We start from the raw sequence: 144,179 nt of genomic DNA, 5'->3' as shown, positions 1-144,179 counted from the left end.
ACGATTGTTTTCTCTCTCAGCACTAAATCAGCAACAGTCATAGCAGATGATGGCTTTTCAATAAATCTGTTCCCTTTCAGTTTCAATTTGATCAGATCCTCACTGATATTTACCTACATTTCAGAGCAGCAGGTTAACCGATGAAAACCACTTCAGTTCACATGACTTGTTAAGACTTGTCGGCAGGAGCTGAGAATAGCCGGAAGATCTGATGACAACACGGGTTGGGTGTCACTGGAAGTGACTCACAGGGAGTTTGCCCCAGGAGAGAAAAAAAAAGTCCCTGAGACTTCATCTGCACACACACACACACACACACACACACACACACACACACCACACACACACACGCACACGCACACGCACACACACACAGATTTAGGACATAACCGAGCAAAGGTGCAGATATCTTGTTCTTCCCAGCTTTTGTCTGGCGGAGCACCAGAGGTGTTTCAGCAGGCTGCTGAACAAATGATTGTTACTGATCACGCAACTGAACGTTTTATTTAGCTACAACCGCAATAAAAAGGCTTATCCCACAAAGCTTAAAAAGGTAAAACTGTGTGAAAACATTTATATGAATGCAAAAATCATGTCATCAAAAAGAGGAAGATTATTTCAAGCAAGAACCTAAATTATTCAAACAGGTTTGAAAGAAATGTTTTCACTCCTGGTGTTTCCTGTGCTAATCACCCACTTGCAGAGGTTTTCCATCTCTGCGTGGATATCAGATGTACCTTTTGCAACTTTTTAGTGACTCCAAGCAAGAAACCTTTCATGTTTCCCCCAAAATGTCATTAAACCTCACCCAAAGCTGCAGACGGCAGGAGTCTCTGCCTAAACCTTGTGTGAGCTGTGCTTTTAGGGGATTCAATTCAAAGGTTCAAAGTCAATAAAAGAAAGTGAGAGTGTGGTGTCATTTAACCAAATGTTATGTGGAGCCTCTGGAGAGTTGATATGCAAACCTGCATACCTGAGGCTGATGACATAAGCTGGAGGGTTTCCTGCCTCGTGAACGCCGAACACATTCTTCAACAGCTTTTTAATGAAGCAGCCTGCTCTACAGGAAAAGCAATAGGCCATGTTTATATTTATTTTTTTGTTGTTTATTTCTGTTATTTGCTCAAATTATTTTGTGTTTACAATTTAGTTTGCTCCAAACTATGACCAGTCCTTGTGCCACTAATCAATTTTAACCCTTTAGAACCCAAACCGTGGTCACGTGGTGACAGTGGTGTCAATTTCAAACATTTGCAAAATTGCTTCTTGAGTCAAATATTTACAACCCTGAGATACATTCTATCCATACATATATCGACAATTATTCTACTTCTTTATTTTATTAATTTTTTTTCTACATTTTGATGTATTTATTCCAGTCTGTTTTCCAATTCAAAAGGCTAGGAAACAGATAAGAATAAATACATCCAATATAGAAAAACATCAAATAAAACAAACAAGTAAAATAAATTTAAATTTACACTCACCTAAAGGATTATTAGGAGCACCACACTAATACGGTGTTTGACCCCCTTTCACCTTCAGAACTGCCTTAATTCTACGTGGCATTGGTTCAACAAGGTGCTGAACGCATCCTTTAGAAATGTTGGCCCATGTTGACAGGACAGCATCTTGCAGTTGAAGGAGATGTGTGGGATGCACATCCAGGGCTCGAGGCTTCTGTTCCACCACATCCCAAAGATGCTCTATCGGGTTGAGATCTGGTGACTGTGGGGGCCGTTGTAGTACAGTGAACTCATCGTCATCTTCAAGAAACCAATTTGAACATGGTGCATTATCCTGCTGGAAGTAGTCATCAGAGGATGGGTACATGGTGGTCATGAAGGGATAGACATGGTCAGAAACAATGCTCAGGTAGCCCGTGGCATTTAAACCATGCCCAATTGGCACTAAGGGGCCTAAAGTGTGCCAAGAAAACATCCACCACACCATTACACCACCACCACCACCAGCCTGCACAGTGGTAACAAGGCATGATGGATCCATGTTCTCATTCTGTTTACACCAAATTCTGACTCTACCATTTGAATGTCTCAGAAGTCGAGACTCATCAGACCTGGCAACATTTTTCCTGTCTTCAACTGTCCAATTTTGATGAACTTGTGCAAATTGTATTCTCTTTTTCCCATTTGTAGTGGAGATGAGTGGTACCCGGTGGGGTTTTCTGCTGTTGTAGCCCATCCGCCTCAAGGTTGTGTGTGTTTTAGCTTCACAAATGCTTAGCTGCACTCCTTAGTTGTAACGAGTGGTTATTTCAGTCAAAGTTGCTCTTCTATCAGCTTGAATCAGTCGGCCCATTCTTCTCTGACAGGGGACAAGGTATTTTCGCCCACAGGGCTGCTGCATACTGGATGTTTTACCCTTTTCACACCATTCTTGTTAACCCCTAGAAATGGTTGTGCCTGAAAATCCCAGTAACTGAGCAGATTGTGAAATACTCAGACCGGCCCGTCTGGCACCAACAACCATGCCGTGCTCAAAATAGCTTAAATCACCTTTCTTTCCCATTCTGACATTCAGTTTGGAGTTCAGGAGATTGTCTTGACCAAGCCCACACCCCTAAATGCATTGAAGCAACTGTCATGTGATTGGTTGATTAGATAACTGCGTTAACAAGAAGTTGAACAGCTGTTCCTAATAATCCTTTAGGTGAGTGTATTTATGGATAGAATGTGACTTTGGGTTTTCAAAGTTGAAAATTTGACGTAAAGAGTAAGTCACCCCCAAATCAATTTTTTTCTGATAAACTATATAAATGCGTGTCTAATTGTGCTGCAGACACGTGTAGTCAATAGTTTTGCACTTTAGTGCATTTTAGTTAAAATTTTTATTTTCTTAGGTGTGTTCCTGCTGTGTCGTATCTCTAATTCCATGCTGTAGTTCTTTTTTAAAACACAGAGCAGTTTTGTTTACCTGTTTTCCCGCTATGTTTCGTTTGCGGCTGCAAACTTCCTCAGGCTGACGAAACGTAGCGGGAAAACAGGTAAACAAAACTGCTCTGTGTTTTAAAAAAGAACTACAGCATGGAATTTTTATTTTCTGCCTAAAACTGTCAGTGTTGTGCCGTTGTCAGGTAAAAACTCTGCACTGCATTTAAATTTAAATCTGCCATCGCTATTGGCTAAGAGGTACCCTAGAACGTTAGTTGGTGCCATATGATGCCACAATGTCATTGTGAGCCTGTGTGTGTGTGTATTTGTTAGCGGCTCCGCCCTCTCGGTCTGCTAGGCCACAGCATTTGTTGCATTTTTCAAACAGGAAGTGGGAGTGGAGTAGGACTCTGGTAGGGGGTGAGTTGCTCTTTAAGAAGCAATTTTGCAGATGCTTGAAAGGAGTTGTGAAACCAGTATTACCATGGGTGCTTAATGGTTAAATTGAAGAGTGGATTATATCCCCTTAAATGTTAAGGACTAAGTGGCTATTTGTGCACAAAACCCTCTTTCATTAAAATTTCCAATGATTAGCAGAAAATGTATCTACACTCACCTAAAAGATACAAATTTTGAGTTAAAATACTTTTGTGGTTGGAGTGGAGATTGAGCGGACAACACTGGCTGCTGGTTAGCCACTGGCTAACGGAGGAGGGCCGGACCGTGTTGGGAGAGATACAGGAAGCTCTCGGTGAAGGAACTTTAGAAGTGTTGAAGAAGAACGTTGGGATGGACACGTTGGGACCGGATTGGGAGCTCTAGTACAAAGAAAAGATGAATGAGCGACTCCAGGTGAGTTACGTAACTGCTTAGAGGCTCGTGTCCAGCTAATGGTGGGTGGAGAGCTCATCATATGCGGCTGCCGAGAGTTGGGCATGATGAGATTTAGACAAGTTTGGTCTGTCTTTCAATTGCTTTGTTTGTTATTTCAGTTCACCGAATAGTAAGTGTTTATATTCTCTTCTTCTTCTCAATTGGTTTGGCAGACTGCATGCATACTGCCCTCTGCTGTTTCTTTCAGTCATGTCAAAACACAAACACGACACGCAGAGCCTGTATATCGCTAAAAAACTAGCCTATTTGAAAATGGCGCATGACTACGGAGCGTCGACCAGTTTACGTGTATAAAATGTGACATCTGAAGCTAAGTATAATACTTAGAAGAAGAAGAAACATTTTGTATATAGCGCCTCTAAAGATAGAATTAACGAGGCGCCTCAAACAATAAAAAAATTATTACAAAATATATAAAATTATTTTAAAAATATCATAGTAAAAATTAAGAAATGAGGGCAGACATTGGTGAGAAATAATAAAAAGGCCAATTTTGTGAACAGGACACACAGAATTTGATAGTAAACAAGAAATAAATAATACACACCTGGTCTTTGAATACTAACGCATTTGTGTGTTTTGATAAGGTTTTATTCCATTAACTCGCAAAGTTTTCTGGAGATCTCTGAAACTTTTCTAACTTATGGTAAAATCAACCGAAATGTTTTAAATGTGTTTATGATGTAGAACCAACAGCATAAAAAGACAACATTCACAGTAAACAGGTGAAAACTGGCTAGAAAATAGAATCATTATTCATTAGGTGTCTAATAATGCATGAATAAGGGAATTTTTGTTTTAATGATACATGATATTTTAGATGTAACTGACTTTTTAATTAGTTTCACTTCATTTGCAATAATATTGCCTCAGGCACACTGGCTTTTATGATCCCCCTTAGAGACTAACTGCATAACGAGTCTCTCACAAGTTATTGACAAGTTTGGATGAAGAATGTCCAAAAAGGAAAAAGACGCTCTTCTTTAGAAACACTTCAGTGAGCAGAAGCACCAACAAACTGCCTTCCAGAGGGTCTGCATGGACATTTCAGCTGAGATACAAGGGAGCATTGATTTGTTCTATTTGGCTTTTGATGAGAAATATCCGGGAATTGTCTACAAAGGTGTGTTAATCTAAATATTCTCACAAATGAGTTTTTGAACTGAAATAAAATGTTTGCACTTTTGAGTCGTTTTCATGCCGAAGGCAGATTAGTCTGGTGTGATTATCGTTGCAGTAAACCTCTATGTCACCACTATCTTGAGTTTGTTCTCAGTGAACTTTGTTCCCAGAAAGAGGCAGAGGAGGAACTGGAGGAGGAAGAGGAGGAGGAGGAGGAGGGGAGTGGCCACATGTCTCAAACAGGTTTATGTCTGCCTGTGAGCCAGTTTCTAGCGGGCCATTTGCATGTTAAAACAGGAATACACACCCTCCAACTGCAGACAGTTTATCATGTTGAGACACCTCCTTGTCTTTGTCTCTTCCAGCTGGCTCACAGAAGCGGCTCCAAACACAGAATATAAGATAAGAATTTATAGATGGAGGAAAGATATTTTAGGGGCAGTCAAGAGGAATTCTCCAACGGTCACTATCAACATGTAAGTCACTATTGTTGAGTATTTGCTAACACTTCTTCAGCTGTGGTTTTGAAGCCCTGTTGGAATTGCCAACAGGTCACCTGCAAGACAACTCTCTAAAGAGCGAGACCGCCTCAACACAAATCTCTAAATGAGCTGAGTGGACGCTGCAGCAACTGTTGGAATGTTGTAAAATGTCTGTTTAGGCAATGTGCTAAAGTATTTTTGACACCTAAAACTTCAAAACGTGACTATTAGATATGTTGAATTAGAAGCCGTAGAAACAGCGTTCTGCATGCATAACTTATCAACTAATGGCTGATTTCAGTCCCTGAACAACACCCAGCTGAGCTTTCTTGAATTTTTGACCACTAATAAAAAACAAACGTGGGAGACAGTTCAGCTGTAGATCACTTATTTATTTTTTCTAAAACTGTATTTTATAAGTAAAAATATGGTTTTCCTCAAGCAGCTAATAGCTCTTACTGTATTCTCTCTCTCTGGTTTAAACGTCTTTGACTGATATCCTTTAAGTCGTAGATGACTTGTTTACATATTTTCATTTAGACTGTGCAGCAATCATTTGTACTTTTGTGCTTTTTGTTTCTTCCCCTAAACTTAATTTTTCAGGACAAGCTAAAATTCTGTCTTTTTAACTCTTTACTTGCTGGGGTGTATTCTAGTGCCTATAAATTATCACCTCAAATGAAAAAAAACCAACAAAAAAACCACTTTGAAACCACAAAGGTGTTATGCGAGGTGAAGTGCTCAGTAATTTATACAAGAATCTCCCAGAGAAAACAACAAATGTGTTTCATGGTTGATTTAGCCTCACTAAGCCATGATGTTTGTGCTGTCCTCCTGTTACACCAGCTCATTGATCTTCACTATCTTTGATAGGCCATAAAGAAACATTTTGGGGAGATGGATGCTACAGAGTTCTCCAGGCTGTCGTCGCTGGGGGGAGAATCTTCTGCAGACGATTTCATCCAGCCTCATTATAAGGAGACCTACCGGCTGGCCATCGATCAACTAGTGGATGGCGGCAGAGACACTTATGACGAGTTCCTCAAAGACGAACGAGTGAAGAGTTTTCTCTCAGAAGATGAACTTCTCTTTATCACTGCTAATGTTAAACGGCTGACACCTAAAAGTCAGACAGAAGACGTTGTCGGTTCATCAGACGCCTCATCATCCTCGGGGACGTACTGGCCCATCCACTCCGATGTGCAAACACCAAATTTGGAACTGGGATGGCCAGAGATCCTGCCTGAAAACCTTCACACAAATATTAATCTGCTCTTCCATCCGCCCAGAATGAACAACCCGACCATAAAAGAGGTGATCCGGAAGTATATCCAGGATGCAAAACAGGTAATAAAACCCCACACATTTTCCCCTCAGAGCTTCTTTTCCACACTAGGGGTTGCATGACTTAATTTTTTTTAACCCTCTGATGCATGAATTATGAAATCTTCAACCATGATTTTTTAAACAATTTTTTTCATTCATCTTTAGGTGTGAATGAAACAAATTTCAACAAATATTTTTTGTAAAATTTTATAATTTACAAATAATTTATTACATGTCCACCTCAGTGGGCAGCATGCATTCTGAGCATGAAATATGTTGGCTTGGCTTACTGAGGTCCAAACGGAGGGGCTCAAATGCAATAAAGTCTTCAACAGCTGTGCCTAATAGCAAAAACAAATAAATAACAATTTTGAGTACCTGTCCACTGTAGTGACCATTATGCATCAAAGGGTTAAAGTCGACAGTCAAGTAATGAAAATCGCGTTGACTTCGACTAGTCGTTGATGACGTCATACACCTGAAAGGGGGGGGGGGGGGCAGTCAGTTGGTTCGCTGGAGTTTTTGACAATTAAAATTGCGCCCACATTTTCAAAGTTAAACACATCTCTTTTAACAACGGTAGTTTCTGCTTCAGCCATCTCCCCCCTCCCCCTGCGCAGCGGCCGCAAACTCACTGATGCGCCTGCAGCCTCTCGGAGTTCCTGCTGCTCTAAACATTAAAATAATTATTTCATTTTCTGTTCCTCACTTCTGATTACCTTCAGTGGTGTCTGTTTGTTGCAACCACCAGGTACAAAAACTAACTTGTTTTTATTTGACTATTTTTCTGTCCTGCCTGTTTTTTATCTTCCTGCATCTCCTCTCAATCCTAAAGAAAAACTGCTACCTGGGTTCATTTATATTCACCTTATGAGTTACCCTTGAACTGCAGTTCCAAAAGATCTACCGACCGCAAAAACAGCAGAGTGCGCGCTGCTTGCCGGCCGCATCAGTGATCGGTGCATCACGGAGGACAAAACAGGTGATGCGCCCCGCTCCACAGCAGCGAAATGCATCAGGCGCAAATAAAAGACAGAAAACATAAAAGGAAATGAGCCGACATGAACGATTGCGTGTTAAATTAGTTTTTGAGGTGGCGACACCTGATTTGATAATGTTACTGTGGCCGTGCTCAGGACGCAGATGTCTGGAGCGCGTCAACAATCAGAGCTTTGCATGCGCAAGCTGGTTAAGATTAGGATGGGGGTGAGGGGAAGGTTAAATTGCAAGAGGGTAAACGTCACAATTTGGTCCGTTTTACGGCTGGTGTCAGTACCGACGCTCTGGCACAGCGTGTCGCCTCCGCCTCGATCCAGACGCGCAGGGGCTCGTCACCTGCTGTCTTTTCCAAGGACTGCATCTTGTCATTATCACGTGACAGCGACTAGTCGATGACAGGCATAAAATGTCACTACAGAGCAGTGAGGTCGACTAGTCGACTAGTTCATACAACCCCTATTCCACACTCGGTAGCAAAAACCTCTCAAGGCAATTAACACCCTTTTTCCAAACTTTGTAGTCAAGGAGTGTCTGTTTGGCTGGTTTAGATTAAATCTAGTTGTGCAACTCACTTTCTTAATAACCATAATAACCTCATTCAACGCTTTACCTGGCAGGTCAGCCACTGTAAAGCATGTAGCCCATACGTGTCCCTACATGCAAAAAGGGAATGTCTGAATAAAAAGTCAAACATTATTATTTTCTATCATGAATATTATCTCAATGATAATTATAATATTCCTGTGTTTCCCAGATCAGCACATCCAGAGAAAGACAGAAGTTTATAGGTTTTAGATTTGTCAATGAAAACAATTTGTTAAAGACAATTTGCATAATCGAGTGACTAAAAATGTTCAGAAAAAAAGGTATACTTTTCACCTGTTTTCCCTGTAATCACATGTGAGCATTTTTAGCACAGATAATGCTGTTTATTTTGTGCTACTCTATAGAACCCCTCTAAGAAGGGAACGAAGACCTGAGAAAAGAGGACTTTCACTTGGTCCTTCTGTACACAAAATATGTTCCAGAAAAGGCCAAAATGGATTTGGGATCAATAAATGTTCTCATTAGTAAAAGAAAATTATTTTTCCTACTTTTTCCTTCATTCTATTTCAGTAAAAATGACGTTAGCTGTATTCACTGTTAACATTTGTAAAAACAGGCCTTTACTTGTTTCTTTTGGTCACGTTCACCTTGTGCCATTTCAAGTTCATGATGTAAACATTGACTTCACAAACTAGTGAAAGGCTCTGTTCTGATTCTGGTCTCTGCTTTTAAAGGTCATCGGCATTGTTATGGACGTCTTCACCGATGTGGATATTTTCAAAGAAACCATGGACGCCTCTTTACGGGGAGTTCCAGTCTACGTGCTTCTGGATGAGCTGCATTACAAAAGTTTCGTCAAAATGGCTGAAGATCAGGAAATCAAACTACAGCAGCTCAGAGTAAGTTTTCCCATGGTTCCTCGTGTAAAAGCCTAGCATGTTGAGCTCTATTTCCTTGCTAAATTGGGTGGAGTACATTTTATTTGGCAAGACATTCTCAAGTTTCAAACACACCCTTTATATTTTTCTTAAATGCACATTAAAAGAACAAAACACCGAGGGCGATGTGACCCAACAAACTGTCAGCATGTCTCTGTGAGACATCTGCAAATTGTGGATGTTTATTTGTTCTGTGATATTTAACAATGACACTTTCACTGCTCTTCCAACAGAACATGATGGTGCGCACCGTGAAAGGCCAGGAGTACCTCTGTCGATCCGGAGCAACATTTCATGGAGCAATGGAGCAGAAGTTTCTCGTAGTTGACTGCCACACGGCAATTTATGGCTCATACAGGTAAGTAATGCTGCAGCACAACAAGAGACATGGCTGAGGGCACTGAGGCATTTCTTATATAATTCGAACACAACAATGCATTTGCTGTCACAGTGCAGAGATATTTTTTCAGTCTGTGTGTAGACAATTGAATCATAAATAAATCTCCCAAGTTTGATTTGCTTCAAGTCTTCCGTTTATAATCCTAAAAGAATAGGAGGTTGAGAAATGGTAAATGGTAAATAGCCTGTGTTTGTATAGCACCTTCTTAGGGTTCTACAACACCCAAAGACCCTTTATAATCAGTCATTCACCCATTCACTCACAAATTCACACAAAACCATGGATTATAATGGTGCTGTCCTATGTTCACAGCTTCTCTTGGTCTTTCGAGAAGATCCATCTGAGCATGGTTCAGGTCATCAAGGGCCACCTTGTGAAGTCTTATGATGAGGAGTTTCGGACACTTTATGCTCAGTCAACTGTTCCAGCTGACCTGAGTCCTCCGCAGGGTCTATGTCTCAACAGCGGGCTTCATATCAGGCAACCTTTGTTACCAAATTCTCAATCTGCACCAAAACTTGGGCGGCGGGATCAGCTGAGGTACACCTTTGATATGGTCAACCGTAAAACCTGTGAAAGGAGATTTAGCACCAGAGATTTGAAAGACGAGAGCGGCATGCTTGGTCCGGTGATTGAGAATGACATCATGCACCGTCAGATGCTCCAGTTTCCTCAGATTTCTTCTGATTCAATGGATTTGTTGAAAAGGCACAGCTATGCTGGTGAGAGACAAGACGGGCAGGTCCCACTTAACATCAGGCCCAAAGGAAGCAACTGGAACATCTACAGAGAAATGGGAACCGGACAAAATAACTATGCTGTGGATAATTATCAGCAGGTTTCACATATGCACAGAGGTCAAAACATGCGTCAGTCCTACAACGGCAACGACAAACAGGTCTTCTCCATGCAGCAGAACCTACCGGCATTAGAGGATCGGCCAATGGCTTATAGGCAGAATTGGAGTTTAGGTGCTTTCCTCAAAAACTCTGTTTCTCCAGCTTTAGATGCTGATGACTACTTAGACCAACACGAAACCTCAGACAAAGCAAACACTTTCATGCAAGGAAGGATGAGGAACTCCCTTGCTCTCAGGTCCACCATACTGGAACAAACAGAGCCAAAAATACACGCAAACATACCTGCAGCCCCCATCTCTCCTTTGCACTACTCTTCAATGCAGTGGAATCCGGCATTCATTGAAAACAGATTAAACTCTCATGATTTTACAGTAAAGAGACAAAGTCTGCAAATTCTGGACGACTCTCAGGGTTCTCCGAGCCTCGGGCCTTGTAGAAACTCTAACCCTTATACATTTGCCAGCTTGGGCAGAAGTAAACATGGACAGATAATCAAAACCCCTGACCTCCTGACAGACAGTTGGCACAAAAGGCACAGTTTGGCAGAGTCGCATTCAAACACTGAGCCCACACGGGAACCCCCAACTCCCACGCATGGACCCTACATCAGGAAACCACTTAATAAAAGTACAGTAGAGATCAGTGCAACAAGTGAACGACACAGGTCAAATCTGGGTGAAGATCAGAGATCCATCTCCCACTATGATGTCAACAGTAACACAGACACAAAAGGCTCTTCTAATTCTAACTGGCAGGAACCCCCATCTAGGACGGTCTCTGCAGCAGCCCTGGTTCACAAAAACAAAGACTTGACAAACAAATCTAACAGTACCCAGCGTCTACGAAAAAATGATTCCACAAAGTCTTCGATAGACATACCAGAGAGGAAAGGGGAGTATTTAAAATCCAGGGAAACAACACCGAGTCTCACTTCAGATGAGAGCACCAGCACTATTACTGCCGAGGATGAGGCAGAAACTTCCAGTGCCAGAAACAGTCACCGAAGTACAACCGCTTCAGACAGGTTCTCTTCAGAACATTCCAAATCTCAGTCCAGAACTGAAGAACATCTACTGCCATGGCAGAACTCGCTCACCAAAACCAGTGTACAGAAGAAACCCTCTTTTCGGCTGCCCAGCAGATTAGAACAATTCCACTCGTCTGAAAAGAAACCCTCTATGCCCAAAAACCTGAGACGCACAAAGTCTGAGGATAAATCCAAAAGTGTTTCTAAGGCTGAGGCAGCTGCTGAGTATAACCTCACCCAGGCTGCACGGGGGCAGCAAGAGAATAAGCTGGAGAAATTCTTCCATAGAATAGGAAATTTTATGAACAAGAACAAGTAGTTGTTGCTACTTGAGCAGGACGAAGTGTCCACAGTTCACTTGGAACTAATGCACATTTGACTTTTTCTTTGTGTGGTTCTGGTCTTTTGTGATTGCAATGTTTACATTTGGACCTCTCCTTTTTGTTTTGCACTCAGACGGCCAGAGGACAAAATTTCCTGAAAAAGGAGCATATCTTGCAATAATACCCACAACAGGTGCTCTTTATATGATTATAAAATAGCTGTTCATTTTCTCCCCCCCCCCCCCCCCACTGGTTTAATGTCGTAAATTGAAATGCCTTCAACGATATTTGCAGAAGGAAATTTATAAAGGTCAACGATGTAAATGCACCGTGCTGCTATAATTGCTGTACATACCAGATGTTTTTATTATAGGATTAACCTGCTTGAGTGCTGCCAGGAACTCAGGTCAAAGATATTTTTGCTAAAGGCATGCAAGCTTGTCACATGAGAACAAACCCTTCTCACCTTTGTCATTGAGTTCTGTGACATTTTTTCCAACAAACATGTCATTGCAGAAGTGTTGAGAAATGTGCACACATTGTACTTTTGTACTAATTTTTGGAACAAGTTTCAGCAAGAGGGGGTGCACATTTTAAAGTTGTTTTTTTTAAATGCATCCATAATGACATGCACTTTCGTAAAATAAACGGTTCTTTATGGAAAGTGGCACGTACAGTACTGGAGCAGCACATGGTGGATTCAATCATTTCATCTTTATTTAAGATCCAAAAGGCACAGGGTCCAACTTTCTGTCTATGGTGAAAAGATTTCTAAGTTGTCCTTTTAATTGTTTTGTGATGAGAAACAAAACTACTGGGTGTATTTGTGTATGAATATGCAGGGAGGTGCTAAGGGTCAGCGTACAACAGTAAACTAATTTCTGACCTAATTTGTAAAATATATTTATTAATTCAGTAAAAATTTTATGATGAGATCACAAAATATGGTATTACGTCTTTATTATGACACTGTTTAGTATAAGAGTGTGGTGGCTGTCTGGTGTGGGCATTTTATCGTGTCATGTTAAAGGATCTCCACACCTCACTTGTTGTGCTTGAAAAAACAAAACAAGAAAAGAAAAACAAGGAGACACGTCATCATTGAAGCTATTTTCTAATCCGCTTTGCCTCACGCTCTGAATCACACATATGTTGTGGTTCAATTTAAAGGAAAAGAAAGATTCGTGTGAGTTTAGACTATGTAATTTGAAATTTGTTGGCTTGTAACAATTTGTAAATAGACTACAAACCAGATGTCGCATATATGACGTCTGAGAATGTGTTCTCTCTCAGTTTAGCTGCTATTTACCACATGGCCGGATTTAATGTGGTTTTCCCCACATTTATTGCTCCTTTTGACGTCCTGGAAGAAGGATTTGAAGCTCGCTAAGCCAGTCTTTTCTTCTTCTATATGTCGGTTTCGATGGGGTCAATAGGTAGCCTAAAGGTTGGTTTATGCTTGACGCGTCCGCGAGGTCCGCACGGCTCCGCGTCATTTTAACAACCACGCCCCTCCACCACGCCTCCACATGGCCCAAACTTTCCGCACCGCGCACCTAGGAAATTTTCTAACCACGCGGACGGTTGGGCGTGGAAAAACATGGCGGACTGGCAAGAACTAGTATGGCAGAGGTTCGTAAATACAGATATTTGTATGATTCAGCTCTCAAAGATCATCGTAATCAACATGATGTTAATAATTCTTGGAGAGAAATAGCTCACACTGTCGGAAAAGACGAGGACGCAGTTAAAAATGCTGGAATGCCATGTTGTAAACAACAGTAATTTCTACTTCTACTATGGTGTAGTGTTGGATGCATGCTGTAGAGCTCCATGCTGCCCCGTTCAGTTTGAGAGAATATTGGCTCACCGCAGAGACAAGCCACATGAACCATAAACGCTGCAAGTTGTGAAGCGCGTTCCATCCGCGAGCCGCATCACCAAGCGGAAAGTGAATGCGCCAACCATAAACCAAGCTTTAGGTAGCCTAAGTCTCACCCGTCTACTTCCGAACCATGGGTCCCCAGAAGAATGATAAAATGAATACAAGTCAATGGGGCTAAAAAACACAATTTTCTAATTCCGTTTGCTATGTGCCATTGATTTTACATATGATGTCCGTGAATTGCCAAGCAAGCGCTTATTTTCGAATAATGGGGCAAATGCAATTTTTGTTTTTGTGTGAAAATATGTCCAGGTCTAAAAAATGTGCAACACCAAAGTGATGTCATTGAACTAAACACAGAGAAAACGGCTGTAAGTTCAGTGATCTGCGAATCCTCCATCGCAGAGTAAATAAACCTCCATAAATCTTGCCATGTGGTAAGTAGCAGCTACGCTAGGGCAGAGATTATGTGGTGATGTCATGTTCGTGATGTACCAACGTCTGATTTGTAGTCATTGGAATTGAAAATTTTTACAAGCTGATAAATCTCAAAGTACGTGACACACTTAAATTCTTTTTATTTAAATTGAAGTACAACATACGTGTGATTCAGGACGTAAGGCAAAGCAGATTAGAAAATAGCTCTTTTCGCCTCACTGACTTGCATTCTTTTTGTCATTCTTCTGGGAACCCATGAGCCGACCGGAAAGGTGAGGAGACTTAGGCTCCCTATTCGGTAAGACAAACCTTTCTAGTTCTGTACGCCTTTCACACTCAACCTAAAATAACTTTGCGCCATTCGAAAATGAGCGCTTTCTTGGCATCAAAACGTGTCTTTAAAATTCATGGACATCATATGTGAAATCCATGGCACATTTAAATGGGATTACCCATGGTCTGGAAGTAGATGGGCGTGACTTAGGCTCCCTATTCTGTCTTCAGCCTACCTTTTTAAAATCTGAGATGCAAGTGTGATGGCTTCTTTCTTTCTTTCTGTTTGTGACCTGTGAAATGTTTGGCCGGAAAAAACTTCTACTACATCTGTAACCTTTCAGGATTTTGCTAAAATGTCAGCATATCGTGACCGTTTCGACTGTGAGTGATATCACCAATGGACGCCAAAAGACATCCACGAACACCGATAACTTTGAAAAATAAATTCTGTCAAAGTATGCTGTAATTCAATTAAATCCAGGGACTAGGGGAGAAGCGATGTTATGTAAAAAGTGGTATTCAGTGAGAAGATGATGCTATACAGAGACAAAGCAGCACAAATTAGGATGATTTGAAGGGGGTTTCCCCACAGTTTTTGGTGTTGGGAGTTTAGATACATTGATTTTGAAGTAGTCAACAACGCTAATGAAAAAAAATTAGCTGAAGGTCCAGGATGTTATCAAATTGACAAAATTTGTTTTGTTTTTCTTGTTTTACACCTGAATCTGTTGATATTGACCAAGTTTTCAAACAATTTAATGTGTTTTTATTTTGTTTTATTCAAAAGTTTTGGATATTACTCAGTTTGTAAATCTTTGAACAAAACCAATGAATTTAATCAGACTGGTGTTCCTAAAACCGTCACCATATGAGACCATGTAGATTTTCACACCCTTCCTCTCCTCTGTCTCCTATACCATTCATTCAGAAAAGTTAATATTTAAATAATTGAATATTGCAGTTTAAACATTATCTCCACGTGTTTGTCTGAAGTCATTCTGCTTGAGTGATGCAAAACGTCTTTTAAGCTTAACAAGAAAACAGCATGCTCGACATGGTTTAACAAATAGAAACTAAACACACCCTGGTATAAAAAAACAAACCTCGTGCCTCAACTGCTATTTGGAATATTTACGATTTCAGGAGGACATTTTTGTGATGTTTGGCTTGAGAAAGCAACCCGAACTGAGCAGCTCACTGTTTGTCTTTACAGTATGTTGTAATGGGAAACGGGCTTCAACACCAACGGCTGTTTTCCGCTTGATCCTAGTGCTCAACCAGTATCTATTTAAAATCGCGTAATTTTGTTTTGGGATAGTAAAAAGTGCAGGGGTCAAAACTTGACTTTAGAAAAAGTGGGGGGACATGTCTCCATTGTCCCTCCCCAAAACTATGTCCATGCTGCAATCACTAAGCAATTAACCAACCATAGAAAGTTTTTTTAGATATAAAAAAAATTCTGATATAGGCCCAATAGTTACAGTTAGTTTACTTACGTTTAAACAGGAAATTCGCCCTTGAAGTAGCTGCTGGCTTCTGATCTGCCAGCCTTTTTAAAATACTGTAGTGTTTTCTGGGAAATTTTTGATCAAGTCAACTCAGCTCAGCACAGCTCAGTTAGCTAAACGGCTGACAAACGGAGAATAGACGTCTCGGTAGAACATGAACATTGGAGCATGCCTTGACGGTTCCTGATGACATATCTCCTTGGCAACCGGGACCAAGACATCAAGGCAAGGTTCCTTGACATTGAGACACGCCCTCTGACTAGGGTATGTACTGGGCGGGACTTCTGGTTAAGTCATGCTGATTGGTTGTAATTCGGTAGGAAATGGTATCAGTAGATATTGCCAAACAACCAACAATTGTACAAGTAGAAGAACTGCTGGTGAAGCAGAATGGAATGAAAAGAAGAAGTCATGTTTACAATTCTTTAAAATTGCTGTTTCTCAGACTCCCAGCTTCCATAATTCATCGCTCTTTGTGATCTCCTACAGAGCACCATAAAAAACAACACTTTTGCTGATGACTGAATGCTGCTTTTTAAATCACACACCCACTAATTATTGTTATTAATGTCCGTAGAGGCCTTTTGACGCTGATCAGTTACGCCACAGATGAAAGAAGTCAGAATTTTCTGTTGTCTTAGCAAAGTTTTTATTGCACAAATTTAATGTAGACACGACCGAGAGGACCAAGCCATCTTTTTTTCTCTGTCATGTTCCCCCATCCCAGAAATATCCTAGAACTCTTAGTGGAAATACAAATATCATCATGATATAACTGACACAGGATGTTTTCCCCACTTTTTTCTTTATAAATAATCATGAAAATGACCTTTTAGCAACATTGGAGAACAATTTGTTCTTTTTCTCCTTCCTGGTAGACTGGAATCCCTGAATTTCTGCACATTGGAGTGATTGATATTAATTGAATGTTGCAAACCTACAATTTAAGAAACTTGTTTAAATCACAATAGGATCAATGCAAAGCTATTTTAGCTCAGCTTTATAGCCTTATTGGTTTCCCTTCAATTGAAGCCCAAAAACTGCATATTTACATATATAAACTTTTATATGAGCTTTTATATGAGTGTAAACAACCACCAACCTCTACAGACAAGAATTGATTTATTTTATAGTTTATTGATAAAGGTGCATTATGCTGCTGTGTGCTCAGAGTGAGTTTAACTGAAAGCAGCCTTCTCAATTTGCAGTAGAAATGAACATTTTTTGTAACATGCAGTGCTCAGATAAATGCAAAGTCTATAGGATTCCAAAAATGGCCCAATAAGGTATAGAGTAAACACACACACGCATGCACGCTCGCACACGCATATATATATATATATATATATATATATATATATATATATATATATATATATATATATATATATATATATATATATATACATATGTATATTCCATGTTGTCGTTCTTTTTTAAAACACAGAAACGGTGTTGTTACCTGTTGTTGACGCTACGTTTTGCCGACGGCTGCCGGCTTCTTCAGGCTGACGCTGATGGTGGCGCGCCACTTCCTTCTCCGTTTTAACATAGCGTCAACAACAGGTGACAAAACCGTTTCTGTGTTTTAAAAAAGAACGACAACATCGAATTAGAAATACCGCACAGCAAGAACACACCTAAGATATATATGTATATATATAACATTTGGAATTATGTTACTTTCAGTGACAAAGGAGTCAATTACAAACTACACACTTACCATCTTATGGTTTTTTTCTTTTTGAATAGTAAAATAATTTTGTCTCTCCTTGCAACATAATGAAGCTTACTGGGAATAATGCAGTCTTATCTTACACTTTCTTTCTTTATTTATTTATTTAGTGTGCCACTTTTGTTTGACGTGAATCCAACTTGCACACCAACCCAGCCTGGGATAACATCAAATGCCAAACCCTGAGCAAAGCACTGAACTAATGTGGCAGGAAGCATCAGCATCTTCTCACTCCAGCAAACCAGCAGGCCCCCTTAGCCATCAGAGAGTTGACTTTCTGACAAAAATAAGGCAGGCAGAGTGATAAACTGGACACATGTGCCAAACTTTCTGATAACTCTCCAGAATAAATACACTTCATGTGTTGATGTGTTTGTATGCATCTGATCTCACTTAGAATACTTTCCAACATTATGCTTGTGAGGCAATGCCGCACTTTCTTTTACCTACAGATGTTGCTGCAATGCATTCAGGTTGTTTACCTGAATGCATTGCTGTGTGAGATAAGAGAGGAAAAGATAAGAAAAGTCTAGTTCACACAGTTCTTTGGCAGGATGGCCCTCTGACCCCTAAGGACTAGAAACACATAGGGAACCAGTGAACTAGTTTCTGCCACAGCTGACAGTAAAAAGAATACTGGAGTGTTTTTTTGTCTCATAATAAACCTTTTATAACAGCACATACAAACAATAGTTGCCTCTTTTGCCACATTTGGAATTCAGCAGGAATGTATTTCTCAATAGGACTGATCATTTAACGTGAAATTGATAGATTTTTAAATAATAACTTCATAACTAAATCATTAATGTTTATATATACCAGTATATATAATGCACCCACCGATGGGCAGGGGCTGTCATGGTCTGCATCTGCCCCCTCCTTTATGTGCCTCCTGGTGTCCTCCATCCCTCTCTAGATTCCCTCTTGTGTCCCTTTGTTCCCCAGCTCCTCTTGTGCTCCACTCCATGTTCTCCCCTTGTGCTCTCTTAGTGCCCTCATGTGTCCTTGTCTGCATCCCTGTTATGTGTCTTATGTTGTAGCTCTTTGGCGCCCTCATGTGTCCTTTTCTGCATGTCAGTTTAGTGTCTTATGTTTGTAGTCCTTTAAGTCTATTCCTCCCAGGTCTTGTGTCATCTCATTCATCCCCAGGTCCTCCAGGTCTCATTTACATTCTGTGTCCTTGTAGTCCCCAGCTTCTTTGTCCCCAGCTCAACCTGTGTGTGAGATTCAGTCTCCTGCTCAGTGTTTGTGTGTGGGTGTGTGTGTGTGTGTGTGCTTGTCCATTCCCCTTTCCTGTTTATATATTAGTGCATTGGTGTGTGTGTGTGTGTGTTAGTCCTTCCCGCAGCCTTTAGGTTTAGTTTTGGTGTCTTAGAGTTTCTTAGGTTATTTGGCCTTCTGTTTCTGTTGCCCATTTTGATTATTAGGTTCACCTGTCTTCCCTCCAGCTCTCACTTCACACACCTGCTGTCATTTTCCCTGATTGCTCCTCCCAGTGTATTTAAGCCCTGTCTGTCTCAGTGTTCTTGTCGGTCCATTAACGTTTGTTGGTTCTGTCAGTTTTGTTCCTCTGTGTTATTTCCAGAGTTTCTTGATCCCCAGATATTTATCTGGTTGTTTTTGGTTTTTGGATTTTTGCTCCCAGCTTGGATTACTTGGTTTTTTGGCTCTCCTTCAAAATAAAGACTTTTACTTATATCTTCACCCCTGCCTCCGTGTCATCCTGGGTACTGCATTTTGGGTCCACACCACCCGTATCGTGACAGGGGCGGTTCTAGGGTAGGTCCAGGGTGGACCAGTGTCACCCTGACAGCAAGGTTGGACCCCAATGTGGCCCACAATGCTGAGGGCAGAGCCCAAGCATTAAAGGGATATTCCACCCAAAAGTGAAATTTTGTCTGACATATTTCCCAGAGTTAAATAAGTGGGATAAAATGATTTGTAACCAGATCAGTCATTCTCCTGACCTGGCTGTACTCCTTTAGCTTTAGCTTAGCATAAAACACGGTTAATGGATGGGTCCAACAAGCACTGTGAGCAAAAACAGTCCTTAAAAATCACTCATTTGTGATCCAAATTCTTGGTGACCTATAATGACCAGGCTGACTGTAAGTGAAACTAATTAGTAGCACAAAGGAATCACCGGTGCCATTTTAGACTTGGGACTACAACAAATATTCAAATTTTCAATAAGATTGCTTTGTTATATATTCCTTCTAGTTGAATGGCATGCTTTATTTACATTTTAGTTCTGTTTGTTCTAAATTACTAAAAAATAAAAACACTGAAAATGTTGTTGAGAACACAAACACTGAGATGCACTACAAAGTCTATTTTTTATTGTACTGTCCTCTCATCAGAGATTTTGTCACCCACTGTCATAGGTCAAAATATGTATAAATAGCTGGCAGACAGGTGTTTGATTGGTTTCAGTATAGAAAAAAATAGAGGCTCAGCCTATTATTACTAGGGGTGCAACTATACACAAAATGGACGGTTCGGTTCGGTTCGGTTCGATACATTGGTGTCACGGTTAGATATTTTTTCGATACAAAAAAATAGTATTCATACCTTTTTTAATTTGTCATTCATTGAAATTTATTACAAATATTTGTTTTAACTCAAAAGTACAATTTTGTAAATTAAATGTTGCTACAATAGCAAACTTATGTAACTAAGTAAATAATCAGTGGAAAACCAAAGTAGCTTTTTTCCAAAAATAATAGCTATACTATAGCCATCCTCTGGGCTATATTCTCAGCAGCAATTAAACAAATAAGGTCCCTATAAAATGAACCAATCTTTCATGGAACTCTCCCTCACACCCATCTTCTGGAGTGCTGGCAGCTAAGGCTGCATATACAACAAAAATAACTTAAAAAACAACAAAAATAACTTAAATAAAAGTTTCACTTAAAGACAAACCAAATATCAGTTTACTCAACTTCCATGTTTTTCTTCAGAAAAATGAGGATGTCAACATGTTCTGCTGACAGTACAGATCTGCTTGCTGTGACAATGTCACCTGCAGTGGAAAACACCCTCTCACTTGGGACAGAGGTCCCTGGTACAACCAAGTAACACAGTGCCAACTTGGAAAGGTGAGGGTTCAAGCTGTGATGTTCTTTCCACCATCTCAGTGGATTATCATCTATGTGAATGCAGTCCGCTAACCTATACAAGTTAATTTCCTCATCTGCCACTTTGGCTGCAGACCTGGTCCTTGGCTCCTGTCCCATGAACAGTTCTCCAAACAACTCCTTCATGGCTGACTTCTTCTCTGGTGGAGATGATGATGGTGAATCTGAAGTGTGATGCTTCATTATCCGTAGAGGGGGCTGTTGTTGTGTTGCCTGCAGCTTGACCCTGAAGAAATACAAAAAACAAAAATACAAATTAATTAAATTAATTTTATTTTTTTAATTAAAACTTACAACTCATGTAGTAGCAAAAGAAATTATCAAACATTTATAAAATAATACTTACTTCTTCAATGCTCAGGACAATCTCTGTGTTGAGTGCTGCAAAAATTCTCAGCTGAGTGGCATCATCCAAGTGTCGCAGGGACTTGAAGCGTGGATCTAAAGCCGTGCACTTGTGGAGGTAATGCTGAATGGCAGGATCTGTGTATCTCTGCTCCAGGTCATCCCTGATGTTTTTTTTTTTACATCTCTCACTGTTGGGCTGTCATCATCAGACTGTACCATGGAGTTCAGTATGCTTATTTTAAGTGGCATGATCATGGATGCTGTGGGAGATGATGCTTCACACATCATGATAGTGACAGTTTTTAGGGTTTTCATGACTGCAACAAGATTTTCAGCCAGTGTGTGTTCATCATCAGATAGACTGTTTATGTTCTTCATGTTCTTCTTCACAGTGTTGTCAGCCATAGCAGCAAACACTGCATCTTTCTGTTCAAGGTATCTTTCCATCATGTCATGGGTGGAGTTCCACCTGGTTGAAACATCTTGGATCAGGTTTTTTTCACCAAGCTGTAGCAGCTCCTGTTTTCTCTTCAACACATTGTGTCCTGTTGTGCTTCTGTGAAAAAATGTGACTATTTTTCTCATCTTTGCAAGGAGATGGGACACTTTCGACACTGCCATTCCTTTCTGAGCTGCTATATTAATGGTATGTGCAAAGCATCCAATTTGTGGCCCCAGCCCAGCAGCTGTGACAGCATTAACTATGTTCCTGACGTTGTCAGTAGTTACAGGTATAGTACCTTTTGCTCGCACTAACTTCCAGTCTTCCACTGCTTCTGACAGAGCTTTGGCCAAGTCGTTTGTGGCGTGACTTTCGATGAGGCGTGTCTGCAGAACACTGCTTTTCATTTGCCATTCTGGATCAATATAATGTGCGGTGACAGTCAGGAAGCTCTGTGTAGCTCTTGACGTCCAGCCGTCTGAGGTCAGAGCAACAGCGGGTGCTGCTGACACTCCCGTCTCTAATTTGGCTTTCGTCTCATTGTTCAAAGCAGGAACTGCGGTCTCGGTGAAATAGGTTCGTGAAGGAAGATTGTAACGGGGCTCAAGTACTCTCAGCATCTCCCGAAACCCGATGTTGTCTACTACAGAAAACGGTCGCATGTTGACAGCAATAAAAGTAGCTATCGCCCTGTCTATTTCTTTTGCCCTCTTGGAATCACGTGTAAACGGCTGTCTAAATGACTCGGGAAGAGCTTGTCTCATGCTTGGTTGTTGCTGTTTTTCCCTGACTCCACTTGTCTTTGCATCAGGGTGATGTCGGCGTAAATGTACAGTCATATTTGTTGTGTTCCCGCTGACGTAATTAAGCATTGTGTGGCATCTCCGACATACTGTGGTAGTTTTGTCCACGACGCGCTTACCATCAGGGTCACGCTTCACATGAAAGCCAAAAAAGTTCCAAACTGCAGATCTGAAAGACGGGGGAGGAGGTTCAATCTCGGGGACCGCTGAGGCAGCTGCCATGACTAGCAATTAGCTAACTTCTCATGTCTCGCTATCAAGCATGTGGGCGGCGCTAGGTGGATCTGCGCTCGACAATGCGACCTCAGGCGGAGTAGTCGAACGCAGATGACTCAGATGATCCACTGGATCTCATTGTCAGAAGAAAAATTGATAAAAATAAATTTAAAAAATACTGTATTGTTCGGTACATATGCGTACCGAACCGAAAGCTCCGTATTGAACGGTTCATTACGGGTACATGTATTGTTGCACCCCTAATTATTACCCAAGGAAAAAGCCAAAGATGTATGACTAATCTATTTCTGAGATGAATATTTAAAAATAACATCAAGTAGTGATTCTGTGAATAAATACCAAATGTGATAATGTTTAGTTTTTGCCATTAATCTCTGAAAACCTCCTTCAAAATGTTGTTGAAAATGAATTAAATGAGTTGTTGAAAAATATTGGTGGCTTCATAACAAATAACTATAAAAATCGGCTCTAACATACATGGAAGCTAAGTCTTTGGGCAATGCCACAATAGACCCCATGCTTCCTTCTACATGAGCCCGTGAGGACTAAACACATTTACTGATTTGTAACAAAAGGTTACAAAACTTTCGCCATACAAAATCGTTTTTGAACGTCTTTTGTATAGTTTATGAGGTAAAAACAAATCTTTACTAAGCTGTGTTTAGATAAGAACCAAGTAATGGAATACATAAACACTGCTGTTTTATACATTACCTCGCATTGCCAGTGATAAAAGGGAGTCTGAGGTGCTTGTCATTTGGCTGGAGGTTGTTCTCTCAGGGGTTTTTGACCCTAATGGCTATCTGTTGGTAGTCTTACTCGGACACAAAAACACCACTTGTTTGCAATGATTTAGGTATGTCCGGCCCCCTGTCGTCAGGGGAAAAACACACACTGTCACTTAAAAAATTGTCAGGTTTTCTTGTTAATATCTGACTTTTTATCAAACTTGTGTGTTCTTCCAAAAATAACAAATCAAAACTTGTTTGTTACAAAAAACAGATTCTTCAAATTGTTTCTCAACAACTCATGTGGCAAAGTTTCCACTTCAGTTTTTAAAGTTTATTCTTCCAACAATGTCTTGAACTAAAAAGGATTTTTTTAGTTTGATTTTAGTAAGTTAGATAAAGGTTTCAGCCAATTGTATGAGCTTCCCAAGAGAGAACAGAATAACGACTATTGGCAGTATGCAACAATGTGATTATTGTTTAGACTGGATTTTTTTTTACTCTTTAAGCTAAATGCTTTTGAAACGAATGTTTAGTACGCTTCACTGCCTGCACAAAACCTGCAGATAGCCTACATTACAAAACATTCAGACTTTACTGTGTTGCACATGTTTAATCTATTCTGCAGTATTACAGTCTTCTGTTAAAGTGATAGTGTGTCTTTTCCTTGGCAATGGGGGCAGTAGATACCTAAATCACTGCAAGCAAGCATTATTTTTGTGTTCAAGTAAGACCTTACCAACAGATGGCCATTAGGGTCAAAAATCCCTGGGAGTGCCACCTCCAGCAAAACAACAAAAACATCAGATTCCCTTTCATCAATTGCAATGAGTGAAGAAGTAAACATGTAAAAGAACAACGTTCATTAATGGTGAAAGTTTTGTAACCATTTGTTACAAATCAGTAAATGCATTCTGTCCTCACAGGCTTCCGGAGAAGGAAACATGGCATCCAATATGGTGTCACCCAGAGATTTAGGATGTTTCTCAATGCCAAGGAACCTGACCTTGATGCCTTGGCCCCGCCCCGGTTGCCTAGGAGATACGTCATCAGGAACCGTCAAGACGTGTTTCAATGTTCATGTTCTACCGAGGCGTATTCTCCGTTTGTTAGCCATTTAGTTAGCTAAGCAAGGACACATGGGAGGTGTCTTGTAGCCTAGCCTTGGTCAAAAATTACCCAGAATACACCACAGTATTTTCAAAAGGATGGCGGATCAGAAGCCGGCAGCTACTTTGGGGGCAAATTTCAAGTTTAAAAGTAAATCAACGAATTTAAAATGTTTTTTTTTTATGTCCAAAGCAGTAATCTATGGTTGGTTGGTTGCTTATTAGTTGCAGCTTCGGTGGCTATCGAGTAGTAACTAGCTCATATATTTACTTGAACAAATATATACACAATTTAAAAAGTAAAACGGTCATTATTGATTGATTGACTGATTTCCTTTAATTCAGACCCAGGGGGATCCATATACAAGAAACACACCAACACATGATAAACAACACAACAACTATAAAAGATACAATAAAAACAACAATAAAAACACAATACACATTAACATGTTCATTGTCTAACATACAGACAATTCCGCCAGTGATTCCACAACTTTGATGTAAACCATACAGTACTGTGGACAGGGTTGGCCAAACTATCAATAAGGCCATTCTGTGACCCAGTAACCCTACATAAAATACCATACATCATATTCCTTAAGACAGCAGAGCAGGCTGGCACCCCAACACTGACAATCATGTGACTCGCACTGGAGCTCCTTGAGTATTTCAGCAATATTCTCATGCTGTCATTATAAGCCACCGTTAGTTTTTTAATACTACTTTGCTTATATCTACACCACAGGTGGGCAGTATACATTGATGTACAGTACGCTTTAAAAAGTAAAATCTTCACTGGTATGGAGCACATCCCCAACTTTCTCCCAAGTATATTTGCCTGGGCGTACAGCTTCCTCCGCTGTCGTAAAATATCCTTGTCATCAGATAAGTCACCATCAATAACATGGCCCAAATAAGTGACCTCACTGCACACATCGAGAGCAACGTTTGACAAGTAGAATTCAGGAAATGTTAGCCTCTTGTCTTCTCTACTTCTGAATATCAGGATCTAGCTTTTTATTGCATTATATTTTATATCAAAGTTTGCACCGTACTCACTGCATATTCTCAGGAGTTGTTGAAGTCCAGCGCTATATGGGCAAAAGATGACCAAATCGTCAGCATACATGAGATGATTGACTAATAAGCCACCAATCCTACATCCTGTATCACTTGCATTTAAAATCAGAGACAGATCATTTACATACATATTAAATAGGAAAGGAGATAAAATTCCACCCTGATGAACCCCATTGGTCACCCGGAATGGGTTTGATGTCACACTCCTCTATCTCACTCTCATTGTCTGATGGGTGTACCAGTAGATCAAAATCCTAATTAAAAATCCAGGAACCCCACTATTACCGAGCTTTTGAAATAACTTCTCATGATTCACACGATCAAATGCCTTGGAGGCATCAATGAAACATGTAAACGTGGTATTTTGCCTTTTATATTTATCTAGAATTTCCTTTAGTGCAAATATACACAAGTCAGTTCCATGATTTCGTTTAAAACAAAATTAATTATCTGAAACCAGGACATATCTCTCAAGCCTACTCAATAACACCATCTCCAGGACTTTAGACAAGACACTGGCCAAAGCTATTGGTCTATAGTTGTCAGAGCTGTTGAGTTTCCCCACTTTGTCCTTGACAACTGGCACCAGAACAACAGAGAGCATAGAGTCAGGCAGCCTTCCATGCACAAAAAATCCTGTGAAACACATGACCACTAAAGGGCGCAATTTCTTACTGGCATATTTCAAATGCTCAGCCATTATCTCATCCAGTCCACAGGCCTTATTATCTTTCAACTTCAAGATTAATTAATCTGTTCATAATATTTATCATGCCATAGCTTTGCAATCTCTTCAGCACCACACACCCCATCAATATTAAATGGAAGTGTTGTTCTACAACTATTGATAGTTTTTATGTCTATTCAAAAGTCATTGACGTTATTATTTTGCAACTTTCTAGCCAGTGAATCTGCCCTCATAGTGTTCTCGTTCCTTTTAATATATCGAAGTGCATATTTAAATCGAGCATTAGTGCTTTTCTTATTCTCAAATATTGGACCATGCCTATTCTTACCAGACTCTACCCATTTCTTAAATGCACACCGTGCCTCTGCATGTAGCTCCTCCACATAAACCTTCCAGCCTGGCCTCCCCGATACCCTTTTTCCTGACGTTTACACATAGCACCAGAAGCTGTACTGAAAGACTCAACAATTGTTTCATAAATAAGACATATCTCCTTCTGATGTACCTCACTTTTACATGTCATATCCCGACATAATAAAGCATCTTTTGGAACCTTGATTTTACCCAACAACTCATCGGTATGATTAACACATCTATAAAGATCTGTAGTAGATAGTTTTGACCAATCCATTTTCTCCACATCAACGCCACTGTCCACAGGCAGCAGCATTGGTAACTTGCCCATGTTCAGCATCATTCGAAAAGGTATTTGATCTGTGGTAGCCAACTCATAATCAATTTTCATCATACGGATAGAGTCATGAGTATCCACTATAGTGACACAGTGGTCTAGCCAGGATGTAGTGTGCCAGGCCTCACTAATATACGTGAAGCTCCTCTTAGGCAGTAATGATCTGCTAGATAGAACCATATCACTATCACGACAAAACTGGAGTAGATGATTGCCAAATATTGAGTTGGCATCATTTACATCCGCATTCATGTCACCAACCACATAGATGCAAGTAGAAGGATTGTCCTGGATGAAGGCCATAACAAATGCCAATCTGCTAAGATACTCATCCTCATTTTGTGAGCACTCATATGGTGTGTATACGTTCAAAAATATTATCTTCCTATCATTACAACACAACTCAATCCCAATTGCCCAATCAACTCCTTATGACATTCACCATCTGATCATATTTTTTTGTCCACATTATGGCTACACCCCCTGGGATCCCTCCCCGAATGATTCTAGTAATTAAGTCAGTTGTTGACTCCCCAACACCATAAAAGTCCATATGCATTGAATTTAATTCTTCCAGATCTTGAATTGACAAGAACGTAATATATTTATATTGAAAGTAATACGTATAAAATATAACCTTATTTTCTGTGTCACATGACGTTACGTGACCGCTGTGGAAGGCGCGGTCATGTCATGCAAGTCTGAACCATTTAACCATTTTCTTTGACCAAGGAAGTACAGTGTCCTCATAAGTAGGGATGGGTACCTTTGACATTTGAATTGATTCGGTACTAATTCCTGGTACCTAGGAATCGATAACGGTACTTAACGGTACAAGTTTTAGATACTTTTGAGTGTTTAATATTTTAATTCTCTTTTATAATTAAATATATATTTTTCTCAATATATAACCGTATTTGATAAATATCACGATAAATAACATTCAACTGTTAAACTGAAGCAAACATCTTTACTGTGAACTAAATTTACTGTGTATCTTCATTCCTTTTGCCGTCCTTTTTCATTTGATTTTTCCTACTGGGAAGTGAGAATTTCCGAGGAGAAAGCAAACACACCATTAGCCGATAACAATGGTGGCAATGGAAGCTAATTTATCAAGCTAATATCATCTTAAACAGTTTATTTAGCTGCTGGAGCAGATTAAAACGATGATGCCTCACACTTAGATCGTTGTCGCTGGTTTAATCTTCACCCAATCACCCGTCGCATTTAGTAAAGTGAAGCCAAACTTTAAAGCGTGTTCACGTTCTTCTATTCGGAAATTCGGAGTTCTGAGGAGAAAGCGAACGCACCATTAGCGGAACGGAAGCTAAAATATCAAGCTAACGTTATCTTAAACATTTTATTTACTAGCCGGAGCAGATTAAGATGAGGATGTCTCACTTAGATCGTTGTCACTGGTTTCATCATCACCCAGTTACCCATCACATTTAGTGAAGTGGACCCAAGCTTTAGCGTGCGTTCTTTCTACCATGCTGCTCTGTTTACAACTCGCTCTCAGTGACCGACGTAACGCTCTTGCGCATGCACAGCTGTCTAGGCAAGTTCTCGTTATGAAGGCCTGGTACCGAAATGAGGCACCGTTTCAAATGACGTGAATCGGTGCTCAGTCGGTACTATGGAATTCGGTCAGTACCTTAAAAAGTACCGAATTCGGTACCCAACGCTACTCGTAAGCAAGGCCAGGCGCCTTGACATTGAGAATCACCCTCTGACCCGTTTCAATGCGTTTTAGACCCAATTTTTATGGTTATATGTTACAAAACCGCAAACATTTTTCAACAACTGGGTATCTTTGAATTCATTTACAACATTTCAAGGGATATTTCCAGAGATTAATGGTAAAAACTACACATTGTCTCTTTAAACTTGGAAGTGCATGAGACATTTCTTTTAGCTTTTCTCTGAACAAACATCAACAGTGAAAAGTAGGACTCATGTGAGATTGTGAGCAAATTGGGTTGGAAATTGTGATGTAAAAGTGTTCATTCAAACGGCATGTCAAACCTTTGGGAAATGTTCTAAATTAGTCAAAAATCACAGGGTGAACACTGCTGTGATCCATGCTGAGAAAACAGTGAGCATTTAGTTAAAATGTGATTAAAACTATTCAAACTGGTATTTTTTGCATTTATATGTTTTGATCCACTCAGAAAGAAAAGATCACATGAAAACAGAGTGGCAGAGAGTGGTCAGATGCCATTGTGTGCTCATAAATCAGAGTATTTACGAATGAGATAGTAGAGATTTGATCAGAATAAATTCATCCTGCAAACCACAGAGAGGAAGCGGAAGCAAACATGGTCACACCAGAATACTGATGAGACTTTTGCCAATCAAGAGCTCACCTCCAAGTTTCACACCTCTCTTAGGAGCTGCAACTTTTCTGTCCGTCATATTTTATTTTTAATGGTTCAAGTTCATTTGAACCCCTGAAACTCAGTTTGTGTCAGGGATGATTGCATAATTAAAGCAGTAAAACATTAGGTTTGGATTAATTAACATGGATTTTTATAACCTGAAGGCATCACTGCATCTTGAAATTTACATTTATTAAACTGGTAAGGGGAAAACCCCTGAAGACAGCTTGTTTGGCTACAAATTCACTTTAGAATCATTTTTGTTTTCTCTGCAATTGTGCTGAAGCAGAATAACAGATCTATATGTGGGTGCAGATGCTGCTTTCGTAAGTGTGTAAATTATATAGAGAGCTGCAGTGCTCATGTGTCAGAAAGAGAAGGTAAACCTAAATAATGTCAATTTGTTAAGAATGAATATAGAATAAAAATATTATAATTTTTCATTAAGTTGTATTGTAATATACAACAACTCTTTGACAACTTGATTATTATTATTATTCTGAGCTACTACAGCAATCAATTTCCCTCTGGGATTAATAAAGTATTTTTGAATTGAATTGAAATAATTTAAAGTTTCATTTAAAACTACAAGGAGCAAAACAGAAGAAGACACAAGTTTTAGAAACCTAACAGTAAAATCATGCAATAAAGAAAAGAAGGACAGGAAAACAATCTATTCATGTTGACAAAGTCAGAAGCAGAGAAAAACATTTTCTTGCTTCTCTGCCCTACTGATTGAAAGTGGAATTGCAACTGTCATAAACAACTATGCTGCAGCTTGCTGTAGCTAACACAAATAAAGCCAACTCTAATACGAGCCAGCTAATCCTTGAACAAACAATCTATAGCCCAATAGAATTATTAAATTAAACATTTGTTGAATAAAAAATAAAATAAAGCATCTTTTCTTCGTGGCTTCATGCAATAACATTAAATTTATAAATACTGTGTTCTTTTTTCATTAAGAGCCTCATCGTTTAATATGATGAATGTGCTCTGGAGAAAAAAAACAATTGTCACAGCTGGGATGATTATGACTGTGAGCGATTGCCAGTATTTAGCTGCACAGGGGCTGTAAAATGTTTTGTCTCCAGTTTTCATGCAGGAATGCTGAGGGGAAGCATTTGTCTTTATTGTGTTTCAATTTTATCTTTCGCTTCTGGCTTGTTTCCCAATTGAATGACCTCTCTTTCTCCAAAGTATGCATAAATTGAACAAAATGATTTCAACAAAGACCCGAACATTTCTGATTTCTGTCTGCTTCTCTTGTTGTAAATTGAAAACGCTTGAAATACTGTGAGGATTCATCTTTGTTGAGCTTAAAAAGTGTAACAGAGTGAAATTACTGTTTTCCACCTAAAAGTCATTTCCCCCCTCTCCTCAGCAAGAACTAATCTGCATGAGATATTGCTCAAGGTCTCATGCTCTGCTTCTAAACTGTTTTCTTTCCAGCTCAAGAGAAGAATGACGACAAAGGACTCTTTCTTTTTAATAAATCAAAGAACTCTATTTTTAATAAAGCTAATCAAACAAAGTGTTAGTCAATAATAAAAATGTGAACCAATCTGTGAAATGAAAATATTAATTACTTGATATTATAATCCTATAGAATATAATAAGTAATATAACTTTAAATGTTTCCACTAGAGACTGATTACACGTAATGCTTAAAAAGTCACATGACATATAGCTTTTACTGATCCATTCAGAACCTTCCAGGACGGATGCGAGGTGTGGTTTTGGTGGTGCTTGGTAAAGCTGTCCCCTTTTTGATTTGACCGTAAATCAAAACATCCTTATTATAAAACTATGCTCACGTCATCTTTAACGGGAGTTCAAAGCTTTCTAGAGAGGTTGTTGGAGTGGCCAATCCGTAACTTTCCTCTTCAGCCGAAAGAACCAACGACAAGCTGGATAAAATCTGTTGCTGTTCCACCTGCTGCAACGGTTCCTTTCAGAATAAAAGCTGAATCATCACGACCCCATTTTGGGTCTTGCTAGATGCCAATAAAACTGTCGTGACCTGGGAGCATCTCAAAGACAGGACTGGTCGGCAGTCGCAGCTGTGCTACAGGCTTTGGCTCCAGATAGGTCCAAGCTGGACCTCTACACCTCCTGATCTAGACGGGGACTTCCGCCAAGCGTATGGCGGTGTTATAAACCTCCAAGCCAAGCTTAGCGCGAAACATCATCTTCACTCCCAACAGAACTAATCGTTTCTCCGGATTTGCTGGTTCTGAACAACATTCCACACTACACCATTCTCAGTCTTACCTCACCTTAGTTACACCATACACCTAGTGTTAAAGTTAGTCGAGTTTTAATTTGTTTAGTAATAAATCTTTAAACTTTTAAAACTTGACTCACTCTCTTTTCTTGAAGTTCATACGAAGTGTTGCTCAATCCCTGCAATAAAAAGATCCAATCTCCTGATTAAATTTACTTAAAGATCCATTAAGGTGATATTTCATCCTTTGTGAAATTTCACATTTTATGGTTTCCAATTAAATGTAGGAATTTCTTCGTTACAAAAGCAAGGAGTGATTTCTTTTGAGACGAGTCAAAATCAGCATGACTTGAACTCAAGGCCTTCCACAGAGGACCCGAGTTAACTTTCAAAAATCTCAATTTGAAATAAAATAATAGCATTTTTATACTATTTAGCAGAATGTGAGTTGCAAAGTAAAGTGTTTATCTTGTGTTTCCCAGCTCAGCGTCTGAGAAAAAGGCTATTTCCTTTATCATGCATCATAGCTCGACTTTCCTGGGGAAAAAACCCCCAAAACAATTCTTTAACTTGACAAATTCTTCTGTCAATAAACATAAGAACAAATGAACTGCAGCAGCCAAGTGATCCCCCTGCTGGAGGTAATAAACTGGTTGCACAATTTATGCCTCTCGCCAAAACGCATCACCTGAGACTTCTTAAATGGATGGTTCAGCATTTTTAGGATATCAGCTGCATGCAGGTATATTTGATATTATCTTTTATACCGATACTCTTAATTTATGATTCCAATATAAACCAGTACCAATATATGCGGGTTTCTTCATGAAAGGAAAATAAAATAATTCTAGGTGTAGCGTTATGAAGTTTATAATGGTCTGCCCTTAACAGCTGCCCCTTCACACAGTACCATCGCCAAGGTCGGACGCTTGGTTCAGTATGTTTACATTCCAGGAGAAGAGGCAGAAGAACAGAAGAAGACCGCTTTTCATTGATTAGTCAAAGTACTTTATTGGTGATAAGCTAATCAAAGCATTTGTTGATCATTAATAATCAGGTGAATGATCTGTGAAATAAAGATGTCATGAGTTATGTGTTTAAATGAATAAACAGGGCTGCACCAGACACACTGATATGCATTACCATGGAAACGCATGACACATTGTTTTCAACCATAGACTGTACATACTGGACAAACGGATTCCATTGGCTTCAATAACACGTTTGTTGTCCATAATGGGAGGTGGCCACCACCGCCATTTTGACCGTGTCACAGGTTCCGTCCAGCCCAGACAATTCCATAAAAGGGAAGAGAGGAGGCGCTGAGGGTGTGGCTGTAAGGCTGGGCTCGAGTGACGACACCCAGGCGAACTAGCTACGAGCTAACCTGAAGCTAACCCTGGCTAACCCAAAGCTAAAGCGGAGGTGGGAGCCGAGCTAACGGATGTAGCCACCTAGCTTCAACCCAACCAGAGCTAACTGGAACAACCATCGACCTGAACCTTACACGGAGTTTAGGTGGAGGTTTTCTGCGCCTGTTCGTGAGAAGTACCTGTATTAAAAAAGTTTTAAATCGGTAAGTTTATAATTTATTTCCGTAATGAAAACATTTTGCTTTGAGCAAGTTTTCAGTACAGTTTTTTTCGGCGCTATCACTCCTGAGTCGCACCAGCCATTAAATGTATCATGAAGAAGAGAAAATATATTTAAGTCGTATTTTGGGGGGACATTTTATTATCTTTCTTACAAAATCTGAGACCAAGCGTTTCCCATTGCAACACAAGCACCGGTAACCATAACAGAATGAACAGCCAGCAGAGGAGAGGATGGCGGTGTTTCAAACCCTCCCGGCCGGCGTGGAGAGCTCATTCCTGGGCTGGAGCCGGCCCTCAGCACCCCGCCACAGGCTCTAACAGATGCTGGCGGTGTTTCATTTATTTCCAAAACGTAATACTTGTTTGTATTTTGTACAGCCAACTAGCCTTTATTCTGGACTCAGTACAATTTACCAAAAGTAAAAAGACATTATACAGATGAAGTAAGCACAAGATAACTTACTGGAAGACACAGAATTATCATCAGAACCAGAACAAGAGAGCCTGATAACAGTCATGTGAAAATAACAGTTAAAAAGTATGTATGTATAATAGAAATAAAAATATATTAGAATTAGTGTAACTCACTCTGATCCAAACAATAAATCAGCCATAGCTGATTAGTAAATATGACATGAGGTCTGGGAGTTTTTAAGTTTCATTCTTTTATTACATTTTTTTCTTAGATCTGTTAAAAGGTCACCATGGCAGCCTGTGTGTCAATGTCAGCTACACAAAGCAGCAAGTGTAAGTACCAAGTACTTGTCTTGACCACTTCATGAATGGTTTTGTACTTTAAACAGCTAGGCCAAACCCTTTTATTTTTTCCTCCATAGCCATTTAGATAATTGGAGACAGCTGAGTGAGGCGTGGTGCCCAGAGAGCTGCAGAGACAACCTTGGCCTCCCTGACGTCTGTGTCTCCTGGTTTGGTTGGGGCGGACCATCGACATACATACATGTGCCGACACTTTGCGCCCTGTTTTATAAAATGTAGTGTTAAAAATAAATGTTTTTGCTCAATTACTGGAATTTCTTTGGTTAAGACAAAAGTGAGGAATAATCATTTACAAGTTATTTGTACAACAGGCCCATTTTAAATCCCAACAGTTTCTTAGCAGACGATAGAAATGTGTTCTTTACTAACTTCACTTGGTTTGAAAATTTTACTAAAATAAACTTGAGTGCCGTATTGCAAAACCCAATCATACTTGTTATGTAAACATTAGCTTTGTAGATATTTTTTACAGATATATATTTGTGTGCAACAAAAAACAAACTTAAATAATTTGTCATTCTTTATTGAAAAACAACAAAATACAGGTATACAGAAGTGTGGGAAAATGATAATGTGAAAGTATTGCACTATAAATGAAGTGAGATGAGATGAAGGTGAGATGAAGGTGGACGCCAGCGGGCTGGACGCCGGACGAGGAAACCTGGAGACGGATCGCTCAGACAGGAAGGGAAGAGCTTCCTCTTACCTTGATGGAATTAAAGTTAGCCGTCGTCTGAACGCCCAACCGTACGGTCTGAGGTCAAAGGTCACAGGAAACACACACCAGTCAGCAGTCATACAGATGCATAAAGATAACTGTAGCCATGGCAACCAGCTGACATGTCCCCACTTTCACCAGCACCTGGTGCCTGCCGGGTCACCTGAATTCCTGTGTGATGTCAGCACGGTCGGCCGTGACTGCTGCCATCAGAGGTGACCTCTGATCAGCTGAATGAACTCACCTTCCAGGGTGACGCCGTGTTAGAGTCGGCTTCATCCTGTAAACAAACAAACAAACAAATGAGTGGTAACAAAAACACCACGTCTGGTTCTGGTGGAGGCGGAGGACAACATGCACCTTTCCAGGAGCAGAACCCAGATGTTTTTGTTGCTACAAACAGAGACGAGCAGAGTTAAACCAGGAAGTGAGAGGGACCAGCTGCTGCAGACAGGTGACGCTCACCTGAGCCTGAACCATAGGAGCCTCCTCAGCCATCAGACCTTCTGACTCCAGTTCAGATGCCACCTTGTTGATGTCCCTCAGACGGGACTCGTTGGCCTTCAGGTCCTGCAGGACAAAAGCACCTGCTGATTACCTTGTTGCTGTCGGGTTAACAGGTCTGGTGTTAGAACGTGGTGGATAAGAATGTTCTGACGGGCCGAGGGTTCTGAACTCACCCTGCAGGACTGGGCCTGCTCCTTCAGGGCCTGGATGCTGCTGCCGTAAGCCGACAGGTCCGACATCAGGGCCTCGTGCTTCTTCAGGAGAGCCTGTGGAGCAGAACATCAGAACCTTCAGCTCGTCTGACACAAGTGGAGCTTTCTCGCAGCGATGGTCCAATCGGATCCGCCACCGTAAAACAAACCCTGCTCAGTTCACCGCAGACGTAGCTCTGCGGGTGTTTAGTGGAAAAGCGTGAGCCTTCTGCCGGCTGCCATGTGTCATGGCTGCTCTGCAGCGGGAACACACATCACAGCTTGTAAACCGTTTGAAATAAGAGCGACGGGAACACGTTTGTCATCACTTCCTGTGCGAGGCCAGCACTTCTACCCCTAACCCATGAGACGCTCAAACGAGCAACGACGTCTGGTTGACAACCGAAGGAAATGACATACAGAAACACTAATTATGAATGACTGGAAAGAGAGCAAAGAAAAGCGATTGGAGTTTCTCAGGAAGGGACTTCCATACCTCGGCCAAGTCCTCGTCTTTCCCTTAGTCTGGACTTCCAACGATGGGCTCCTTCTCCCTCATCCAGGACTCGGCCTCATTAGCATCCGCAAAGTACTGCTGGGCCTGCAGAGAGTCCTCCAGGTCCTGCCTCCTCTGGGACGCCTTGGCCTTCAGCGTGTCCCAACGTCCATGAAACTCCCACAGTTTAGTCTTCACTTCCTCACCAGCGAAGTGACCTGGGCCCAAAAAAAGTGAACCAGAACCTGCAGACACCTCAGAAACATGTCCAGACCTGCTCTACCCTCCTCCACCATGGTCTCTCCTTTCTGGGTGACAGCCTTGATGCGAGGTTCATGACCTGTGATCTCAGCCTGCAGAGCCTGGTGCTTCTTCAGCAGGTTCTGGACACCAATCAGGTCCTTCCCTGAGGACACATGTTAGAGTTCAGCATTATGCAGTAGACAGACCAGTTTAACCCAGGGGTTTCTTTCTTCTACAATCTGCTCTTTAACTGTACTATTTCCTGCTATTTCAGCTGTTAACTTTATTTTTTCTCCAAGTGTTTTTCTCCCCAGAAGAAGCTACAATGGTGTTCTGCTGAGCTGTGGTGGCCTCATGGAGGGGGCCATCGGCTAGCACACTGCTGCTAACCACTTAAACATTCTCCCTCTCCTGATAGTAACATTTTACTTTCTTTGATGTTGGATGTGCTACTACTAGTTTACCCGTTTAATTATAGATTCACTAGGATAAATACAATAAAGTTTATCTCTCGCCAAATAGAATATTTACTGTGGCGAGCCCGTGAAGAGGTGTAGGAGAATGCGACAAATTTGTCTGTTAAAAAGTCTGTTATGTACAAAAAACACAATATCATCACACTATTTTGGACCGATACATGACGGTCAGGTCCGGCTTGGGGAGAAAATATGACACGTCTTTCAGGATGGACTTCATCTTTGGTAGCTGGCGAAGCCGGGAAAAGCAGGATCTAACCACCTGGCTAATGTGAGAGTCCATCCGCATCTCTGGGTCCAAAACCACCCCCAGGTTAGTGATGGTTGGCTTCACTAAGCTGCAAAAACAGGGTTGCAGGACAGGACTAACTGCAGTGGGAGAGGGAGGAACAAATATTCCAGTTATAAATATCAGGGATGCACCGATGGATCGGCATTTGATCGTAATCGGCCGATAGCGCCCCTATCGGTTTTGATCGGAATTTTCAAAATAGATCAAAGCAAACCGATCAGGTAGGGTTGTCACGGTAACTAGTGTAGCGGTAAACCCCGGTAAAAAAAAAAGTTGACAATAATAATAACCGTCTTGTTTTTTAAAAAACTATATTATCTTGGTGGGTTTACCGTGGCTGCGGTGTAGGCGCGGTGACCCTAACCAGCCACCGTATCATCTGCTGAAGTTGCCGGCGGCTCATGCACGCTTTGTTTACAACAAAACTTTCTTGAAGCTAAAGCTGAAATAATGGTCAAAGGAGGAGACGGCAGTGCTCAGGAGGGCATTTATTATCCCTCAAAGAAGACAAAGTCGGAAGTACGGGCATATTTTAGATATTTGAAGAATGCCGAGGGAGTTTATAGAAGACGGACGGACGGCTATCTTGTTTGCAGCACGAGCAGAAAAAGTGTCTGTGAAAGGCAGCAACGCTTCATATCTCATGACACATCTGCGTGACCATCACCCACATCTCTGCAGTCAACGCAAGGCAAGTTAACGTTAGCGTTTTAGCTAAAATGCGTGATCCGAGGATTTGGGTTGAGGGAGAATGCAACGAGTCGCTATATAAAGCAGCCGCAGCGCCGCTACCTGCATATAAACCGTGTCACGGACACCCCCATGTTGAAATGACGCTATGCATTACGGGGCTCCCAGGGGCAGATAAGAGTTGGTCTCTCCCCGAGAATAATTGTGAATTCAACAGTGGTTACTGCCTGATGACATTTTCCCAAATCTGCAAAGCTCACTGGAAGGACACAAACCAAGGACAATATTTTCCTGATATACGGATTGCTCAAGTAAGGGTAAAAAAGTATCTGATTAGAAGGCTACTTGAGTACTGAGTATCATCTGATCTAATATTTTTAAATGATGACATCAAACAGACATAAAATAAGAAGTTATGGGCAAATATTGGTATTTTAAAGACTAAAGGGAAAAAATGTAAAAAAGTAAACAACATAATTACAAAATAACACATTTTAGGCAAAATTTAGACACAAATTGAGGACAATATTTTCCTGATATACAGGGTTTATTTAATTGTGTAAAAATGTAGCACGTTTAAAAAAAATACCGCGATAGTACCGAAAACCGTGGTAATTTTGGTCACAATAACCATGAGGTTAAATTTTCACACCGTGACAACCCTAATACGGACCATTTTAGATTAGGTTACATTTCCTTTATTCCCAGATTATGTAGTTTGTAGCACTCATTATAATGTAGAAAATTTCTGGCCAATCCACGTGATCGTGATCGGTATCGGTGATCAGCATTCTTTTATATCGGTATCGGTGATCGGCAGCAAAAAACCTGATCGGTGCATCCCTAATAAATATTAAATATTTGAACAAATAAATATTTGTTAAAAGGAAGAAACTGATGATGACTTTAAGATTAGAGGAATGTTCTAGAACGGGTCTGGAACCAACGATGGCCCTTTGGATCAAATTTGGATTAAAAAAATAGCTCATGATTTTATTTATGGATGGAATAAAAATACAGGTTGTAAGCATCTTCTCAGTATCTTCATGTTGCACGACTTTCCACAGCAGGACACAAAAACTGCCAGAATTATGATTAGAAAGATTTACGTTTTAATCTCAGAATCCCAACTTTTCCCAGAATCTTCACATTATTCTATGAATTCAGAGAAAATATACATTTTTCAGAGGTCTCGATCCCCTGTTGTGGATATTTCTCAAAATTCAACCATTTTTTCTTTTCAAAAGCTTTAGTAAGAGTTTGGACTCTAAACAAGTTTTACTTTGCAGACTGCTTGTCTACACCTTCATCAGATCTGCTCATAATAAAACATTTGGGTTATATTTAATGTCTAGAGAAGATGCTCTTCCTGGGCATTAAGTTATCAAACACAGATAACGTTTTTTTACCATAATTTTAACTGCTATCAGCTGATAAAAATAATAAAAAACAGCCTGATCATTAAAGGGGTGTAAGTGAAACCGCGCGGATCACACAAACCATCATGCTGTCTATATGACTTTGAAAATATATAGTTTAATTACAGTTTGATTTATTTGACATCTGTATAATGTTTATTATTTTGTTTTTTCCCCCTAAATGCCTAACGTTTTAGTTTTACATGAATATTAGTCATTCATCACAATACATAAAGTTACACATTTTAAATTTTAATAGGGGAAGACTGCAGGAGGGAGCGGTAAAATACAGAAATCCCCAGCAAAAACAAGAAACTTTACGAGTCTGATGAAACCCGCTGGAGTTCCTTCAGCAGGCCTGGTGGCAGCTACAACGACCCAGTGGCTGTGCTTGGTCAATGTTATCCAGCTCAGTCCGGCTCAGCCGTGAACGAGCCGAGGCGACATCCTGCTCTGCTTAAGAAGAAGTGTTATTTTCAACTTCAGAAGAAGCGTCCGTGTTTTACGCTTTCTCAGAGACATGTCACGTTGCTAAGTTGTTACACGTCAATAGTGCAGCATAGCCTGCTGGAGGTTTTAAGGGTTCAGATGAAAACACCCTACCACTCAGGCTGCTTACACATCTATATTAAGTTGTCGCTGTTGCGCTCACGCCGTAATACAGTATTAGATGCGGTTAAAGTCAGACATGAAAAACTCCACGAGCGGTCAGACCGCGCAGCAGCTAGGCGCAGCAAGTAGGCGCCGGATCGGTCAGGCTGCCCGGCCTGACCGCTGGGGATTACCGGATGGAAGAATGGACACAGAAGTCTCCCTCTTAGCGCTCCGTCATATTTCAACCCATTTTTATCTTAAATGCACTGGGTTTTACCCTATTACCCATCTAAATATGGCCTATTAATTATTTTACCGTATTTTACATTAAAATTTCAGGGTTAAACAGTACATGCTACATGTTAAACTGATAGTTAGCTAGCTACTTCGGTAAACTCAGCTAGTTTAAAGGCAGCAGTGACATAAAATACGAATATAGATTTTAACTTACCGAAAAAAATGAAGTGGAGACTCCTTGGACGCTCTATTAGTGCAATTAATACCACTGCAAGTCATTTTGTCCAACAATTGCACCAATAATATCCAAAACAGAATTCACAAGCACAGAGACTCAAAATCCCGTAACAGCTTCCAGGAGGGGCCGAGGCTGTACTGAGGCCTTTCCACGGAGCTAGCTCTGTGGTCACGTGGGTCTGAGGCGGCGGTCACGTGTGTCGGATGCTCATTAATTATACAGAATTTTAGGCTTTCAATACACTTAAACAGAAGAGTGAGAAAAAAATTCACCCCCCTCAGAGTTGTCATGAGTATAAACTAGATAATTTAGACAAAAAACATGTTTTGGTACCAGGCTGTAAACATGTTTATTTCTGCTGTGAAATCGGCATTTTTAACATGGGAGTCAATGAGGATTTGCTCGCTTCTGACACCAGCCCCCCAGCGGATGAGGGTGGAACTGCAATTTTTCTTACTTCCGGGTTGGGACCATTTTTAGAGAGGCATTGTGGGGGCTTGTTTTCAACCAATCAGAACTTTCGTCTGTGGTAGGGCAGAATCTGGTTTGTTTATGAAAGTAGTCCAATCCGGTTTACTAAGATTCTTAAACAACTGGGAGATATAAAAAGAAGGCAACGCCATTTTAGGTCAGTTCCACGTCAGTTCCACGTTAAGCAGTTACATGTTAAACTCAGCTCCAGGACATCCGAGTTCCTAAGGATTTCCATCGTCATCATTAAGAAGTTGCAGACTGGCCAGCTGTACTTCCTACTTTGAGCTGAAATCTGCCAAGTTGGAGATTTTCCGTCGTTTGTACCAACGAGACAACGTTCCTTCAAAATAAGAGTGAACTTGCTAACGCCTGTCGACTACGACCGGAGTTATCCTCAGACGGGCGTTGTGTGCTGCGACCGCTGTTTCAACCAGCTCCAGTACCCATGAATGCCCGAAGACCTGGCAACTCCTGATCTACACGGGAGACTCCCTACGGTACGTGGTCACGGCACAAAATGGCGGCTCATGTCATCAGCAATCGAAGCCTCGTGGTAGCTTAGTCATAACAACCAGATCCGCTACTCAGCCCAGAGATTCTGAACAAAACACACACACACACCAACACGAAACATCCAAATCCATATGCATTCATCATTGAGATAGTCCTGGTAGATTGTAAGAATTTATAATTATAGAAATTAAAGATTCTGAAACGATCCCAACTCTCTCTCTTTTCTTGTCTCTCAGTCAATACAAAGTGTTTAAGTAAACTCCCTGATGATAAAAACAACCACTTCTGATTGATTACTTAGATTGTATAAATATACCAAATCAGGTAATTAAATTATCTAATTGCAGTATATAAATACACAACTTCAAATCACAACATAGGTAACTAGCATCACATATATGCCATGACTTCCAAGGAGCAATGCTAATTCAACAAGGTTCTGTTTTGTAACAATGTAGATGACCTACTGGTCAGAGGACAGGTCCTGTCTCATGGAGAGGAGTTTAAGTAGGTTTGTCTTTGGATGCTACTCACAAGTAAGGTGGAGCAGTAATGCAGGTGCCTAACTGGTCTGCTGGAAGAAGATTTAGATTAATCAGTAAGTCTAAGTTCCAGCCATCACCCATGGACGGGGGAGGTTTTAAACTAACGTTAGAGTGAGGTCCATGTTTGTAGGAAAACATTACAATCATTGTCTATAAGTATTTACATTTTGAGGGAGTAATTACAAAATAATAATAGCAATTGATTTACAGATTTCAACTAAATTTGTAAGATAACTCTTTTGCAAAAACAAAATGCATAGATATAGTTTCTATATTAGTGTAATTATAATAGAGGGTAAATTGCTTAAGAGGTATTTTGTTATTATTACCACCACTTGTGACCAAAGCTATAATACTCTATATAAATAGAATATCCCCTGCCTGGTCTTAGTATGATTAATTAGAAGATCCTAGGATTCTTTTAATTATTAAGGAATCGTACACACTTCGCTTTGATTCAAGAAACAGTCAGGTTTATAAACAAAGTAAGAATTTATTTTACAAACACCTAAGACTTGACAAATGGTTTAAACTATTATTTACTGTGAGTGGATGCAAACTAAGATGGTGTCTGGAACCTACGTGTGAATATTGTATTCAGAATCTCTGTTCTCAGAGCTGAGTTCTGGATGGAATGAATTTGATTTGCAAATAAACTATAAAGATGTTATTATCAGAACCACATTCAGACGCTATCTCGCTGTGTCTACCTCACCCATTCTGGAAAACCCCGTTGGATCCGAGATGTCCCGGGGTCGACGACCCCACTGCACCTGGCTCGTAGAAAAACCTTGATGCGAGAGATGCGGGCGGTGTGAGCATGCGCTGACGGCCGATCACCGGATACACGGCAGCGTTTGAAGCTGATGGCAGCTCGTTAACAAACATCCACAAACAATTAAGACACATTTTCGCCTAATTTATTTACTGACAACGCAAAAAATAATCTGGTAAGTATAACTCACTCAATCTGGAGGTAAGTGAAGATAATTCAGAAAGTTTACTAAATTATATTGACGAAGTTTTCGAGTTATTCGTCATGGGTCCGAAGAAATCAGCAGCTGAGGCTGAAACACCTGCTGGGACCAAGAGGAGCCATCCTCAGGACTCGCCTGAGGCCTCATCTCCCCGGAAAGACGTATTAGAATTATTAGATTTTATTGATAAACGGCTTCTGGGATTTGAGGGGCGACTTCATCTGCTCGAGGTTCTTCACCAGGAGTTTCAGAACCTCCGAACATCTCTGGAGTTCAGCCAGGAACAGGTTGAGCGGCTCGCTGCTGAGAACGCGTCTCTGCGAAAGTCCGTCTCTTCCCTGGAAGAGGGAATGACGCGGATCACCCTGGACAACAAGACTCTGAAGGAGACGGTTTTGGACCTTCAGGCCCGCAGCATGAGGGATAATTTGGTGTTCGCAGGTCTGCCGGAGCAGACGGGAGGGGCGGAGAACTGCGAGCAAACAATAAAGAACTTTCTTCAGACAGAAATGAAGATACCCGAAGAAAAAGTTAAAAACATCACATTTCACCGGGTACATCGCCTTGGAGCTAAAAGAGGAGACAGCAGAAGACCTCGTCCCATCGTGGCTAAATTTGAACATTTTAAGCAGAAGGATCTTGTTAAAAGTCACGGAAGAGAGCTCAAAGGAAAAGATTTCAGCGTGAATGATCAGTTCCCGAAGGAGATTCTTGATCGGCGCAGGGTCCTCTTTCCGCTGCGTAAAAAGTTTATCCAGGATGGGAAGAGAGCTGTCATCTCGGTGGATAAGCTTTATGTGGACAATAAACTTTACAAGGAGCGAGGAGTGACTGACTGGCAGTTTTAGCCCAACATCAGGTCAGACCAGGGCTGGACTGGGACAAAAATTCAGCCCGGGCATTTTGACTGGAGACCGGCCCATCACCTGTTTTTTTTGGAAAAGACATTAAGCCTTACGCTGTTTCTGACACACACCAACGTTATTGGTAGTATTTATGTATCAATCTAATAAACGTAAACCTACACCATCCTTCCTATCCTGGTATTCTAAAAAAGTAGGGTTGGGGGTAACTGATTATTTTTAAAATGATTATTCTGATGATTATTTTATCGAATAGTCGACTATTCTAATGACTATTTAGATGATTAATCTAGCGATTACTTTTCTATTGCACAATTAATAAAAACCAAAAAATTCTCAAATAAATTCCTCCAAAAAATTGATAAGTTGTTACTGTAAGAGAATAAACACTACAGGCCTTCCATTTTGTATAACACTGCTTTTATTGTGTTGCGGTTGGTTATGTTCTGGTGACGTGTAGAACTTGGGAGTGCAGGCTGCTGCCTGAGAGGTGGTTGGATACGGAGTGTCTCCATGCTGCTTTGTTTTGTTCACTTATGTGCATGAGGCAAGTGGTGTTACGACCCTTCCTGGGGAGTCACGTGTTTCTCCTATTTTAACTGTAAATCCTTCTAGCTGTTATATTTATAACAAGAAACAGATATTCGGACGGAATATTTTCATGTTTATTCGAATATGATTGTGGAACACACCCAGCATCATAATAAATGAAGTAATATTTATGCCAATTTAAGCCTTTATGGGTGACCAGGACTCTGTGATCAATTTTTGGCAAGGGAAATTATCATTTGTTGCCATTTTTGAGGTGTTTATGAATGTGGAAGACACCCAGCATCCTGTGATGGCACTAATAACATCAAGAGATAATAAATAAGGTAATATTTAGGTCAATTTAACCCTTTACACGTGACCAGGACACTGTAATCAATTTTTGGCAAGGGAAATGATCATTTGTTGCCATTTTTGAAGTGTTTATGAATGTGAAAGACACCCAGCGTCCTGTGATGGCACTAATAACATCAAGAGATAATAAATAAAGTAATATTTAGGTAAATGTAACCCTTTACACGTGACCAGGACACTGTAATCAATTTTTGGCAAGGGAAATTATCTTCTTTTTTTTTCTTTTCTTTTTTTTGTTGCCATTTTTGAAGTGTTTATGAATGTGAAAGACACCCAGCATCCTGTGATGGCACTAATAACATCAAGAGATAATAAATAAAGTAATATTTAGGTAAATGTAACCCTTTACACGTGACCAGGACACTGTAATCAATTTTTGGCAAGGGAAATTATCTTTTTTTTTTCTTTTCTTTTTTTTGCCATTATTGGGGTGTTTTTGATGACACAGTAGGCAGTATGAGTACAGTAACATCAAAAGATAATACATAAAACCCTTATTTGGTCAATTTTAGCCTCCATGAAAATCTTAGCGATTCAATCACTTTTTGGCAAGTAAAATGCCATTTTAGTTGTCTACAATTAAATCATCAATAAAGAATTTAAAGATATTTTGAGGCATTTCTTATAGGTAAACGGGAGGGTGTAGTCTATTTGGCAAGTGACAATCTTAATTTTATGTGCTGAAGTGCTTTTATCTTGTTACTTTTAAATAGAGCAACGTAATGTTTAGATAGCAACCTACACAGTGTCATTAAAGTCAATGCTTGATCATTTTAAATACTTTTTTTCAAGTAAAAATGTGCCCCAAACTAGTTAACTATGGCTCCATGTCAAGTGGACTAAAGAAAGGAAGGGGAAAAAATTAAATCGCTGGAGAATTGTTTATTTCCATTTATACAACGTTTACATTCAATACAGGGTGCCATTTTACATTGTTTATTTATTTTTTTAGTATCAAGGCTGTAACATAAAGAAAGCCAGTTCTTACCACAAAGTTTGTGGCACAAACCATCTTTCAATCGCAAATATTGCAAAAAGGATTAATATATCCTCATTGTGAACGTTTAAGACAAATAGCAACACTTAAAACAACTTCCGAACTGGAAAAACTAATGTGGCAAGGTGCAGAAAGGAGTGCCCGGGCAGGATTCGATCCCCAGACTCACGGGTGAGAGTCATACGCTCTAACCAGTCAGCCAAAGTGACATCTCCTTAGCCTAGTAGCCAGGGCGCATGATCAATCGGGACATTGTGACAGGACGCTCACACGACACAAGCACATCTTCCTCCCTCTTTCCACAAGCACGTCCTCGTGCTCCCGCGCAGGGTGCCACAAACACTGCCACACTAATATCCGCGATAAACATCTGTTTAAGTACCGGAAGAGGTTATCTTTGCTTTCTGAATGTCCATATTGCTAGATATGCCGAGTTTTAGGGCGAAATCCTGGGGAATTTTGTCTAGAAATGCAATTGCCTAACCGTGCGCGATCCCGCGGTGGCTAATCATTTTTTGGCAGCGAGTCAATTTATGGCACAACACCGGCTCGGGTTTCTCCTCCTCCTCCCTCTTTTCTTCTCCAACCTGTCGCTGGGCTGAGGCTCCATCACTTCCTAAATTTATTTTACTTGAACCTTCACTACCAAACAACTGTGAGATTTTAACACATGTGCCAGTTTCTTTTTTAGTCGAATTTTCTCCGCTCCTCCTTTCCGTTTTTTGTTCTCCATTTTGTAAAGCTCGTCTGTCTGTTTACTGAGATTCACAAACAACTGGCGGGTGCATCAGACCTCTGGCTATTGGTCCAGCCCAGAGTGTATTATTACCAATTGGCCAATCCACCAACTTTTATGAGGCGTCGCGTGGGGCGGCACGGGCAAGTTGTCCGCAACAACTAGAGGCCAGGAAAAAAAAAAAAAAAAAAACAGACACCGGCCCATAAAAGATGAAAGGGTCGGCCCAGCGGGCAGTTGCCCGCTATGCCCTATGGTCAGTCCAGCGCTTGGTCAGACATTTATTATTCTTATCAGGATTCACTGGGTTTGATCACGTCAGGATTAAACAGCTGCTAAATCCGTTTTGTAGATGATAAGATCAGCTGTTAATCACCACCCCACACCCCTATCACCTTTTCTTTTTAGTTCTTACTTCTTTTTTAACCTGTATCTGTACCTTCCCTTCCTTTTTACCTGCTTCTGTACCTTTACACCTGTATGGCACAACCACACAACTTTCCAACACTGCGTCAGACTCGACACACACACACACACACGCACACACACATGCATGCACATGCACACGCACATGCACGCGAACACACACATGCACACACACACACACACACACACACACACACACACACACACACACACACATATATATATATTAAATTCACAGCACAATATCATAATTTACGCGTCAAATAATACAACCACAAACACTGTTGGATCTTTATTATTATTATTATTTACTTTTTTGTTATTTATTAACATACTATTTATACATTTATATACTTATTCCATCTTATTCACATGAAGGCGTCATATTTTAGCTACTCACACACACATCTATGGGTGCACTAAGGTTTGTCTCATGGAATGTACATGGGGCTGGCTCCATAGAGAAGAGATTAAAAATTTTTGATCAGTTAAAAAGAGTGCAAGCAGACGTAATATTGTTACAAGAGACTCATAGATCTGCCACATCCGCAGATGAACTTAAAACACCTGAGTTTCCCAGCATGTTCTCTGCCTGCTATAACTCTAGGCAAAGAGGTGTAACTATTTTAATACACAAAAACATCAATTTCACAGTATTGGACACAGTTTCTGATCCAGAGGGTAGATTTATAATGTTAAAATTATCTGTACAGAACCAACGCTTATGTATCGTCAGCATATACTGTCCAAATATTGATGACCCTCCATTCTTTCATAATTTTTTCTCTGTACTCTCTGAACACTTAGACTGTCCACTTATACTTGGAGGCAATTTTAATTTTTGGATGAATTCTTCAACAGACTGGCTCAGTACAGCTGGGACTCAGCGCAATTGGCAATCCACTAACATAGTTAAACAGTACATGAGTGATTATGGGCTTTGTGATGCATGGCGATCTCTTCATCCTAACCGCAGAGAGTATACTTTTTTTTCGCACGTCCATCACTCTCATTCACGTTTGGATTATTTTCTAGTCAGCAGCTCATTGTTGGCTGACAATTCAGACACTGAGATACACCCCATAGTTGTCAGCGACCATGCTCCAGTTTCTTTAACTCTGGTAAATAAAAAGACAATCCCACCAAGCAAAAACTGGAGGTTTAATACATCACTGCTTAAAGACGAAGGTTTTATAGATTTTTTTAAAAAGGAGTGGGCTTTATATTTAGAACATAATGACCTGCCTGGAACATCAGCATCTATTCTTTGGGAGGCAGGAAAGGCAGTGATGAGAGGTAAAATAATCTCTTTCTCATCACATAAGAAAAAAACGGAAAACAAACGTATTCAGGAGATAGAAGAAATCATCAAGTCTTTAGAGGCGTCCACAGAAGAAGAGTTAATGAGCAAATTACGTAAAGCTAAATTAGAACTTCATGGAATTATTGACAAAAAGACACAATTTTTAGCACAAAGACTACGAATAGAAAACTTTGAACATAGTAATAAATCAGGTAAATTTTTAGCTAGCCATTTAAAAATAAATAAAGAGAAAACTACCATATCTGCTGTTAAAGACTCAACCGGGAATATAGTATATGACCCTGAAAGAATAAACAACACCTTCAGAGACTTTTACCAAACGTTGTACTCACCACAGATAAACCCATCAGATAATGAGATCAATGAGTTCCTTGACAGGATAACATTTCCTAAATTATCAGACAGCCAAGTTACAGTCCTGGACTCGCCACTAACATCAGCGGAGCTCCAGGAAGCCCTTAAATCCATGACGAATAGGAAAGCTCCAGGTCCAGACGGGTTCCCAGTAGAATTCTACAAAGAATTCTGGATCATTCTGGCTCCAATATTTTTCAGAATGGTGAGGGAAATCGAAGAGAGCAGCAGATTACAGCCGAACATGAATTCAGCCAATATTAGTCTCTTGTTAAAACCAGGCAAAGACCCAGCATTTCCAACCAGCTATCGCCCAATTTCTCTTATTAATGTTGATCTCAAAATAATTTGTAAAGCCCTGGCCAAAAGATTAGAGAAGGTAATCCCCTTCATAATACACCCTGACCAAACTGGTTTCATTAAGGGTAGACAATCACCCACAAATTCACGTAGATTACTTAATTTGATAGATTTCTCTTACAGTAGAAACATAGAAACTAGTATATTATCTCTAGATGCAGAAAAAGCTTTTGATAGAGTTAACTGGAAGTTCTTATTTGCAACTTTACATAAATTTGGTTTTGGGAACTTCTTCATAAACTGGCTACAAACATTATACAGTTCACCAACAGCACGTGTCAGGACGAACGACCAAATATCAGCTAGCTTCTGTCTTCAGAGGGGGACCAGGCAGGGATGCCCACTCTCCCCCTCACTATCTGCTATCTTTATTGAACCACTAGCAGCAGCAATTAGGCAAACAACAGATATTAAAGGGATAAAGTGTAAGAAAATAGAACATAAGATCAGTCTTTATGCAGATGATGTTTTACTCTTTCTCCAGAATTCTCAATCCTCTCTCTCCCAAGCAATAGAACTGATAAACTCTTTTTCCAGAGTTTCAGATTACTCTATAAACTGGTTAAAATCCACAGTTCTACCAATTAATTTCTCATTTGTCAATTTGCTTAATACACAATTGGAGTCAGGGAATATCACATACCTGGGAATTAATATCTCTCCCAAGTTAGCAGATCTAACCAAACTGAATTACATCCCACTTTTAAGGAAAGTGGAAGATGATCTTGCAAGATGGAAACCCTTACCAATATCACTCATGGGGAGAGTTGCTACAATTAAAATGATGGTCTTACCCAGAATAAATTACTTATTCTCGATGATCCCAAACAAACCTCCAGCTGACTGGTTTAAATCTCTGGACTCCTCAATTACTAAATTCCTTTGGCAGGATAAACCTCCACGAATTAGCTTAAAAACGCTTCAGAAGACCAAAGACAGAGAAGGACTGGATTTACCCAACTTTTATTATTATTTCTTAACCAACAGGCTGCAATATATACCAAGATGGTTGCAAGATAACCCATTAGACGAGTCCTGGTTAGATATAGAACAGACACTTTGCAATACGATAGAGCTTTCAGACTTACCATTTATTAGCCCAAGCATAAGAAAACATGAAAGCTTCAAAAGTATTAGTATCAGCACCTCTCTGACAGCATGGTGGGAGTATCTTAAAATGACAGAGTCTTCACTAGTACCATGCAGACGCACACCTATCTGGAACAATCCTGACATTTTGCAAAACAACAAAATGATGAACCTTCCAGACTGGAAAAATAAAGGAATCCTATACCTGGAACACATATATGAAGGACTGGACTTCATCCCATTTAATCAAATAGTTTCCCAATTTGGAATGGATAAGAATAGCTTTTTAGAATATCACCAAATTAAATCTGTAGTCAAACAAAAATTTAAGCTCAATAAAATAGAATTACAAACACCACCAAGGGTATTAGACTTTTATAATCTCAAACCTCCCAAACTACTGTCTAAAGTATATAAGACACTGTCCAAAATAGACGATAAAATTGCAATCCCTATTGAAAAATGGGAGGTGGATCTATCAGTTAGCTTTGACCAGGACTTCTGGTCCCAAACTTGTTTAAAAACTTTTAAAATGATCAGACACCCCAATTTACAATTAATTCAGTACAAAATTCTACACAGAGTACACTATACAGGTCATTGGATGTTCAAGATGGGGTTTGTGTCGTCTGACACCTGTACACACTGCACAAACAACATTTCTGACAATTACATTCATGCACTGTGGTCCTGCCCACCTGTCCAGGAATTTTGGGGTAGAGTATGTGAGGATCTGTCAAAATGTCTGAAATGTCATATCCCAACTTCCCCCTCTCTTTGTTTACTGGGACAGCTGCACGATGTCCCGATTGCAACATCTTTGGTTCACGTGGTTCTGACTGCCATATGCATCGCTAAGAAAACTATCCTTTTGAATTGGAAAAATAGAGAAAGTCTCTGCATTAACCAGTATAGAAATCTTTTGTTAGATCATATTGCACTTGATATAGCCTCTGCTTCCACTTCAGATGAATCTCTCTGGGCTCCTTTGATTGGTTCCATCACATAGCGAGGGTGGGGGGCCATTGATGTTGTCCTGCGGGATGGTGTGGGTGGGGGGGTGTGGGGTCTGAGTTTGGAGTATCCGGATGTTCCCTGGAGGTGGGTTCACTGGGGGTGTCTGGGACTGGGGGGCTGTTGCCCCCCTCTGGAGGTGCTTGGGTTGCCTCGGGGGGTGGACTACTGGCGGTTGTGAGTGGGGCCCCTTGGGGATCTTGGCGGCGGCCATGGGTCACTGCCTGGCGGCTGCAATACCCCTGGGCGGGTCTGGGTGGGGGCCTGGGGGCTCGGGGTGTGGGGGTGGCCGGCCCCGTGTGGGGATCTGGGCGGGGCCTTGGGGGTCGGGTCCTGACATGTATGCTGCCGGGAAGAAGGCAGGAACACTCAGCAGTGCCTGGCCCGGGTTCGGGGGCATCAGGTAGACCTTGGCTCCTCTGCCGTTCCATCACAGGGGAGGGGGAGGTCCAGGACGGGGAGGACCAAACCTTACCTGGATGTCCCATGTCTTATATATTCTGGAAGTTGTGCAAATGCAGGGGTGGCCATAGATATTCTGCTGGGATGGGGCTGGGTTGGTGCCCTCGGACTCCGTGAGGCTTTGTAATGCTGCTGCTTTGGGCCTGGCAGGATGGGCTGGGGTCTCCATGCCCTGGGTGGCAGTTTGACAACAGAGGTGCCTATTGGGGCCAGTAGGGGAGCTGGCTCCCTGGAGGGCTAAGCCCAACCAGCCATTCCTCCCCATCCCCGCATATTTCTCTCCTCCTGCTCCCTCACATCATCACACAAACATACACATAGGACCTTGGGGGGTGGGCAAGTCAGGGAGTGCGGGTATGGACCCCATTTCCGCATTCCTGTGGCAACCTGCCCCCCAATTTTATTTGCACCTTATACACTTCCACTGACGACATTCCACACAAACACACACTTAGGGCCTTGGAAGTGAGCACATTCAATGGCATTTGGCAGGGGAATATTTCAGCCTCCTCCCGAGTGCCGGTGCCCACTTCCAATTTTAAACCGCACTTAGACACTGATGGCTGAGGGTGTAAGTGGGGTGGTGCGGTGGCATCAGCTGGCATATGCCGGATGATGCCCGCACTGCCCACTCACCACAGCCATGGAATACACCTCATGATCACACAACACTATATTGGAGCAGGTGGAGGGAGACTAGGGGTCTTAGCCACCTCTGTTGTTGCTAGGCTTCCTGGGGCTGGAGGCTAGGAGGGAGATCTGGCCGTCTGGTTGGGGTCTGGGGTGGTGGGTTGCTGTGCTCAGCGTTGGGCGGGGGAGCCTGCTCATCAGCACCCCAGCAGAAAGGGTCAAACTCTGGTTACCGGTGATGGTTGTACTCCATGTGCAGCAGTACCGGGACCAGAGTTAATAGGGTGTGTATGGGGAGCATGAGTGAGTGTCCGGCGTGCATTTTTGTAAGTCTTGGGTTGTATGTGCATGTGTGAGCATGAGGGAGGGAGTGTATGACTGTGTTTGTGTATGACTGTATATGTCAGGTGGGGCCTTTGGGTCCTCCCCTCTCCTGGAACTTCTCTTGATGATATAGATCTCTGTCCCCCCTCCCCCTGCCACACCTGGTGTGGGGGCTTGTGCCATGGTCTGCCTGAGTGTTCGTGGCAACCAGGTCTGGGGGTTTAAGATTTTGGCATCTGCCTGATAGATCCCGGTGGCTGCCTGGTGGGGTCTGGGTCCCTGGGCTCTGCTGGGTCCCCGGCGGGGGTGGTCACCCCTGGGTCCCGGGTCGCTGGGTCCCGGGCTCGGCCGGCTAGGGGGTGGGAGGCTGCGGGCGGGCCTGTGGGCTTGCCGCTGATATCTCCAGGGACTCTGCCGGCTGCTGGTTGTGGCCCCCCGGGGCGATCCTCTGTGCCTCTCGAGGGGGGAGGGGGCCTTTCTGGTTGCAGTCTCCTTGGGGTTCCTGCATTCTGGGGCAACGCCTGGATCTCTGGGACTTGGAGCTCCCCCCGTCTCCTGCGCATCTTTGGGGGGCGGATCTGTGGTCCCTCACACTCTCTGTTGGACGCTCCTATAGAGAAACCTTAAATAAACAAGCGCGTGTACACACACAGGTGCTCACATGGTGCTCTCAAAAGTATGGGCTTGGGCACGTTCAACACATGTCTTAAGACTATGGGGGGCACTTAATGCATTGTGATTTATTATCGTGATTCTTCAGTTAAGCAATGTTGATTATATATATATATATATATATATATATATATATAGTTTTTTTGTTTTTTTTTCATCAAGTTGACGCAGTGATAGATAGATCTTGTTGTATTGTTGTTGTGTCCCTTTTTTGTGTCCTTTTGTTTTTTTTTGTCTTTTTCTGCAGGTTTAGAAGCAGACTCTTGTTCATTGTTTATTTTTGTGGAACCCCCCCCCCCCCCCCTCCTCTCTCTCCACCTTTTCTCTTCCTTTCTCTTTCACCTCTGTCTCCGTGTCTGGTCGGAATTACAAAGCATTCAACAACAATAACAATAAAGTTTTAAGTATCAGGCGTGACATTAAAAGCAAACGCTTTGATGCTCCGCCTGAGAATAAATCTGTAAGGCTTGTCACCAGCATTCAGACATCAATTCTGCTTGCTTCACAGCCAGACAGGACACGGTAAAAAAAAAAACAAAAAAAAAAAAAACCTTGATGCGCCCAGATTAGTCCTGGGATGTCTCCCCAGGTCACAACAATAGATTAAACCAAGAGTCTTAAAAATAACTCTGAAGGAGTTTTGAGTCAGCTTTGTTCTGCAGGAAAACTGTCTTGTTGTTCAGCTTGGCAGGCGCGAAAAAGGTTTAAGGTTTTGACGACGTGTCAAAATCCTTGTGGTTAAAGAGGTGCTAAAGATGGCCAGTCTGAAGCTCGCTCTAGAACTGACGAATTACTCAAAGCCATATAGTTTTAAAGAATTGATATTATGGTTTGGCCAGCCAATCAGGGGCTGACAAGTTTGAGAGATGTTACCAAGCATCGCAGAGACACACCCTCTGTGATGGAGACTCTGAATCTGGGCAAAAGGTTAACTTATGTGTCATGCGTTTTTAACGTAACTTTACTTGTGAGTGCAAATGTTATGATCTTGTCAAGTAAACATACTAAAACAATCATTGAGCACAGATTAATGAAAATTTTCATTATTTTTTCTCAGCAGTAACAAAATTTCATTCCATGATTATTTTTAATTATAAAATCTTCTTTCTTCTTCTTGGAATAAAGAAGTTTATTTTAAAGAGTTCCTCTGTGATGGATCTTGGAGGAGAAAATGTCTATTGTTTATGTTTTATTATCTCTCAGTCCAGCTGGTGTGAGGAAGTAGGCTCTGATTAAAGGGACTACATGCAGACTTCGAGACTCCTGTGAGGGGAAAAGACTGTAGGATGTGCCATAGCCAGGGTAAGTTGATCTGGCTGTGCATTTGATCTGTGGGATCTCAAAATGAGGCCATTTCGTAATGTTACATTAGTGGCAATGTTAAAGCCCCAATGTGTAAAAATGTTCTATTCCTCAGTGCCACAAAGTTCAGAGTAGGTATTGCAGCTACAGTAGACCACAGGGATCAAACATGATATGAAAACACCACACGCCAGCTTTCAACTTTCTGAAAGATTTATTGGCAGTTTCTGCTGCTTCTTGCAGTCAGCGTCCATTTTGGGGATTGTGAGCCATCTGTCCATATCCTGTGAATAGATGTAGAATGGGTCTGATCAGTCATTTCCAGCAGCTGTGACCTCTCGCTCAAGTGCTGCTGCGCCTAACACATCTGTCGTACCTAACGTGTTTGTCGTGTCTGCTGTGCCACTCATTTCCCTCTCCCCACAGCCGTGCGCACACCGCCACAGTTAGAAATTATTTCCAGCTTTCAATCCAGCGATCACATGTAGTTAGAGCTGGCCAAGGGAAAGGAGCAGAATTTCTCCATACCAGAAAGGCGGCCACAAAGAGAACTGGTGCCGCCCCCGGACAATGTTTGGAGGGAGGGGAACTTTCACGTCACCTTGTATGTCCCTAAACAGCTACTGTATTTCAAGATGGCACATGACTATGGAGCGTTGACCACAGTTTATGCATATAAAAATGTAACATTTCAAGCTAATTTGAATATTTACTTTGGTGAGTAAGGGCAATCAGGGGCGTAGCACCCAATTCTGGGCCCTAGGTACAAGTCTTCCAGGTGGGCCCCCATGCTCAATTACTTAATATCTCTCTTAAACATTTTTTGTCATGCTATAAGACAAGACAATAAATATGATCTTAGTTTAACCTCTATATTGAGCAAATACAAATGCCAGCATAATAAAAGTGAAATGCCCAGACTTCACATATAATTATTTTTATTTGCCAACAATGTGTTCAAACAAAAATCCTGGAATTTATTTTCCAGTAAATGCCCACTGACGGGTCTTCATGTTAGCAAAATCACTTATGAGATCTTTAAAGTCCAATCCTTTGGCTAATTGGCTTTCAATAGACAGAAGAGCTAGGCTGTTCAGTCTATCCTGGGACATTGTTGATCTCAAATAATTTTTCACCAGTTTCAGTTTGCTAAAAGCCCGTTCACCCCCAGCAACAGTCACAGGTAGTGTGCAAAATATTCTCAGTCCAATACAAACTTCTCCAAAAATGCTCTGTAATTGCATCCTGTAGATGGCATTAAGCAGCTCAAGAGGAGACTGAATGTGTGGAAATGTGGCACCATATATTGTTCTCAGGTGTAGCATCTCATTCCCAAATTCAGCTGTGAGATCCTTGTAATATTTTCTCATCAGTGCCTGGCATGATATCTTCATCTGCTCTTCAGTCATGTCTGTCATGGTTCATGATGTTAAGCTTTGCTAATACTGATATATCTTGATATATTAAATACATATGACATGAAATAAACCAGGTTCTCTCTGTGAATGTAATGTACTCTAAATTTTATAATCCCTGCATTATCAGCCAAATTATAAGATTGTCCGTTTTCAAGATCAAATATAAAGAAATTTAAAATAGGCTTAAAATATCTAACCAGGTCAATAACAATCCTCTAACACCAGTGTCATCATGCTATACGAAAAACAGTGTCAGCTTCTCATTCCTGAGATTACCACGAATCCATCGATACCAAGTTTGTCCTGGTCCATGACTGGGAAGGAGCTGAAATATCCACACAGAGTGAACCTGTTTTTACTGCGAGGTCCGCAAATTAATTGGCGGCGGCCGCCCGCGATAATAATTCTGATTAATATATATATATAAATTTATTAGTGTTATCACTGATAACAGTAATTAATTTTTATTTGATCTTGATGGTGAAACTAAAGGCGTTTAACACTTTCTTTCTTCTTTCTTTCGGTCTTTATTTTGGTTTATAGCATTAACATAAATTTTTTTTTCAAACAAAACAATATTAACAATTTGAATTTAAACCAAAAAAGGAATAGGCAGAAGCAAAGCTTATTTTAGCCTACCCTATTTTCCACCTAAGATACATAACCAATATACATTTCTTTTATTTTCCCCAATATAAATAACCACAATGAAAATTCATTAATGTCTATACTTACTTTTCATACCCTGTAAATATGTGACACTTTACACCTGCTTTAAACTTTAGTAAAGAAGTACATTTCTTCAAATCATCATATAACTCATTCCACAATTTCACACCAAGAACGGAAACACATCTTGATTTCACATTAGTTCTGGCTTTTACACATTCAAACATAAATACACCTCTGAGATTATAATGATCATCTCTTGGTTTGAAATAAACTTTTATGCAATTTGGGATATTATCATTAACTACTTTATGAAGAATCTCTAAGAATTTTACTTTAATAATATCTCCTAATTTTAGCGTTTTAGTTTGAATAAATAGATAATGGGTTGGTTCGAGGTATCCCAATTTATTAACTATTTTAATCGCCTTTTTTTGTAATTTAAATACAGTCTCAACACATGTTTTACTGCATTTCCCCAAGCCTCTGCACAGTAAGACAAATAAGGCATAACTAAAGAGCTATAAATTAAAAACAAGGCTTTTTTATTTAGTACATCATTAGTTTTATAATGTATAGCAATAGATTTAGACACTTGCCGTTTGATATATTCAATGTGTGGTTTCCAACTGAGTTTAATATCAATAATCACACCTAGGAATTTAGTTTCATGTACTTGTTCAATTGGGACTCCATTTAAATACAGCTTAGCACCGTCATTGTCCCTTTTCCCTGAAAATATCATAAATTTGGTTTTATTTTCATTTAGTGATAGCTTGTTGTAATCAAACCATTTTTTAATTGAATCCAATTCGTTTTCAACCTCTTGTAATAATTTACTCATATCTTTTCCCATACAAATGAAATTTGTATCATCTGCAAACATAATAAATTTTAACCGAGACGATACAGAAAATATGTCGTTCAGGTATAGGTTGAATAATTTCGGTCCGAGCACCGAGCCTTGCGGTACACCACATATTACTCTTTCAAGCTGTGAATCTATATCATTAACATTAACATATTGAAATCTACTGCTTAAATAACTTTCAAGCCATTGATTGGTTTTACCACGAAGACCATAGTATTCACATTTCTTGAGCAGGTATGTGTGATCAATTGTATCAAATGCCTTACTCAAGTCAATCAAGACAGCCACTACATTAAGTTTTTGATCCACTGCTGTTGCAATCTGCTCTACCAAATCCATAACTGCTAATGAGGTTGAACGATTCTTCCTAAACCCATACTGATGGTCATTTAAAAGATCAAACTTGTTGGTAAATGCTTCAAATCTAATTACAAAAAGTTTCTCAAGTATCTTTGAAAACTGTGGCAGTAAAGAGATAGGTCTATAGTTACAAGCTAATCATTTATCACCACTTTTATAAATAGGAATAACTCTGGCTATTTTCATTTGTTCAGGGACTGTGCCACTTGAAAAGGATTTATTACAAATATAAGTAAAAGGTTCAATAATGCAATGGATAACCTCCTTGATGAGAGACATATCCATCCCATGAAAATCTAAGGACTTTTAACTTTTGAAACTATGTACCGCTTGGATCACGTCACTTTGGCTTACACTGCTCAAAAACATTGTATTATTATTTTTATTTATTTCATGGTTAATGTCAACTTCTGGCAGCTTTTTAGCTAGATTAGGGCCAACATTCACAAAATATTTATTAAACTCATTTGCAATGTTCTTTCCATTTTTATTGTGAATATCTATACCTGCTTCTTTTGTATTTCTTATTAATTTATTTAACACATTCCATGTACCTTTAATATTATTTTTGTGTTTTAGGAAAAGCTGATCATAATATTCCTTTTTTTGCTTCCTTATTATTGTAGTTAATTTGTTTTTATATTCCTTATGCCTTTTTTCTTTTTCCTTTGTTGGATTTTTTAGAAAATCCAGATACAGTGATTTCTTTTTCTGGCAAGCCCTTTCCAATCCCCTAACAATCCAGGGTGGGGACCTTTTTTTTAAGTTTTGCTTATGATATTTTAGAGGACAATGTCTATCATAAGCTCCCAAAAATGAACACTGAACACCTAACATGAATGCAGCTTCTGAGAGCTAGCTAATATCAGCTAAAACTGTGTTCTGCTGCTCACCTTCCTTCTTGAAGAACCTAGTCAATACTTGCTTCCGTTCAATTAACTTTTTCTCCTTCTCCTTCTTTTCTTTTCTTTTCTGGAAGCCAGATTTCCCTTTCTTGGGAAAAGACATGACTGACTCTCCTGCCTCCAGCTCTGGCTGTCGGCATCTGCGATGTCTCATAGCTGTACATGCTGCCGTGCAGCCCCTGGCCGCTGGTGTGGACTAAACCACTTTGCACATTTTTAAGGGGTGATAGATGCCTCAGAGATTATTCAGTTTTTATTTTTAAGGCGAAATTCTGTTTCTTAACCTCTTTGTCCAGGTAAAGAGACGTTTATTAAGACATTAAGTAAGTTGGGGGGAAAAAACAACAACAATAAAACATTTTTATTCAAAGCTGTCTCAGGGCCCCTCCCTGCAGTGGGCCCTGGGTAAACGGTACCCTTTCCCCCCCCAGTCCGACGCCCCTGAGGGCAATGTAAATGGATTGCCCATACAGGTCAGACAGACAGCCTTGGACACAGAGTGTGGACATCCAGAAAGAAATTTGAGTAGAACCACTTCTCCTCCACTGCAAAAGAATCCAGCTAAAGTGGATCAGAAATGTGGTTAGGATGGAAGATGGTTCAAGGGTGTTTTTTCCCAGGAAGTAGCCTGGGTCCAACCAAGGAGGTATTACCTCACTAGGCTGGTCTGGGAACGACTTGGAATCCTACTTGAGGAGTTGGATGATAGAGTTGGATGAGTGCTCACACAACCCAGACCAGGTAAGTGGAAGAGCACAAGATACATAAGGTACCATTCTTACACACATCAGTAACCCCCAGAAGAGGCTCTTGTGTTGTCATGTAACGTAACTTTCATACCATGTGATACCATTACTTGGTAAAACAGGGGTACCGTTATTCCACTGCCACTGGAAATAGTGACGATGGCTATTTGGGCCATTACCAATCAAAGGCCAGCAATATCAAAAGATCTCTTCAAAGCCATACTGAAGGCACTGAACTCCATCCATCCAGTGTTGAGTAAGACGTTGGTTTGATTTTGAGCTATCTTTTGGTCACGGGAAGCTTTGGCAACGGACATCTTAGATTCCTGCCAGTCGCTATCAGCAGAGTCTACATCAGGCCTTCAGAAAGCATGCAAATAATCCCAGTGCTCCACACGAGAAGAAAGAATGAACGCCAGATGGAATCCAAGTCATTTCATGCTCCAGCCTTCAATTGTACAAAATAAAAGCTATGTGTGTTAACTTGACTTCACTACATTTAATAAACAAAAATGCTACGATGTGTAAATAACTATTAACACTGCCTGCCTGATGTTGGAGCTAATATAAAGGAGAATATTGCTGTTAGATAGAAGTGTTCTTGTAATATAAAGAAAGAGAAAAAATACTAAATAAATGACTCATTTATTGTTTATACTCACCATAAGACATTTAAATGAGCCTTAGACAGTAACAACTTATTTTTCTTCTTCATTAGAACATTTCTGACATGTGTCTGTCTCAATTTTAATAACCTCGATCAGCGGGCCTGTCTCACCAGGACAAGATGATCTGGGTCTGCCATATAAAGCACCTGACACAGTCTTCCAACCGGACCACGGAGCAACAGAAAAAGCTTTTATCTGATCTGGTGAGTCACACTTTCTGCTACAGCTTGTGAATGCCTACATATGCTGCTTATTTGAGGAAGACATCAGAGCAGAATGAGCGATAAAAGAGGGCAAGCCAGAACACAGCAGAGTGACGCTCTGGGCAATTTTCTGTTTGAAAACATGTTACCTAATTAAACAATGTTCTGAAAGAAAATTAAAACAAAAACAAAAAAACACAAGGGTGGAATTCAGAAACCACAGACGTCTGTATTAGGAGGATAATGTGTGGGCCTTCTAATGTCACTTATTGATTAAGGTTTTTATTTGACATGGACACCTATAAATGCTGTACCTCGTTTTCAATGCAGCTTGTGTGTGTGACACGTTTTGTGGTTGACACTTACTGGATCTTCTTTCTGAATGCTTTTCTTCTCCTGAGGGATTCCGATACCTCTTGTACTTTCTGGTCTTTTGGTCTCAAGACAGCGCACAGCATTTCTGAGTGTCCCGTTCTCTGTATGGTAATCAGATGTTCTCCACCAGCTGCACCAACAAAGACCCATACTGACCTGCCATGCGTTCCACGCAGGCACTCTTGCCAGCAGTTATTTGTTCACCTTAAACTTTATGCTTCACTTTCCGGTTTCTAATGCCAAGCTTTATTCTCCTCTCAGATCCCACCTGTTTGAACTCCAGCCCTCAGTGTTACCCTCTCATGGGAAATTTCCGACTTTCTCCTCAGGAACCCAGCTTTTCCGGCACCATTGAATCCAACTTCATCTTTTTTTTTCCACTTTAAAAACATTTCAGCATTATCTGCTGGTCACTGGGTTCAGCTGAGTTAAGATTCACAACTGCAAGCCTCCTTTCTTCTCCCAGCATCATGCTTTGACTCAGGTTCCACCTGGTCTCTGCTGATCTCGCTGCATTGTCACAGTTGTGTTCTGCTTTGCTTTAAATCCTTATAATTTTCTGTTCTTCCAGGCATGTTTCTGGTCAAACTTCTGTTATTTACTGTTCACCACTTAATGAATTAAGTCTTTAGAAAGAATTCCATCAGCTTATTAATAGTTTTTTTTTCAGGTAAATGGTAAATGGTCTGTATTTGAGTCCTGGAACACCCCAAGGCTTGCTTAGTGAACTAGACCAAATTCTTGCTTTGCAAAGTTTGTTTTATGTTGTTAAATAATACATTTATTTAGTCTGGCTTGCCAGGCTACCCCAAGGTGCATTACAACACAATCAGTCATTCACCCATTCACACGCTGGTGGTATTGAGCCACAGCTGCCCTGGGGTGCACTGATAGAGGCTGCCAAGCACTGGCGCCACCGGTCCCTCCGACCACCACCAGCAGGCAAAGGGGGGTTAAGTGTCTTACCCAAGGACACAATGACAGTGACAGACTGAGGGGGGCTCGAACCTGCAACCTTCCGATTATGGGGCGAGAACTTAACTCCTGTGCCACTGTGCTTGAAAAAAATGATTTAATGCCCCCAGATAATGATAATGCACCAAATGCAAAATACTGCACAAAGAAAACTATCTGGGGTGTGTCATATATCTATCTATCTATCTATCTATCTATCTATCTATCTATCTATCTATCTATCTATCTATCTATATCTATCTATCTATCTATCTATCTATCTATCTATAAATTAGGGCTGGGACTTGATTAAAAATTTTAATCTAATTAATTACAGGCTTTGTAATTAATTAATCTAAATTAATCACATTTTAATCGTTCAGGAAAATGTGCTCTCAAAGTAAAACTTTCAATTAAAATTATGAGAGAGAATCAAACATTAGACATGCTTTACAGTATTTAGAGTTTCTTTTTTACATTAATGGTATATTTTTTTTTACAGTAAGATGCCCAAATTTTTATTTGAGACACGCCGAATGGCGTTGAATTCACAGATAAAAAAGATGTGGGTTCAACTTTCATTTTGGAACAATTTTTCAAGCAAGGGAATGGAATGGTCTGAGCATGCAGGCTGACCCATCTTAAACCTTTGTCGGCTGTGCTGAAGAGAAAGGTACAGAACCAAATTATTTAATTAATTAACTGCGTGTTCTCCTGTCCTCCTGGCCACACACACACACACACACACACACACACACACACACACACACACACACACACACACACACACACACACACACACACACACACAAGGGACTGTCTCAGCTGTTATTTTCGTTAAGGAGTGTGCATGTACAGCATGCGCCTCGTGCACGAGCCTACTATTGAAGCTGCCGTTACGCTTTTGGCCTGAGGGGGCAATCGCAAGCATAAAAATTCAAAACTCCATAAAGTCTCTTTAAAACGAAGAACATCTAGGAGCTTCACCCTTTGAAAGCTCATAACTCAGAGTTAACACCATAAAGTTAACTCCTCTCAAAACGAAGGGGTTAAAACCAAAATGAGGCCTGGAGGACAGCAGAACCCCTGCACTGCTGCCTCATCAAAAAGGTTAACATTAAACCAATTACCCACTAAAAAAAACACCTGGTTAAAACTTATTAAAGGTTTCACCAAACAGAAGGTGTTTTTAAAATCCAGAAGTTGATAAAGTCTAAAGCAATCTACTGACTTAAAACACCTGGTAAAAACTTATGTTAAAGGCTTTACCGAACAGAAGGTGTTTAAAACCGGAGTCAATTAAATTGGAGCAAACCAAGTTAACCTTAACAAACAAAGACCCATTGGGATCAGTCAGAGTTAAAACTATTTAAGTTAAAACTCTTGAACTCGAAGGGGTTGAAAACAAAATGAGGCCTGGAGGACAGCAGAACCCCTGCACTGCTGCCTCCCAGACTGCTGAAGGCACAGCCTTTTTATCCCAGGTGTTGGTAGGATTCAGCTCAGCTGTGCTCCTCAGCAGCCTGGAAGAGAGGGGAAGGAGGGGCGGTGTCAGGCTGATCACCGGGGTTGGGTGATCCTGGCTCCTCAATCTCACAGACCAGGCTGGCAGCCGTAACATAATGTTATTATTAAGCAGTGCATTGCTAAGCAGACCCTCCCCCAGGCATTTTGTCCTAACCTTAAGGAAACTTAACAATTCACAATATCAGTAACGTTAATAAAGGGATTCTTCGTTTATTAACATTTAGTAACATTAATAAATGGACCCTTATTGTAAAGTGTTACCAGCGCATTTTCCCCCCCGGGAGCTTCAACCGACTTTGATCTCACGTGAGCCCCGTTACTTCCAGCTGGACTCGTTACGGACGTGCTGCTGTTTAACCCTGTTGTGACCGTTAGAAGACGCAGAGGCAGAGGGGACATCAGCCTCACCGTCGTTCTGACGGGGTTATTGTGCGTCCTCGTAGCCAGTCAGCTCAACAACCTGCGGTCTCAGCACACGCGCGGCTCTCCGCAGCAACAGAGAAGCGCATTTTAAGGATGTCCGGGATCACCGGGAATTTGGATTACGATGAATGTAAACATCCTGTTCATGTGGCCAACTGCACGGAGCTGCACTCCAACATGGAGACGGACGACGAACTTCTGAGATACATCTGGTCTGAGTACTTACACCCCAAAGAGTATGAATGGGTCCTAATCGTGGCTTACATCGTCGTGTTCTTCGTCTCACTCATCGGGAACTCGCTCGGTAAGTGGAATCATTCCATTCTCCCACTGTCTCCATTCATGCGTAAAAGCGCAAAATTCGCTCAACTTTCCTTTTCAAATTTGAATTTGACTGCTCAGAAAATCAGCTGCAAAGTCCTCACTGATGTGGAAACAATGTTTAATGCGGTTCGGGTTTTCTTTGATGTGGGACTCAGCGCTGCACCTGCGAGCCTGCAAGGCGCATGAGTCAGTGCGGCAAAAAGAAGAGAACAGGTGTGTTGAAAGATAACTCAGTCCAAATGCAGATTTGTTTTCCTTATCATTATACACATGCGTAATATTAATAAGATTCATGCATCAGTAATAGTAATAATAAAAAAATCTTTTTAAATTAATTTCAGCTCCCACGTCATTCCCTGCTCTTTGTACTTCTGAGAATCTGGGAAAGCCTCTGAATCATGTTCTATTTTCCTGTGAAAGAAGCCATGTTTGTCAAAACATCATGTTTAATATAATTTGTTTTCTTAGACGTTTCTTTCAAATCTGCATGGAAATCCCCTTTCGTCACTCTGCAGTTTGATCCTTTGAGCTAGACTCCAAAGAGCTTGTTTTTGGTTGTTTATCTCACTTGGGATTTCTCCTTATATTCCTGATACTTTATTAGACATTTTTCCATCATAAACAACATGGCGCTTTACACAATTTATATGTATGATCTCACAGTGAGACGGAGACTCAGGGTTGTGTTTTTTCTTTCTTTTTCAATAATTGAAGCTGTAACACGCTTGCAATTGTTTAAATATCGCTGGCTGGATTTTACTAACCTAAAGCTTAAGAATTAAAATAATCTACTCAAGAAAACGTTATTCTGGTAAATCATTTATCACAATTAAATTAGAACAAAAATACATGCACCAAAAAAATTAAAAAAAAACTTCTCTTTATGAATAATGTTAAAGTGGAAGTGTGTATTTTCCTGGCACTAGGGGGCAGTACATACATTTCAGGGTAGTTTTACACCATATCGCCCTGATTAAAAAAACATTACGATAAATGTTGTTATGCGTGTAGCAGAAAGCATGCAACCCCAACGTGACTCCTCAGACTTTGATGGTGCTTCAGTTAATTCCATCAAGAGAATGCAATGCTGATGCTAGTTTTCTGGCGCTGTTGTTTCTGGATCTCCTCTGGGTCCTGCACCTGCTGATGACATCATCATATTATGGCAATACCGCTCGCCAAAATATATTGCATCTCTTTTTCAATTATGTTCTTTTACTGTAACATGGTAACATAACTTCCGTAGGTCGTACATCCAGCCAATCATCTAGTGTGACGTCATCGACAGGTGCAGGGCCCCAAGCCGAGAAGGAAACGGCGTGTAATATTATGGCGTCCTGCAAAGACACTAGACTTGCTGCTTATGTGCTTTAGACCCGATTTTTATGGTTATATGTTACAAATCCACCAATATTTTTCAGTGACTGGACATAACATAATTCATTTTGAACATTTTGATGGCTATTTCCAGAATCAGAAGGGTTTTATTGCCACGTGTGCAAGACATCTCAACATTAGGAAATTGCTGTGATACTTGGTGCAAAAAGAAAGATAAAAATAAGAGATAAGTAAATGCAGGAAGTAAGAATATAATAATGATGAAATAATAATATAAAGTGGGAATAATTAGAGAAACGACTATTATATACAAGACAGTGTAGGTACTGATCAGAGTGGATCAGTTCAGGTACAAACACCACATAGGGTCATGTGACTGAAACTGAGTGACTGGATTGGGCAGCCCTAGGATTGTCATTCATGAGTCCAACAGCAGAGGGGAAGAAAGTGTTTTTGTGATGTGAGGCTCTGGTTCGAATGGATCTGAGCCTCTTACCCGATGGAAGCTAGTCAAAAAACTGTGTCCAGGGTGACACGGGTCAGCGGTGACCCAACCTGCATGCCTCAGTGTCCTGGAGGTGCACAGGGCTTGTAAGGAGGGGAGCTTGCATTCAATTATCTTCTCAGCACAGCGTAAAACACGCTGCAGTCTCTTCATGTCCCAGTTGGTGGCTTCAGCATACCACACAGTAATTCAAGAGGTGAGGATGGACTCGATGATTGCGGTGTAGAACTGCCTCATCGAATGTACTGGCAGGATAAATTTCTTCAGCTGCCACAGGAAGTATATCCTCTGCTGGGCCTTTTTTATGATGGAAATGATGGTAGGCACCCACTTGAGGTCCTGGGTGATGGTGGTGCCCAGGAAGCGACATGAGTTCACCATCGTGATGGGAGTGTCGGACAGAGATGTGGGGGGAGTGGAGCTGGTGCTTCCTAAAATCCACAACAACCTCCGCTGTCTTCTGGGTATTTAGCACCAGGTTGTTGTGGCTCCACCAGGAGATCAGCCGTTCAACCTCTATTCTGTGGGCAGACTCATCCAATGGCGGTGCTGCAAACTTGATAAGGTTGATGTAGGGAGAAGAGTAGAGGGGAGAGAACACAGCCCTGAGGGGAACTGATGCTGATGGTCCACGGGTCAGAGAAATTCTTCATCAGCCCTTCCAGAGATCAACAGTAAAAATGTGTTTATGTTTATGTATTTAGCAGACGCTTTTGTCCAAAGCGACTTACAAGTGATAATCGGCATTTTGCCCTTGAGGCTAACAACAACAACAACAAAATACATATTGTAACTTTAAGAAACAGACATCAACATCTTTCAAAGAGGATAAAACCTCTTTCGAACCACTAGATGTAACTAAAAAGAAAATTTTCCATTACATTAATTTTTACATGCTTCCACACGGGGCTAAATCAGTGGCTGAGATCCCTTCCAAAGATTTATTCATTTCTGACTGAACCCGTGGAAATGTGGGCAACAAAAACCGATCCATTTTACCACTAGCTCTACCTTTCACTAAATGAGGTCAAAGGTTAACATCAATTTCCTGTTTTGGTTTAAGTTTTTACTATCTATATGATAATTTACTGATTATTTTTGTTTTGTATGTTAAATATTATCACATCTACACATTAAATTAAAATTTAATTGTGGAAAAAAAAATCTAACATTTACATGGGGGTGCTATGGGGGTGCAATGACTGATCCAGGGGTAGCTATAGCGCCCCTAGTGCCCCCCTGGCGCTGCCACTGGGCTAACTATTCAGCAGGCTGCATAAAACAAATCAATAGCCTCAAATGAAATGGCCACGAGCAGGTTGTAATTTTGGCAATCAGAAAGTGTCTATCACTTTTAATCAGTTCTCCCCCTAACCATGAATATTTGAAATGAAACCAGTAGACTTTGTTCTTTAAGCTCAAATTGCACCAGTATCATTAAGGACCCATGGTATAGAAAAACCGTTATGAATAAAAGATGTTAGTGAATGAAAAAGAGGATTCGGTTAGTTTCAGTGAAAACTCACTGAACTGAAACAAACATCCTGAAAGTTAATTTTGTGTCAGACAGAAACAAAGTTGGATTAATTACTTGTCTAACAGCAGTGGAGGTGTTTCAACAAATTTCGTCAGGATGGACAGTCGTCTATGGGACTGACAGGTTGTCACTGTAATTGTCTCCCACCAGTTAGTAGGCACAGCCCAAAGCGATTGGGAATAGCATGCAGCATTACTTTTAAAATGAACTTTTTTTTTCCTGTCAGTAGGCTGGAGTGGTTCTATATGTAGAAAACAGCAGCTTATTGACTGCAATGAAATTTGGTCACAGCATCCAGAAGAAAGTCTCTAAACGCATTCATCAAACGTTTAAAAAGGTTTTCAATCATATTTTCTCCAAACACTGATACTTTATCAGACAGCAGTAGCCCAGGAGGTAGAGTGGGTTATTCAGTAATCGGAATGTTGCAGGTTCGATCCTGGCTCTGACCAGAGAATGCTGCTGTTGTGTCCTTGGGCAAGAGACTTAACCTGCCTTGCCTTCAGAACCAGAATCAGAAGGGTTTTACTGTCATATGTGCGAGAATCACAACAGTAGGAAATTGCAGCAGTAAAATAATTGTAACCAAAATTAGAATTAAGAAATAAACACAATGAAATGATAAAAATATAGGGAATCAATAATTAGCGAAGCACCTACAGTAAAGGTACTGGTCAGAGTGGGCCAGTTCAGGCGCAAACACAACACTAGGGTCATGTGACTGAAACAAAGCAGCTGGAGTGGGGAGGTCTTTCATGAGTCCGACCGCAGAGGGAAGAAACTGTTTTTGTGGTGAGAGGTTCTGGCTCCTGACAGATGGGAGTGAGTCAAAGAGACTGTGTCCAGGGTGAGGTGGGTCTGCTGTGATCCCACCTGAGTGCCTCAGTGTCCTGGAGGTGTGCACATCCTGTATGGAGGGGAGTTTGCAGCCAATAACCTTCTCAGCAGAGCTCATGACACGCTGCAGTCTCTTCATGTCCCTGATGGTGGCTCCAGCGTTCCACATGGTGAATGAAGAGGTGAGGATGGACTCAATCATTGCGGTGTGAACTGCTTCATCGACTGTACTGATAGGTTGAATTTCTTCAGCTGCTTCAGAAAGTACATCCTCTGCTAGGCCTTTTTAATGATGGAGGTGATGGTAGGCTCCCACTTGAGGTATTGGTTGATGGTGAAGCCCAGTAAGTGGCATGAGTCCAACATCGTTATGGGGGGAGTGACGCTGTGTGCTTCCTAAAGTCCACAACAACCTCCGCTGTCTTCTGGTTGTTTAGCACCAGGTTGCTGCGGCTGCTCCAGGACAGTTCAACCTCCAGTCTGTAAGTAGACATCCCCATCAGAGATGAGTCCGATGATGGTGGTATAGTCTGTAAACGTAATAAGCTTCACAAACTCGTGGTTTGAGGTACAGCCGTTGGTGTAAAGGGAGAAGAGCAGAAGGTAGAGAACACAGCTCTGAGGGGAACCGGTGATGATGGTTTGCAGGCTCGAGACCTTTACCCCGGCCTCACTTGCTGCTTCCTGTCCATCAGGAAGTCAGTGATCCACCTGCAGATTGGGTCAGGCACGTTCATCTGGGACAGGTTGACTTGGAGGAGGTCTGGCAGGATTGTGTTGAAGGCAGAGCTAAAGTCCACGAACATGATCCTGATGTAGGTACCCGGGGAGTCCAGATGCTGCAGGATAAAGTGTAGAGCGATGTTGATGGCATCTTCTACTGTAGACAAACAGCAGGGGGTCCAGGAGGGGAGGCTGTGAGGGTCTCGATGTGGGGGAAAACCAGCTGCTCAAAAGAAGCATTTGAATCTCCTGCTGACCACAATCAGGTGTGTCCAAGCAGGGAAATGACTAAAACATGTTAATAATGACCGTCAGGGCTGAGAGTTGTCTTTCCCTGCACTAAACCTTGTTGCATAAATGTAAAGAATGATATATGTTTTTACAAAAGTAAATGTATGTGTACATTTAAAGTAACACTCAGTAAGTTACCTGCTTCTCCCCCCTACTGGCTGAAAACAGAATTACCACTGTTATAAACAACCCTGCCGTAGCCTGCTGTTGCTAATGCAAACAATGAGCTAATGCTAACACAAGCCAATACATATTAAATAAGCTACAAAGTAAAAAGATATACACTGTTGGACAAAAAAAATTAAAAGTCCAGTAGCAACAAAGCCAGGTCACCATTAGTCTATGACTTAGATGCCTCCTTTAAATCACTCAAACAAGTGTTAGCCATACCGACGTTCACTCTGGGTTTAGCTCTTTGCTCACCTCTAAAGACATTACTCTCTTAATTTCTATGTTCCTTTATGAGGCCAAAAAAAGAAGCAAACAATTTCTTCTTGCACTTTTTATTGATGAGTGGCAAACTGAAAAAGCCAACTGCTAGCCTTTAGAGCTACTAACACAGTATGTTATTATACAGCAAGTTTCCACAGGCGCTGACCCGAACACAAGAGTTGTTTGATGCATTCTAGTCTGCAGAGGGCTGCAGAGTGATGTCCCATTTGAAGTTGCGTAAGAACGACTGAAACCAGTTTGAAAGCAGTAGCCGTAACCCATTCACTGTCATTGACGACTAAAGTCGTCATTTTAAATCCAACCGTTCACTACCAATGACGACTAAAGTCGTCATTTACATTTTTTTTACTGTGCAGGCATCGGATCGAGCCCCCGCATCATGAGAACAAACATCTCAGCTCTAAAGCCGATCTTCATCCACATACATCACAGGTCACGTGACCATGAAGCAGAAAATCTATGTGTTAGGAGATCATTTTGGGCCGCTGCTGTCATAAAAGTGAGGCGCAAACCAGAAAAGCTTCTGCCGATCACAAATCAACAACGGATTATGAAAGAACGGATAAAGCTCGAAACGCACGGATTCTTCCTGATGTAAGAGGTGAGTCTCCACTTTGTTTTGGCTGTTTTGGCGTCGACATCGTCCTAGCGCGCAACGTTCGGTGACTCTTAAAAAAGCGATGAGAAACGCTGGCAGCGAAGGGCTTTACTGATCAGGAAACGGCTGGTAGTGAATGGGTTAAGTGTTAAAACATCTTTAGGGTTGCTTTAAGCAGCTAGGTTTAGTGGCACCAGTTGACATAAATTGTTAAAGTAAATTTAACATTTACTTTCTAAGAGTGCAGTCTTGCTTAAATAAGCAAACCCTTCCAGTAAAAAATTTTTTTGAACCCCTTCAGTTCATCAGTTCATATGATTCACACACACACACACACACACACACACACACACACACACACACACACACACACACACACACACACACACACACACACACACACACACACACACACACACACACACACACACACACACACACACACACAACCCAGCGTAAATGCCAGCCCTTTAACGTTGGGCTCATAACTTACTTCTTCCCTTCTGTGTGGAAGATTTAGCCTGCACAATTTCCACAAAATCGTTCAGAATTTATGTAACTGGGGTTAATTTATCATTTCACCCTCAGTTCCTGTGAAATGAGTTCAGACCCTAAAAGGGCAGTGGCATTATGTGATGTTAGGCAAATCTTTCTTTGCATGGTCAAGTTTTAACTAGTTTTTGTGAATCAATGTTTTAGTTACACAACTATTGAGTTTTGATCATACTTCTGGTTTCCTGGGAAAATTGCTTTCTATTCTCTGAAGTTTTTCAATGACAGGTTATGCTGAAGCATCTAAAAATGTGTAGATGTTAGAAATGCTATTCTTAAACATGTTTTTTTTCTGAATGGTGAATAAATCACTGATTGTAGCACAGTAGTTTTTATTAAAAAGAATCACGTCTTCACTTAAGATGAGGTCCCTGCGAGAATTTTACACTCAGAGTGACCTGTTATTGGTTTCTCAGTCCAAATGCAAGACTAGTGGTTATTGTGCTTTTTCAGCTATCGGTCCTCGGCTCTGGAACCAACGTTCATCAGATAAAACAGCCCACATCCCTGCTTATTTTTAAAGCAAGACTGAAGCTTTATTTTAGATCAATTTCCTGGTTTTATTAATGTTTTTAATGTTTCTTCTATGCTCTATGGTCTTATTGCTTTTAATTCCTTAACATTTTTTTTAGTGCTTTATGCTTCCTTTTATCTTGCTGCTTTTATGTTGTTTTATGTGTCCTCGGGACTCCTTGACTCCTCGGGTGGGAAGAGGTTTTATAAATAAACAATTCAAAATTCAGTTTCCTGATGTTGGGCTATACCCAGCATGTGTTGCTGACAATGGTAAAAACAGGATCCACATTCAAACTTTGTATTTTATTAGAAGATGCAGATTTGCTTTGGTTTAAATCAAAGACTTCTGTAAATCCTTAACAATTACTTCCTTAAGGCTGTTATTATTTAAATTTGCAGTATAGTAAACAATTGTCGATAAGAAAAAGATCCCTTGTGGCTCTCATAAACCAGCTGTTTGCTTCTGTAAACCTGCACTGCACCAAACAGCCTTGAGACATAATCATCAACAACCTGGTCAATACTGTTTGTCCTTGGAGGCAAAGCAGTAACCTCAGTTATAAAGGACACACATTTACATCATCAATATATTCACAACACATGAGTCCAGATGAATTCTGCTTAATTTTTCTTTTGAGTTTTGAATCTTGCCAATTATGTTGAAGGCGTACACAAAATCGTTCTTAGGTTCAACCCTTTAGGCCAATGTCCACACTTCCACTCACATCATAAAAGATGTCGGTGTGCCTTTTCGCAAACTCTTAGAATTACGGGATTTCACCCAAACAATTGTCAGAGATCAAGTTAGTCATGGTTTGTGCCATTCCACCAGTTAGTGCGGGGCTATAACTCGCCAAATATCGGTGTGTCTGCAGAGCCAGAACACGCCTCGGTCTCCTCTCCTGTTCACGGTCAGCTCTCTAAAACTAACAATGCTAGGTTCATGAAACTCTCACACCACAAAGTTGACCAGTTGTGCTAAATAAGGATACATGTGTTGTGAATGTTAAACTCAATGAAGTTGGTGAAATCATCACATGAATATCAAATCTGCTATATTTGAACATACGCTCTGAAAAAACAAAAGACATGATGAATATTTTTAGGTAAAATCTGTTGTTTTTATTTTAGACATTATCTTAATATTCATGGTAACAATAATAATAACAATTATATTGAATATGTTAAGCAGTTTTAAACTAATATTTCTCTGGGAAATGGAAAAGGACAGTTATTGCACCATCCAATCTCACCATCGGTGGTGATGATGAACAGTAGGAAGATGATAATGAGGCATATTGTCAAATATAAAATATTCTAAAATATTCTAATAATCTATGTTTGATCAGAAAAAGTATCTATTGTTCAATAACTGATCAAAAATACATAATCTGTTTTTATTAAAATATATTATATTGATGAATAATTGTGATATATTCTCTATTTTTGAACAGCGGTATGATGTTCTAAAATTAGCTAGATTATTCTAAAGTGTCTTATAATTATCTGCATTTTTCAAAATAATGTTTATTTAACTTGTTCATGTTATTTTATTTTAGGATTTCTTTTACCAGAACAAGGTCAACGTCCATGCACTTTGGGTATGGACGACAATACCACCCTGGGGTTGAACATTAAATCACTTCAATGAGTGCCCTATAAAGGGTTAAAGACAGAAAGACCTCATGCACTCATATATGAAACAAAACAAGATTGTTTCTGGTTTCCGGTTAGAGTGTTGGAGCAAAAAGCCACATTTGATGATTTATTTCATTAAAATTCACTCGAGGTGTTTCAGTCATACATGCCATGTCTATTAATAGTTTACAGTAACTCACGTTTGACTTTAACACAGCAGCGACTCAAGCGAAGCTGCCAACGCAACACCAGAGACACACAGTAGAGTTAGGTGGCTGGCAAAATAAAAAAGCTATCTATAAGCTTTCTGCCGACAGTATTCCAGACATTCTCCAAGTTCCTCTTTCCTCTTTTCCTTTTCTTTTCTCTATCTCCTCTTTCCGTTTGGTGCAGCAGGTCCCCTTTGCAGTTCTCTGCACTGCCTACAGGTGGTGCTTCGTCCAGCTGAGTCACACCTGCTGCTTGACGGCACTCATCACTCACCTGCTGTTTAAGCCTGCCAGAAGCTCCAGTTCCAGATCATTGCAGTTTATGTAATCCATTTGAAGCTTGCTGGACACCCTTGAAGTCATTTCCTCTTCACGACTATTCATTCTGTAGGTGAAAAAGAAAAACCACACCCTGCCATCAGTCTACTTCCACTTATCCAACGTTACACTCGCTGGCCCGCTCTCCACTGCTGCTCTTCTCTATATTCCCTCTGAGATGTCTGGATCATTCCTAAGATATAGACACAAGGACAAATACATCCAGTGATGAACAAAATTTTTATAAAACACTGAAAAAATTTGCACTAAAATTTATTAAAGGTAGATCTCAGTTTGAAGGAGATTTGATCAGTATCGATACGACTTGGAAGGATTTCAGAGAAATGGCATTTTTGGTATTTAGTTGCTAATAATGTAAGTTAAATGAATTGTTTTAATAACACTTTCAGTGATGTATTCAGAATGTTTGGTGGAAGAGTGAAAATGACAAGTAAAAACACACATTTGTAATCAAGAAGTACATTTCTGGATACCTGGAATTTTATGGAACGTTTGTGATCTTCAGCCAAAAGAGCCTGATTTATTTTCTGCCATATGACATAGCAATAATTCTATTTATACGGTTTCCAATTTTAACCAGGAAGATGAAAATGTAAAATTAAATTTCAAGCTACAACTTTGTCATGTGCCGGTTTATGTTTTATTACACCGTTATTACACAGACAGTCTGGCTGTTAACCTTTACAAATGTCATTATAAGTGTCAGCCTTCAGCACGTGCTAAACACGTGCTTTCTGGATTGCTCTGGCTGAAAACAGTGGCATTTATTTAATTGTTGCAGCAATCAATAAAGATCAAGGATGTCTTGAGGCAGACCTTCCTGCACAGCACTGTAAATATAAAGCTTTTGTCCTCTAAAGATTATTTTCAGTTTCTGCTTTTTTGTCAAACTAAAAGTGTATTTTTACCTTTAATCTCTGGGAATATCCATCGAAATGTGGAAAATTACTAAAATGAAGTCCAGTTGTTGAAAAATATTAGTGGCTTCTTAACATATAACCATAAAAATCAGGTCTAAAGTACAAAGGGCATGGGTCTAGCGTCTTTGGGGGATGCCATATTAGATGCCATGTTTCCATCTGGCCGGCTCGGGGTCCTGCGTCTGTCGATGACGTCACACTAGATGATTGGCTGGACATACGACCTACTGAAGTTATGTTACCATCTTCAAAGTTAGTTAATAACAATACTGCTAAACTCTTTCCAAAACCTATGTGAAAGAACAGAATCGAAATAGAGATGCAAGGAATTTTGGCCGAGTGGTATTGCCATAGTATGATGACGTCATTGGCAGTCGCAGGACCCTGAGCAGATCCAGAAACTACAGTGACAGAAAACTTTGTATTCTCTCGATGGAAGTAACCAAAGGACCATCAAAGTCTGAGGAGTCTTGCAGAGTGCACATGCTTTCACCCCCACAGGAACCAACATTTACCGTAATGTTTTTTTTAAACTAGCGACAGTCACAGTGATGTGGTGTAAAACCATAGACTGTACATACGTGTAAAACTACCCTGAAATGTGTGTACTGCCCCCTAGTGCCAGGAAACTACAGACTGCCACTTTAAATGTTTCATATAAGCAAGTAAATTTCAATATCGAATCCAATTTTGTCTCATAAGTCTACTGAATGTTTTCCTCAGGTCTTGGGGATGATCAAAACATTTCTATTTATTTATGTTTTGGAAATGCAAGGCAGGACTTTATTGTTTCATGAGCAAAAGTTTTCATTTTGGAGCCGTCTCATGTTCAGGATGATTCATTTTAATCTCTGTCCAATTTTATGATTATTTTGTCCTCTGCTCTGCAGTCATTCGGCACATCCTGGTTTTCCTTCTGCTTATCCGCTCACCTGTGCTTCATTCTAATTTTCACCCCTCCTATCTCCGTTTCTCTTGTCTTTGTGCTACGAAATGAGCTTTTTATTTATATTAATATGACTTTCCCCCCATATTTTTATTTGCGTTGTGTCGCTGCCTCTTTTTGGTCCCCTAAAAACCATGACAACATGATAACTTACAAAAGAAGAAAAATAAACAACACATTTATTTTTTGTCTGTAACACCAGAAGATAATAGGCTCTGCTTCAATTTATCTATAATTTCATATGATCTTGTTTCTAACATGATCTCTCAGCATAAGCAGTAATTACTGTTTTTGAGTGGACATGCATCACAACATAATGACCATGAGGATGAAAATTGTAAAATCTGGTTTAACATATTCCTGAGATGTCACGTTTAAGAGATTAAAACAGATTAGAACAGACAGAAAATCTACAAACATCATGTTCCAGACCACAGATGCTGCCAATAAAGAGGTACAAAAGTCATTATCCAGATTGTAGTGAGTTCATTACCGGAAAATGTAACCTCTTCAGCATTTTTTTTTGTAAATCGTGTTGTGAATAAAACACCACTTCAGTGAGACGGCCAGCAAGGTAGTTTTGTGACAGTTATTCATGTTTAATGATGCAAATGCTGCTACTGGCTCACAACAGAATTTCAAACAATTTAGTTGCTTCCTGATTGACGTTAAAATGACCTTTTGCATGTCCCGAAAGCATCTCCATTAAGTGCTGCTGCCTTGGATTGCTTTTTAGTGCTCTGATTTGTCTTTGGGCATGTGACTGTTTATCACAAAGCTGCAGTACTCATGAAGTAACTGTACAGAACTCTCTGATTTATCTCTGCTAAAAATCTCAAATTCTCCCTAAAGCTTTCATAGTTTAGAAGGAGGAAAGTCATATCAGGAAAACACAGTTTATCTGTTTTCTGTCAGAGAAATCTATCGAGCTTCATTGTTTCTAAAATCATTTAACATGCTGTAAAGGTTTAAAATAAGATTCTTTAAATGTGACATGTATGCAAGCAAAACATGCAGAGAAATGTTAAAGAATGAACAATTCATTTCTACTCAGCCACCGGTGTGTGTGTGTGTGTGTGTGTGTGTGTGTGTGTGTGTGTGTGTGTGTGAATCATATTGCAGTTTTGCATGAGTTTAAGTGAAGCGTTTGATAAAAAGGGACTGCAGAGGAAATATGTGCAAATTATGTTAATAATTAAAACTTCATGTTTTGGATGGAAGGTGCACTGGCGTTGCTGTTTGCAGAATAAAGAAGTATGTTTTGAGAAACTACTAGATTTACTATAAGCGCATAATATTCACAACATAATTATTTATTAGGATAATTGCACACTTAATAAAAAACAAGTAACAAACATAAACACACACTGTTCAAGGTTTTCCCAGAGTTAGGGTATAGGCAGTTTGGGTTTTATTGAATTATATTTTGTTAATTAAAAAATATTTTATGTGTTTTTAATCTTCGTTTAAGGGACATTCCAATCCCCCCCAAAAAGTTGTCTGTTTCCATTTTAGCCGCAGTTAAATAAGTAGGAAAAAACAATGTTTAACCAGTTCTTTAGTCCTTTGCCTCTCAGTTAAGTTGTCAATTACAGTTAATTTATTAATTAAATTTAATTTTTTTACAGAAACCTTGTGTAAACAATTAAAACTGTAAATGTCTTCTCAGTGCTTTAGGATCTTAATGAGCTGACTCCATCCTTTCACCAGGATCAACAGTCCATCAGAACAAGAAGATCAAATAATGAAATTCACCTCATTTTCAGATCCAAATGAAAAAGTAGCGTTACCTAACCTCGGACAACCTAACTCTTCGCATTAGATCTTTTCAGAAAATCCATCATTTCAAGAAACGATTAAAGACCCACTCTACTCTTTGACTCTAGTTAAATGTACTTGCCTGAGTCCGATCTTGAGCTTTCCTTACGTTATTTTTTTCCTTTTAATACATTCTTGTCTAGTCGTTGCCCTCTGGATAAATAAATGCAAAGCCCTGTGGTGCAGCCCTTTTTGCTTTAAAGTATTATGCAAAAAATAAAGGACACGTACCTCAAAGTCTGCACCCTGGATCCTTACACACCGTAATATATAACAGTATATACAGATGTCCAAAACAGAAAAACTGTTTTGGAATGAAATCCTTTGAATGTCCACCATCTTGTATGCAATGGCGCCCCCAAAAAACCCCTAGAAAATGGCTTGCCCCCCCCCCCCCCCCCCGCAAAATCCAGCATTGATAAATCATATTAATATTAATGTTCACTCAAACCATAAATCGATCTTATTTATTCATGACGTAATTGTAAAACAAAATAGAAATAATATATTTAATGAGTACAGAAATAATCAGAATAAAAAATGCACGTTTCTGCTGCTCACCATTCCAAAAAGTTTGTATCTCCGTAGCTTTTTGTGAAGACAGCAACAGGTAAATTAAACGGAAAAAAAAAACAAAAAACCATTTTAAAATAAAATTTGAAATAACATTTTAAATAACTGAAATGTATTTTTCTGAAATGTTTGTGTTTGTAAAATTTAACTTCAATATTTTTGATACGTACTGTTTAAAAAAATAAACAAAATAAAGGAGCAATGCAATATATCGCCACAGGCTAAACTCTCTCTGAGCTACCGCAAGGACCAGTTTGGTGTGCCACCCCAAAGATTTCTCTGGCTCCGTCTGGCCACCCCTATCAAAAACTTCTGGAGGCGCCCCTGCTTGTATGATGCGATGCCTTCAAAAGGAAGCTCTAACTGCTGCGATTCCCTTGATGTGAACAGAAAGGCTGTTGGAAAGCTCCAGAAACATGAAACATGAACAACTTGCAAGAATGACAAGACTATGAAAGACACATAGCTGGTGCATTATAGTATCTGCAGGATAAAATTCCAGTTTTATTTGGTAATGAATAAATGTGTGTCACACATCACATCACAGACAGTTCTGTGTTTACAAACAGCAAATAAACAAAAGCCCTGTTGTCTGCAGGCACGCACTGATGCTTACTTATTTTATGCTGCATAACTTGCATTATTCAGTGTAATTTACTAAATGAGTGGTTTATAAATAATTAAACAGATTTTCTGAGGCTGCTGACAGACCAGCCAGCCCTCTCATGGTGAAAGTGGTGCTCTTTTCACTCGGCTCGACACCACACATCAGCTCTCTGAATCAACGAGGAAAAACTTTACTGATAACATCTTGGAATAAAGAGAGACGAGAGCAAATATAGATGAAGCAGGAACTCTCCCTCGGGCAGTTGGTCACAATACCTAAATCATTCATTAAAGTACGCCTTAGTTTATTAAATGAAATGATTAGGTTAATTATGTTGTTTCTTTACAGTCACACACCAGTTTTAGGACAGAAGTAGGGGACACCCTGGGCAGCTTTCTTGTCGATCACAGGGCTGCAGCAGCTTCATTCAACAAAATAATTATTGGTCGCTCATCTGACATGGAATAAAATCTGTTTGAGTTTGTAATTCAACTCTGGATGAGCTTTTCTGCAATGTCCCCAATTTTATGTTTGTCCTGAATTAGAATGAAAATGAATTCGACACATTTTGAGTGGTTTGACAGGATCTAGAATAGGATGTTGAGGAATGACTTTGTTTTGAGAGGGAGACTCTACTTGTCAGTAAATAAATAGTAGCACCATGTGCACTTTTGAAAATGGCAGAAAGAGAAGTCATTGGGGATCAAAGTGGTTCTCCATTAGGACGCAGAAGGAAGATCCCTAGACCTTTACCTTGATGTGCTTTAATGTTTGGCTGCAGAAAATGCAGTGACAGGCAATTTAGTTTGTCAGGTGTCAAAATAAATTTGAGGTTGTGTAGGGTTTGGTAATTTGAGTCCTGTAAGAGCTCAATATATATATACACCGTAAATCCTCTAATACAGGCCCAGGCCTGTATTTGACTCAAGCTCATCAAGCTCCAGGCCTTTATTGGAAGGAGGGCCAGTATTAGAGGCAGGCCTCTATTTCTATTTGAACAAAATGAACTAATGGTTCGCTGGAGTTTTTGACAATTAAAATTGCGCCCACATTGTCAAAGTTAAACACATTTCTTTTAACAACGGTAGTTTCTGCTTCAGCCCTCTCCCCCCTCCCCCTGCGCAGCGGCTGCAAACTCACATGCGCCAGCAGCCTCTCGGAGTTCCTGCTGCTCTAAACATTAAAATAATTATTTCATTTTCTGTTCCTCACTTCTGATTACCTTCAATGGTGTCTGTTTGTTGCAACCACCAGGTACAAAAACTAACTTGTTTTTATTTGACTATTTTTCTGTCCTGTCTGTTTATTATCTTCCTGCATCTCCTCTCAATCCTAAAGAGAAACTGCTACCTGGGTTCATATATATTCACCTTATGAGTTACCTTTGAACTGCAGCTCTAAAATATCTACCAACCGCAAAAACAGCGGAGTGCTCGCTGCTCACCGGTCACATCAGTGATCGGTGCGTCACCGGAGGACAAGGTGATGCGCCCCGCTCCACAGCGAAACGCATCAGGCGCAAATAAAAGACAGGAAACATCAAAGGAAGTGAACCGACATGAACGATCGCGTGTTAAATTAGTTTTTGAGGTGGCGACACCTGATTCCATCCATCTGATGCGGCTCTCTGTGCTTGTAAAATAATGAATGGATATTTAAATAAAATGCTTTACATTTTACTGCATTAATTTTACATCTGTAAGCCAATTCTAAATGTAAAGATTGTCTGCGTAAACCTGAACAGTTCCAACCTGGTCTTACTGTGAGACCGGGTTGACGCGTTACGCTTGTGCGTAATCATATTGGCACATTCTGGGCTGAAGATGTGAGATTCCGGGATTCCCCTCAGACAGGCTCATGGATGTGTCGCCACATTGGAGACAGGAACAAGCACTATTCAGCCAAAGTTTCATAATCAGGGAGCATTTTCTAAGCGACAAGTCTCGCTTCAGTCGGAGGAATCTTCCCGCATGCGCTCTGGTTGTGCGACGTGCTCCAAACCCCTCTCCACATCTTCAGCTCGCTGTCAGCGCGTACGTACGGCGCACAGCGAGCTGCGCTGAGCTCCGTGTCCAGCTCAGATGGGAATCATTTCTTGAGTGATTTAGCTACATCTGCACGAAACGAATAAAGTGTCAGCTCGTCTGCATGCGTCGGGGTAATTCTTTCTGTTCTTTCTCCGTCAAAATAAATAGTCAAATACGGAAACTGTCCGGTCAACACAAGCCCTGCTTTTAACTGTTCTGTTTTCTTGTGAAAATTGTTGCAAAGAGATATAATTTAACTTGATTAACACCAGAGTCAGGCGCACTGCACCGTTGTCTCCATCACTGTAAATGAGGGAAAAACAAAATGATCGGATCCTTTTCTGACCTTCCCCACCTACAAAGTTTAATTACAACAATCAAACGTGACAGAGCCTGGATTTGTATTCTGAACAGTCTAAACATGTTTTAAAAAGAAACGTATGACAAAAGTGGCACCTGCTCAGTAAAACCACCAACAGGGTGAAAAACATCTAAATATTGTAGGCAGAGACGGGCTACAACTTCTGGATCCATTTTATATAAATCGTTTTATTGATTATCTTCTTATGAAAGATAACTTTGACGTACATCAGCCGGTACCGGTACCGGTGTTGTGCCATAAATCGACTCGCTGCCAAAAAATGATTAGCCACTAAAGAAAGGAAGGGGAAAAAATCAAATCGCTGGAGAATTGTTTATTTACATTTATACAACGTTTACATTCAATACAGGGCGCCATTTTACATTGTTTATTTATTTTTTAGTATCAAGGCTGTAACATAAAGAAAGCCAGTTCTTACCACAAACCATCTTTCAATCGCAAATATTGCAAAAAGGATTAATATATCCTCATTGTGAACGTTTAAGACAAATAGCAACACTTAAAACAACTTCCGAACTGGACAAAACTAAGCTAATCATTTTTTGGTAGTGAGTCGATTTATGGCACAACACCGGCTGCTGTCTGATGGTAGGCCCCGCCCACAAAGCCGCGGCTGCTGCAGTGTTTTCTTCACCGTGGGAAACGGGTAATAATGGCTCTTTGATGGGAACAGGTTGCCGACCCCTGCACTATAGTGAAGTTGACTAGTTCATACAACCCCTACTGCTCCCCAGAGTGTTCTGCCGCATAATCAGCACGTTCTCTTTGAACTTGATATCAAATTTTTGCCTCCTCTTCGTCTCCGCACGGTTAAAGTTACCCTCGCGGTCTATCACTGGCAAATCAAAAGTGAGACGATGACACAACCGCCCCCCGTACTTGCTTGTTACCACATTCCACCCGGCCACAATAAGAGACCGGCCATTATTCACCTCCGCCATCTCCGACAGCGGCCAATATTGGAGACCCGGCCTTTAATTGAATACCGGCCTGTATTAGAGGATTTACGGTATATTACCTCTACTTATGACCAATAAGCTGTATACTCTAAATATAGAATGTTGTTACGATCCAGGCTGTCTAGGGGGCCTGGGGTAACAATTGAGGATGCATAGTCTCATGTTAAAAGTAACAAAACAACATTTATTTACATAAATATAAACACAAAACACAGATTAACAAGACACATCAGCAGCAACACAAAACAAGTAACAACTAAACTCTCATATTAACCAAATTAATACCAACACTACGAATGTCCATCGCATAATTTCCCTTTTACTGAGTGATGTCTTATTTAAAACAAGGGAAGGGGTAAAGTTTCCTTCACACCTAAAAAGGCTGACGGTTAAACAGAGAGAATTTCCTAAGCACCCACCTAAGTTGTCACATAATACTTTAACTTAAAACCAAAAGCTGCTGAGGGCTGGCTGACTTTTATGCTGCTGGCAGAGCTGATCATCAGGATCCGCTGGGAGAGTCTAATTGGGAGGCAATTTAGTGAGATGGGAGACAGGTGCTGCATCTCCTCACACACACACAGGAAAAAGCAACCAAATGGCCCTGGGCCATAACAAATACCAACCCTGCTTGGGCTTTGTGTGTTTATCAGAAGATCTAGGATTCTTTATTTATTAGGGGATTGTAAACACTTCATTTTGATTCAGAAAAGAGTCAGGCTTATAAAAGTAAGAATTTATTTTACCAACAATTAAAACATGACAAGTTAAATAAGCATTTACTGTGAGTGGATGATCTAGATGTGATGTATGAACCTATGTGTGAATGATGTTAGTCAGAACTTCCGTATCTAGGAGAGCTGAGTTCTGGATGTAAAAGAATTTGGTTTGTGTTAAGCTATGAAGTTGGTTGTTATCAAAGGACATCAGACGCTATCTGTGTCTACTTCACCCATCTTCGGAGACCCTCTTGGTGGATCCGAAGTTCAGAGAGGTCGGATGACCTCTGGCACCAAAGGGCTGTAGAATACAGTGGCACTGACTCTTCAGTCCAGAGATGTCTTGGGTCATGACAGTTGGATGGAACCACATTCCTGGGACTCTTTAAGGAGTCTAAACAATATCAGCTCGTTCTGCAGGAAATGTTTGCGGTATCAGCTTCGCAGGTGCAAAAAGGTTTTGACGACGTGTCAAAAGCTTTGATGGATTAAGAGGGTTTTGCTTCAGATGGCCGGTCTGAAGCTTTTCTCAAGAACTGATGAATCACCAGAGTGATCTGGTTTTAATGTTCTCATGTTATGATTTGTGTAGCCAACCAGAGGTTGACAAGTTGAGGAATATTACCAAGACAACCTCAGAAACACACCTTCTTTGATACCGGAGGCTCTGACTGGCATAAAGGACTATTTATGTGTCATGAGTTTAACTTAACCTTACTTTGTCCTTGTGCGAGTACAAATGGTGATAACCTTGTCATGTAAACATGCTGAAACATATTTCAATCACTGTAATCATAACATAACATTCATTTCAAACTTCAATCATTGAGCACAGATTAATGAAACATTTCATTATATTATAAATATTATAAGTATCAATAAACAAACATTTATCTAATGATTGTCTAGCTTATAAGTTGTAAAAGTTCATATCTAATTTAGGAAATCATTCTTTGATTTAGCAACTGATCTGGGCTGACAGTGTTCCTTACATGGAGGCATGAAGACCTGAAAGATTGGACCTTGAGGAGAGAACGCTATTGTTGACATTTCGTTATCTGTTCAGAGCTGCAAAGGCTCTGAGCTCCAGCTGGTGGGATGGAGGCAGGCTGATTTAAAGGGAACACATGCAGTCTTCTGTCTCCATTTTGACCAGATGTTGAATGGTCGAACAGTACCTAAAACTGACCATTGCTGGATGTTACAGTTGTAAGAATCCTTTACCTGAGCATAGAAACTGTGCATGGAGATGTAATCTATTCCCAGCCCACACGGTCACTTTGATCATAATATTTTGTGCGATATAAATCTCAGGATTTAATGTGCAGTCGCTGCTGAACGGGGTATCTAGGGACCAGCTAAAAATGTTCAAAAGATTTATTCATACTGATTATGTGGCCACTATTCACATATGCAGTTTTGTCTTTCTGGCTATGCAACAATTTATTTATTTAGTTTTTGCAGAAAAAAGTTAATTTTATCATAATTTCATTTCATATCACAGCAGAACACATTTTAAGTGATTCAAATGAAAAGAAGATATGCAGCTCAGGAGAATCACTTTTAATTCACAAGGCAGTAAAGCTGCCTTGCTGTCTCATTGGAGGATTTTGTTTTTAAAGGGAAACGTTGCAGTTTTGGCTTGCTTTTAGCACCCCCTAGAGTCCATTATTAATTCACTATCGTAAAAGCAAAAGTGAAACTCTCCTTCTTGCTGGGCGTTCAGCTGAAATGTCTCCTTAGTCTTCATTACTTTATATAGGAGCAGTTCATCACTAAAACAAACAAATAAGCTGTATTCACTATGGAAAGCACGCAGGAAATGTGCTGGAAGCGCACTAAGATTAAGGCATGAAGGCTGGACGTGGAAGACTAACCCCGGCTTTCCACAGGAGCCGTCAGCAGCACGTTACTGCAGCAGCACGTCTTGCTCGCGTAAGCTGCTGCTTGGCCCTTCCCACGAGACGCGAAGCAGCAGGGGAGCAGCTGTCACCGACAGAGCACGAAGTCACACGAGTGACTTCGTCAGTAAACACAACAACAAGCAGGAGAAAACTACAACATGGCTCCAAAATGTTTGTGTTTTATGTTCTGTCCGTTTTATAATCGCCAATACGGACCTGGAAAACAAAGGAGACCGCTAGCTAGGTGATAACTTCTCACGGGGCCGCACATTTAGTAACTTTTCTTAAAAGTAAAGCAACCAGAAGGCAGTACATTTCTTTATTCTAAAAATCTCGGGAGCTTCTCTCCATTTCCGCGTCCGATTTCCTGTCTTTCCTTCCCCAAAAATGTCGAACTTGACCCGTTTCAGAGGCGTCGCGTGTAGAAAATAGAACCGGCGCGTAAAGGCCGCGACATGCTGCTCCTGAGACGCGGCCGACTCGCGCTGCTGACGGCTCCAGTGGAAAATGTTCTGTTGACCACAGCGGTTCCCATCAGCAGCTATGACGTGCTGCTGCAGTAACGTGCTGCTGACGGCTCCGGTGGAAAGCAGGGGTAACAGCAGTGGCAGCTCGTTCATAGGGCCGCCCCACCAGTCTCACCAGAAGAAGAAGAAGATAGGAACTACAAAATAAATAAAAAAATACATGAAAATTAAACTAAACAGTCCATACACCATAAAGACTATAAGTGTTGTGTATAGTCTGCATATGCTGCTTGCTTAGTATGAGGATTACTGTAATTTGCTGGGTTCCTTATATAGGAAACTTTTTTCTGATTGGCTTAATGAACTGACCTGTATTGGAATGTTTACTATGTGAAGTGCCTTGAGACGAATCGTCATGATTTGGCGCTATATAAATACACTTGAATAGAATAAAAGTAAACAAAATTTTCATTTTACACTTTTACAACAACTGAATCATCTTGTGACGTATTTCCTGTTCCTTTTGGACGCAGCAATCTTTACCATAGACCTACGCTGTAACTGGCGCATGTTCGCTAGATCCACATTCAGTAAGTCTCAGCTCATCTCAGGATGTTCACCCCGAACCGGAAGCTCTCCACAGTTCACTGTTCTTTTATTTTTTAGCTCACAATTCTTTGTTCATTTTAGAGCAGCTGAGTACACCTCATGGGTTTATTTTTATTATGAAAACCTGAAATATTATGGAATAAAAAGACTTATAAACACTCTCCAGCAGGTAAAAAAGAAGCTTTTTCTACTATAACACAGATTATTATGACCATAATCCAGCAAAAGTAAGACTTAATTCACGCTTTTGACTTCATGAAATTAGTTTTGTTTGTTTTGCTGCCGAGATTTAACCTTGCGCTGCAAAATGAATTGTCGTGTGATTTGGAGTTTTCCAAACTCAGACTTGACATGGGGCGGGGCCACACATAGAGATCTAGCTGCTGCCAGATGAGTTTGCAAATGTTGGTGAATATTAAGCATAGTTTTGGAACAACTTTGCTGCTAGCTGTCTTGGATTCAAGTTGTGTGACGCATGAGAATGGTAATTTGGCGTCTCCTAGCGACAATATGTGGTTAGCGCATCTGAAAACAGCTCTGTTGCAGAAGTAAATTATTAGAATTATAAGAAATCAGACTATTTTTAATACATTCAAAATGTGAACACATTTCTAAAAAAACTTTTGTTTTTGACTAAAAATATGTTGAAATAATGATGAACGTATTACGTTTTGACACGTTTTGCTTAAACACGTTTGAGACTAATGTTTTAGTGAGTATTTTTATATACCTTTTCTGTTTGCTTGAGCTGTTTTGCTGTTGGTTTAAAAAATCAAGAATGTGACTCAAAATTACAAAATTTTCAACATTTATTATTTTTTCAAATAAAGCATCATTTCTTTTATTTATCTGCCCATAAACCATCATTTTGTGAGGAAGGAAATCGATAAGAAACATGCTAAAAGTACAAATTTATGAAAAAGCTACCTCGTACCCCCATATGCAGCTTCCCACAACAGGGCGTGCAAATCTCAGCAGCCAGGCTTTTTTTTGGCACACCTGTTGAAATGCACCCCACCAAAAAAACAAATAAAACATTCACCAGCCACCACTGACTAAGGGGCTGGTCTGAATACTCAGAAGTTGCAAGTGCAATATTCTGGCCACAGAACAGGCGGTGGGGGTCTGAGTGACACTACATTTACCCTGTAACGGGTCATTTTAACACATACTGGCTCAAGAAAATGATTTAAAAAAATGAAAACGTTGCATAGTATGGCTTTAAAAACATAATATGTATTGATGGTTTTGAGTTTAAAGAGCTGTAACGTTCCCCCGCTTGGTAGAATAGCCCGTGGTGGCTCACGCTGTCCTTCTCCATTATTCAAAAACAAACTGCCCTTCAGAAAAGTGGCTGACCCCAATTAGCGTCCCTTGAGCAGGACCTGCAGCTGCCTGCTGCTTTAATGCGTAATTGTTCACTTCTCCTTGTGTGTACTCAAACCTAAGAGAGGGGTTAAATACTCAGGTCAAATATCAGTGCGCCAAAATATAACTGGGGGAATAAACGATTGATTTTATCACCGCTGACGTAAAGTGGCGGCTCCTGGACCACATCCTTAGCCAGAATTAATGTCTGCTTGGGGCCCCTTCACGCTCAGTGAAGACCTTAATATGAGAGAATGTGGATCATCCTTATAGGATTCAGTTGAGATCTGTTTTCATACTAACCTTAAATAAAAGCAGATATTTTACTATTTATAGGGTGGGAATGTACTTGCCTTTTAACCCTGTGTTGACGCAGGAAGCAGGCTGTGTCTTGTTCACTAAATCTCTGCTGCGTCGCACGCAGTACTGGAGGATTCCACTAGGGGTAACAGTGCAGAACTCAGCGGATAGAGAGCTGGATGAGTAGGGTAGAAACAAACAAACATGGCGACAGTAGATGAGATCCGCAACTGGTTGATTTGCACTGAGACGTGTTTAACACTTGTTCTCAATAAGTTAAGCAGGCATGCTGTAGCTCAGGAGGTAGAGCAGGTTGACCCAACTACCCCTGACTGCATCCCGGAGATCGGGGCGGGGCTAAATGTGGGCGGGGTCAAACGTTTAGAGGTGGGCGGAGACAACTATTTGACTCCTGCATCCTGCCCCTCTCAATGGAACCAGGAAACCGCTATGCTATGTGTGTGTGCAATGCTGTGACAGGTGTCGGGACAGAGGGAAGTAGCTGCCAAAATGGAGGTAAGCTAGGATTTTTCTTTCTCTGTTTTAACAATATCGAGGACCAATGTTGGGCGAACGTTTTATAAACTTGGAAATTAAAGTTTTTTTTTCCCATTATGAGTTTTAGATGATACATATAGCCTATTTTACTCATGCGGGGCGACTTACTTTTGAGGAGAAATGTTTACAGGGTTCCCACGGAGTCTTAAAAGCATTGAATTTATGAATTTGAAAGTAATACCTTTAAAAGACTGGAGAAACCCTTCAATTTTGGCATCTGGGTCTTAAAATTTGTGTTGGATGTAAGTTTTCTGTACTGCATTTTTCTTCTGAAGTTCATCAAAATATTCCAAACAAGTGATGACACCAAGAGAAGCACTATTTTTAGACATTTATTTCAATTTTTTGTCTTTACTGTTTGCACTGTTGCTTTTATACAATAGAAATACTGCAAGAAATTAGGGTAATAAAATTAGCAATAATAAAAAAATTTCTTAAAATTAAACTAAAATATAGGCAACAAAAATTATTAAGGTTCTAATGTCCAACCAGATCGGTTATATTTTTAACCATTTGTTTAAAAATATAACCGATCTTCTACCAAGTGCCCACCCAGTGTTTTGTCAAAATATATTGGTAAAGTTGTATAGATAAATAAATGAAATTAGTTCAATAATTTTATTTTATTTATTTACTTTTTTGCTGATAGTGCCGTGAAATAGTTATTAATTTTCCATATGGCTTTAGAAAGATCTTAAACAGACTTAAATTTAAGTTGAAGAAACCTGTAGGAACACTTTTATAGCTTTGGGGAGATATGTTGTGTGGTCATGATTACTTTTTGGTGGAAAATATATTTAACAGGGGGAAATATGTTAGTTTTTTAAGCTTTTTATGTTCGTATCTGAGTTCTACACCTGATGGGCTTTATTATTATGGTTAGAGTGCTAATCTGATATGTGTAATTATATAAATGTTTTGCTCAGTCAAGTGTCAACAGAATAACATGAATGTTTTCATAGTGAATGAATGTTGTCATTGTATCACCAAGGTCTGAGGAAGACAGAGTGCAGGCACGAAAAAGACGGAGAGAGGAAAGAGTAAAACAGGTGAGAGACAATTTGATTAATTCTTGTAGTTTAACTGTTGCTTGCAGACTGAAGCATAATTCCTTCACTTATTTCAGGGCCTGGAAGTGGTACCTCCTAAGAAGTCCTGCCATACTGAATGAGTCTGTGCAGCATCAGGTATTGTTCAAACAAGTATTATTGTACACAACCCCCTAGGTTGTCGAAATGGGATGTGGGAAGATTCAAGATTCAACCTTTTGTCATATGCACAGCTAGAAAAACACGCTTTCTGCACAATGAAATTCTTACTTTGCCAAGATTAGAAAATTAAGACCGTTCCAGACAGAGCACTTTTTTTTTCCAAAGCAAGTTTTTCAGTCATTTCTCTATTTTCATTAAACCAGAATACTAAGCAACTGATCTTTTTTACAACTTGCATCGTTATGCTTTTTATGAACCACAATCTTTTTCCTTTCTAGCAGAGGCTGAGAACTTGCTGGAACTGGACTTTTCTTGTGTCATTGTTTCTTCTCCAACCTCTATTTTAATTAGAGGTGTCAAATAATTCCATTACTTGCAATTATTTTTTTACAGCCATGATTAACGTGTTATATATTTTAATTATGTTTATCATTTTTAATCTACTGCTTCTTTATGGGACTTTTAAATAAACCAATTTCTTTTCCTGTTCTTGAAGGGTTCATGTAAACTCATAAGTTGAATGGTTGACGTTACAGTGACAAGACCGGTGAGAGATTAGCTGCAGCAGTGTTCATTTCAGCGACCTTGTTATCTTTACTCTGTTTTTTTCACCCTTCTTGCAACTTTTTCCAAAGTTATTGTTACCATTTGGATGTAATGGGTGTGTCACTGAACATCAAGGCTGCTGACAGCTTCTCTCCTGTATCAGACGCACCTCCGTGCTGCAGTTTGGAAAGACCACAGCATCAGCTGTTTGGCTAGCTGTTAGCATTGAAAATAAGGCTTATATTATGTACAGTTATTAGATTAAATTGAAAGATTAGATTACTTTCAGATCATACATAATTAATGTAAAATATGTTTTTAATCTCTTGACAGCAGTAATTTTAATATTGTCTTTATTTTTGATTAGGAGAATTCTCTGCTTGAGGACACCTTTGAGGCAGCAAGGTGGTGTACCACAAGGTCCTTCAAAGGAAGCCTTTCCCTTCCCCAGGTCATCACCATGGACAGGGAAGCTTGCCGGAGGGCAGTGGAGAGGTTATGCTTCTGTGATGGCCTGGATGAAGAGGAGATGAACGATTGCAGGGAACCGTTCCTGTTCATGTTTAGTTTTCAGTCAGACTATGAGGAGTTCTGCAGAGAAATTGAGGAAAAAAGGAAGATGAAGGTGTTTTCTGGTTTTGAAATGCCATAGTACAGCGGTGTCACAGTTTTTGCATTCTTTTTCCTCCTCACATTGTTTTTTTGGAGGTTCTCTTGTTTTTTGTGTGCTTTTTGGTTCATTTGTTTGTACTTTTTTTTATTCCTGTGTTGGCTGTTGTTTGCTATATTAAATTTACCTTTTTTGAAAAATTTAGTCTGCATTCTTGGGTGTCTCACACAATGTCTCACCACCCCGCCTCAAACCCTGGCATGTTTTAAGAAGTATCAGCACAATTTAAGTTTCTGTTCCTCTTAATGTAGCTGATATAACTGAGTGTACAACAAATTTACCCGTGTCTGTCTATACTGTTTTACACTCACTTGGGAAATGACTATTAAAATAAAGGCAGCATTGATAAAATTAACTATTAAAATGGTTTTGACAGGTTCAAAGAATAGTCTTATAAATGCTTGAACCTTTTATAGAGGTACCAAAAGTATAGCTAAAAGACACAAATACCTATGTGCTATAAATACACATACCATACAAAAGTAGAAAAAAGAATAAAAATATCAGAACAGATTGGATCAAAAATGGCGCCTGTAATTATCTGCTCTTTAAAATTATCATGATATCCAGCAAACAAGTCATTTGATTACCATTGTTATGCTTTACATGGGTTTTGTGGGTTTTTAGGGCTTTCTAATCCTTAGAAAGGGGCTACTCGCAGTTTCCTGGTTCCATTGAGAGAGGGGCAGGAGTCAAATAGTTGTCTCCACCCACCTCTAAACGTTTAACCCCGCCCACATTTAGCCCCGCCCCGATCTCCGGGATGCAGCCAGGGGATACTCGGTTGACCAGTAATCTGAAGGTTGTAGACTTGATCCCAGCTCCCTCCAGAGAATGCTGCTGTTGTAATTGGGCAAGACGCTTAACCGGCGGTGCCAGTGTTCGATAGCTTTGCTTCCGTCCGTACCCCCAGGGAAGCTGTGGCTACATTATTGCTCATCACCATCAGTGTATGAATTTGTATGTGGATGGATAAATGACTGATTAAAACTTTACACAAAAAGATGTATGTCTGATCCTAATTAGTTTAAAAAGCAACCCAACGAACAGAATCGGTTTAGTTTTTATGAAACAAATGTTCATTTTAAACACTTGTGCTGTTTTATTCCCTCTCAATGCCTCAAGAGACACTTTGAAATGTCAGATTTCTTTTGAAGTGGCTTCTCAAACAGATCGGCGTCAGTTCCTGTAATCTCAGTGTGAACGCAGCAGCACTGGGAGTCGTCTTTAACAGAAAAAAACATGTATCCATATTACAGCTTAGACTAACTGTTGACACAAAACAGATCAAACGTGGATAAATGTGGAGTCATTCCTTCAGAAAAGAAAATAATTTTTCTTTTAGGAATTTTGTATTTTAACGTTGTTTTGATGATATGATCAAAGCAACTCGTTTAGGATTCTCTGCATGTCTGCTGTCTCTTATGTTCACCATAACTTATGGCTCTTGTGTTTACCGGTCTTCAAATATATGAAAATGTTAACACCTTTTTATGCATCTGAATTGGCCAGCAGTCAGTCAGAGTAATAGCATCTCTAGAGGAAAACATAGACTGAGGAGCAAACTGTAGTGTTTGTGAAGCAGGCGAGATTCTGACACTGACATGCTGATACAAGTCGTGCAGGTTATGATCTGAGGTAAGGTTAAAGCTCAAGCAAAAGCAATAATATTAAAATCAAAAATGTTTCTCGTAGTTTAAGTCAGTTGCATCATTTTTCATGGCTGTAGTCTTATCTTTGAGAACATTTTGCTATACTCACTTATTCCAATCTCATACCTCTAACATGAATGCAGCCACACAAGATGAAAGACCTTAGTGCCAATTCGGGGTTTGATTTTCTCCTGGTAGCATCTTAACATGCCTACAGGAAAAAGATGGAAAGTTAAGTACTGACCTTCAAAATGATGGATAACAGAGTTATCTCCCAAGTCGCAGCTTAAGATTACCATACATAATAACCAATCAAAGTGAAGAGAAATTAGCTGGCGTTTGCATCAGCTGAGTCTCAAAGGTCCACCTATCTCAACAGCTAGGTCTCATTCTGTGTCTTCGCATTTCATGCATCTCATTATTCAATTGCTTTGGTTTTGGTTTGATGACTGAATCAAACCTTCATAGAGACAATGCAAATCCAAAGCATCTATCAGACATGCTTGGATACAGGAAGTAAACAACTTAATTAAGATTTTGGCATCTGCCTGATAGATCCCGGTGGCTGCCTGGTGGGGTCTGGGTCCCTGGGGCTCTGCTGGGTCCCCAGCGGGGGTGGTCGCCCCTGGGTCCCGGGTCGCTGGGTCCCGGGCTCGGCCGGCTAGGGGGTGGGAGGCTGCGGGCGGGCCTGTGGGCTTGCCGCTGATATCTCCAGGGACTCTGCCGGCTGCTGGTTGTGGCCCCCCGGGGCGATCCTCTGTGCCTCTCGAGGGGGGTGGGGGCCTTCCTGGTTGCAGTCTCCTTGGGGTTCCTGCGTTCTGGGGCAGCGCCTGGATCTCTGGGACTTGGAGCTCCCCCCGTCTCCTGCGCATCTTTGGGGGGCGGATCTGTGGTCCCTCACACTCTCTGTTGGGCGCTCCTATAGAAAAACCTTAAATAAACAAGCGCGTGTACACACACAGGTGCTCACATGGTGCTCTCAAAAGTATGGGCTTGGGCACGTTAAACACAGGTCTTAAGACTATGGTGGGCACTTAATGCGTTGTGATTTATTATCGTGATTCTTCAGTTAAGCAATGTTGATTATATATATATTTTTTTCTTTTCATCAAGTTGACGCAGTGATAGGTAGATCTTGTTGTATTGTTGTTGTGTCCCTTTTTTTGTGTCCCTTTGTTTTTTTTTGTCTTTTTTTCTGCAGGTCTGGAAGCAGACTCTTGTTCATTTTTGTTTATTTTTGTGGAAACCCCCCCCCCCCCCCCCTCTCTCTCTCTCTCCCCACCTTTTCTTTTCCTTTCTCTTTCACCTCTGTCTCCGTGTCTGGTCGGAATTACAAAGCATTCAACAACAATAACATTTTAAGTATCAGGCGTGACATTAAAAGCAAACGCTTTGATAGAAAAAAAAAAAAGGAAGTAAACAACTTTCACCCTTCCCATGTATTTAACCAATGGTCTAAGTGCAGTGTGTGCATTTTAATACATTTTAATAAAGCCAGATGTGCTTAATGCCCTAAGGAATGAATTGTACTCCATCAAAACACCTTTGATGTAAATATTTTTTTAAATTGCCATGTCAAAGACGTGATGACTTGCAGTCAAATTGGACCAAATACTTATGAGAGACATTTCAGCTGGCGTAGTATTATTTATGATCACAATTACGATGTAAAATTAATGTAATCATATCACTTGGCCTTTCCAAGCAACAGGACTAATACTGTGTCTAGTTTCTGCAATAAAAAAGTGTGTTTGGTAAATAAATGCTCTCTAACCCCTACTTCACACTGGAGGCATCAGCAAAACGGTTTACTCACGAGCTTTGCTGCAAGCCAGTACACACCAGGAGAATCTCTTTAATCCTAATCTTTGCCATTTCTCTCGCTGGACTTGCGAGATCACAAAATCCCTCGAGACTTCAAAGATGACGGTTTGATTATCATCCGCCATTAAACCAGCAAGAAGGAATGCACGTTTTATATCGCTTCTGGGACGCGCCTGAAAATTTCAGCCGTTTGAAACACCCCCATAGACTATATTGGATTCTGTTTGAAGCAGTGATGTTCTGCAGCCATTCTACGCCGCTGATGCTTCTAGTGTGAATGAAGTAGGGGTAAGAAATGAAATGTTGAATTTTCCTGATTATGTTGTGTCAACTGGGTCCGCTAAGCCAAATCAACATGAAGACTAATATACATTGTTGTACATAGTTATGTTAAAAGTACATTTATTTTACCATTTACATTCATTCATTACTACAGTGTATTTTTGCCTACAGACTTTGGTAAATCTATCCAGTAACAAATAAATTGCAGGAGTTTTCTTTCTAAGTTAAAAATGTGTCCAACTTCAACTTTTTGCTACCCTTTTCTTTGTCACACACATTCAACACACACACATCATCCTCCTATGCTCAGCTGGCTGCCAGTAATTTGCAATCTGAATAGAACCTTTACCTCCATCTGTCACATTTTGCTCCATTTACACACTACGCCGAATTCAACTCAACAGCTGTGCACAGTTCCAGGTCATACTGGGTGATCTGAAGGGGTCCTGCCTTTTTTGTGCTTTTGGAAACTTCAGCAAACCTTGCTGGGCACAAAGTCAGCATGCAGCAGCAAAAATTTGAGGTGCAGCTTGTTTACTCAGAAGACAACTGAAGCAAAAATAGAGAATGGCAAACTGAAACGAACAATGGAAGTAGGAATTTTGGGTTGTTTCAGATAAGATGCACTGATCTTAAAAATATGTGTGTATATATATATATATATATATATATATATATATATATATATATATATATATATATATATATATATATACATATATATATATATATATATATACATATATATACATATATATACATATATATTGTGCAGGCTGCAAAAGCATGAATGCTTGGTTGTCAAAAGCATACTTCTATACCAACTCCTGCTTTGATGCTCAAAAATATTTCCCATCAGCTCCTGTTTAACAACATGCTCGTTTTTTGATAGATGGAAAACATTAAAGTATGTCTTATTGCATTGCATGAGACTGAACAGGAAAAGGAAAAGCATCTTGCTTGTTATTCTCTTTGTTAGGATAAATCCAAACCCTTTCAACAGTATGTCTTATTTAATCACAGCACTGTGCGGACGTTTTAAAAGATTCATCTCTTTTTTAAATACATTTTGTTTCTAAAGTTGTATTTTCTTGTTTTCTTTTGTAGAGGCTTTGAGCTAGCCTGGCAAACCATCCTATAAATTTGAATATATAGTTGGCAAAGACCCGAAGAGAAAGTACAGACGAAGGACAGAATTTACAGGTGTCTTTCAAACTGTCTACCTGTGCTATCGGACAATGAACAACGTGACATCCTCACCACTAAGAATGTCGGTCAACGGGGCAGTCCACCATACACTGGTGAAGAATACCTGGATACGTCATTTTTCTAAATAAAGGAGCTGCCTTTAAAAATTCAATAAAAGCCCAAGTCTAAATAGTGCAAAGTAGATGCCAAAGCCATTTCATTCAATTCTGTTTATTTATATAGCGCCAAATCACAACAAGAGTCGTCTCAAGGCACGTCACAACTACAGAGATAACTCTGGATAACCTAGCTTTTTAGATGGAGGCATGTTGGAGGCAGGGCAAGGGAGAGCCATCTTTACCGACTGTATTCTCCACCTCCCTCTACTCCCCCACTTGTCCAGATCTGGGCTAACATCAGATTTTAACCATAGGCCCTATCAAATAAAATGTTATAAGCCTATCTTAAAGTAGACAAGGCGTCTGCCTCACAGACTAAAGCTGGGAGCTGGTTCCACAAGAGAGGAGCCTGATAGCTAAAAGATCTGCCTCCCATCCTGTTTTTAGATATTCTAGGAACCACCAGTAAACCTGTAGTCTGAGAGTGCAGTGCTCTGTTAGGAGCATATGGAACAACCAAATCACTGATGTATGATACCCGCGAAGATTACACTTTAATCCTAACCTGCATGCCATTTTCACATTAATACCTTGCATTAGATCTACTGTTCCTAGAAAAATGAGCTTTTCCGTACCATGTTTGCTCATTTGTCTCTCTCAGTTTGTTTTGCAGTGTGGAAAAATCGACACATGCGAACGGTGACCAACTACTTCATTGTGAATCTTTCTCTGGCTGATGTGTTGGTCACCATCATCTGCCTGCCTGCAAGCCTTGTGGTTGACATCACAGAGACGTGGTTCTTTGGAGACACGCTTTGCAAAATTGTTCCTTATCTTCAGGTAACAAAGCAGATGTGAAAATTACCGCCTGTTTGCGGCTTGTATCTTGATTTCTCTTCTCTGTTTACAGTACAGAAAATAAAATATTATTTATATATAAGCTGCAAACTTTTTTTAATCTTCATAGAAAAATCCTATTTATTGAGGAAGAAAGTTGGATTACAAAGATTAAAGCAGCATCCATCCATTGTCTGAACCCGCTTTGTCCACGTAGGGTCACCGGAGCGGGGGGGTGGGGGGGTGGGGGGTGTCTGGTGCTGATCTCCAGCGGTCAATGGGCAGATGAGGTACACCCTGGACAGCCAGCCAGTCAATTGCAGGATTAAAGCAGCATAGTGTAAAACAGATGCAAACCAAGCCAATATATTTACAAGTGCAAATGTACACAAATGTTTACCCCAAAATATAGAACAATAAAATATAGAAATGTATCACAACATTTGAAACATGTTTCATTCCAGACATTTAAGATTCTCAGAGTATATATGACAAAATATATATATTATTATTAATAATAATAATAATAATAGCTATAATTATAATTATTGTTATTATAATTATTATTATTATTATTATTATTATTGTTGTTGTTATATATTCATAAAAATACTGTGTCTAAAAAACAAGAAAACTATATATACATATATATATATATTTTGCAACCCAAGATAAAATTACACAATCTTCGTGGCATCAAATTCCATTCACTCTAAAAGGTCATCAAGCCATGTTTATTCTACATATACTTCAGTTATTCATAATCTCACTATATATACTGCTCTTATCATATTTTTTTCCTGGTGTTTTTCTTTTACCTAAAAAATTATCTCAGCTCAGATGGCAAATGATTTTTAGTGACATTTAGATACGCTTCCCATACTTTGCTGCCCTTTCATTTTACAAATTGGTGACACCTTGAAAGTGTTCATGACAGGGCCATAAAGTTCTCTCATAATAATACACTAATAATATTTTCTTCTTTTACAGAGTGCCACAAAATAGTTTCACCCATCAAAACTATGGATACAGACAGATATATTTTTTAACATTTAAGTGTTCCTTTTATTATATCATATATATTTTAATGTTAGAAAAAATAAAGAAATTCAAAGAACATAGCTCTTTTATTATTTATTCATCCATTTTTTCCTATTGATTTAAATGTTTTTGCTATCCTTGTTAATTGGAACTTCAAATTCAATTCAATTCAAAGATACTTTATTAATCCCAGAGGGAAATTAGAGAAAGCACATTGAGTTGCCTCTGTGTGTAAATGGGCTATACAAATAAAGCTGCCTTGCCTTTATAGCATGAATAAACACGCAGCGAACAAAATGTCTTGTTATGAAAATGCAGCCAGATAAAAATTTGTAAATATTATAATAAGTTCTGTTCTAGAAACTAAATGTTTTCAGGCAGTTGTTTTGTTATTTGTGAAGCCAGTGCAATAAAAAAATAAATAAACTACATTTAAAAAAGAAGTTTGAAGAACACCAAACTGAGGACAGTAACATTTTTATTGCCTCTTTTCTGAAAAATAAAATAAAATAAAATAAATTATAGCTTCCAGAAAAAAAAATAATTTCAAGCACACAAACGATTCTCAAGACTTTTTGCAAATATTTCATAGGTTGAGGCAACAAACTGCAACGAATGCAGCAGATTGCACCATCATGCACAGAAAGACACAAAACGTTCTTTAAATTCATTTCAAAGTGTTTTTCTCTTAATGTTAAAAATATATATCTGTATCTCTAGTTTTGATGGGTGAAACTATTTTGTGACACTCTGTAAAAGAAGAACATATTATTTGTGTATTATTATGAGAGAACTTTATGGCCCTGTCATAAACAATTTCAAAGGTGTCACCGATTTGTAAAATGAAAGGGCAGCAAAGTATGGGAAGCGTATCTAAATGTCACTAAAAATCATTTGCCATTTGAGTTGAGATTATTGTTTAGGTAGAAGAAAAACACCAGGAAAAATATGATAAGAGCAGTATAGTGAGATTATGAATAATTGAAGTGTATGTAGAATAAACATGGCCTGATGACCTTTAGAATGAATGTAATTTGATGCTACAAAGATTTGGTTGCAATGAAAAAATTGCATTTTCTTGTTTTTTATACCAATTTTATTTTAAATAATAATAACAATAATAATTATAATTATTATTATTATTATTATTATTATTGTCATTGTTATTATTATATATTTATTCGAAAAAATTGTATCTAAAATATCTTTTAGATATCTTTTTTATTGTATCTTATAATAAGTTCTGTTCTAGAAACTAAATGTTTTCAGGCAGTTGTTTTGTCATTTGTGAAGCCAGTGCAATAAAAAAAATAAACTCAATTTTAAGAAGAAGTTTGAAGGTCACCAAACTGAAGACAATAACATTTTTATTGCCTCTTTTCTGAAAATAAATAAATAAATAAAAATTATAGCTGCCAGAAAAATACATTTCAAGCAGACAAACGATTATAAAGACATTTAGCGAATATTTCACAGGTTGATGCAAAAAACTGCAACAAATGCAGCAGATTGCTGTCATGTTCTGCGTCCTGCGCCCCCCTCTTGTGCCTCCTTGTGTTCCCCAGCCCACTCCAGGTGTTCCCCTTAGGTGTTCTCCTTAGGTTTCTGTGCCCCTTTAGGTCTCCAGCTCCCTCCAGGTTTCCCTCAGGTTCCCCCTTAGTGATTTCAGATTTAGTTATCCCACCCCGTTAGTGTTTTTCTTCTGGTGTCTAGTTTTCAGGTTTAGGAGTTCACTTATCTTTAGTTCTCTGTAGATTAATTTTACCTAGTCAGTTTTCCCCACTTAGTTAATTAGTCTCACCTGATACCTTCTGGTCTCACTCCCCACACACCTGTCACCTGTTTTCCTGATTGTTTCCCTCTGTGTATATAACCCTGTCTGTGTCCCAGGGTGTTGTCGGTCCATTGTTTGTGTCAGCGTTGTCTCGTTTCCCTCTCCTGGTCTCTATAGGTATTTGGATGTCTCTAGGTTTTGCTCTTCAAAGGAGCTCTTCGTCTCTTGGTCTCTAGGTTTGCGCATTAGGATTTTTGGATTTAGGTTTTTGGCTACCTGCCCTTTTGGATTTTACTTTTGGGCAATTATTCCTAATAAAGGATTTTTAAGTTTTTCTACTACTCCTGCCTTGTGTCATCCTGGTTCTGCATCTTGGGTCCTAACCTCCTCATGGCTTACATCATGGCAATTGCACCATCAGGCACAGAAAGACACAAAACGTTCTTCATTTCAAAGTGGTCTCTGTAGACCAGCGTCTGCTGGTCTCTTTTAATGCGTTTAATGACAAAATAACCAATTTTTCATGAATTCAATATAAAACCTTTGAGTTTTTAAATATATTGATCCATTAATCTTTGGTGAGCATGAATTAATTACAGAATGCTGTCATTTCACCTGCATGATAAAGCTATTGCAGCTAATATTTTTATTATTATTATAATTATTATGTATATTACATCATAAAAGCACCTTTTTGTTATCATCATGACTTTATATAGCCTCTTTCAAAGTAACTGTCAGACAGTATACAGACTATGTGATGGTTTAGTGTCCTTCTGCCTTTGATCTACTACTACTACTACTACTACTACTACTACTAGTAATAATAATAATGATGACCCTTTGAGACTAGCCAGTAACAGTGACTTAGTATGCATCTGGCATCCTACTGCTGAACATTTAATTCAAGTGAGCCGAGCTGAACGTTTATTTCCCCCTGCAGGAAAGGAACAAAGATTTTAAACTTCCACATGAAATTAGCATGACTACTCTGAACAGGATGTAGTCATTGAAATTCAGCAACAGACATCCTTCTGGGCCATTTTCCCCGAGTGTTTTGTACATCCAGGCAAGTATGCAATTTAGACAGTGGTGAGTGTCGGATGCTGCGATGGACTGACTCTCTGTACAGGGTGTACCCCGCCTAATTGCCCGTTGACTGCTGGAGATAGGCACTAGCCCCCCCACCCCGTGACCCTATGTGGACAAAGCAGGTTCAGAAGATGGATGGATGGATGGATGGATGGTGCGTGTCGGATGTCCTCCATCAGGAGGACAGGGAAGGAGAGGACTAGTGATCTCAACATTCCCTGCTCTGCACTCAGGCTTTGTTATATATAAAATTACAATGATCTAAAATATAATTTGGATTGGTAGTATTTTTGCTGTAAATATCAAGAGTTAATTTGCAAAAAACATATAGGCTATCTTTGTTTTATCAGTTTTAAAAAAAAGCATCATTTAATTTTTTTACAACATCATCAGGTTCCAGGAAAACATTTCAGACATCGAACGTCAGACATCAGAGTGTAGAGGGAAAAGCATCAGACTTCAATCAAAACCCACTTGACTTCTGAATAAACAGCGTCAGAATAAAGTCTCAGGAAAAACTGTCAGATGAAATAGGAATGGCATCCAGGAAGCTTTTTTGTGAGTCGTTTTTTATCGTTGCATCTGTTGCAAACATTTCCCAGAAGTCAGTGGAAATGTGTTTTTGTGAAGTTGTTTTGTCTGAGAACATTTTTCATGAGACCATTATTCTAACACCATTAGTGAGAAGTCTGATAGATGTCTGACTGAAATCTGTGGCTTTTTTTCTCTGAGGCCATCTGATGTCTGACAATGTCACAGAACCGTTTCCACTATTGGAACTTATTGTTTTACTGGAACTTAGCAGCATGCTGCTGTCTACAGATATGCAGACTTTCTTTTTAAATGTTAAAGCTTTGATTAGATAGAACCCTAAAGTTCACCTGCCTATGAGAGGTCTGCATCGTACAACAGAACAGTCAGGTAAACGAGCAGTTTGACCAACTAGTTTCCTTCTCCTATTCTCCTACAGACCATCTCTGTTTCAGTATCAGTCCTAACGCTGAGTTGCATCGCCCAGGACCGTTGGTATGCTATCTGTCATCCGCTTATGTTCAAGAGCACGGCCAAGAGGGCTCGCAAGAGTATTGTTGCCATCTGGGTTGTGTCGTGCATCATCATGATTCCTCAGGCCATTGTGATGGAGTGCAGCAGCCTGCTGCCTGAACTCACGAACAAGACCCGGCTCTTCACAGTGTGTGACGAACACTGGGGAGGTGAGCTTACACAAATCTCGCCCTGATCATTTGAAAGTGTTTTGTTAGCTCTCTCGCGTTCTGCCAGAAGCACAGGTCGACCCAAGGAACGAAACAGTTTCATGAATTAGGAGCATCTGCTGTTTCATGTTTGATTCATTTTAAATTGTCATTCAAACTGAGTCAAAACTGGCTAAACTAAAGTGAGAATGAATTAATTCATCTACATATGCATACATATACACAGCTAAGGTTATAGTGTCATAAACAAAGTGCAGCAGAGGTCAGAGTTCATGACTCTTACAGCCTTGAGGAAAAATCAGTTTTTCATCTGTGTCAATGTTTTGGAGCTGCCCAGATGATGGGTGTGGTCTGATCCTAAGTCTCTTTACTGGTTTTGCCTTTGCTGATTTTATTGTTCTTTATAGAGGTGAGGCTGTTGAACATTTTTCTCATACCAGGAGGTTATGGAACATGTCAGAACACTCTGTACCACACAAGTTAGTAGAAGTCAGCACTGAAAGCCTCATTTTAGTGCCCAAGGGGGCTTAGGACACATCCTTGCTGAACACCAGATGAATAAAGTCAACATTGAAGCTGCAGTTTATTGAAAAGTATGCAAAAGTGTGCAGAATAATGAAGACCTGAATCCAGTAACAGCAGTTGGGCATATGAATAGCAGGTGAGTGAAGGTAAGACAAACCAGTTCTTCCTGTATGCTGTTGTGTCAAACATGTCTTTGATGTTGGCCAAAACCAGCATCTGGGCATTTTTAACAAGCAGCCTAACCCCGGCTTTCCACGGGAGCCGTCAGCAGCACGTTACTGCAGCAGCACGTCATAGCTGCTGATAGGAACCGCTGTGGTCAACAGAACCTTTTCCACTGGAGCCGTCGGCAGCCGTCAGCAGCGCGAGTCGGCCGCGTCTCAGGAGCAGCATGTCGCGGCCTTTTCGCGCCGGTTCTATTTTCTACGCGCGACGCCTCTGAAACGGGTCAAGTTCGACATTTTTGGGGAAGGAAAGACAGGAAATCGGACGCGGAAATGGAGAGAAGCTACCAAGATTTTCAGAATAAAGAACGCACTGCCTTCCGGTTGCTTTACTTTTAAAAAAAGTTACTAACTGTGCGTCCCCGTGAGAAGTTATCACCTAGCTAGCGGTCTCCTTTGTTTTTCAGGTCCGTATTGGCGATTATAAAACGGACAGAACATAAAACACAAACCATGTTGTAGTTTTCTCCTGCTTGTTGTTGTGTTTACTGACGAAGTCACTCGTGTGACTTCGTGCTCGGTCGGTGACAGCTGCTCCCATGCTACTACGTGTCTCGTGGGAAGGGCCAAGCAGCAGCTTACGCGAGCAAGACGTGCTGCTGCAGTAACGTGCTGCTGACGGCTCCCGTGGAAACCCGGGGTAAGAGTCATAGTAAATTAGGCATTCACTTCATTTTGGGACAGGGAACAATAGCTGACCTCTTAAAACAGACAGTGATCATTGCATCAGACAGAGAGATGCTGAAGTTGTCTGTCAGCGCTGTGGCAACTTCCTGAGCAGACCCAGTTAAAATTCACCCAGGGATGTTGTTTGGGCCAGTTGCTTTCTGTGCAGCATCCTGTCTTCTGTCATTGCACTGTCAAAGCCACTGTGTTTTTGTGCACATGATAATAAACTTTCTTTGTCCTAACCCTGACATCCACTGCCAACTCGCGATAGGACCGCCCCTCTGGTGTTCCTTTGACAGCTTCTCTTGGTGCAGTAAGAAGAGTTGGACAGCCCAAAGTGGGTGAAGAAGCTATTCAGATAGTCATACAGTGATGGATTTGATGATCTAAATTGCTAATGTAGTTATTTAGTTTTGTTTCTCTGAAAGAAATAAGTCCTAAATGCACAAATGAACTACCCAATAACAGATTCTTTATTCCTAAAGATGAAAGCTTTCAAAAGTCTGTATTTGTACCTGCGGACGAACTAATGACTGCATTCATTTGAAATGCAAGCTGCTTTATTATTTAAAATAATGAAAAGGCATCAAAACAGCAACAGAAAACTTTTATTAATCAGTATTATAAAAGCAGTTGAGCAGTGAAACAAGCCGGCCAGATCATAAATAAATGTATTATTAATTTGGGTTTTTACTTATTTGTCCTCTGGGAATCAATCAAAGTTAATTATTATGTTTTTTTAACATATCCATTTTTCGATTCCACCAATTTACACACAGATTTATGAATGCATTATTTCCATTCGCTTCAATTATATTGAACAGTGTTTCCAAGGTTTGCTGTCCAGACGCTTCATTATAGTCTTCTTAGTCCTGAGTTCAAAGCGATTCAAGAGCCGTTCATTAATAATCAGTAAAAATCAGGTGGACTCTGTTTTATTTATGACTATAGTTCCTCAGCAGCTGGTCACAGTTTTGTGTATTTATCTCCTTTTCTCATTTCACAGCTGAGATCTACCCCAAAGTTTATCACACCGGCTTCTTCATCGTCACATACATTGCGCCGTTGTGTCTCATGGTTCTGGCGTATATTCAGATATGCCACAAGCTGTGGTGTCAACAGGTGTGTATTCTAAATGTTTATTAGAATTTTAAAAACTGTTAATCATTAGAAGTCACAGGGTTAAGCCATTATAGATTTTTTTGGTTCTGCTTTTGTGGTTCATATATTAAGAATTAATAGAGATACAGTACAGGCCAAACTGGACACACCTTCCCATTCAATGTGTTTTCTTTATTTTATGACCATGACCATTTACAAAGGGACCAACAAGTGCTAAACACCTCTGGGAACTCTTTCTAGACTGTTGGAAAACCATTTACGGTGGCTACCTCTTGCAGCTCATCAAGAGAATACCAAGAGGGTGTAAAGCAGTAATCAGAGCAAATGGTGGCTATTTTGAAGAAAATAGAAAATAAAACATGTTTTCAGTTATTTCACCTTTTTGGGTTAAGTACAGAACTCCACATGTGTTCAGTCATAGTTTTGATTCAGCATTCAGTGAGAATCTACCAATGTACCAATGTGGCAGGGGTGAGGTGGTGCTCACTCCTCACCCCTGCCACATGGACCTCAAGGGATAAACCATCAACTCTGCTCAATGGTCAACTTTCCTCGTGGGGTCACCCATTAGGACAGTGGAAGGGTTAAAGTGACGTAACCCTGAAACAGCTCATTCTGGAATGTACGCAAAATGTCAAGATAATGACTGTGATCATTTGAGTGAGAGGGATTTTGTGCAAAACGTGTTTTGTATTGACCATAGAATTATTATAACTTAAGGCAAGTCATAAAATGTCCTCTTCAAAGCAGTTCCTGCCGCTAAATCCAACCATAAGTGTTTAGATTAAATACCTTGATGACAAAAGTAATTCCCTTCATCCTGTTTGAAAATACATTAAATTATTATTTCAATTGCAGTCTTCCTGGGCTGCCACCTTACCGTGGTGGAGGGGTTTGAGTGTCTCAACGATCCTAGGAGCTAAGTTGTCTGAGGCCTTCTGCCTCTGGTAGGGTCACCCATGACAAACAGGTCCTAGGTAAGGGATCAGACAAAGAGCAGCCCAAAGACCTCTTATGATTAATTAAATAAATGTAAACCGTGTTCCCTCGCCCGGACGTGGGTCACCGGGGCCCCCTTCTGGAGCCAGGCCTGGAGGTGGGGCACGTTGGCGAGCGCCTGGTGGCCGGGCTTTCACCCATGGAGCCCGGCTGTGCACAGCCCGAAGAGGAAACGTGGGTCCCCCTTCCCATGGGCTCACCACTTGTGAGAGGGACCAAAGAGGTCAGGTGCAGTGTGTGACGGGTGGTAGTCGAGGGCGGGGACCATGGCAGTCTGATCCTCAGCTACAGAAGCTGGCTCTTGGCACATGGAATGTCACCTCTCTGGTGGGGAAGGAGCCTGGGTTGGTGTGTGAGGTTGAGAGGTTCCGACTAGATATAGTCGGACTCACCTCAACGCATGGCTCTGGAACCAGTTTCCTTGAGAGGGGTTGGACTTTCTACCACTCTGGAGTTGCTCCCACTGAGAGGCGCCGAGCAGGGGTGGGCATACTAGTTGCCCCCCATCTTGGTGCCTGCACGTTGGGGTTTACCCCAGTGAGTGAGAGGGTAGCCTCCCTCCGCCTACGTGTGGGGGGATGGGTTCTGACTGTGGTCTGTGCTTATGCACCAAACTACAGTTCTGACTACCCACCCTTTTTGGAGACCTTGGAGGGGGGTGCTGGAAAGTGCTCCTTCCGATGACTCCCTCGTTCTGCTGGGGGACTTTAACGCTCACATGGGCAACAACAGTGAGACCTGGAGAGGTGTGGTTAGGAGGAACGGCCCCCCGGATCTGAATTCGAGTGGTGTTTTATTATTGGACTTCTGTGTCAGTCATGGATTGTCCATAATGAACACCATGTTCAGACATAAAGGTGTCCATATATGCTCTTGGCACCAGGATACCTTAGGCCGCAGCTCGATGATCGACTTTGTTGTTGTTTCATCTGACATGCGGCCGCATGTCTTGGACACTCGGGTGAAGAGAGGGCCGGAGCTGTCAACTGACCACTACCTGTTGGTGAGTTGGCTCAGATGGTGGGGGAGGATGCCGGTCAGACCAGGCAGGCCCAAACGAATCGCGAGGGTCTGCTGGGAACATCTGGCAGAGTCTCCTGTCAGAAGGAGCTTCAATTCCCACCTCCGACAGAACTTCCAAAATGTCCCGGGGGAGGCGGGGGTCATTGAGTCTGAATGGACCCTGTTCCGTGCCTCCACTGTTGAGGTGGCCGACTAGAGCTGTGGTTGCAGGATCATCGGTGCCTGTCGTGGTGGCAACCCCCAAACCCGCTGGTGGACACCGGTGGTTAGGGATGCTGTCAAGCTGAAGAAAGAGTCCTATCAGGTCTTTTTGGCCTTTGGGACTCCAGAGGTTGCTGACGGGTACCGGCAGTCCAAGTGGAATGTGGCTCGGGTGGTTGCCAAGGCAAAAACCTGGGCATTGGAGGAGTTTAGTGAGACCATGAAGCAAGACTTCCGTACAGCTTATAGGAGATTCTGGTCCACCGACCGGCGCCTCAGGGGGGAAAGCAATGCGCTACCAACACTATCTATAGTGGGGATGGCGTGCTGCTGACCTCTACTCAGGACGTTGTAGATCGGTGGGCAGAATACTTTGAAGACCTCCTCAATCCCACCGACAGTGAGGAAGCAGAGTCTGGGGACTTTGGGCTGGCCTCTCAAATCTCTGGTGCTGAGGTCACTGAGGTGGTTAAAAAGCTCCTCTATGGCAAGGCTCCAGGGGTGGATGAGATCTGCCCGGAGTTCCTTAAGGCTCTGGATGTTGTGGGGCTGTGTTGGCTGATGCGGCTCTGCAATATTGCGTGGACATCGGGGGCAGTCCCACTGGACTGGCAGATCGGGGTGGTGGTCCCCTTATTTAAAAAGGGGGACCGCAGGGTGTGTTCCAACTACAGGGGGATCACACTCCTGAGCCTTCCTGGTAAGGTCTATTTAGGGGCGAGGAGAGGAAGGTCCATCGGATTGTTGAACCTCAGATTCAGGAGGAGCAATGTGGTTTTCGTCCTGGCTGTGGAACACTGGACAAGCTCTATACCCTTAGGGCGATCCTGGAGGGTGCGTGGGAATTTGCTCAACCAGTCTACAGGTGTTTTGTGGATTTGGAGAAGGCATTTAACCGCATCCCTCGGGGGCCCTGTGGGTCTGTACTCCAGGAGTATGGGGTACCAGGCCCTCTGATATGGGCTGTTAGGTCCTTGTATGACTGGTGTCAGAGCTTGTTCCGCATTGCCGGCAGTAAGTCGGGCTCGTTCCCAGTGAGAGTTAGATTCCGCCAAGGCTGCCCTTTGTCACTGATTCTGTTCATAACCTTTATGGACAGGATTTCTAGGCACAGCCAAGGTGTGGAGGGCATCCGTTTTGGTGGCCTGAGGATCAGGTCTCTGCTTTTTGCAGATGATGTGGTCCTGTTGGCTTCATCAGAACGTGATCTTCAGCTTTCGCTGGAGCGGTTCGCAGCTGAGTGTGAAGCAGCTGGGATGAGAATCAGCTCCTCTCAATCTGAGACCATGGTCTTGATTCGGAAAAGGGTAGAATGCCTTCTCCGAGTCAGGTATGAGGTCCTGCCCCAAGTGGAGGAGTTTAAGTATCTCGGGGTCTTGTTCACGAGTGAGGGAAAACTGGAGCGTGAGATTGATAGGCGGATAGGTGCTGCATCTGCAGTGATGCGGGCGTCGTACCGATCTGTCGTGGTGAAGAGAGAGCTGAGTCAGAAGGCGAAGCTCTCGATTTACCGGTCAATCTACGTTCCTACCCTCACCAATGGTCATGAGCTTTGGGTAGTGACTGAAAGAACGAGATCGCGGATACAAGCGGCCGAAATGAGTTTTCTCCGAAGAGTGGCTGGGCTCTCCCTTAGAGATAGGGTGAGAAGTTCGGTCATTCGGTAGGGGCTTGGAGTAGACCTGCTGCTCCTCCACATCGAGAGGAGCCAGTTGAGGTGGCTCGTGCGTCTGGTCAGGATGCCTCCCTGGTGAGGTTTTCCGGGCATGTCCAACCAGGAGGAGACCTAAAGGTAGACCCAGGACACGGTGGAGGGACTACGTCTGTCACCTGACCAGGGAATGCCTTGGGATTCCCCCGGAGGAGCTGGTCCAAGTGGCTGGGGAGAAGGAAGTCTGGGCCTCTCGCCTTAGGCTACTGCCCTCGCGACCCGACTCCGGATAAGCGGATGAAAATGGATGGATGGATGGATGAAATTGCAGTAGGGAAAATCTAGCTTTTATTTTCCAATGGTCACCCCAGTAGAGTCAATTAGTCTTGGGAATGGAGACCTAAAGGTAGACCCAGGACACGGTGGAGGGACTATGTCTGTCACCTGACCAGGGAATGCCTTGGGATTCCCCCGGAGGAGCTGGTCCAAGTGGCTGGGGAGAAGGAAGTCTGGGCCTCTCGCCTTAGGCTACTGCCCTCGCGACCCGACTCCGGATAAGCGGATGAAAATGGATGGATGGATGGATGAAATTGCAGTAGGGAAAATCTAGCTTTTATTTTCCAATGGTCACCCCAGTAGAGTCAATTAGTCTTGGGAATGGAAACGGAAAAATAAAATGCATTCAAATACAAATTCAAGCAAGCACATGATTTTGTTTCAGTTTATTACATATATGATGTAATAATCTTAGTTTATAAAGTCAGTTTTTTTACACTTTTGTTCATTTTAACCCTACAAACAGTCAACTTCGCATGGGCGTTCAGGTCATATCTATATTGAGTCCGTTGGTCCTGACAAGACACCACTTGGAAATAGTAGTTCATGCTTTTATTACATTACGGATTGACTATTGTAATTCCATCCTTTTTGGAGTGACATGGGCAACTTGGGCAAGGCTGCAACTAGTGCAAAATACGGCGGCAAAATTTTCGTGGGAAAAAGGAAATTTGACCTTGTCTCCCCGGTCTTGAAATCCTTGCACCGGCTGCCTGTGGATTTCCGGACTTGTTTTAAAGTCTTTCTACTGGTTTTAAAATCGTTAAATGGATTAGCTCCCACATATTTGCAGACACTGATACATCCATATACACCAGCACGGGCACTCAGCTCAGACAGTCTCCTCCTCACAGTTCCTAGGACTCGTTTAAAGACAAGAGGAGACAGCGCTTTTTCCTTGGCAGACCCGAAACTCTGGAATGAGTTACTTTTTAACGTGCGTACTTCACCATTGGTGACAGTTTTTAAGGTCAGGGTTTTATTGGATCTGGCCTTTACCCGTGACCATTAGTCTGCTTTTATTTTCTTTTATTAGTGCAATTTGTATGCTGTTTTTGTTTCTTTTTCTTTTTTGCATTTGTTTTTACTCTTGTTTTAATCCTTGTCCTATTATTACTAATACATGTCTGCACAGCGCTCTGGTGTCACCCCGTGCCTGTAAGGCACTTTAGAAATAAAGCTTGAGTTGAGTTGAGTGCTAATCAAATCAAATCAAAGATACTTTATTAATCCCAGAGGGAAATTAGAGTTTCAGTACACACAATTCAGAGATCAGACATACATGGGCAAGACACATGACAAGAATTGGTGACTGTGGTCATTCGCAACCATGAGTCGCGCTACCTTAATAGAGATCAGAGGGATTTACATGAGGGTTGGTTCAGGTGGAGGGGAAAAAAGGCGCTTCAGAGTTACCCTCCCACCAGGAAGGCCACAGTAGAAGCAGCGCATGTCACCTCAGTGTGGATAGGGGGAGGGGCATTGAAGGTTGGAGGGTTGCAGTGACCCTGGAACGTTTCAGCGGCCTTCCCGCAGTCCCGCCCAGGCTGGGATATGAGACAGAATTGAGTTGCCATAGCGACAGCAAATTTCACATATCTTCTGAGGGGGGAGTTTTCATTGTAGCCTTGTAGGCTCAAGGGCGCCAGATTCCGATTAGAAATTGTTTTGGGGCCAGACCGAGATAATTTTCTCTCTGTCATACAGTTTGTTGGTCGTCAACCTCTCAAAATCCCAATAATGGACATTAAACTATCCCAATCCGTGCTGATTTGTCCACTTTCTCGTTGATGGCATCCATCTTTTGTGCCAATAATGAATCTCGGCCAAAGTCCCAAGCTTACGATTCATCTCGGCAATTATGTGAGTCTGTGGATTCACAGCGCGGTGCAATCCATCTCTGAGCTCTGGGATCCGGCCAATATTCCACGACAGCTCGTTAATTTTCCAGTAAGCCAGGTAGCCTCCAATACTGATCAGCAGGAAATCCGACACCAACACCACGCATATCCACACATCTTCAGAGTCCTCCACAGACAGCTGGTCTGTCCCGAAGGGACATCTGGGAGCCCCTTCCCCCATTCTCATCGTAGAAAAAATTTTATCAACCACATTAAGTGACCAACTGACGAGATCCATTTTAGTGAATTTCAGATTCCAGTTTCCAGAAAAAATGCAGAAGCAGCCGTGCACCCATCACACACAGTCAAAGGCCTTGAGGATAAGATATGGAGGAGAAGAAAAGCGTCTGCACCCTCCAAGAGCCGGAAGAAGACCACTTCTGTAGGATGTACAAACTAGGTCATTGCACAGTGGGAATGACCCATCTTTCTTTTAAACTGCAACCTTTTAGTATCTGCAAACTGTACTTTATCCCTGACGCCACTCATCTCCCAAATGATTACATGGAAATGATTTTTAATCTTGCACAAATTTTCATTTACATGATATTGACGGCAATGCATCTCAATACAAACTCAACCATCTTCGTCACCCTGCTGTTTAATGCTAATCCACAAACCCAGCTCTAAGGTGCTGGGCCCTGATCTCGTTAATGTTTGTTATAAACTCGCTGTGAATCAAAGGTCTTTCAGCTTCTAGTGTCTGATGCATGCACATATTTAATCAACAGATTCCTGGAAGCACATCAGTGATTCAGAGGAAGTGGAGGACTCTCCGGTGCTCAGCTCAGAACACGGGACAGAGAGAGACCGTCAGGGTTAGGACCAGCACAGTTTGTGCAGAGATCAAACAAGTCAGAGCCAGGAGAAAAACAGCTCGCATGTTGATGGTGGTGCTATTTGTGTTTGCTTTGTGCTACTTACCAATCAGCGTTCTCAATGTCATGAAAAGGTAACAATCTCTTGAGCTTCTCTGCTGCATACACAATCAAATAACCCAATGAGAGAAAATTACAATGGAAGCAGTAAATGATCTGAGCTCAGGTTAAAATTCTCTAATCTCAGTGACTGAAGTTAATTCAAAGTCACGCTAACATAATTGTTACTTGTTTGCACAAATCAGGGCATTCAGTTACTTTTCCCTGTTTAACTCGCAAACATTGTACCTCCAGAGTCTTCGGGACCTTCAAGAACATTAGCGACAGAGAAACAGTGTATGCTTGGTTCACTTTCTCACACTGGCTCATTTACGCCAACAGTGCAGCAAATCCCATCATTTATAATTTCCTGAGTGGTGAGTTTCTAATCTTCCCTCTCCTTCTCCAGTTCATTCATAAAAAAACAAGTTCATTGCCGCCCTCTAGTGAGCAGTTTGGCATGACCTCCATTCACCATATTTTTTCTAATCCAACAAGGTTTATTTATCATCATACATTCCACCAGTTAATTATTAAACACTAAAAGCACCAAAAGCTCTTTTGTCTTTAGGAAGGATCAATATGTTTTACTCAAGTGAAACAAAAAGATAAAAAATTGCTTTCATTCTCTCTGCTTTTCCAGGAAAGTTCCGTGAGGAGTTCAAATCGGCCTTCACCTGCAGCTGTTGTGGTAAATGGCAAAGTGAGCAAAAAAGAATGAGGGCCAGAGCGAACACGGACAGCCGTAAGTCCATGTCAACTCAAGTTAACAATGTGGACAACCTGTCACGGTTATCAGACCAGGTTGTGTAGTCTTCTAACTCAGGTGGGCCATCAAAAGGACACGGTGATCATGCAATGATTGAAAATGTGGATGCTTTGGGTACATTTGGCAATTTGTATATTTTCTTTCATTACATCAAAAGTGTGTTTTTCTATTTTCTTATGTGTCAGTATTTAATGTTAATGCAGCTAAAGTTAGCACTGCACATTGGGGCTGTTTTTGTGTTAAAATGTTTATTCATCAACAAAGCAGGAAAGCCTGTAATTATGCTTTTTTATATGTTCATCTAAAATATTTTATGTAACTATTTAAGAATAAATGAAGAGATGCAACAATTTGTTGACTATTTAAAAAAAGCCATCAATCAAGATCAGAAGCTACATTTTTACTTGACACAATAGAACTTTTTATCCTACATCCCTGGTATAATGTTCGTTTCTCGGCTATGTAGAGTTTGAAAGCAAGATTAAAACTTTGATTAATTACAAACCTTTTTTTTTATTTAAGAAAAAAAGTATTTGCACCTGACAACTTAAGACCTGCTGTGTGTTTCTGATCCAACTGGATAGTGCTTGAACCAGTCAGAAATCAGTCAACAGGACAGTCCACCATACACCGTTGAAAATGAAGCAGTACCTCCACTTGCTCATGTCTCAAAAAAGAGTCCAAGTATAAATAGTCCAAAGTTGAAGCTAAAGATGTAGCAGACAAGCAATGTTCCTGAGCTGACACCATCTGTTGGGTATTTTTATAATTGTACCTTTTTGAGGCCTAAAAGCTGCCCATTTTGTGTCATTAACACTTCATGAATCTCTGTGTTTGCCAACTGTGGCTGTTCATGAAAGGTTGAGCAAGGATGTTGATTGAGAAAACTCTGTACCTCTGTAACCTGAGAAGGCCCCGCCTTCTCCTCCATCCTTTGAATAAAGCCCCTGACGAACTGAGAACACAGGGGAGTGACGTGGGGAAGCCTCGGAGGAGGTTCCTCTGCGTTAACTCTCCATATTTTGGGGACTCAGGGTAAAATGTCTTCCTTGTTCTCATGAGTGTTTATTTCAGGTTACAGGGTTATGGAGATTAAATATTACTTAACATTTTGGTGGAGAATGCGGGTATGCAGAGTGGGGGCTGGTTGGTTGCGTCCAGCTTCTCGCATGTTGATTCGCGCACATGGACATAACAAATGATCAAGTTACTCTCTCTCTCTGTGTGTCGTCCTTTAAGGTAATATGGGATAAAATTAATTACCTATCACCATCTTTGCTGTTTGGCTTAGTTGCAGCTGCTGTGATGGTGCTAAACCCATAGACATGAATACGTAGATGCACCGTTGGGCGTTGAGGAGCATAGCAGCATTACGGGTGGGTTCCTTACTTTCCAAACCCAATTAGAGTCAACCAAGCCCCCACAATGCGGCTCAAAAATTGAGGCCAACCCGGAAGTACCAAAGATTGCAGTTCTGCCCTCATCCGCTGGGGGCTGGTGTCAGAAGCGAGCAAATCCTCATTGACTCCCATGTTAAAAATACCAATTTCACAGCAGAAATAAACATGTTTACAGCCTGGTACCAAAACATGTTTTTTGTTTAAATGATCTAGTTTACACTCATGACAACTCTGAGGGGGGTGAATTTTTTTCTCACTTTTCTATTTAAGTGCATTAAAAGCCTAAAATTCTGTATAATTAATGAGCATCCGACCCACATGACCACAGAGCTAGCTCCGTGGAAAGACCTCAGTAGAGCCTCGGTCTGGCTTGGAAACTGTTCTGGGATTTTGAGTCTCTGTGTTTGTGTATTCTATTTTGGATATTATTTGTGCAATTGTTGGACAAAATGACTTGCTGTGGCATTAATTGCACTAATAGAGCGTCCACGGAGTCTCCACTTCATTTTTTTCGGTAAGTAAAATTATATTTATGTATTTAAGGTCACTGCCGAGCTGAGCTTAGATTTTAACATGTACTGTTTAACCATGAAATTTAAATGTAATGGGGTAAAACCCAGTGCATTTAACATAATGCTGCACTTTAGAAAATGGGTTGAAATATAACATGTTGGTGGAGCTGGTTCCGACTATCAGCTTGTGGAGCTCTCGGGAGACAGATGTTTTCCACCCGTTTTTCCCCTCCCCCGCAGCTCGGCGCATCTCTGTCTGATCGTGGCTTCTGTCTGCTGCGCGGGCTGCCAGCTTGTGGTTCTCCCCTCCCCGCAGCTCGGCGCATCTCTGTCTGATCACAGCTTCTGTCTGCTGCACGGGCTGCCGGCTTTCAGCAGCTTTCGGGAGACCTCTGTGTTCCACCCGGTTTTACCCAGTGGATCTCTGACTCAGAAGCTCTGGTGTTGTGCACAGTTAACTCCGGTTGTAGCTAGGTTGCTACCTCCGTTAGCTTAGCTCCCATCTGTGCGTTAGCTTTGGGTTAGCTTCAGGTTAGCTTGTAGCTAGTTCGACTGGATGTCGTCAGTTGATCCCAGCCTTACAGCCCCACCCTCAGCTCCACCTCTCTTCCCTTTTGTGGAATTGTCTAGGCTTGACGGAACCTGTGACACAGTCAAAATGGCGGTGGTGGCCACCTCCCATTTAGCCTCAAAAATGTGTTATTGGAGCCTATGGAAATGAATTGTCCAGTATATATGTCGATGCAGTCAACACAGGGCGGGCAACTATGCCCGTTTTTTGTGCAGCCTACGGTTGCAACAACCGGCTCACTTTTGAAAACAGATCACGTGAGATTGCTATTGACTTTTCTAGCGTGTCCATTGGATTTTTAATTTCTAATTCTTATCATGCTTCCATATGTCTGATTTTGCAAAAAAGCATAATAAAGTATATCATTTTTATTTGGGTAAGTACCTTCCTCAGTAGAAATAAATGCACTGAGGGCAAATGAAGACCCATACAAGATGGCGGCCTGCTGCTACGCCAGCTCCCAGGCCCAATCCCAATAATCGTGCTTCCACATTTGCAACTTTCAATTGCACGATCCCGGCCAGGGGTGCGAGTGCGTAGGGTGTCCCGATTCTCTAATGCCTCTTTTGCACCCTTGATCCACTCCCACAGTTCATGCTACGGCAGAAAAGGCTCAAGTACCTTTTCTGAAAATATGTATTTTCAAATAACAGTAGTTTTTTAAGATGATTAATTGATGCTCTGAATCTTTTGGAAAAAGCAGCAATAAATGTAAATGTATTTCAAAAAATTGTTTGGTTATTTGAAAGTAGTTAATAAAGGTTATTGTAACACAGCGACCAGCATCCCAGCATGCGTTGCGGTCGATGACGCAATGCTCTGTGTCCCAATTCGGCAATTATTTGCACACTTTAGTACTACACACTCAAAGCTTTACTGCATACTTCTTCCAAGTGCACTTCACTGAAGACCATAGAACGCAGTGCGAGTATTGGGATTGGGCAGCGCCAGTCCACGTCACATCTACATACACAATTCAATTCAATTCAATTCAAGTTTATTTATATAGCGCCAAATCACGACAAGAGTCGTCTCAAGGCACTTCACATAATAAACATTCCAATTCACAGTTCATTAAGCCAATCAGAAATAATGTTTCCTATATAAGGAACCCAGCAAATTGCATCAAGTCACTGACTAGTGTCAGTGACTATACAGCAGTCCTCGTACTAAGCAAGCATGCAGCGACAGTGGAGAGGAAAACTCCCTTTTAACAGGAAGAAACCTCCAGAGAATCCTGGCTCAGTATAAGCAGCCATCCTCCACGACTCACTGGGGATCGAGAAGACAGAGCAGGCAGGCAGGCAGACACACACACACACACACACACACACACACACACACACACACACACACACACACACACACACACACACACACACACACACACACACACACACACACACACACACACACAAGTAATGTGTCTATAGTAATATTGTGATGTCTTAGTAAATATTGTATTTGGTGAAAGATAAACTTTATTGTATTTATCCTAGTGGATCTATAATTAAACAGATAAACTAGTATTAGCACATCAAAAGTCAATGAAAACAAAAAGTTATTATCAGGAGAGAGAGAATGTATTAGTGGTTAGCAGCAGTGTGCTAGTCGATGGCCCCCTCCATGAGGCCACCACAGCTCAGCAGAACGTCATCGCAGCTTCTTCTGGGGAGAAAAACACTCACAGAGAAAATAAAGTTAACAGCTGAAATTGCACAAAATAGTACAGTTAAAGAGCAGACTGTAGAAGAAAGCAGTAGAGTGTGAAAAGTGGTCAGTGTATCCTCCAGCAGTCTAAGCCTATAGCAGCATAACTACAGAGTTAACTCTGGATAACCTATCCTATTTAGATGTAGGCATGTTGGAGGCAGGGCAAGGGAGAGCCGTCTTTAACGACTGTACACTCCACCTCCCTGTAATCCCCCACTTGTCCAGATTTAGGCTAACATCAGATTTTAACTATAAGCCCTATCAAATAAAAATGTTTTAAGCCTATTCTTAAAAGTAGACAAAGTGTCTGCCTCACGGACTAAAGCTGGGAGCTGGTTCCACAGGAGAGGAGCCTGATAACTAAAAGATCTGCCTCCCATCCTAAGTTTAGATATTCTTGGAACCACCAGTAGACCTGCAGTCTGAGAGCGAAGTGCTCGGTTAGGAACATATGGAACAATCAGATTACTGATGTATGATGGACCTTGATTATTAAGAGCTTTATATGTGAGAAGAAGGATCTTAAAATCTATTCTGAATTTAACAGGTAGCCAATGTAGGGAAGCTAAGACAGGAGAGATATGATCTCTCTTTTTAATTCTCATCAGAACACTGTCTGTTGCTAAACTCATCCAGCATCTTTCTACCAACATAGAATGCTGTGATTTTGTCACGGCGTGTGGCGAGGTGAGCGGAGGTGAGGCAAGGATCCACACGCAGGGAGGAAGACAGGCAGACAGGTGAGGATTTCGGACATCGATTTATTAACACACGCTGGACACTGAAACAATGACTCGACACAGGACACAAAACAGAAAGGGTTTAAATACAGGAGGACCGGGAGCTAAGGTGATTGGGAAACAAGAGGCAGGTGGGAGTAATTAACGAGACACAGAGCTGAACTAAACAGGGAGACAGGACAGGGTGTGACAGATTGGCTGGGCCTACAGTAAACTTACCAATATGCAGAGCAAAATCATTTGTTACTGCTAAGGTTTGCCTAGATGTCTAGGCTAACATAAAAGAAGACAATTTAGGTTTGTTGTAAAAGACACAATAACCCTTTTTTATCTGCAAAAAGAAAACAATTAACAAAAGGATGACATTTCAAAAGATCAAAAGAATTAAAAAATAAACAACAATCTTTCGTATATTTTCTAAAAAAATGTGAACGATTAAATTTGAGGAAATAGAGCATTTTTTTCACAATGCCTTCTCTAGTATAACATGTTTTCGTGCATAACTGTTACTGTGAAAATGCACCTTTTTCCTGAAGGTGTCTGACATGCAGAATGTGTTTTTTATACTTTATTATGCATCCTTTTGAAAGAACAACATTTCTCACAGGAATGGCCTTCGTTAGTCATCTGTGCTGTAAAGCCACAGGTCAGAGGTCATTTTCATCTGCTAATGAGACAGTTGCAGCGTGAGAGTAGCTGCAGCTTTAAGCTGGTGGTGGAGTACAAATGTTATTTTCAATTTTTTTTATGCAAAAGCACAAATGTACAGCTTATAAACCCTGTGTAGGCATGAAAAGACAAGCAATTCATTTGCTGGATAATGTGCAATTTGTGGTCTTTGGGCTGACAGAAATCAAAAGAGCTTCTGTTTGCTTTTCTATGCATTAATAATAACCAAAACTAGCTTTTGACTGAAAACCTTCCCACAGATGTTTTTGTTAATGAATCAGATGGATAGCACATCCCAGCACACATGATGTTCATTTTTAGGGTTGGGCATCGTTTGATTTTGAACAATTCCAATTCCTTGTTTCGATTCCGGTTCCTATCGATTCCCGATTCCAATTCTTTAAAGACATGACATGTTTTACATGAGCTAGCTAACCACAGTTCCTAATTGATGAAATAATCTTAACTTCAACATGAATTTTAATTCTATGAACAACAACATCACTTTAATTTAGACAAAAACATGTTTTGGAGACAAAAAGAAAAAGACTTGCAGCACAACCAGTGTGTTTGTTTCTGACCACAACCAAAGTCTGGAAGAAGCCTCTGGGATGAGAGGCTAAATGTCTCCAACATGTCCAGAAACGTCCAGCTGTTTTCAGCTAAAACTCTCAGGATGATCATGTCCAGGATGACTGAGAACTACACCTCCATGCTGCAGCAGCATTCAGTCAGAACAGAAAGTGAAACTTAAATGTAGCTACTGTCAGTAACAATCTTAACAGATTTTAAAGGGGCATTATGGAAGTTTGACAGCCAAAACATGTATAGAAATAATAAATGTCTTCTTCATACATTCTCCTGCAATGCCCTGGTCCTGTAGAATAAATCCTGGCATTTTTACTGTGATTGCCTGTTTTTCTGTAAAATCACAGAAAAAGCGAGCTGCTCGGGTCGAGTAGGCTGCTTCAGGCACGTTCACGCTCAGGCATAGCCCTCCGAACCATCTTACCGTTTTACAGTAAGATGCCCAAATTTTTATTTGAAACTCGCCGAACGGCATTGAATTCACAGGTAAAAAAGATGTGGGTTCAACCTTCATTTTGGAACAATTTTTCAAGCAAGGGAAGGGAATGATCTAAGCATGCAGGAGGACTGACCCATCTTAAACCTTTGTCGGCTGTGCTGAAGAGAAAGGTACAGAACCAAATTATTTAATTAATTAGCTGCACGTTCTCCTGTCCTCTGTCCTCCGGGCCACAAACACACACACACACACACACACACACACACACACACACACAAGGGACTGTCTCAGCTGTTATTTTCATTAAGGAGTGTGCATGTACAGCATGCGCGCCTCATGCTAGAGCCTCCTATTGAAGCTGCTGTTACGCATTTGGCCTGAGGGGGCAATCGCGAGCATAAAAATTCAAAACTCTGTAAAGTCCCTTTAAACATTAAAACTCTCAACAGAAATAGTTCAGAAAGAAAATTAAAATGTTTACAGCGTTGTGTGTGATTTGTTATTATTATTATTATTATTATTTATTGTGGCAGAAGCTGGTGTGGTCCACCCCAGAGAAAGCTGCTCTATAGCATGATGACTTTAATTATTATACAGGTTATTCAGGCCTGGCGTCAAGGCGACAAACGATCGCGATCAGCGAAATTCGTCGCCGTCGCTTTTATTACCTGTCACACAGGAGTCGATCCGCGGCAGCGGCCAGCGGCAAAGCCGTCTACAGCGTTCTGTTCCATGGCGAAATCGAAACTTCCGTAGTTTTGTTTGGCTGTGTCAGGTTGGAGGGAATTAAGGTTATTTAAGCGGTTCAGAGTTAAAAAAAGTGGTAGATATGATGTTTCACAAGGTGCTGCTAGAGTTATGTGAAATCTTACTTCTGATTTTACTATATAAAAAATAATAATAACAACTCAACTTCTCCTTCATGTTTGCTCGGAGATGTACGGAGCATCCTGTCCGCTCATTGGTCAGTGAATGAAACCTCCGTTGATTGGTCCTCGTCCGAGCGACAGCGATGAAAAGTTGAAAATGTTTCAACTTTCTGGGATCGCGTCGCTGGGTCGTACGTGCACGACACGTGCACGAGTGCAAACTTTCACACGCACGTTTTTCGCGTTTCGCTTGGTAGGAGAGAGACCCGTGATTATCGCTTTGTCGCGCATGTCTCATTGAAAATGAATGGAGGAGAGGCGATGTCGCCTCCCGTGTGTCGAGCCCATTACTCAGCGAGTTTCAGACTTTGAACGCCTAGAAAGAAGGTATCTGGCTGGAACAGGTGACCATCAGAGTGGAGCGAACTGAGCTTGAAACATTTAATTGTCATGCACTTTTTCTGCTCCAAAGCATGAAAGGTTAATAACTGAGATATTTTCATAGAAGATAATTGCCATTTTTGGTTTTTGTTGTTGGCCTGTAAAAAAAGATTAAACTTACTCTAAAATGGGAACTGGACAGACTACAGATTGAAGAATAGAATAGAAAATCCCTTTATTGTCCCTCAGTGGGGAAACTGTGGTGTCACAGCAGCATTAACGTTCATTACAGAAGCCAAACAGGAGAGTAAAACATAATAATAAAGAGTAAACTAAAAGAAAACATAAAACAGACTAACTTAAAATATCCAAAAGGTAAAACAATCTAAATACTGAATATGTACACATTGTAAGGAGTAAAAAGAGTAAATAAAAATTGAGACATAAGTAACGAGTGATGTGTTTTATTTAAAATGTACTTGCTCGTGTGTAATTTGGTCATATCAGATTCTGTGTTCAGATGCAAAAATAAGTTTCTTTCCAATTGAATAACAAGACATCTGTAAAAATTTAATGTAAAACAAAGGAATTTATGCCATGTTGTTTGTAAATGAAAAAGTTCAATAAAAAAAAGTGCTGTAAAATAAGAAGAATGGCGCCTAATTACAGACTTAAAGGTAAGTACGAAAATTAAAGATGATCTTTTATCATGGTCTACAGCTGCCCTTGCTGCTTGAGGGTACAGACTCTCCATTATTGTTCTAAAGTTGCATGACACCTGCGTTGATTCAGGAGGGTGTCACGAGTAATATCAGTGTACAGTGTATACAGTGTAGCATTGTCTGTAATATTGAAACTTTAGGTTACTATCGTAACCCCGGTTCTCTGAGTAACATGAGTGAGATGTCTCACTAGGGGATACGCCCCTCCGCGGATTCCTCAGAAGCACATATCTCAATACGCCAATCCTGATTGGCCAGTGACCGTGACGTACGCGTCCCCTGCTACTATAAGTAGCAAGCGTCCCCACGCACGCACTATTCAAGATAAACACCTCTTCTCGCTTCGCCCAGCAAGAAGGGTTGTCTGGTGAGACATCTCACTCATGTTAGAGAACCGGGGTTACGATAGTAACCTAAAGTTCTCTTTCTTAACATTCGTTTCGATGTCTCACTATGGGATATGGAGACTCCCGTATTGCCAGACAGCTTATCCAGCGATCACCAACCTACAGGGATACGTCTTGGCCCGCCAAAGACCCCACACTCAGAATAGTGTGAGTCATTGCAGGGACTGAAACATCAAGCTTATAGAAGCGTGCAAATGCAAGTGGAGAAGCCCAATTTGCTGCAGCACAAATCTCCTGGATTGACAGCCCCCGAAAAAGGGCCCAAGAAGCAGACAGGCCCCTAGTAGAATGGGCCCTGAGCCCAACAGGTGCCTGAATGCCCTGACAGGAGTAAGCCATAGAAATAGCCTCCACAATCCAGTGGGAAAGCCGCTGCTTTGTGACGGGTTTCCCCTTACGAGGCCCACCCCATGACACAAAAAGCTGGTCCCCCCTGCGAAGGTTCTTCGTCCGATTCACATACTCCTTGAGCGAGCGAATCGGACACAGCTTGTGCCACCGCTCCTCCTCAGGAGAGGAGAAGGGTGGTGGGTAGAAAGCTGTGAGGATAATAGGAGAAAAGGAGCCCACCACCTTAGGCACAAAGGCAGGGTTGGGCTTCAAGGACACCTTCATGTCACCTGGTGCAAACTGGGTGCAGGATGGGTGCACAGAGAGAGCCTGTAAGTCTCTAACTCACTTTGCAGATACCAAAGCCAGGAGTAGCACCACCTTAAGAGACAGGATCTTAAGGTCCAGGCCGTCCATAGGTTCAAATGAAGGCCCGGAGAGGGCCGACAGCACCAAGGACAGATCCCCTCGAGGGCACCAGGGGTCGAGACACAAGGAGAAGCCTGCGCGCGCCCCTCATGAAGCAACACACCAGGGGGTGTTGACCTGCCAATTACTTCCCAAAACCCAAGTGTCGGGCGGAAATGGCTGCTAGGTACACTTTAATGGTGGAGAAAGCCTTCTTCCCATCCAACAAGTCTTGCAGGAAAGACAGAATGACGTTCACCGGGCATTGGAAGGGTGAGACCTCCCTGCCCTGACACCAGGCTTCAAACACCCTCCATTTACAGTCATATAGGGACCTAGTGCAGGGGGCCCTAGCATTCTGAATGGTTCGAATGACTGCCTGGAGCAGCTCTGCTGACACTAGCCTGCACCCCTCAGGGGCCAGGCCCACAGGGCCAGCCGTTCTGGATGAGGGTGGAAGATCGAGCCTCCCGCTTGGGACACCAGGTCCCTGTGAAGCGGCAGTTTCCAAGGTTGGCCCTCCAGGAGCTGGTAAATGTCCGCCACCCAATGCATGGCTGGCCAGTATGGGGCCACCAGAATGAGAGTGTGGCGCTGGGTTCGTACACTCAGCAAGGTGGGTGGTATCAGGGCCACTGGGGGAAAAGCGTGAAGCAGTCCCCGTGGCCAGTCGTGCGCCAGCGCGTCCACGCCGAGTGGAGCGTCTCTGTCGCGCAGGGAGAAGAACAGAGGACACTGAGCATTCTCCTTGGAGGCAAAAAGATCCACCACGGCTGTGCCGAACCGGATCCAAATCTGTTCCAACACTGCTGGATGCAGGCTCCAATCCCCGTACAGGGGTGTCCCTCTGGACAACAGATCCGCCCCCCGATTCAGAACACCAGGTACGTGGGTGGCTCTGATTGAGAGGAGATGCCTGCTGCACCATAGGATCAGTCTGCGTGCCAGCGTGTGTAACCGCATGGAGCGCAATACCCCTGGCGGTTTATATAAGCCACAGTCGTGGTGTTGTCTGTTCTCACTAGGACATGATGGCCAGAGAGAAAAGGCAGGAAGCGCCTCAGGGCCAGAAAGACCGCGAGGAGTTCCAGATAATTTATGTGTGTCCCCCAGAGCTCTCTGCTCCACACACCCCTGACAGTGCGACCCTCCAGCCCCCCCCCCCCCACCCCCACCCCAACCTGACAGGCTCGCATCTGTCGTGACCACTTTCCTCACGAGAACCAACCCCAAAGGCACCCCCTGTGCCAAGAGGGAGGGGTGACTCCAACAGCGGAGCGCTGCGACGCACGCTGCAGAGACCGTCACCCTGCGCGCTCTGTGGCGCACTGGAGAGAGACCCAGAGAAGCCACCCAGCGTTGAAAATCTCTCATGTGTAGACAGCCGAGTGGTACCACTGAAATAGCCGACGCCATGAGACCCAAAAGCCTGAGGCATAACGCACACCGCACTGAACTGTGTAGGCGGAAGCGCGCCAGGCAGAGCGACAGCGCGTTCACGCGCGGTGTCGAGAGACGGGCCGTGAACGCCCCCGAGTCCAGATTCAGACCTATAAAGGTTATTTTCTGGGAGGGGAGTAAAGCGCTTTTCTGCCAGTTTATTCTGAAACCCAGACCACACAAGTGATGGATCACAACCAGCGTGTTTGACGCTGTCTCCTCTCTGGACCGTGCCAGCAGGAGCCAGTCGTCTAAATACGTGGCCAGCCGAATGCCCCTCCCTCTCAGAGGGGCAATCGCCGCCTCCGTACACCTGAAAAACACCCTCGGGCTCAGCGAGAGGCCGAATGGGAGCACGGTATTCGTAACACACTCCCTGAAAGGCAAACCTCAGAAATTTCCTGTGTGGAGGACACGGGAATATGAAAGTATGCATCCCTCAGGTCGATTGAGGTGAACCAGTCGTTCTGGTGAATCAGACGCAAAAGGGATGAGAGCGTGAGCATTTTGAATCTGTACTTTCTGAGGCATCGGTTCAGGGCCCTCAGATCCAGGATCGGGCGAATCCCGGTCCCTCCCCGCTTCGGGACCAGGAAGTACCTGGAGTAGAAACCGCTCTGAGACCGATCGGGAGGCACAATGCATATCGCTCCCTTCTCCAGCCGGGAGGAGATTTCTCCCTGAAGGATGTGAGCTGACGACCCCTGGGCGTGGGAGAACACTACGCCGGAGAATCGAGGAGGAACTGAGGCGAATTGGAGCCTGTAACCTCTCGAAATAGTTCTTATCACCCAATGTGAAGCCGAAACCGCTGTCCATTCCTCCATGTGAGTGGAGAGCGGTGACACAGCCGTGACACACGGAGCAGCAGCTCCCTCCAGAGGTTGTGGGGCAGCAGTGCTCGTGGCAACCACTGCGCATGCACGGGGGCTTTGTGCTTTGGCGGTCCTGGCGTACGGGGACGACCCGTGGCTGGCTGGAAAGTCCGCCAGGGGCCGCCCCCGTCTGGAACCGCTCATGGGCAACATTTTTATTGATTTTTGCTGCGCCCTTGACATTCTGTCTGGATGCGGCAGCGAACTTTTTAATGCTCCTTGAGCGTGACATGTTTGTGAAAAACAATGTGAGTGCTTGTGACGTGTGTTTTGAGCCGGCACCGCCGGCTGCACGTCCTGGCCCCACCCTGGACCGCTCGGGAACTCTGCCGGGGGGGTTCCGTGAGGGGGGCAGAAAGCACCATGGCAACGTCGAACAGGAGGAGCTGGCGAACGGGGAACTGCCAGCTGCAGCGTCGGGAGGGAAAGAACTCCGTCAGGCTGCCCTCTTCTTCTTCCTCACCTGCTGACCGCCGGATCGGGTGGGTTGACCCGGCGGCGGAGCGGCTTGGTTGCCGGATCGCTGAGGCCACACTGGTCGAGGCGCTGAGCCCGAGGGAGCTGGTTGGACAGCTTGAGGTTTCGGGCGCTTTGGGATCCGGAACTGAGGCTGGGCTCGGGGTATTGCCTGAGGAAGGTTCGGCCGAGCCGGCAGTGCCGGTGAAGGTTTACGGGGAAGGCAGAGATGTAGGGCTTCATCCTCCTTCTTTTTGGCCTCACACCGTTGCTGCATCGATGCCAGGGCAGAGCCGAAAATGCCTTCAGGCACGATTGGCATATCGAAAATGTCCTCCTTCTCTCTATCAGAGAGGTTGGTGAGGTTCAGCCATCGTGCACGTTCTTGAAGCACCATCATGCCCATAGCCTTAGCCATAGCCTGGACCACGCAGCGCTGCACACGCAGGCAGATGTCAGTCAGTACGTGATTTCCTCCCACACCTCCGGGTCCGGCTTCGTATTCATGTCCTCACAGAGCTCGGCTTGGTACGCTGAGAGCATGGAGGAGACATTCAAAGCTCGGACCGAGATGGCGGCAGCCTTGTACGCCCTCTCGTTCAGCGCCGACTGGAAGCGGTCCGCCTTTGCAGGGAGAGCGGGAGGCCTGGAGGAAGTTGCCGAGAGTCGTGGGTGCAGGTGGGCTGCAACCAGCGGTTCCATCGGCGGCATGCGAAGCATGCCAGCCCTCTCCATCCCCTCGAAGTCCAGCGAGGAGGCTCCTTGGACAGGAGACCTTGAGCTGAAAGGGTGTTTGTCCCAGGAGGACCTCACTTCTTGGAGAAGCTCCGGAAGGCGGGAAGGAGGGGCTTTGCCGCTCTTGTGGCCTGAGGCAGCTTCTTTCCCTCGTAGCGGGATCTGACAGCCTCAGTGACCACGGTGGGCCAAGGGATGTTGAGCCTGGTCGCAGCGCGTCGGCAGACTGACTGCAAGTCCAGGTGGGCGGCCGGAGAAGCCGCTCCATCCCTGGGAGTGGACGGAAAGCTAGGCATGGAGGACTGAGCGATGGGGAGAAAAACGTCGTCATCCTCGTCCTCCTCTGAAATGAGGAGTTCCGAGGTGTCCTCGTCGTCTCCGTAGTCCAACTCTAACACGTCCTCGACGGGGTGGCTCGGACCGGCCAGTTCGAGCTGTGAGCCCCAGCTTAGTTCGGCACACGGTTCCGGCTCCGGGAGGGCATGTTCGCTGGCGTCCCCAGGCGGTGGCCCAGGGGCCGGCAGGCAAAGGTCCTTCCCCGACAGGCTAGCTTGGCGCGCTAGCCGCTGGCGAAGGCTCTTCAGGGTGAAGCAGGCACAGCTCTCACATGACCCGGGGACTTCCAATGCCAGCTGGGCGTGTTCCAGCCCGAGGCAGCTCGAGCAGACCTTGTGCGGGTCTTTGCTTGAGATTTTGTTCCCACAGGTACAGAGGCGAGCTCCTGCGCCATTGACTCCTCTGGTGGGAGGAGCGGCTTCCATGTTGGCTAACTGGTGTGTTAGCAAGAGAACGAACAGGTGCACTGGAGTGTGAAGCTGCTCGTTATGCCCCGAACCTATGGTGAAGGTCAGGACAGAAGGACGGTAAGTTAACGTTCGGGGACGGAGAGAATATTAGCTGGCTCCGTCTGTGAACAGTTGAGCTAACTTACCTCAGAGATAAGCGACCACCGAAGCGAGAAGAGGTGATTGAATAGTGCATGCGTTGGGACGCTTGCTACTTATAGTAGCAGGGGGACGCGTACGTCACGGTCACTGGCCAATCAGGATTGGCGTATTGAGATAAGTGCTTCTGAGGAATCCGCGGAGGGGCGTATCCCATAGTGAGACATCGAAACGAATGTTAAGAAAGAGAACTATATATAGGTCTATATCTTGGTGTGTGGGCTTATTTTAGATTTTAAAAAATGGTAAATTCAATACCATATATATATAGCCTATATATATATATATATATATATATATATATATATATATATATATATATATATATATATATATATATATAAGATAATTGCAATTGGAGGTAAATGTACCATATTGGTGCAGATCTCAAACTTTAATATCTGTCAGACATTTCAATTTACTTTAGTCAGCAACTCTAATCTTTTTTTTTTTTCATTTTTATCTTGTTCCAGACAACAGTCTCTTCTACACTGGCCCCAGTATGCAGAGCATGTGCCTGGTAGCCATGTCAGAGGAGGAGAAGAAGTCTGTTTTGATGGAATGACACAATAACCCTGGTACCGGGAACCACAATGGTGTCAGAGGTACCCGAATCAGGGTTGTTGCTAGCTATTACTGGCCAACGTTGAACCAGGACATCGTTGAATGGGTAATGGCCTTATTTGAGTGAAGAAGCTAAATCAGGTCGTCATAATTTTTTCTAAAACATCTGTAGGCTATATAATTGAATGTGTTTACTTGCACACTTACATTTCAACATTAGTTTCTGTGGGGTTTTTTTAAATTATCAATTTACATAAACTGGTTTAGGGTTTCCTAGACATATTGTTTGGAATACGCCTTTCAGGTCAGATGTTGTCATCGCTGCCAGATGAATGACCCAATCAAGACCGTGGCACCAACATTACATCCCGTCAAGGTACATCTTAAAGCTATTTACATTTAATTTTCAAGTTAATAAGCTTGTCTGCTGCAGGTTAGCTTTAAATTTTCACTTGATAAGTTCTGTGACCTGCAGGTAAAAGAACCTTGGGAGGTGCTGGGCATGGATTTAATTGGACCACTCCCAGAAACACGTCTAGGGAACCGATATGTCCTGACCACAACCGATCTGTATACGAAGTGGGTGATTGCAGAACCTCTTAAGTCTACGACTGCTGCTGAGGTCTCTGCAGTCATGACATCTAAGTTATACATGTTTGGCATGGTGAGGAAGATCATCACTGACCAAGGAAAGGAGTTTGTGAACCAGGTAAAATTTGTGAAAGTGTTAGTTGTACCTTGACATATGAGATGATGTATTTAGACCAAGTCTGCTCATGCCACTGCAGCTCAACGACAGCATTTTCAGCATGCTGAATATTAAACATGCTGTCTCCAGTGCGTACCACCCCCAGACCAACGGGCAGGTTAGCATTTGGATATCTAACCTTGAGTAACTCATGTGAAATCAGTCATGCTTCTTTATCTATTCTGCAATACAACAAAGGATGAGAGGACCAACCAGAACATTAAGCGTGCTCTCAGAACGTACGTGAACCAGAACCACGATGACTGGGACGTTCACCTTGCTGCTGTGGTGTATGGCATCAACACTGCAAAGCAGGTATTCCTATTTTGACATTTTGTATGACTTTTACGCTGCTTCACAGTGTAGCATCGTCTTAAGAATGTGTTTTTAAACTTAAGTTTATAAAAAAAAGAAGTTATTGACAAGTGCAAGAGAAAATGATTTAATGGAGAGATTTTGTGTGATCAGCACTCCACCCGCCACAGTCCCTATTTCCTGCTCTTCCACCGACATCCACGTCTTCCTGCTGTGATGAACACCTGTCCCATGGGCGATGACTTTGAGGTTGCAGACCCAGAAGAGGACATCGACACAAGAGTTGAGGAGATGACGGTTCTGAATGAAACGGTCTGTACATTTGAAGAGGGCTGACTGACAGGGAAAGGAGATTTGTTGAGGGAAAAAAGGGGAAATGTGGTTAATACAGTTCTCATTTTTTTATTGTGTATTCAACATTTTTTCTGCTTTAGTAGCTAACTTTTCTGTATTTCTATATTTCCAGAATGAGCGTTGCCATGGCGACCTGGTGAATAATAAATATTTATATTTCTCTCTCTGCTTTTCATGTAATTTTTTTGTAGGTTCTTCGCAATATTGAGAAGGCACAGGACACCCAGAGGAAGAGCTTTGGAACACGGAAAAGGAAGCTAGTAAGGCAGTGTGTTGTTCACGCAGGCGATGACGTGCTTTTGTCAGGAGATCCAAAAAGGAGACGCACAGGAGATGCATTCTCCAGCCATCACCAAGGACCGTACACTGTGGCCAGCATCACACCAAAGGGGGTGGCCACTGTTGTGAAGGGAGCAACTTGCCAGAAGGTAAATGTGTCCAGGCTGAGGAACTACCACAGATCAAAAAGTAAGCACATGAGAAGTAATAAGAAGTCACAGTTCAATATTGATTTAATGTTAAAAATGGATTTAAGTTTGTATGTCATGCCACATATTTGTATATTATCAGATCCACCAACTGATGGGAAGTTTCTTCTCGACCACTTATATGGGACTCCTGAATGGCAGATTGATCATCAGTATGCCATCCCAGGAGCAAAGTGGCAGAAAGACTTGGACCCTCTTCAGTCCAGTCTGGTACGGCACATTTCTATGCAGTCATGTTAAACCTCAATAAGTCAAAGTCGATGATAGTTTTAGAATTGCTGAAGCATGAGAAACAATGCCAGCCTTATTTTGTAGTTGCCTTTTTAATCTTTCTTTATTATTTTCTATATTGTACTGAAGCAAAATCACATGAAATGCTCTTTGTTTAGGTGGAATATGTCTTGGACCAAAACCGACCTCCAGGGGAACTCCTAGTGAAGGAAGACAAAATCTACCTAACTCGGGAAGACTTTTGGAGCCTGGGTTTGGAACAGTCCATGGAATCTACTGTAAGTATATCTTGTTACTTAGTCTAATGCACTGCAGAAAAAAGATAATGTAATGCAAGATTTTAAGAATAGTAAATGAAACTGCATTCTACTGCTTTTTGCAATTTCTTTCAGATTGGGAACGCTTGTCTGAAGATTGTGGGGGAAGCTGCACAAAGACATGTAATCTGTCGTACTGGTACACCTTTTCTTTGGTTATAGCCATGAATGGTTGTTGTGTATTGATTTTGCTGTTTTGTGTGATTCCTTTAGGGAAAAGATGTTCACGTTGCTGACCTCTATGTCGTGGCCACCTGGAAGGATCCACAAGTCAACCTGCTGCGTTGGTTGCCGGTATGTTTTTGTTGGTTTTACCCTGCATGTACATGCTTACTAATTTGTACCAATACATGTAGGAAAACTTTAGGTCCAAGGACATCCTGCTTTTTCCTGCTTGGAGTCGGCAGGCAGGTGAAGCTGACCATTATCTGCTCTGTGTGAGTGCCCTTGATCTTTCTTGCTCTGTGTTTTTTCATCTGATAGAAAATAACAGAGGTTGACATGTCGTGTTTTCATGGATGGTGCTAACATGTCTATTTCAGGCTATATTGGTAGCTGAGAGACAGATACTGTTTCTGGACTCACTTCGCCTTGATGGTTTTGGAGATGATCTCTACCGAACCACATTTAGGTTGACACTAAAATGAAAATTTGTTCTGGCCTTGTTCAATGGCCTCTTGTGTTCTTTGGAAAGATCGTCTAAAAGGAGCCTCGTCCTTAGGCTTAAAGGTTTGGGAGGGAGCCTCGTTCTAAGGCTACTTTATGATAGGGATGCACCAATACTGATATCCAGGCCAATACTGTTCTGATTAACTCGTATCTGTATAGTTTAGTTAACTGATACTATGAACCGATAATTTAAATGTGGAAACTGCAAAACTTTCACAGAAAATGTTTATTTTTCACTTGAACTTTGAATTTTGTGGTCATTTTAATTAATGTTTTTTTTTAATCTAATTCACCATTATTTGTAACAAGCACTGCAGAAAATAAAACTGCCTTCCGATTCATTCCATTCCATTGTGTGGTAGAATTATTAGCATTGGTAATTGGTATCAACAAGTACTCGGATCCAATTATCTGTATCGTATTGGTTTGAAAAAGTATTGTTGCATCCCTGCAACATGAATTTATTTTTGTTTTATGGCAAACGTTTGATTGGTGTGTTATGTGTGTTCTCTACAATGCCAGGAGAGTAGCAGCCTTTATTGACTCTGGATTCTGGATGGAGAAAACAGGAAGAGACCTTGAGGTATGTTTTCAGTGCAAAAGTTTGAAAGCTCATCAGGTGCATAATAATGCAGTTAAAAACTAGTAGGTGCATGTCAGCTCTCTTCATTTAATGAAACATTTTTCTTTTTACAGTTCTTTCCCCAGCAGTTCATGGGAAATTGCTGCGGCATCTTTATGCTGATGGTGAGAAATTTCTTGCCATTACTTGAATGTAACATTTTAACATGTTAAAGATTGATTTTACTTTGCAGTATGCTCTCTGCATCTGCACCTCATCTCCACCATCTTTCACAGAGGTAAGCTTTTTCAGACAGTACCACCAAAGTATTTGTGCCAGTGTCCAGTCTTCATAAACATTATATTATATTTGTCTTCAGGAGGAAATGCCAGCAATTCGCCTCTGGTGGTGTATTCAGCTGATGGAGAGATTCGGCATTGAGGGGTATGGCAGGCACTTTAGACAAACTAGCACCATCATATTTGCAGCTTTGGTTCAGGCAAGACATCAAGTCAAACAAATGTTTGTGAAAGTGGCTTACTGTAAACCCTGTGACCGAACATACTGAAGAAAGCAGCAGTCCACAACTAGAGTCCATTCAGACTGGCGTTGTTTTCTAAAGGCATGGACAAAGATTTGCCTTCTGGACAGAAGAAGCATCCCTTCTCCTCCAGGGGACTCTCCAGCCTGTCTTCAGTGTACCAAAGGCAACCTCCTCCAAGCTTTCACCAAGTCTAATCAGACCGGTGAGAGAGGACAACAATCAGATAACTATTTGTAGGACAGAACCACACAATGTTGAGACTATTCATCACAATGCAGGTTTACATACATTGTGGAAATCTTCATTTCAATCTAATGTGATAATCATGTTTTCTGTTAAAGGCTGAGGCTGACAGGTGTCTTATACTGGAGGTAATCTATTTATTTTCCTGTTTCTTTAATTTGTTGATATAACTGAATTAGTAGTTATAGTCACAGGCAGCTCCTTCAGAGACATTATTCAGTAGTAGAATGAAGTAATAAATATGAAACACTACTCAATGTAATGTGTTTTCAGTCCTCATATTTCTGAAACTTTATGGACAAATTGTCACCTGACATAAAGTTTAGTTACCAGAACGTGTCCTCATGGACATTTTGGAAGAGGTTGTTTTTCACGAAGGGGATACAGCGATCTTCAAACTGGCTCTGGTGTGCTCCATGTTCAGAGACCTTGTGTCTACTGAATATTTCAGAAGACGAGCACACTTCAAGTGGCTTCACAGTGAGGACTTCAGTAAATAATGAAATTATATATACAGTTATTGTTGCTGTTGTCACACGTTTTTCACTGACAGTATGTAAATGTAATTTTGTTTTTATACTTCTGCTTTCCACAGGTGTTTGCACATGGAGCAGGTTCTCAGAAAAGTACAGAGAACAGTACTTTAACATGTACTCTATTGAGATCTGCCTTCAATGTGGAGACCAGTACAAACACTGCCCCGGAGGTATGCAACACTCCATAATCTTATATTGTTGTCATTACATACAATAAAAATCTCAATGATGCATGACATAGTGGAAACCATACCACTTGGAGCCTATTCTTCTCTGGTTGATTTTATTTTATTTATTTTTTATTACAGGATACGTTGGCAGAGGAAAAAGAGGAGAACTAAGGGCACTTTACTCGGAGGAGATGCTCCAAGGCTACTGCAGCCACTTTTGCAGCCAAATGAACAATTAATGTGTCTGCTCTGTCGCCGCCCCCATCTCCACACACAACCACACGCACGCACGCACGCACTCACACACACACGCACGCACACACACGTCTGTCTTTCTATCATAGTGAGGACCCTCCATTGACTTCCATTCATTTTTGTGATTTCACCATGCCTAACCCATACCCCAACCCTAACCATAACCAACGCTGATCTTTTCCTAACCCTAACTAAAACTTAATTCACACTTCCTCTAACTGGTATAGTAAGCTTCTGGTATGCTTCTAAAAAAAGCAAGGACCAAAAAATGTCCTCCCTTTGTAGGGAAAATGGTCAAAATGGTCCTCAGTATGTAGTATGTACAAGAACACACACACACACCAACCTAGTTGTAGAGACCAGGTTCCCCATCAGTGGTCCTCCCACATCTTGGTTTGTGTTTTGATGCCTGTTTTTCTTTGTGAGTTTTTGATCATTCTTCTTGGAGTACTTTAGCAAAAACTGTAATGCCCTGTTTGAGAAAGTGAATCTGTTGGGCTTGTACCTGGTACTCAGAGTACCACACTGCCAGAAAGGACAGGCTGAAAATAAAAAGCTTTTTATTTCCATCAATATATGTCTCCTTATTCAAATAATCTGGGTTGTAACCATCCTCTCAATCCTTTTTCTGTTCATGATCTTGTAATCTGTTGTGTTCTGCATTATTACAGTAAACCTGTGGAAATTATAAAGTGTTCCTGTGTTATTTTATATGGATATAAACATTAGTGTAGTTAAATCTGTATTTAACATGTTTAACCTATGAATACCTTGAGAAACTATTTTCAAACATTAATTTTGCAACATTGTGAAAATGATCACTGGTATTACAAAGAATTAAGTTATTTTAAGACAAAGTGGCAAACTAAGAAATCTAGCACAAAAGTAGAAAGTAAACAAATTTTAGGTGATGAGCCAAATTGGCTTTTGTGCAAGAATATATTACATTTCATATTGGAAAACATTCATAGGATATGTAGTGCAAATTAAGAATATCTGCTGTATCACAATGACACATTTTCAGCTTTTAAATGAAAATATAACTTATTGTGTGGAGAAAAAACAAACATGTAATAGGTTACCTGAAGACTAATCAGCCAGTGTTTACTGACAATTTACAGTGGACATTATCAACAGAACATCAAGATAATTCAAATCAATCATCTCCACACATACAAGCATAAACCCACTAAATCAAATTTAACACGCATATAAAAACACGATTTGTAACAACGCAAATTCAGTTTACAATCGGGCTAATTCGCTCGGTCAGCAAGTGGCAGTATCCTAGGGGAAGATGGCGGCGAGGGGGTAATGTTCTAAAGCGTCTCCTGTTTGAAATTAGACTCCAACCTTTATAAACTTTTTAAAACCCTGAAACCACGAAAAAACGCCTCAAACACACATTATCTAAAAAACTGACATATTTTTAAGACGGTGGCAGCTGGATAAACTTCGAAAGAAATAAGAAACTGCAACGGAAAACTACTTGGTGAGTTGTAAGCTAGCAGAATGCACCAAGCTAAACCAGCAAAGGAGAAAATGAGTCACCAACTTAAAAAAACGGAATTCAAGAGAAAAGACTCAACTCCAACTAAAAAGAAAAGTCTGTGTGCATTGCTTAGTGACCATAATTACGAGGCTTCACAGGAGGAAGAGAGTGAATCCACCTACCTCCATGACTCTCCATTGAGTAGCCCAGCTCCCAAGAAGCTTAACAGCGGACAAACGGAACCATCCATGTATGAGCTACAGAAGACAATTTTAAAAGCTGTAAACGAAAGAGCCGACGAGCTGGCACATCTGATAAGCAGCAACGCAGCAGATATCAAGGAACTGAAAGTTTCTCTCGAGTTCGCACATGACGAGATAAATTATATAAAATCAGAAAATGCAGCCCTGAAGAAGCAGTGTGAAAAACACCAGATGGAGATAATGTCACTGAAGGAACGGGTGACTGATGCTGAACGCTACAAGCGGAGATGGAGCCTGCGACTCTACGGTTTACCTGAACAGGATAACGAGGTCATCAAACAAAGAGTGGCAGACATCTGTCAGAAGATTTCACCAGAAGTGGGAGCCAAAGCAGCGGAAGGAATCGACATCGCACACAGGCTGGGGAAACGAGCTGACGGCAAAAACCGCAGTATCATCATCCTGTTCGCCTTTCGCTCCGTGAGGGATGAGGTCTGGAGAGCTGCAAAAAACAACGCTTACCTACGTGAGAAAAGACTACGGTTTGGAGAAGACTTGACTAAAGAAGAAAAAGAGAAGAGAGCTGTGCTGTGGCCCCTCATCGAAAGAGCGCGAAAGGATGGGAGCAAAGCTTACTTTGTGGGAGTCAAAGGTTACATAAATGGTAAGGAAATCCACCAGGTACCTGAAAACTGAACTAAATCATTAAAAAAAAAACTGCGCATGGATTGGTCCTGGTTATCTGTATTTCACATCATTTATACACTCTCTGTTAAGAGATATCTGGGTTCAGATTACTCTATAAACTGGTTAAAATCCAGTTCTACCAATTAATTTCTCATTTGTCAATTTGCTTAATACACAATTGGAGTCAGGGAATATCACATACCTGGGAATTAATATCTCTCCCAAGTTAGCAGATCTAACCAAACTAAACTACATCCCACTTTTAAGGAAAGTGGAAGATGATCTTGCAAGATGGAAATCCATACCGATATCACTCATGGGGAGAGTTGCTACAATTAAAATGATGGTCTTACCCAGAATAAATTACTTATTTTCGATTATCCCAAACAAACCACCAGCTGACTGGTTTAAATCTCTGGACTCCTCAATTACTAAATTCCTTTGGCAGGATAAACCTCCACGAATTAGCTTAAAAACACTTCAGAAGACCAAAGACAGAGGAGGACTGGATTTACCCAACTTTTATTATTATTTCTTAGCCAACAGGCTGCAATATATACCAAGATGGTTTCAAGATAACCCATTAGACGAGTCCTGGTTAGATATAGAACAGACACTTGGCAATACGATAGAGCTTTCAGACTTACCATTTATTAGCTCAAGCATAAGAAAACATGAAAGCTTCAAAAGTATTAGTATCAGCACCTCTCTGACAGCATGGTGGGAGTATCTAAAAATGACAGAGTCTTCATTAGTACCATGCAGACGCACACCTATCTGGAACAATCCTGACATTTTGCAAAACAACAAAATGATGAACCTTCCGGACTGGAAAAATAAAGGAATCCTATACCGGGAACACATATATGAAGGATTGGACTTCATCCCATTTAATCAAATAGTCTCCCAATTTGGAATGGATAAGAAAAGCTTTCTAGAATATCACCAAATTAAATCTGTAGTCAAAAGTTTAAGCTCAATAAAATAAAATTACAAACACCACCAAGGGTATTAGACTTTTATAATCTCAAACCCCCCAAACTACTGTCTAAAGCATATAAGACACTGTCCAAAGTAGACGATAAAATTGCAATCCCTATTGAAAAGTGGGAGGTGGATCTATCAGTTAGCTTTGACCAGGACTTCTGGTCCCAAACTTGTTTAAAAACTTTTAAAATGATCAGACACCCCAATTTACAATTAATTCAGTACAAAATTCTACACAGAGTACACTATACAGGTCATCGGATGTTCAAGATGGGGTTTGTGTCGTCTGACACCTGTACACACTGCACAAACAACATTCCTGACAATTACATTCATGCACTGTGGTCCTGGCCACCTGTCCAGGAATTTTGGGGTAGAGTATGTGAGGATCTGTCAAAATGTCTGAAATGTCATATTCCAACTTCCCCCTCTCTTTGTTTACTGGGAAACCTGGACGCAGAGCCGGATTAAATAAATGGACTACACTAGGCAGGCAGCATTTTTAGCCCCCCCCCCCCCCCCCCCCCCCCATCGATGTTATGTAATGAATTGAAATCTGAAACTTACAAAATTTACTTATAAAAGTTCATTCACATTTTACATAGCCTAGTTTTTGGTTACAAATTGGTTGTTTGTATGCCAAAATAAGTCATGTGTTGTAGGCTGTTGCCTCTGCTGAATCAGAAATTCTGTCAATTTTCTGAGTGTGAACTTATTGTTTTGCTATTTGAACATTAATAAAATTATTTGACAAATAATTAATAAAACCAGCAACACTTACCAAGGAAACCATTTAGCATTATCTACTCCGGGATCATCTTCAGCCTTCCAGCATCACATGCCTCAATCACAGCAGAAACACGTCTAAAGAAATGTTCCTTGGTTAAGCTTCAGTCTATGTCTCCGGATTTCCTCTGTGATGCTGAAGAATATCCAATATTTTGAGAGGGATAGTTTAGTGCAAAGTACTCATCAGTTTGGTACCACTTTGCAGGATCAGATGGGTAGCTAGTTGTTAATACCCTGTCTGGGTCTAGAGCAGGGGTGTCAAAGATGCGGCCCGCAAGCGGGTTTAATCCGGCCCGCGAGACGGTTGTGTAAACTTTATTTTCATACTTTACAATGTAGAGTGAAAATAAACTTATCTTTGTGAGCAAGTTTTCTCTGTAATGAGTATAAATAAAACAAAGCTGCGCTCAAGGCTCACACAAGAACTTGAATCACATCCTGAAGTTGGCTGCCACTCAGGATGTGACTTCTGATGTTGATGTGCTGGTGAAAGCTAAAGATGAAACTGATCTAGCCATGTGATCTGTAAGCTCTTTGAATCACTAAGGAATGTTTTTTTATTTATTGATTTTTTTTTTTTTTTTTTTTCAAATTTTCAAGTACACTTCAGGTGTTGTACTTGTACTACACTGTCCTCAGGCTCCAGCCTTGTTTTATATTGATTGAATTAAAGCAAAAATAACAATCTCAAGTTTTTTTTTTCATTTACTGGTCCGGCCCACCTGGGACTAGATTTCCCTCAATGTGGCCCCTGAGCTAAAATGAGTTTGACACCCCTGGTTTAGAGGAATTTAGATTTTTATGATGATTTATGACAAAATTCCTTAAAATGAATAACTGAACCTAGTTTATCTTTATGTAGATGGTAAAGTGTAGTGAAACAGCGTTAGTCTCAGTCGGCATAAGCAGCAGGGCCCTGCAGGGAATCGAACCCCGTCTCATTACTGAGAGTTCCGTTACCAGAGCCTTTTACTTTGGGCGACCGGAGACGGTAAAGCAAAACCTGCATCAACACAGCATTTAATGTTGGAACATAAATTCTGTCTTGAAGCAGGAAAAAAGAAACCGTCAGAAAAAAATAATTATTTCCAATTAAATTCATTTTAATATTTTATAAACGTTTTACAGATTTAGAGCCTCCTTTGACTTTTATGCTTTTCGTTAACTTCTCGTTCTTTTATGATGTTTATCCGTTCTTTAGTCGCGGTCAAACGCATCGTAATTTTGTTCTGCGGTGAATCTTAAAGTTATGTTGAATGTAAATAATCTGAGTCTTTATTGCTTTAATTTAACAGCACAGTAACTTGTTAAAATATTCAAGTTAATTTGAATCATTTACATGTTTAGACTATATTTTATTAGCCTTTAATATTTTAGTATTTATTGTTTAACTTTTGTAAAGAGCTAATTTTAAACGCGTGCACATTTTAACACTAAAACCTTTGTTTGCTCCATCTGTGTCAGAGCTCTGCTGTTCAGCTCCTTCCTGGTTCCTGCAGGACCACAAAGCCCAGAGAAGCTCAGTCCAGCAGGACGTGAGGACACAAACAGACACGGAGAGCTCCTCCTAAACCTGGAATCAAACGCTTCTACAGATTATTTAGAACAGTTTCTTGTGACAGAACAGTTAGTGAAACAGAAAGGACATGATGAAGATGATGTTATGATGAAGATGATGTTATCGTCCTTGTCTTTCATACGGATCAAAGATCACCCCAGCTTATGCTCATGTCACCAAGTAAACGTCCCATTTCTCACTAAGACCTGCTCTATCTGCTCTACCAGATTATCAGGAGCATCACTGTAGTTGTAGTTTTGCCTCCATCTTCCTGCCCTCCTTGGTCTCATGTTTATCTTCTACCACCTCTCACCATCCATCTCAGGTGGGATCTTGTTTGCTCCGATGGCCTCTTGTGTTCCAGGCTTACATCTTTTAGTGAACGTCAGAATATCATATACTAATATATATGCATGTGTGTGTGTGTGTGTGTGTGTGTGTGTGTGTGTGTGTGTGTGTGTGTGTGTGTGTGTGTGTATGATGCTAAACCAGACTGCCTGCTCCATCAGATGAAAAGGAAATCCTCTCAGGACCAAAATAAAATAGAAGATTTAGCAACCAGACACAGAAGCCCAGGTGAAACCGTCCACATCAGCATCTCCAGTTCTACCAGCTCCAAAAACACACTTCTTAAATAATAAAACACTAAACTCAGCCAACAGATGAAGACGTCCTGGTGCCAGACGCTACCCAAGACATCACCAGTTCAGCTGACTTGATAAAACACTTGGTGACTAAAACAAACATCTGGTGACCTGGTAAAAAACAGTCCTGGTGCAACAAGCTACCTGAGACAAACGTTTCCAGTCGACCAGTTCAAGAAAGAAAGAAAGAAAGAAATGATCTTCAGTGATCCTCAATAGCAAACTCTGCCTCTACTGGAGGAGCCTGACCATGACCCACAAACACAACATCATCACTACTCAGACCCACTGGAAGAAAAATATATCTCTAGTCTGAGTCCGAGTCGTCCCATCTTGGTCTCTTCGGTGGGATGTACGGGAAGCGCTCTCCAGTCCTCTTCTGGCTGGATCCAAGGACCGAGGTAGAAGGAGTGGGTTCTTCTACATCCTGGACCTCTTCAGCGCTCCCGTGGGCAGGCCTGGGATCTTCTGGAAGCTCTTCCGGCGGGGCCGGAGGAGCTACCGCCAGCCAGAAGTCTTCTGGTGGTGGAAGCTGCTGGTCTTCATCGCTATCCAGAACTGAGCTACCATAACCAGAGTCCACACTAGAAGCCATAAAACCTTCTAAATCTGACCAATCTGAGCTAATGTCAGTCTCCTCCGACTCCTCGTCACTACTCAGACCCTCAAAAACAAACTCTGCCTCTACTGGAGGAGCCTGACCATGACCCACAAACACCACATCATCATCACTACTCAGACCCTCAATAGCACACGCCGCCTCCAACTCCTCATCCCTACTCTGACCCTCAATAGCACACGCTGCCTCCAACTCCTCAACACTACTCGGACCCTCAAAAACAAACTCTACCTCCGACTCCTCATCTCTACTCAGACCCACAAAAACATACTCAACCCCCGACTCCTCATCTCTAGTCAGACCCTCAAAAACAAACTCTACCTCCGACTCCTCATCACTACTCAGACCCTCAATAGCAAACTCTGCCTCTACTGGAGGAGCCCGACCATGACACACAAACACATCATCACTACTCAGACCCTCAATAGCACACGCTGCCTCCAACTCCTCATTCCTACTCTGACCCTCAATAGCAAACTCTACCTCTGCTGGAGGAGCCTGACCATGACCCACAAACACATCATCATCAGGAATGTGAAGGGCTGGGTACCCAAAACCTAAATCAGACCAATCTGAGCTAATGTCAGTCTCCTCCGACTCCTCATCTCTACTCAGACCCTCAAAAACAAACTCTACCTCCGACTCCTCATCTCTACTCAGACCCACAAAAACATACTCAACCCCCGACTCCTCATCTCTAGTCAGACCCTCAAAAACAAACTCTACTTCCGACTCCTCATCACTACTCAGACCCTCAATAGCAAACTCTGCCTCTACTGGAGGAGCCCGACCATGACACACAAACACATCATCACTACTCAGACCCTCAATAGCACACGCTGCCTCCAACTCCTCATTCCTACTCTGACCCTCAATAGCAAACTCTACGTCTGCTGGAGGAGCCTGACCATGACCCACAAACACATCATCATCAGGAATGTGAAGGGCTGGGTACCTACCTTCATCGAGAATCCGGATGACGTCCTCAGGGGCCCCTGCAGTCACGGGACGCTCCACGATGAAGATGCCTGTGAGGACAAAACAAGACACATTAAATCCACTTGTGTCATAAAACAGTTATGAAAAAGCTACAATGACTTGTTTACAATACAAGAGATGTGTGTCTGCATCTGCATGTGTGCACAAGACACACTTTACTAATCTGGTTGTTTTTGGGGTTTAACAGGTTAAAACAGAGTTCTGCTTTTACTGGAAAAAGTTTCCATTTTTAATTTATGTGATTGTTTTATTACTTATGTTTCATGTTTATAGCTGATGTATTTCTAAAAAGACGTAATGTTTTACAGCTTGTAGACACAACACTGCTCAAATAATGTTGTTTTAAAATGGGCTCTATAAAAATAAACAAAAGACTCATTAAACTGGTGAAAAGTGTTTAAAATAGATTCAAACGGACAGAAATGCATTTATAAACCTGAGAACCAACTCAGAGAACACATCAAACTTTCTACTTGGATAAAACAGATGAAGTCCTTAAAGATCAAAGGTCTCTAGTTCACTCAGATTTATGGAAACAACTCATGTTCACCGATGCTAACAGCCCGAAGCTAAAGCTAGCTGTGCGTTCTAGCATGTTCTACGTCATGACGTTTCATACCTGATTCATCTGTTGCTATGGTCACGAAACATGTTTATGTTTGAAGCATTCTTTTTTAGAATCGTACATTTATTAGTTTTAAAAATGTCGATGTAAAATTGAACTAAATCTCGTCTCCTTCCGCCTATCCATGTCCGGGTCGCGAGGGCAGCATCCCAACTAGGGAGTTCCACACCGTCCTCTCTCCGGCCACCTCCACCAGCTCCTCCGGCAGGACCCCAAGGCGTTCCTGGGCCAGTTCGGATATGTACTTTCTCCAACGTGTCCTGGGTCGTCCAGGGGGCCTCCTGCCAGCAGGACATGCCCAAAACACCTCACCAGGGAGGCGTCCAGGAGGCCTTCTAACAAGATGCCCAAACCACCTCAACTGACTCCTCGATATGGAGGAGCAGCGGCTCTATTCCGAGTCTCAACCGAATGTCCGAGCTCCGCACCCTATCCCTAAGGCTGACGCAGCCACCCCGCGGAGAAAACTCATTTCGGACGCTTGTATCCGCGATCGTGTCCTTTCGGTCATTACACAAAGCTTGTGACCATAGGGGAGGACTGGGCGGGAAACCGAGAGCCTTGCTTTCCGGCTCAGCTCCTTCTTCCCCACAACTAACCGGTTCAGCGGCCGCATCACTGCAGACGCTGCACCAATCCGCCTGTCGATCTCGCACCCTCATCTCTGCTTTATGTGAACGATGTGGTCCTCCTAGCTTCATCAGGCTCCGACCTACAGCTCTTGCTGGGGAGGTTCGCAGCCGAGTGTGAAGAGGCTGGGATGAGGATCAGCACCTCCAAGTCTGAGACCATGGTTCTTGATCGGAAAAGAGCGTTTGTCAACTCCAGGTCGGTGGAGAGGTCCTGCCTCAAGTGGAGGAGTTCAAGTATCTCGGGGTCTTGTTCACGAGTAAAACACCAAATGTGATTTTAAACACACATTCGGTCTCTCAAATACACGAATTTAACATTATAATAATGTTTCATTAGTTTGTCCTTTAGGAAACATGAAATAAGTCAGACGGAGAATTTAACTGATGTTAGCTTACCGCGCTCCTCCCGGAAGACCAACACCTCTCTGGTAGGTTGGTTCTCGGGTCTTCTTCAGCTAGCCACAAACTTCTTCAGCGATTTCTGCTCTGCAGAGGCTCTCCAAGCTCGTCCAAGGGCTACTTTTGAAGCAAATCTCAAGCGACTCTCTCGACCAAGTGCTGCTCTAGCGCAAGTTCGAAAGAAAGACTTTTAAAAATTCCATGAGCTTTTATAGACGAGCACGTTCTAATTCTATGACGTAGACACGCACATGCGTGCACAGATTCCTAACCTGTCTCTTTGCAGCAGGTGCACCCGAGGGGTCTCTCCCGACCTCTGGTGGACAGAAGCTATTACTGCAGCTGTTTTCGAACGGTAACTTAGCTAATTATGTAATAGCAGTGAGGACTTTTAGTGCCGTTGTGCTTTTGTAATCTCCAGTTTGAATACATCAGATGTTTTGTATTCAAACAAAAACATGTTTTTTTCGTGACCATAGCAACAGATGAATCAGGTATGAAACGTCATGACGTAGAACATGCTAGAACGCACAGCTAGCTTTAGCTTCGGCCTGTTAGCATCGGTGAACATGAGTTGTTTCCATAAATCTGAGTGAACTAGAGACCTTTGATCTTTAAGGACTTCATCTGTTTTAACCAAGTAGAAAGTTTGATGTGTTCTCTGAGTTGGTTCTCAGGTTTATAAATGCATTTCTGTCCGTTTGAATCTATTTTAAACACTTTTCACCAGTTTAATGAGTCTTCTGTTTATTTTTATAGAGCCCATTTTAAAACAACTTTATTTGAGCAGTGTTGTGTCTACAAGCTGTAAAACATTACATCTTTTTAGAAATGCATCAGCTATAAACATGAAACATAAGTAATAAAACAATCACATAAATTAAAAATGGAAACTTTTTCAGTAAAAGCAGAACTCTGTTTTAACCTGTTAAACCCCAAAAACAACCAGACTAGTAAAGTGTGTCTTGTGCACACATGCAGATGCAGACACACATCTCTTGTATTGTAAACAAGTCATTGTAGCTTTTTCATAACTGTTTTATGACACAAGTGGATTTAATGTCTCTTGTTTTGTCCTCACAGGCATCTTCATCGTGGAGCGTCCTGCGACTGCAGGGGCCCCTGAGGTCATCCGGATTCTCGATGAAGATGAAGGTAGGTACCCAGCCCTTCACATTCCTGATGATGATGTGTTTGTGGGTCATGGTCAGGCTCCTCCAGTAGAGGCAGAGTTTGCTATTGAGGGTCTGTGGTCAGCTTTAGAAGGTTTTATGGCTTCTAGTGAGGACTCTGGTTATGGTAGCTCAGTTCTGGATAGCGATGAAGACCAGCAGCTTCCACCACTAGAAGACTTCTGGCTGCCGGTAGCTCCTCCGGTCCCGCCGGAAGAGCTTCCAGAAGATCCCAGGCCTGCCCACGGGAGCGCTGAAGAGGTCCAGGAGATAGAAGAACCCACTCCTTCAACCTCGGTCCTTGGATCCAGCCAGAAGAGGATGAGAGCGCTTCCCGTACATCCCACCGAAGAGATCAAGATGGGACGACTCGGACTCAGACTAGAGATATATTTTTTGTTCCAGTGCAGCGTCACTGAAGATCATTTTTTTCTTTCTTTCTTGAACTGGTCGACTGGAAACGTTTGTCTCAGGTAGCTTGTTGCACCAGGACTGTTTTTTTTACCAGGTCACCAGATGTTTGTTTTAGTCACCAAGTGTTTTATCAAGTCATCTGAACTGGTGATGTCTTAGGTAGCGTCTGGCACCAGGACGTCTTCATCCGTTGGCTGAGTTTAGTGTTTTATCATTTAAGATGTGTGTTTTTGGAGCTGGTAGAAATGGAGATGCTGATGTGGACGGTTTCACCTGGGCTTCTGTGTCTGGTTGCTAAATCTTCTATTTTATTTTGGTTCTGAGAGCATATCCTTTCATCTGATGGAGCAGGCAGTCTGGTTTACACACACACACACACACACACACACACACACACACACACACACACACACACACACACACACACACACACACACACACACACACACACACACACACACACACACACACACACACACACACACACACACACACACACACACACATGCATATATATTAGTATATGATATTCTGACGTTCACTAGAAGATGTAAGCCTGGAACACAAGAGGCCATCGGAGCAAACAAGATCCCACCTGAGATGGATGGTGAGAGGTGGTAGAAGATAAACAAGAGACCAAGGAGGGCAGGAAGATGGAGGCAAAACTACAACTACAGTGATGCTTCTGATAATCTGGTAGAGCAGATAGAGCAGGTCTTAGTGAGAAATGGGACGTTTACTTGGTGACATGAGCATAAGCTGGGGTGATCTTTGATCTGTATGAAAGACAAGGACGATAACATCATCTTCATCATAACATCATCTTCATCAGGTCCTTTCTGTTTCACTAACTGTTCTGTCACAAGAAACTGTTCTAAATATCTGTAGAAAAGTTTGATTCCAGGTTTAGGAGGAGCTCTCTGTGTCTGTTTGTGTCCTCACGTCCTGCTGGACTGAGCTTCTCTGGGCTTTGTGGTCCTGCAGGAACCAGGAAGGAGCTGAACAGCAGCGCTCTGACACAGACGGAGCAAACAAAGGTTTTAGTGTTTAAATGTGCACGCGTTTAAAATTAGCTCTTTACAAAAGTTAAACAATAAATACTAAAATATTAAAGGCTAATAAAATATAGTCTAAACATGTAAATGATTCAAATTAACTTGAATATTTTAACAAGTTACTGTGCTGTTAAATTAAAGCAATAAAGACTCAGATTATTTACATTCAACATAACTTTAAGATTCACCGCAGAACAAAATTACGATGCGTTTGACCGCGACTAAAGAACGGATAAACATCATAAAAGAACGAGAAGTTAACGAAAAGCATAAAAGTCAAAGGAGGCTCTAAATCTGTAAAACGTTTATAAAATACTAAAATGAATTTAATTAGAAATAATTATTTATTCTGACGGTTTCTTTTTTCCTGCTTCAAGACAGAATTTATGTTCCAACATTAAATGCTGTGTTGATGCAGGTTTTGCTTTACCGTCTCCGGTCGCCCAAAGCAAAAGGCTCTGGTAACGGAACTCTCAGTAATGAGACGGGGTTTGTTGGATTGAGTGTCTACAGGTGTAAGTTATAATGAATGAACTCATGTCAGAATAAAAGGACGGGTAAGGCTCCACCCACTGTGTGGAAAAGGACTGTCTGTCACAAGCGGTAGCAGATGGCGGAGGTGCAGTGGTGGAGTCCCCCTTCATGAAAGAAGACTGTATGATTCTCTCATTTGCTACCACTCAAATTCCAGTACAAGGGCGCAGCCCGAAAGCGACTCTGCTAACAGGTTATGGGCCCAGGTGAGCGGCGGAAGGAATCTGCAACCAGAGAAGGAAGGACGGCGTACCTGAATCAGCGAGTCACCAGTAGGTGTGAGGAGTT

The 144,179-nt window shown here is 41.5% G+C and overlaps 3 protein-coding genes across 5 annotated transcripts; 2 read left to right on the top strand and 1 right to left on the bottom strand.

Moving 5' to 3' along the window:
* The first annotated feature begins 5,187 nt into the window (after positions 1-5,187).
* On the top strand, positions 5,188-12,156 carry fam83b (family with sequence similarity 83 member B). The gene is made up of 5 exons (XM_015944535.3): positions 5,188-5,383; positions 6,263-6,736; positions 8,995-9,159; positions 9,432-9,556; positions 9,911-12,156. Exons 1-5 carry the CDS (start codon positions 5,324-5,326, stop codon positions 11,802-11,804), a joined length of 2,718 nt encoding a protein of 905 aa, XP_015800021.3. The 5' UTR covers positions 5,188-5,323; the 3' UTR covers positions 11,805-12,156.
* Positions 12,157-34,406: 22,250 nt separating this feature from the next.
* On the bottom strand, positions 34,407-40,443 carry LOC139061970 (spectrin alpha chain, non-erythrocytic 1-like). Of its 3 annotated transcripts, none has more exons than XM_070541961.1 (7): positions 39,976-40,443; positions 36,095-36,217; positions 35,812-36,029; positions 35,298-35,390; positions 35,083-35,187; positions 34,862-35,010; positions 34,407-34,653 (listed from the first exon to the last, which is right to left on the bottom strand). In XM_070541961.1, the coding sequence occupies exons 4-7, from the start codon at positions 35,361-35,363 to the stop codon at positions 34,602-34,604; spliced, it is 372 nt and encodes a 123-aa protein (XP_070398062.1). In that variant the 5' UTR covers positions 35,364-35,390; positions 35,812-36,029; positions 36,095-36,217; positions 39,976-40,443; the 3' UTR covers positions 34,407-34,601. The 3 variants fall into 3 exon arrangements, with proteins under 3 accessions (XP_070398062.1, XP_070398063.1, XP_070398061.1); XM_070541962.1 differs by lacking the exon at positions 39,976-40,443 and having other exon boundaries at positions 34,862-34,897; positions 34,978-35,010; positions 36,095-37,294; XM_070541960.1 differs by lacking the exon at positions 39,976-40,443 and having other exon boundaries at positions 36,095-38,274.
* A 22,596-nt stretch (positions 40,444-63,039) lies between these two features.
* Positions 63,040-111,059, top strand: hcrtr2 (hypocretin (orexin) receptor 2). The gene is made up of 7 exons (XM_015944538.3): positions 63,040-63,387; positions 95,254-95,432; positions 100,307-100,550; positions 102,975-103,090; positions 109,933-110,153; positions 110,374-110,495; positions 110,762-111,059. Exons 1-7 carry the CDS (start codon positions 63,177-63,179, stop codon positions 110,929-110,931), a joined length of 1,263 nt encoding a protein of 420 aa, XP_015800024.3. The 5' UTR covers positions 63,040-63,176; the 3' UTR covers positions 110,932-111,059.
* The last annotated feature ends 33,120 nt before the right edge of the window (positions 111,060-144,179 follow it).

The sequence above is a fragment of the Nothobranchius furzeri genome, chromosome 12, assembly GCF_043380555.1.
Source record: "Nothobranchius furzeri strain GRZ-AD chromosome 12, NfurGRZ-RIMD1, whole genome shotgun sequence".
NCBI lineage: Eukaryota > Metazoa > Chordata > Actinopteri > Cyprinodontiformes > Nothobranchiidae > Nothobranchius > Nothobranchius furzeri.
Note: the sequence above shows the minus strand (reverse complement) of the source record. Positions and strands in the feature narration are given on the sequence as shown.

Bases quoted from the DNA above. Each gene is read 5' to 3' on its own strand.
- hcrtr2 (XM_015944538.3), top strand. From the start codon at position 63,177: ATGTCCGGGATCACCGGGAATTTGGATTACGATGAATGTAAACATCCT. The intron at 100,551-102,974 runs GTGAGCTTACAC...CTCATTTCACAG, and splicing joins GTGTGACGAACACTGGGGAG to CTGAGATCTACCCCAAAGTT. The intron at 103,091-109,932 runs GTGTGTATTCTA...TTTAATCAACAG, and splicing joins ACAAGCTGTGGTGTCAACAG to ATTCCTGGAAGCACATCAGT.
- fam83b (XM_015944535.3), top strand. From the start codon at position 5,324: ATGGAGGAAAGATATTTTAGGGGCAGTCAAGAGGAATTCTCCAACGGT. The intron at 5,384-6,262 runs GTAAGTCACTAT...TATCTTTGATAG, and splicing joins CCAACGGTCACTATCAACAT to GCCATAAAGAAACATTTTGG. The intron at 9,557-9,910 runs GTAAGTAATGCT...CTATGTTCACAG, and splicing joins GCAATTTATGGCTCATACAG to CTTCTCTTGGTCTTTCGAGA.
- LOC139061970 (XM_070541961.1), bottom strand. From the start codon at position 35,363: ATGTCGGACCTGTCGGCTTACGGCAGCAGCATCCAGGCCCTGAAGGAG. The intron at 35,011-35,082 runs GTGAGCGTCACC...CTCTGTTTGTAG, and splicing joins CTCCTATGGTTCAGGCTCAG to CAACAAAAACATCTGGGTTC. The intron at 34,654-34,861 runs GTGAGTTCATTC...CTTTGACCTCAG, and splicing joins ACACGGCGTCACCCTGGAAG to ACCGTACGGTTGGGCGTTCA.